The sequence below is a fragment of the Haliotis asinina genome, chromosome 2 (genome assembly GCF_037392515.1).
Source record: "Haliotis asinina isolate JCU_RB_2024 chromosome 2, JCU_Hal_asi_v2, whole genome shotgun sequence".
NCBI lineage: Eukaryota > Metazoa > Mollusca > Gastropoda > Lepetellida > Haliotidae > Haliotis > Haliotis asinina.
The window spans coordinates 8413836-8534499 of NC_090281.1; the positions used below are offsets into that span (position 1 = coordinate 8413836).

General features: G+C 38.2%; 1 protein-coding gene and 1 pseudogene across 1 annotated transcript; one reads left to right on the forward strand and one right to left on the reverse strand.

Annotated features, from left to right (window-relative positions):
• Nucleotides 1–4701: 4701 nt before the first annotated feature.
• LOC137273205 (collagen alpha-1(V) chain-like) lies at nt 4702–86362 on the reverse strand. Its single transcript, XM_067805705.1, has 62 exons — nt 85946–86362; nt 49769–49966; nt 49129–49339; nt 48228–48390; nt 46768–46947; nt 46316–46375; nt 45889–45951; nt 45091–45165; nt 44593–44661; nt 43809–43865; nt 43381–43434; nt 42890–42943; nt 42472–42525; nt 41798–41851; nt 41117–41170; nt 40870–40914; nt 40470–40523; nt 40022–40066; nt 39504–39557; nt 37753–37851; nt 36969–37013; nt 36671–36769; nt 35478–35585; nt 35264–35317; nt 35067–35120; nt 34745–34798; nt 33746–33790; nt 32442–32594; nt 32234–32287; nt 31891–31944; nt 30742–30795; nt 29814–29867; nt 29025–29114; nt 28700–28753; nt 27181–27234; nt 26646–26699; nt 26387–26440; nt 25313–25366; nt 24708–24761; nt 24136–24189; nt 23785–23838; nt 23120–23227; nt 22773–22826; nt 22405–22512; nt 21460–21567; nt 18815–18868; nt 18219–18272; nt 17394–17447; nt 16929–17036; nt 16524–16577; nt 15878–15931; nt 14333–14386; nt 13422–13529; nt 12966–13019; nt 12354–12389; nt 12021–12056; nt 11524–11673; nt 10537–10756; nt 9031–9143; nt 6697–6771; nt 5898–6119; nt 4702–5504 (listed from the first exon to the last, which is right to left on the reverse strand). The coding sequence occupies exons 1-62, from the start codon at nt 86106–86108 to the stop codon at nt 5361–5363; spliced, it is 5124 nt and encodes a 1707-aa protein (XP_067661806.1). The 5' UTR covers nt 86109–86362; the 3' UTR covers nt 4702–5360.
• Nucleotides 86363–108024: 21662 nt separating this feature from the next.
• On the forward strand, nt 108025–110625 carry LOC137274796 (zinc finger MYM-type protein 3-like; annotated as a pseudogene).
• Nucleotides 110626–120664: the final 10039 nt, after the last annotated feature.

Genomic DNA, 120664 nt, shown 5'->3' on the forward strand with positions numbered 1-120664 from the left:
CTTTTTCCATTCCGAAAGGAAAAGGGAAAGTTGACCACCCACAGGCACATGTGGCAGAAGACAATGAAACCCAGACAGAAGCAGTCGCCAACTGCTTGGTCTGGGGTCAACAAGGGCTCTAAAGGAGTTAAAGCTGGGAAGCCAGGGATGAGTTCCCCTTCCTCTGAAACGGCTGGTGAGGCTCTGCAGCCTTTGCCCTTGCCTTTAGCACATTTGTAATAGCTGAAACCATTTAGCAGACTCCTTGACTGGAGCAAAAGGATAGGCTGTAGGAAGGACTTAGGACCAAGCAAGAGACGTGTAAGGTTGCTCTAATAAGGGCTTGGAGTCCTTGAAAGTAGAGACTGCCTCCACAGCTTCCTAGACTACAGTTGCTGCCCAAGAAAAGAGGGTTGTCTTCTATCCTGCAAGGGAGCACCAGCAGTGCATGTTGTGTAGAGGGCGAATACCAAGCAACAGAGAGTCAAAGACGACGGTGGCCCATGACTGCAGATATCATCTGGCAAGCCGAGGAGGACCTAATAGAGTCTCGAGCCAGATGCGACTGAACCTCTGTCAGCTGCTGTGCGAGGGTCGAGGAAGCAACGTCTTCAGCTGCCCCACCCACATCCACTAACTGACGTTGCAGTACCAAAGTATATGCAGAATGGATGCTGACCTTCAAACGCTGCTTAGTGTTGTGATACTGCTCTTCAAATAAGAGGGTTGATGACCAAGGCCAAGACAGAAGGAACAATGCACAACCAAATATCTGCCATGTTGGATAGAGCAAATGCTCTAACTACCACCAGAGGCAGCTCCTGTACCTGCTTCAGCAATGCACAGGGCGAGAAACATGACTCACTCATCCCTCCTCGACACTTATCCTCCTCCAAAAGCTCTTCGACCTGATCTCCCAGCAGTGAAGTCTATATTGAGAGACAGCTCCAAGGGATCAGTTGAGGAACATCAGAGATGGAAAGAGGCTCAAGCAGAGCCAAGCAGCCTGATACAAGCGACCCAGAACCTGACATTGAGTCAGTGTGGCGAACTGACAGTAACCCAAACAGTGCCAACACCAAACAGCCTGGCAGAGCCGCTGTGAGCGATGAGACCAATTGTGACTGTGTAGAACCAACAACAGGGACAGTACCTGAGAGAATCGAACTAGCCACCAGATCCGACCCAGAGGCGACCCTCAGACCGGCAGTGGATACGGGATCAAGGGGGTGGTCAGACACGGAAGCAATATTTGGGGCAGAGTCAACCGCAGTGGAGGTCCCCTCACCAGAGCCCAGGGTAAGATTGGGGACTCCACTAGCTGCAGAAACCAAACATATCCCAGCATCCGGACAGATGCTGATCTCCTGATTGAGACCGGTCATCACGTCTGAGATGAAGGTATGCACAGAAGCCATTTGTTGCAGTAGACGTGGATATTAGCTCAAATGTTAAGGGTTTTGACACTTGGACATTTGAAGGGGGAGGTACCGTATAAATAGAAGAAATAGCAGGAGGAGGAACAGAAGAACCCTTTGCTAGTTTAGCTGCATCCCCCAGATGTAGAAGACTTCAACTCTTCATCTTAGTGTCTTTCTTTTTTGTTGTTTTAGAAGGAGGCTCCTGCACCCAAATGTCCCCCCCCACTGCCAGAATTAAAGATATGTAGAATATCATATCTATCATATCATATCTATCATATCCCTTGTTCGTAATGGGAGAAAAGGCTTCTTCAGCTAAACAGCGCAAGCACACCAAGTGTCAATCCTGAGGCGGTAACATCGCACTACAGGTCACACACCCTCTGAACTGTAAAGAACAGAACTGTGCTGAGTGGTAGCAAGGACTGTTTTGAAACATATAGTATGCATGCATACATTTTTAACAGAAAAATAGTACGGACGGGCAGCATTTAACTGCTAAGCAACGCTATTAACCCTACATAAGATAAAAATAGCAAGCTACACATTTGCGAAACAGTGTAAATTGTAAGGGATGCCCAAGTAACCAACAACATTACTATACATAGCATACCAAAACCTTGCTGAAAAATAGGAGATTATGAAGCAAGTATAATAATGATGCTGAAATATAAAACCCCTAATTCCTCTTACCTATGCTCACAGAGCCAGAAGGAAGGACCACAAGAGCACATGACTGGTAATAGCGGACACCATACAAAGTAATAACATATCATGAATGAAGAGAATGATATAAAGATTCCAAATAGTGCCTGTGCAATAAAAAAGGAACCATACATACAAAATTCAACCCTTTTTCACTTGTTTTCTATCTTCCAATGAAGGCGAAGACTTGCATCTCTGAATGAACATACAACCGCTCTAGCAAATGACAGCATGAAAAGTGAGGTATGAGGTAGACAGAAAGAGTTTTCTGCTCTTGGCTACAAGGGGTCCAGAAGGGGGCCCTGTTGGGGGGGTCTCACAAGACAAAAACAGGGTTTTTGTTTTTTAAAATATTTATTGAAATATTGTTACAACTGTCGTAGGTATTTTATGGTGGACGTTTTAATTCAGTATGTACCCCAAGGAGGATATCTTCTGAAAAAGAATTAAGTATAGTCCAGTTGTTGAATAAGCTAGAATCAAACAAAGAAGTGTTACTTGTTTAATCATTAAATTATGACAATATTTTTAGGTATAATGTGTAGCTTGACGTTGTGTATGTGGTATATACAATCTGAAACGTAAAACATACTTTCCTGTGTTATGTCATAACCCAGTGGATTATCTTAGAAGAAGATGAATTTGTTTAAGGTACAGTTACAAACCTTATACCTGCTTTTGGTATCACTGCCTTGACTGAACATGCAGTCATAGACTGGTTTTTTAGCTGATGTCATCAGTTTTCAGAAGGAGTTCCTGTTAGTGGATAAAACTATAAGACAATAAAGAATGCAAAGGTATGATCAAGCACTGTAGTCCTCCATGTGCTGTTTTTTGTCAGACACCCTCAACTGTTATGCAATTAAACATGTTTGTATATTTCATAACTCTGCTTCTGTTATTATATATCAGGGTACCGTTGTACAAAGTAATCTTAGCACTATGGGGATCATTATTCCATTACCATAACATAGACCCCCCAACATGCTTAGGCCTCTTTGAACAATGGCTCCCTGGTCTGTCAACACCACTTGGTCATTCATCTTGTCCAAGGGTAATGGTAATAAAGTTTTTATAGGTCTTCCTGATGAAATTTTGCCTTTTAGGTGTGGGACTAGAAAGTGCATGTTGAAATCCAAGATTCACACTGATGATAATTCAAGGTTTATCAGCATCAAGTATTTTATCAAAGTTTGAGGTCTGCATCACTCTAAGCTCTCTCCTTCATGAAGCCAACACTTGATGGCTTAAATACAGTGCCATACTGTTACACCACAATCACTGACTCGCCTCTGCTGCACAACTTACATGCAATGAACATTTAGTTCATGCCAAGCGTTGTTTGTTTATAGCTTAAAACTTGCTTATGCACCTTTCATCTTGCCCCACACTTCAAACACAATTCTTACTGTGATGTTAGTAACAATCAGAGCATCCACGGGTCGACATCATGAGCATTCATTTGCATAATTGGACAAAATGTGCACTTCTGACCACAGATTATAACTGTTGCTTCTGTACTGTTTTCATCTCATTTCAGACTAATGATAATGGCTCTATAGAGAGCACCTGTTTGTTTTCTCAAGAAACAGTTAAAGATAGGGAAACCAAGTATGGTACAGTAGAATACTTTTATAATGTACTGACGGCTATCGCAAACTGTTTTAAAAGTCCCGAACTAACCTCTGTATGTTATCATATTAAAAAAGTCATGAATAACAAAGTCTCTATAACGAACTGATTTGCATCCCCGCAAATCCCAGGTAACTCTTATTAACGGTGTGAATAACGAACTGAGCAAACTCAGTGTCACTGCCAGTTAGCGGTGCTCACTTTGAAATCCTCGGCAGTCCCAGTTAACACTAATTAATAATGTGAATAGTCATTTGAGCAAACGCCCCTCTGATGACAACAAGGCCATTCCCGATCAGCACGACGGAATATCCCAAGTTGATTCAGAATGAGTGAGTCTGTGGGACGTATGCAGTTGGCCAAGCGTGCACAGAGTAAGATCACTGAGTTTCTGGTGAAAAGAACGTAATATGAATGAATGAATGCATGAATAAACTGAGTAGGAATGTGTTGTACTGTATAGTGTGTTTCATTGTTCTATCAATGGATTTTTGTGAATACCGAACTACGGACATAAACTAATCAGTGGTCCCTTGTAGTTTGTTATAAAAGTATTTTACTGTATACGTTTACTGTGTTGATTCACAGTAATGGCCCTTTTCATGCATTATTTGACTTACATCACAGTATCCCAAGTGGTTTCAGGATTTCTCAAGAAACAGTTAAGAACAGGGAAAACAAATGTGGTTTGTTTTCAGGACATTGCGGGGATAGTGATGACCATGCCAGGATGCATCCCTTATTTACACAACAAACAGATTATCTTGGGTTTACAGCCAAGATGTTCCCTGATTATGATTATGTGCCATCCCATGCCAGTTGGTGTCACCAACTTCAAGGTGATACAGTTATCTAAAACCAATTTGGTTTATGTACTACTGTATACTCATACCACCAAGTCACACAATGTGAGGATCTCATGTTAATTTCGACCCTAAGCTGAAAATATCAACAAAAAAACATGTCCCAAAATTATGTTTATTTCAAGAAATAGTTCTACATTTTTGGCAGTGATATGCTGATCCCATGAGAATAACAGTGTTGACACCGCATCTCCTGACAAACTAGCAACATTCTCGACACTGTAGATCACAATGTCCTTGGATTCAAACAACTTGGGGATTCTCAGTGTGGCTACATATTGTCTATAATGTTCTAAAATTAGAACAACCAGTTTCATTTAAACCATTTTCTACCTTGATTTTAAAAATTCAGCATTGTATGTGTACAATATCAACTGATCTGATATGGTCCCGTTGTTGTGTTAAGTTGTTGAAAGGTTTTGAATTATGGACAGAACTTTTAACTACAATGAAGATTTGACTACCTTGGGTTGTTCAAGGGATATTCTTTGGTATCTGAGATGATTTTATTCCAAATGATAAGAATGAAGCTGACAGCATGCTTGGTACACTGTAATGTGATATGTGAAGTAACTCCCAGAGTCTTAAAGCACTATATTTCAATGATAATACTACAATATGTGTAACGAAATCAATGTTTTGTACTTGCAGAAAGCCCTATTATTTGGACGGAGTAGAAAATGATTGACAAAATATTTATCACAAATTTCTCATGGCAAGAAATTGCTTTTAGCACTGTGCATAGCCTTGTGTATTTGTGTCAATGGAAGCAGACTGGCCCTGCCTCAAAGCCGAACTTTTGCCATGGGTTTCCATAGTCCATTGGCATGAAACTCACTATCGGCAGGCGGTTCACCTTGCGTGTACGGATAGAGATTACTGTGAAGCCATTCTGTCTTCGATCCTGAAATACAAAGTCATAGTTTAGTACAATTATGACGATTTTTTTCTTGGATAGCTTACACACTGCACAGTATATATTCAATCACAGGGACCTAGGTGAAAACATTCTCACATTCAAAGACAACTACAGTTAAATTATCAAGTCTAGTGATGTTTGATTGCATGTTTCCTATTCTAATTCACAATGTTAGTTCACCACTGATGTGATGTGAATATAGTTTTGAGGTTATACAAAATAGCAATTATGCATGCACATGGAAAATATGATTTCACTTGACCTTGATTTCATCTTATGAATAATGCAGGGGGATGTCTTCCATGTACATGTGACCCTCATTATGCCGTGGGATGACTGTATTATTAAAGGCAGATTAAATCAACAAAGCATATTTACACTGCAGCCATCATGTAGAACTTCTATCCACTTCTTCTCATGATAATCAAACTCATAGTCGTTCTCCCCAAGTAGCGTGAGGGCATTCTCAAAGCCTTGGTTGTCCTGATCGTACCAGGCGACAGACCCAGAGCAATAGTAGGTGAACTGTTGGCTGGCTTCCTCACTCAGCAGTCTCAACAAAGACATCTGTATGCGGGACCCAGGGGTGCCATAGCGGATCTGAAACATGCCATGCAGGAGGTCAGAACTAAACAAACTTCATTTCTTGATTTATATATCTTCTTATTTTCAGCATACAAGAAAACAATAAGTTCATGTGATGATTTAAATTTCATTTACATTTTGTAGTCTACATTTGTATGGATGATGTCATATCATAATTCAATATCCACATCACGCAGGTGAAGACCATTACACTTAAACAGTAATGTGAGCTTTTAAGGACCAAGAACCATCAAAAGTTCTGGGTCCTGATCACAATATTTTAGATATGGAAATAGTACTCTTAGTTTGGGGGAATGAAAAAGCTGTGAGCCATAAGGATCAGCAGAAAACAAAAGCTTTGGGTCCCAGTGCTTTTCAGTCAGCTTTGGGTCTATGGACTGAAGCTGATTTTGAATGCTGACGTGAATGTTTGTAAGTGATTACAAATGCTGTGTCATAACACATCACCAACCTTCCACTCTCTAAACAGACATTCTATACTCCAGACCACAGAGGAGGTTGGAGTTCAGTGTTCTCAGTGTTAATATAAAGTGAAACAATCTTGTCCTTCAGTGTTGTTACAGGTTTTTACCTTGTGTGCTCCATCCATCTCATGGTACCATTTGTGGGGACTGGCTGGGTCTCTCTCCCAATACTGCTCAGAACTCTGAAGAACAAAAACATGGTGGCATCAGAAAAGTAGACACATCATCACCAGAGATATAATAGTTGAAGTTCCTGGGGATTTAGAATTTCACCTGATGAAAGACGAATATTTCCTGAAACATCAAGTAAAGAATTATTCATCATCTAGCATATCAGCATCACGACTGTCAAAACTCATGTCAGGTCAAGTAAGTCCTCTGCTATCACCAGTAACGGAAACAACTGACAAATAATCAGCACTATAAGTCCCAGTTAAATGTACTAGCAAATAGTGTGTTTTGTAACAAACATTTGCATCATTGGTCCTTTATGTTGTGACAGATGTGTCCTCTCAATGCAGTAGTAGTAGTTGGCAATAATGACCTAAGCTCTACACACAGCATCGATTCAGTAGTCATCTGACGTTAAACAAAGTAGCACTACTCCTCTATTGTTACACAGATGATAAAGATTTACATAAAGTACAACTAGTCCTCTATTGTTACACAAAATATCCTCTGTTGCTACACATTGTAACAAGTTCCCTTTATACACTATATTACTATGTAAAAGATTAATATTCCTCTATTGTTACAAGATGTAACAAGTCTCCTTTATCCTTTATCACTAGTCCTCCATTATTATATAAAAAGATTATTTTTCCTCTAATGTTACCCAATGTAAGAAGTCTCCTTTACACACAGTATCACTGGTCCTCCACTGGTATGTTAAAAGTTACCATGTGTTTGCGAGTTTGATTCTGAGATTTATCATGTGTCCGAGTTAAAAATCAAATGAGAACGAAGTTCAAGTTTGACATTTAACTCAGACACATGATAAAACTCCCTAACAAACTAGCAGACACATGGTAACAAATTTATCTCGACGAGCACCCTCCGTAAATGGTTTAAATTTGGACTGAAAGAATGACACTATCAAAATGGCAGCCAATTGTGTTGGTATACTTTTTTTATTTGTGAATGTACAATGTTTCGATTCATACCATCACATTCAGCACAAACAGTTCGGTCTAGTATATGGTAGCTGAAATGGTGATTTCTTTCATGCATTTGATTGGTCACATCACCTCGTGCTGATATTCCGCCTTAGAAATGGTGCAATCAAATGTTTGGAATTCACACTCATTCATTGTCAAACTTTTGTATATTAAGGAACTCTCAAACAACACATAACAACATAACCAACTGCTAATCTGTTGAGATGAAACTTTCATCAACTAGGGGTTACTCGAGGTTAGGTAAGCATGACCTGTACTGGAATGCACAAGCCTCGAAGATGACACTCACATTAGACTAAGCGAGAGGTTAGTGTAGACATGTTCTGTAGTTAATGTAGGGATTGTTTATGGTACACTGCTACAGACATGGCATTTGTGGCCTAGAAGTTACAGCATTTCTGTTGCTGACTCCTTCACCCCCCCACCCCTTCAGGTCGAACGCATTGGTCATGATTGCCACTTGGAAATGTCATGGCAGACTCCGGGAATGGGCAAGGAAGCTAGTCGTTTGGGGTTGCTAGCATCTAGATAGGGAGAACAGAAGGTGAATTTGTGCTACTTTATTCTGGATGGCTTGTCCCATACATTGTGTCAGAATCGCCCACTCGATGATAAACGGAAAGAGACAATAGGTATACACTCATGTGGTGTATGACAGCCATAATAATGTGAGTGGAGTGACACTTTGACAATACTGTGGCCCCAGTGGCACAGATAGTGATTTCTTTACACTGTGGATAGATTGCAGCTCCCGTTAGTGATGGCATGGGTGTCTGGAGAGTACTCACTCAAATGGCTTCTTTGCAATACCAAATTGCATAGCCATTTAGTGTTTGTTTACAAGCAATGCGAACAAGGGAGATCACTCTTGACAATATGTTGTTACTAGGAGTGCATGTGGCCCGGTTTAACATAGAAAAATATACCTATGGCACGTGACTGGTTTTGACCATTGGGAAATGTCAAGATAAAGAGGATTAATATTCCTTTATTGTTACCCAATATAACAAGTCTCCACTATACACATTATCACTTTTCCTCCATTGTTATATAACGGATTAATATTCTTCTATTGTTACCCTATGTAAGAAGTCACCTTTATACACAGTTGTCACTGGTCCCCTATTGTTACACAGGTTGGCAGTTGTCCTCTGTTATCACACACACTCCTCCATCATTTCAACATGTATCAAGATCCTATGTAGGTATTAGTATTCCTTTCTTGTTACACAACATTTGATGGAGAGACGAAAGGGAACTTACCATTTTTGTTCGAGATGTTGGGTAGATACAGGTTTCTCCTTTGGATGTGAGGTTGCACCACACTTGAAGGGCATCGTCTACAGATCCCACGTTGGGATCAATCCAGTACCAACCTGAAAACCAACATGTACGACCATGAAAACTAGAATTTTTGATTAGTGCTCAAGACTCTCTTCAAGCCTACCAAAGAAAACCTTCCCAGTGTGCAGAAAAATGTAGAACAGTCCACATTACAATCCGCGCTTTTGTCAAATTTCCAAGCAACCGTGAATCAACCAGCTTAGAAAAAGTATTTGTGTATGTTGAAAATGCAAGCACGCAGGCTTTTAATTTTTTTATGCAGTTTAAGCAATTTAACATTGCACGATATTTACACATGCCTTTCTGAATTTTCAGGCTTGACCCATGTGCAGTTTATCTGCATAAGGTTTGCATTTTGTTCCCTTGTGTTGGTGGAGAAATTCATCTTCCATGTAATCATATATATATACTTAACATGTAGTGAGTGCTGTAAGTGCCTTGAAATTTTTTATGGGTAGTGTATCTGTCTCCCCTCATCTAATGAAACAGTGTGGCATATGACAGACTCATTAGACAACATATGTCAAATTCTAAGATGATTTGGTGAAAGATCAAAGGCGCCGACAATACTTCATCAGAAGATACTGTGCACTTTTTGCATTACGTCACAATGTGTTGATGTCACTGCGCCATTCCAGTCTGCCCCTCGTAATCAAACTGTTTTGCATTACGTCACAATGTAACCAAGGTCACGACAGATGTCAGTTGCCATCACCTCATACAGCCTCCCACAGTAAACTGCTTCGTCACATCCCATTTCTTGGTTTGCAGTTGCATCACACCTCTAACATCATTGGTGGAAACATTCCACTTATGTTTTCCGAAGGATAAAATGTCTCAAAGTTCCGACTCAAAATTGTACGGCGACATGGTAATGTTTGCAATGTTTACATTCCCACAATGCAATCATGGAATGTCGCATGACTAGCTGAATGTACTGATCTAAACTTTCGTTGGTAGTAGAAATGAGACGGTCATATTGCCTTGAATGGTTTAAGAGAATCACAGATGTAATTAAAATGATCTAGAGAAGATATTTAACACGAACATAAACCATCACCAAACTATTCATCATTTGTTTTTCTAGTAACCTATGTCTCAACGTAGGGGCTGACACGTCAAAAGACACCATCATTTGTTTTCTGCCATAAATTAATCGAAATTTGGCTTAGAAATTATTAAATATGGCATCTTAGAAAAGAAATACAGTTCACTCTACCACCATATATAGTGTAATAAAGCACACTTTCGCCCTGAACTATTATATCGTTAAAGCACATGCTTGTGTCCGAGTGCTTTAACGATATAATAGTTCAGGGCAAAAGTGTGCTTTATTACACTATACATGGTGGTAGAGCGAACTGTATTTCTTAAATAACAGGTGATGGGTTCTTAGTGAGACACTTGGTTGTAAACGTTGCCTACCATTCTTGTAGCTAGGATGTCCAAGCATAATTTCCCTACAGGAAGTAGCTGGGTTTTCACGTGTTCCCCGTGGGTACTTGATGTTGTGTACCTCCTCCTGAAGACCATCAATGTGCTTGAAGACGATAGACACAAGCTCTTTCATCACATGCTTCATCTTGATCTCATCAGTTGGTGCCTTGATGTCCGAATGCTTCTTCTGGAGACGGTTAAATGCTGACTGGAATAGACAAAGGTGCTGTCATGACTGACTTTTTCAAGTGAGTGAGGCAGTTGCTTTGAGAACTTCAGTTCTTCAGTAATGTACCAGCATTTCAGCTTCAAGTGAGATGAAAGCCAGAAGTGGTAAAGGACATAAACATATACCACCTTGATGAAACCAACAAGTTTGCATTCAAAGCTGACAAACCTAGAGATATTATCAGGGGAACTGGGATTCAAACACATTTTTTAAACATTCCTTTCAACTCTCACGCATTTTACCTCACTGTATAGCACTCACACATTACCTCTTAAAACTCAGATATTATTGGAAATTTTAATAAAGTGGCACCAAATAACCTAAATAACGATTTGGGGGGGTGACTTCAACCACCTCCCTCACCAGGGCGTGCCCCTGGGCCCAAGCTTCTCCCTCATTGGAACCCTCAAGTGTTGACAGGTATGATAATTAGTACAGCAAATTGAAACATTTACACAATAGGGTCAGTTGGGTGATTGAGTTTTTAGATTCCCCAGATGTATTCATAATGTATACAACGACCAAGACATGTTCCTAACTCCCTGTTCCTGAAATTGAAATTGTACATCTTTTCATTTTCAACAATCAAGAAAACTCAGAAATTCTGAAAAAAAAAATATATACTCTTATGAGTTATCATTGTCAGCATCAGCAACATCTTTGGTATCAGTTGTACCTATCAGCACTCCTCAAGGTCATATCATCAGCTCTATGGACATCAACAGTAAGGATGTCCATGTACCAACCTGAACATCATTCTGGATATCCATGTCATCCACAGATCGTCGCCTCCTCCTCCTCTTTCTCCTCCTGCGTTTGGAAGGCTGTGGGGGCACCATGTCCGCCAGGGGCAGGTTACCAGCATCACCAGGGGGACCAGGGGGTCCTGGAGGTCCCTACAACAGTGAGTGAGTGAGTGAATAGGAGGGATATACCAATTTTTAATCATGAGTGTTGTAAATGTGGTCTGATAGGGACACAATCAAAACATTCTGTTTATTACCTAGTTATGACCAAAGTTGTCAAACTGAGGAAAATAAACCCATATCTACTTTCAAACATAGGCTAGCTACCCGCCATAGTTGCATGTAGAGTGCAATGTCACAGACAAAGCATGATGTCATAGTTCCTGACATCACATCACCATGACAGAGTGATATTTTGACCTAGGGCATCATGTGAAAAATTAGAACCCCAATAGTTTTGCCCTCACTGGGTAATAAAATGCATTATTACTACTCACCGGTCCTCCAACATCTCCTTTGGGTCCTGTCATGCCCTGAACAGAAACAGACATTACATTATTACTGGTCATAATTAATTGTAAATGACATCTTGATCAATAAACGATCAATTATCTTTTGGTACTGTGTAGCAATCATTCTACCATGATGATGTGACCTAAACTTTGTTTTTCGTTCAATAATGGCAGTACTAAGAATAATTCTTTCACCACCTTTGTTAAATATTCAGGCTAATTAATTCTAATAAACAAACTGATTTAAAAAATACATAAGAACACATTGTTATTGAATGAATCATGAGAAAATGATGCTAATGAACAGGTAATACTCACAGCTTCTCCTTTAGGGCCAGGTGGGCCAGTTGGACCCTGTAATGGAGGAAAATATATCATGATATTATATATTATATTCTGTGGGTATTTATATAGCACTATAGTCCATCCATTCTACATGCATGCTCAAAGCGCTTTTGCTTTTCACTTGATCACTGGAAGTCAATCTCAACCACACACCGTATTTTCAGTCTCATCTCCCCCAGGATCATAGAACACAATATAGCCAGTAGCCATACCCATGTTCATGAGGTACCCATTCACAGCTGGGTGGACTGGGACACATATCATAGTGAGTATACACATCAGTTGTCATGTTGGACATTTGCATTGACAAATCCTGACAATATTGTGAAGGGATGACTCTTCTAGGAGACATAAAGCAGAAACTGGACCAAAGGTGTCGTCTCTTGAGGGTTGACAAGCAACAACTGCAGTCTCACAGCGTCACTGTTTACATGGAAGATTCACTGGCTGATCCACAGTCTGACTTTGTGGATCTTGCATGGAACAGTTTAACCATTCCTAGGTTTGTTCAAGCCCTGTAACTCTCTAAGCTATTTACAACAGACAGATACTAACATAATACCTACACAGCCCTAACATACTTACAGGCATGCCGGGAGTTCCGTCAATACCCTGGGGTCCAGCAGGTCCAACAGGACCCTGAAATCAGACAACATACACTTGGTACAGTCCTCTCCAGCTGAATATGCACAATATACGCAATAAAATGCATCTCTTCAGGACTCATCTTTCTTGTACAAGGTTTAACGAACTGATTCAATATTCCAATAAATTAGCATAATATCAATGGATGATACTTTTCAGCATGTGAACTGGACCCAACCATACCCTCAGATACTCATGCATCTCAGAAATGTTTGGTTATATACATCAACAATATGATCATACTGATTCAAGAAATATATATTCTAATCATTAGAAAAGTAAGATATATAGATGTCAACATCTTTATTGTGAATAACACAATGTTTTGTAGTGTATGCTTGCTCTTTCATCAAGTGTTTAGCTATCTGTAACCCAAGTGTGGTCTGCAGAACCTACCACTTCTCCCTTCTCTCCTTTGAGTCCCTCAACACCACGTGGTCCAGGCTCTCCCTTAGGGCCAGGCTCGCCATCCATTCCCATCAGTCCCATTGGTCCACGGTGACCCTTTCAACATATGCAATCACATGATCATAGACACCCTTTCAACACACACAATGATATGCTCTCAGTGACCTTGTGCATACACAATCATATGCTCACAGTGACTTTGTGCTTACACATAATACATCACATAGGTCATGGTAATCTGGACAAAATGAAAAGTAAATTCTGACAAAAGTAGAATTGAATCCCTAATGTTGTCTCAACACTTTTAGCACATGCATAATTTGTCATGTGAGGTCATGGTGACTAAGTTAACATACACAGTTCAAGGTTCCCCTTGACATGTAAGGTCATGGTGACCTAGTTAATCAAGGTTCCCTTGACATGTACGGTCTTGGTGACCTAACTAACATACACAATTGTTGATTCATTTGACATGTGAGGTCTAGATTGCCTAGACATGTGAGGTCACAGAGACCCAGTTAACATACAAGTTGTCTCAAACTTAACTCAAGATTCCCTAGAAGTGTGAGGTCATGGTGACCCGGATAACATACACAATTCTAGATTCCCCTTGCCATGTGAGGTCATGGTGACCCAGTTAACATACACAATTTTAGATTCCCCTTGACATGTAAGGTCATGGTGACCCAGTTAACATGCACAATTCTAGATTCCTCTAGACTTGTGAGGTCACAGTGACCCAGTTAATGTGCACATCTATTAGAGTCCCTAGACATTTGAGGTCAAGGTGATCCTGTTAACACACATTCAAGATTCCCTGTGACATGTGAGGTCATTGCGACCCAGTTAACATATACAACTCCAGATTCTCTGAGGTCATGGTCACCCTGTTTTAGTACCTTAACTCCCTTTACACCTCTGTTTCCTTTAGGCCCAGCAGGTCCAATTGGTCCCTGTAAATGAAAAAAATAGTTAGTGCCTTCAGATTTGTCATTCCATTATCTATGGTAACTTTCCATTCAGACTGAAACTGAATTGTTATTGCTTTGTTTTGTCCATGCAAGCCAATGATCAGCAACATTAGATCCATATTGTTGAGGACGCCACAATCAGCCAGGTCTAACATTCTAGTTGGGTTGATTTAAAACATAATATGGAGTCCTTCATCCTTACTTCCCTTAAATACCCATGAAGGTCCCGGGGTAGAGTAGGCCTTCAGCAACCCATGCTTGCCATAAAAGGTGACTATGCTTGTCGTAAGAGGCGACTAACGGGATCGGGTGGTCAGACTAGCTGACTTGGTTGACACATGTCATCGGTTCCCCATTGCGCAGATCGATGCTCATGTTGTTGATCACTGGATTGTCTGGTCCAGACTCGATTATTTACAGACCGTCGCCATATAGCTGGAATATTGCTAAGTGCGACGTAAAACTAAACTCACTCACTCACTACTTCCCTTAAATAGTCCCAGTTTTAGGAAGCTGGGGCCTATACTTGCCTTGAATAGTTCTGACAACAGAATTATAGGACACTGGGTGGCTATACTGCCTTAAATAGTCTTGGGATAACAAACATTGGACACTGGGGGCCAATTCTATCCTTGAGTAGCCAAGACAAATCAAGTATTGGACATTTCAGGCATACACTAGCCCTGCAGAATCATTTAAAGTACAGCGTACAGAGAGCCAACACGGCCCCAGTAAAAGTGCTACAGAAAATGGAAAAGGAAGTATGGGATACTGGGGACATAAAGCTGAGGATTATTCCTTTACAGTAGTGACTTTCATTGAAGGAAATAGTTTTCTTTCATCTGAACATGCACAAATGTTGTTCATAAAAACAAAATCCCAATATCCACAGCACTATGCACATAGCATGTTGGGTGAGTGAGGGAGTTAAAGACACATCAGCAGTATATCAATCCTATTATGACTACAAAAACTATATATTACTATAAACAATCCTAAATGACACGAGACCCGTGAAGGTCCCGGGGTAGAATAGGCCTTCAGCAACCCATGCTTGCCATAAAAGGTGACTAGGCTTGTCGAAAGAGGCGACTAACGGGATCGGGTGGTCAGACTAGCTGACTTGGTTGACACATGTCATCGGTTCCCCATTGCGCAGATCGATGCTCATGTTGTTGATCACTGGATTGTCTGGTTCAGACTCGATTATTTACACACCGTCGCCATATAGCTGGAATATTGCTAAGTGCGACGTAAAACTAAACTCACTCACTCACTCACTCCTAAATGACACGAATACCTGTCAATAAAGGACAGTAAAATAACATCAATATCACAGAATCAGATTTAAAAGTAGCCAGGAACATAAAATGACATTTCTCTAAACAACATAATATGAAATTGGGCTATATATTGCTAAGAATTGAAGATAGATCACCTTAGTAGAGACCATGGTATTGGGAATATACTTACGATAGCTCCCTGATCTCCAGGAATACCTGGGGGTCCAGATGCTCCTGGTTCGCCCTGAAAGTAGAGATTACTACATCAGCATGCATGATTGTAAGATTGTATTTCCCAAGCAAGAGAAGCATAATGCATGAAATCTGACACATGTAACATGAAATTATTACAACAAACATGTGAGTGTCATAATTTGTTTACTTCATATTTTTTCTTGATCTTTTTAAGCTTCCCAGTAAAAAATGTAATCATCATGATCATTGCCTTAGGAAAACAGAAATGACATCAAGGGTCTTCAACTGCAACATTATCGTGGGACCTCATTCTGATCTCAGAATAGATATAAATGACATCAAAACTTGTCATCCAGATGACAAACAGTCTGAGTCAGGTGCACTAGTGAGCATTCAAATATACTTACTTGGTTAAGATGCTGAGTAGTGCACCTGCATCATTTGCTTATGCACAGATCTATTTGATTACATACTGAGGGAAAAAATTAAGGGATCACATGAAAGGCCAAACGTTCCCTTATTTCTTTACAGGTTTCTTTGCAAGCATTGTAATGCATAGCCTGTGCAAAAAAAATGGAAAGATATGGTACAATGACATGGTACATTTCATGGTACATGACAAAGTATATGATTCAGCTTACCACTGGTCCAGGTTGTCCAACGGGTCCAACAGGTCCATTAGCTCCAGTGGGACCCTTTGGAAAAATATTACAAATATTGATTATAATGATTTATTTGGCGTGTGAAATTGCTTCACTTGAATTTGATAACAAAGTCTCATGAATGAAATTTTCAGTTTTAATGTTACACTTGAGAATTACGAGAGTGAACTAGCCAATCATTTTTTTCATATTGTTAATAATGTTGAGACATGTTGGAATTGGGGTGGTTGTTTTTCATATAAAAGAGGAAAATATGTACTTTGTGTTGCTGTTACTGCTCAGGAAGCAGTGGGATACCATACATTAGAATTTTCCATTAATTATATTTCACTATTTTTTTTGTTTAAAAACTAATCACATTTGTGATGTCATGGTGTTACTCACAGGTGGTCCTGGTGCTCCTCTCTGTCCAGGAGGTCCTCTCAAACCACGGTCTCCCTTCTCACCTGGGCCGCCGATACTGCCCTGAATTCCAGGGATACCCATCTCACCCTGCAGCACAATACATCACAGCTGACCACTACTGTATATCAGTTATATCTCACTCCATCACTACTCATATCACCCTGCAGCACAATACATCACAGCTGACCATGGCTATATAACAGTAATATCTGCCTCCACTACCCATATCACCCTGCTGCACAATACAACACAGCTGACCCTACTATATAACAGTTATATCTCATTCCATCACAACACAACTCATTGTTTTGGCATTACATGGACACTACCATTAAGGTCAAGTTCAATATCAGATGTGACTCTGAAATGATTCTACAAATATTCGAAACTGAAACCATGAAAACTTCACTATAAACCTGTCATAATAACTCAGAAATGACATACCTGTTTTCCAGATCGTCCTGGTAGACCAGGTTCACCTTGAGGTCCAGGTGGTCCCTGTGCAAGGCAGGTAGATAAGTCAAACATATTCTGGTATATATGATGCTGCAGTTTCATGATGATAATATCAACATGAGAAACATATATACAAACTGACCTCAAAAAGGAACCATACCAAAAACATTTATTCTAATTATTTTATACTTTGGTTAATGTGAAGGAAATGGCTCTTTAATTTGGTGCCCTAATACACGCAAATGTATCTTACAAAAAATGGCCAGGAAAAGTGTGACTTGCTTTGTGCCATAATGGTGTATGCACACACAGGAAAAGAAATATGGTATTGTTTCTTTTGGTCACATTAACAGAAAAAGATTATTTACTGTACTGTTATTCAGACATCACAGACAGAACATGTACAATTAGCAAAATTACATCCATAAATTACCCACAAACACAAAAGATCAGGTGTTTCAATGTTGACAAAACAGTGACATGTTGTCATCAATTGTTCACTATGTTCCAAACTGATTATACTTTATCATCTAAAGTCTGTAATACATTCAGTGAAGTTCCTCTGCAGGGTTAACAGTCTATGTTTTTCACCTTTATGTTATCTTTTCAAATTAGTAATATACAACAGAACTTTCAAACTTAATAGTCCCGAATGGGATCAAGACACCAAAAGAAAGTGCAACACTGCCAGGAGGACTGGTTTGGCTAACTGGTTTGTTTCACCACTGGGGACACCCATATAACAGGCACTACTTAAACTGAACTGCATGTGGCATGATGTCAGCCCAATGTTTGACAGCTTCATCAACTCACCATGACACCAGGTGGTCCTGGCTCTCCATCAGTTCCTGGTGTTCCTGCCTCTCCCTAGAACATAAACAGTGTATAACTTCAATAACATGCTACCTAGGGAATATAATACTATGATAGTATCACAGTGTAAATGTCATTCCATTAAGGTATATTATGCATTTATGAAATTTTGTTGTAACTCATAATACAAAAAACAGTTTTGTTTTTAATGCTGCTTTAAGGCCAGACAATGAACACATGTACTTGTCATAGCTTTTGGTGGTTCAGTTATTTTGTAAAATTTGTAAAGCTACAGCAGAAGTCAAAGGGAAAATATTTGGTTTTAAGTAACCTGTAAACTCAACACAGAGCTGTGAATCAAATAAAAACTGTCTTGGGAGCTTTAGTTAGCTGATTTAGTCAATACAATTGTCACTTACTGTGATATGATGGTTTGAACTGCTTCTAAAATAGTCTTGCAATATTACAGCATGGAACACTCAAAGTAGGCTTCACACATTGTGCCCCTGTGGGCAACGAACCCTGGCCTTTTGCCATAAGAAGTGTATGCATTAACCACTCACCATGTTACTACTACTGTTACTATTATTACCTACCTTCTGTCCAGCTTCACCTGCATCTCCAGGTGGGCCAGTCTGACCTGGCAGACCCTGAAAATCAAAACCAAAGATAGTCACATGTTTTCACAATTCAAAAGCCATGGAAATATTCACTAACAAAGTAAATGTAAAGCCCAATACAAGGATTCTTTCAAACTGATTTATTAGGACACATGGTTTGGTTGATCAAATGATTTATCAACCTTGGACATGTAAATACTACATATCCAAAGTCAATAAATCAATGGATTGACCTCACTAGAAGTCAATAATTGTATAAGATACCGAGTCAAAAAAGAAACTTCACATTCTTTCTTCAGAGCACTATAAAAGAACAAGAGATGGTAAGATGGTTAAATTGTTACTATTTCATTGCTGAGATCTGTGTGATGTACTCAATACACTGACAGTGCCACAATCAGTTCCATTAGGCTACATCACCATTCCAAAACATGGGTATACAGAATGTCAAGTCACAAGAATAAAAATTTGAAATTTCTCAGTTCAGTATTGTGTATGGGTGCCCCGCCCATTCACCACTGCAAAACACCATCTCCTCATTGACTGCCTGATGCTTGTGAACACATGGTTGGGGATTCTGCGCCATTGCTCTTGCAAGGCAGCGCCAAGTTCATGCAAATTCTGAGGCTGGTTCCTAGGACCACGCAGTCTTCTCCTAAGTGCATCCCAAACGTGCTCTATTGGATTAAGGTCAGGGGACCTCGATGGCCAGTCCATGACGTTGATTCCAGCGTTTGAAGGAAATTTTGTGTCAATATCGCGGTGTGCCGCTGAGCATTATCATGCTGGAACTGTAGACCTGGGCCATCATGAAAGGAACGAGTTCAGGGGTGAGCATCTGGTAGCACTAAGCAGCAGCTGTGAGGTTTCTATGGATGACCAGGAGTAGGGAACGGTTGTTCCCACAGAAAGCACCCCACACCATGCAACTTCCGCTCCAGAATCTGTCGACTTCCTTTACAAAACACTGGGCATACTATTCATGTCATCTCCAGACTATATGCCTGCAGTCCGCGAATCTGAGGGTAAACCTGGATTCATCGCTAAAGAAAACTCAATTCCAGTCTCTCTGGGTCCATCAGAGGTGACACCGGGCCCACAGCAGGTGTTGACGTTGATGAAATGACATCAATATTGGCCCATGATATGGACATCGAGAATGGAGATTGGCAGCCCATGACTGGTTTTGAATGGTCTGTTAGGACAGTCGACCTCTAAACATCTCAGCCCTGGTTCGTGTAGCCGGCAGAAATCTGTCACATAGGCGACGTAGGATGATTTGACAGTCTTCTGCTCGTGACATCACACGTGGACAACCCGACCTTGGGCGATCCCATCCCATTGCTGCATCCCATTGCTCAATATCTGATCTTCCCACTTGCAACATGCCAACGGCAAGTTCACATTGCACATTTGACAATTGTGACATTTAAAGTACCATTAGAACTGTGGTTTAAAAGTGTTTTTTCAGTTCTTGAGGCCAATGCAAACGCATGCAAATGAAGAAAACTTCAATGTGAAGATCACGTGATCAACTGCACAGGCAAAACCTTATTTGGCACTAACTTTATTTGCACAACAAATGGATAGGTTTGAGTTGGTTTTGCTAACATTTTTCTAGAGTTGAAAGATAGGGATCCCATTTCAGATTCATAGATGTATTATCAGAGAAAAATTATTCATTATTCTTAAAACTTACAAATTTACAAAAAAATTTGTGAAGTTTCTTTTTTGACTCAGTATATTGTCTACCCTTATAAGGCAGACATCACAACATATATCAGTATTACCCATCAACAATATAAAACAATATTACAGTCGTGCCCCATTTATCCAAATACTTGCGTTATTCTTGAAAGTGTCGGGATAAATGAATTTCCGGATATCTTTACCACGGACCATATGTACATGTACAAAGAAATTAGCATAATAGGCCTCAGATGTAATCTTTATTGATTGATAATGCATTATGCTATCACCAAAAGCACATGCTTTTTCAATTTACACTTCGTCACTGACGGGTAAATTTCAACATCACTAATCCAAAGATAAACTGCTTCTTCCATTTTTTTATGTTTAGCATTGCGAGCTTGTGATAACTCTGATGAGCTTTCAGGAATTTCTAGTCATATTGATTTGTCTTTTAGACTGTCGTTGATTGTTGACTTGCCAGTGGTGTGACCGAATTCTGTGCCAAAATGTCTTGTAAGAGTTTCCAGACTTGCTGAGGGATTCTGCTCCTTGTATTTACAAATTTCTCTCTTCTCCCATGCTGAAATGGCATGGCATTTACGTTTTGTTGGTTGACTTGCCATTTTGACAGACAACGCTTGCTAATTACAGGTAGTTAATCCTTTGATGCTTCAAGGACAGCTGTTTTCTTTCATGTTAGGACACACAAGGCCAATTGGTATTTGCGTGTGTAGACAGGTGCTCAGCCATCCAGATATATAAGACAAAAATGGTTCGGAAAAACAGGCACGACTGTACTTTTCTAGGCGCTACAATGTCAGAAAATATTACACCTTTGGGCATATTATCTTGTCTGACCAATGGAGACATTGCAATAACAGGCTGTCTTACCCATCTAGGCAGTTTGATAAAGGAAACAGTCCACCCACCACTTCTCCCTTGTCTCCCTCAGGGCCACGCTCTCCCCTTGGGCCAGGATCACCTTGCAAACCGATTCTTCCATCGTCTCCCTTAGCACCAGGGCCTCCTGGTGGGCCCTACAACAAGATTCATTCAACATTAAGGTGTAATGAATGGATACATATTCTTGACTTGAGAGATATCTCTTTTTGTATCCAAACCAATGCATGTGGTTAATGATGCATTCAAGCTGACCGGACATATACAGCGATATATGTCATGCATGTAGCAAGCCAATTTTTTCATGTAAGCATGACGGATTGCAAAGTTCTATATTTTGATAGTATTGAGGGCTTGCCCAACCTTTTGGGCAAAAAGGATGTGTAGGCTCATCCTTTTTCTAATGCTGATGTTCCATGCCACTGATATCTCAGTCAGAAACTTTAACTTCAAGGCAACCAATCCTTGTTTTATCACCTAAATGCTGAGTGCCATGCAGCGAAATAACAACCAAGAAGTAAAGGTTTTTTGTTTGACACAACCGGGGATCAAACCACTGACTGAAAAATCTCTGAACAGACATCATGTCCACTAGCCCAATGGCTAGTCAGGAATCAACCTCCGGGATTCCACTACCTAAAATGACACAGAGTCCTCTATACCTGTAGTGACTATCCGTAGATCATGGGGGACGCTGATGATCAACCTCCACTACCTGAAGAGTCATTTGACACAGGTTGACCCTAACAGACACTCTTGCCCTAGGCAATGGAGGAGGCTGAGGACCAATCTCCACTACCTGAGGAGTCATTTAACACAGGGTGTCCCTGACAGACATTCCAGCCACTAAGCAAAGGAGGAGGCTTGGTATCAAACCTCTGACCTTCTACTACCTGGGCGAACTCTCAATGCAATAGAATATGTAGGCAGCATTCATGTGATACAAAAGCAAAGATTAACATTCACAAACTCACAGGTGTTCCATCAATTCCAGGAACTCCGGGTGTTCCAGGGTCGCCCTGATCTCCTTTAGGTCCCATGGATCCCTCTGGGCCTGGGATGCCTGTCACTCCGGGGGTGCCCTTGAACAAACAAATACATCATCATCATCATGACAATACACAACTGTCTTATTTTCTGTTATGAAAACACAAAAACAAATAAAATCTTGTTAAGCAGGAAGCATAATTTCAACACTTTTCACATATGCAACTTTCACAAAAAAAAACCCAACGTATTTAATGATTTATAGGCTGCCTGGTTTATGTCTCCCAATGTGGAACAGACTGACATTACGGGTATGTCTAACAGGTGCAATACACTTCACCACTGAAATACTTACTGGTGTTCCAGGGGCGCCTGGAACTCCCATTGGTCCTGGAGCTCCTGGTGGTCCCTGAAATACATGGCATACATCAGATGAAGTCAAGGATCATTGGTAGCGGTAGATAACACCTCAAACATACAAAAAAGAAATGCTGCAGTACATGAACAGCATTCAAGAACTCACACATCTCATAAAAACTGTATATTGCCCAGACTCCCTGAATACTGGCATTCCCCACTGGCCTACTCATTACCATGGTCTAACAGATCCACTTACCACAGATCAGCTATCACCACACTCTCCTTGAGTAATGGCATTACCGACTGACCTACCCACTACATTGGTTTAATTGATACACTTACCATAGATCCACGATCGCCAGCCTCTCCCTTCGGTCCTGGGGGACCGGGCATGCCCTGTATGCCTGGGAGACCTGTAGGTCCCAACAAACCCCTGGGGCCCTCAGAACCCTGGAGAAACAACCGAAGAGTGAGGAGACATAACATGCTATCCAGGCAAACCATATTAATACAGTGTAATGGCTAGCAACGATCTCGTACACTACATGAAATCAATGCACATCAATGTCGTATTATTATCCATATGAGAACATCATGATAAGGAACAAATTTCATGACCTAAAAAATGAGGGTTTGCTACTGATGTATGTGAATAGTGACTGAATCACTTAAGTTTATGCAACATTCCAGGGGTAACACAATCGGGGACACTATAAATGGGATTCACATATCACATTGCATGAAACCAAGGAAGTCAATCCCACATCTTCTCTGTGATAAGCAAACAACAGCATTTAGCTCCTGGTTAAGTCACTGTCACACAACAAACAATAACACAGCTGACATCACTAAGACCATCTAGGAATCAGTTGCAATGATCTCACTCAGTTTGAATTCATAGTCACATTTTTGTTAATCTTAGACAACTGAATGGCAATTTCTACCCATCTGAACAAAGTCACCACACTAGTCCCCATATTACATGATCCCCAACCTTCAGCACCCACCTTTTTGCCTCGGACTCCCTGTATGCCTCGCAGGCCATGTTCTCCCGAAGGACCCTGAAACACACATCACATTACATCACACATCACATGGTACATCCTTCACAGTTAGCACTGGTCTTCATTAAATAAACTGTGGACTGAAGTCAAATATCAAATATACACAATAAAACCATTTTGACAGCATTTTATTGACACCTTCATATGATTGTAAGTCTTGGGGGACAAAAACGTTTTCAAGACCTGTCTTTTGACCTGAGCCTTGGGTGCAACAACTCAGTGAAATCAATTCATTGAATGAGCATCTTTCACAATATGGAACTATTACAATATTAACTCAAATGTAATACATACTGGTGGACCCACTGCACCCTGTGGTCCCTGAGGTCCTTGTGGTCCAGGTGGTCCCTGAAACACAGATAATACAGTATCGAATAAAGATTACACAGTAGAGAATACAGACAACACAGTGGGGAATACAGACAACACAGAAGGGAATATGGACAAACAAGTAGGGAATATGGACAACACAGTAGGGAATGCAGGCAACACAGTAGGGAATATGGACAAAAAGTAGGGAATATGGACAACACAGAAGTAATATGGACAAAATTGTAGGAAATATGGACAACACAGTAGGGAATGTGGACAACACAGTAGGGAGTACAGACAAATAGAGTGGAACAGAGAATATAAAGCTGTAAATACAGACAACACAGCAGGAAATACAGAGACTGCAGCTTGGAAGACAGACACCAAACAAGGAACAAGGACAACTTTGCATGGAATGCTGACACAATAGCATGGAATACACACAACACAGTAAGGATACTGACAAGTGCAGTGTTAAGCTACAAACAAACAACAGCTCTATCCAAGCTGAGGGAAATTGATCAAACCAAAGTCATATAAAGATAACTGCTTACAAATGGACCAACGTCTCCCTTGAATCCTCTCTCTCCTGGTGGGCCAGGATCTCCCTGCAAACAGGAACATGTAAATGATGTACTATGTTTACGATATCAAATATATTATATTCCCTGGTCAGGTTTTAATTAGATCTGTTAGTTCTAAGCCATGTATCCAAATGCAGAAAATGCTCACATAATCATATTATAAGCAATGTAAAGATTAAAAAATTCACAAAAAGTTCACAAAAGATAGCAGGTTCCAATAATGTGATGCTGAACCTAAGGGATCTTAATGCTAATCATTACTAATACTATAACATGCATATAACATATATATTGCACGTACGGGGGGGTAGATAAAATACAGCATAATCTTAAAGTCTCCTTTTCACACACATGTATATGTCACATTTACGAAAATACAGAAAAAGTTATCCATGTATCAGATTTTGATATATTTAAAACATAATATGATAGAGGGTTTAGGTGATTTAGGGTTTGCTTTTAAGGTTTATCTGCATGTCTTCAGTCTGATGTGTAACAGATGGAGCTTGTTAAAAGCAAGAAAAATTAAAAATTATGTAAATTTATGTATTTCAACAAGAACATGTTTGAGCTACCTTATCTCCCTCCAAGCCTGGAGCACCCACTGGTCCAGATGGTCCTCTGTAGCCCTGGAACATGTATACAGTATCACACAATGCCCCAAAACATGAATTAATGTCACAAGCTAGTTTTAGCAAACAAATAATTATTGTTACTGAAAGATCTATATAACATACCATTTCATATTTCATATTAACATTATACCGGTACAATGATATTACACACCAGGTTATACACAACAAAAAATAAAATGTATTTTTACATTTAAAGTTAACATATATTACCACTGATAAGCCAAATTTTGAAAACCAAAAAACAGTTCACACACACACAGTTCAATGTGTTATTGCTAGCACTCTTTGGAACATCATATTGTCTTTGCACTGATGTCACATAATTGGAGCCGATTTTATGTGACTGTTAGATCCACATTTTGAGAAACAATTTTTAAACCTATAAGTCATAAAATGTATTTTTACTACTTGCAGCTACTTAAATTTGGGATTAACTGTCCTTGTCAAGACTTGTGATTTAATATTGAGACAATCAGAACTAGAATAACATTATAATACAATGATGCAATACATCTCATATTCTGACTCCTTATTCCCTGAGACCCAGCTGTGTATCTCTTCAAAGCAAACACCATCATAACAATCAATACAATAATAATGTATGCTATGAATTTTTTTCCCTACAACCTAGCTATACATCTTTTCAATGCAATTCACATCATAAAAGTAAATAAGTATCATAACAGTGTCAAGCTGTTATCATTTCTTCCCATCTTTCTTTTCAAATGCATCATAATAACAACAATATTGTACAAAGTATCACAAAGTAAATCTATTGAAGTGTTAACTTGCAGACAGTGAGTGAGTGAGTATGGTTTTACTCTGCTATTAGCAATATTCCAGCAAATATCTCAGCGGGAAACACAAAAAATGACCTTCACACATTGTAGCCAAGTAGGGAATTGAACCCGGGTCTTCAGCATGACAAGTGAACACTCAAACTACTAGGCTATCCCTGTGCCCTTAACTAGCAGAGAGCCTCAGCGACCTAATGACCCCACTATGACCACATACCCTTGGTCCCTGTGGTCCCTGCACTCCAGGCTGTCCAGGAATGCCCTCTGGTCCCTGAAAACAAACATCACATATAAGATATTGAAATGAGAGCACTGGATATGTTTATCACTCTTCAAACAGTATGTCAATTGTATCACAGCCTCACAGCACACCTAACTGGACACATATAAAAAATGCATCAACTTGAACACAATGAAAACATTTTTTATAATTGAAACTGGTCCATACTTATATTTGTTTTAAGATTTTGCCTCACCATATCTCCCTTCAACCCTCTCTTGCCAAGAGGACCAGGCAGGCCAATGCGACCCTGGAACAAAAGCACAAAACAAATATGATGATGGTCATCTGTATAAGTAAACAAATACATAAACATCACACATGAGCATGGATAAAAATTAATTATATAAGTAAGTTTTGATGGTCTCACTTTTCATGTGATCTGTTTTAATAAATACAAACAATTCATCAAGTTTCTAATATCTCATAGCTTTAATGAACGTGTCTAATAATCTTTTGTTAGTGTAAATAAATTGTTTAAACAAAGAGGGCCTCTATGTAACCAGTCTTTTGTTAGTTTAAAGAAACCTTTTAACAAAGGTTTCGATGAAGCCACTCTTTTGTTAGTACAAACAAATCTTCTAAACAAAGAAGGTTTCTTTGAAACCAATACTTTGTTAGTTTAAAAAGATCTTGTTGGCAAATAAGACTTCTATGTAACCACTCATTAGTTAGTTTAAAGATATCTCTTAATAAAAGTTTCTATGAAAGAAAGCTGTTGTACTTCTCACCCTGATGCCGGCAGTTCCTGCTGGGCCTGGTTCTCCCTGGGAGCCTTTCTCTCCCTGAAACAACAATAATTATTATATTATAATCTATTTATATTGCACCAAGTTCCAGCTCAGCTGCTCACAGGTGCTTTGTTTTTTCCCTTGATTATAGGATATCAATCTCAGCGGCATTTTACATTATCAATCTCAAACTTCCTGGGAATTATACAACTCTAGCAGCCACTAGGCACACCAAGTTAATGTGTCCTTCCCATCCTTCCGAGGTACCCATTCACATCTTGGTGGACTAGGACACATAGTCACAGCACTTTGCTGTACCCGCAACTAGGTGTCCTCGCAAACTCCTGTGGCCACCATCTGGTCACTTACCAAAGGGTTTGTGGGTTCTTTTAAGTACAAAGGGTTGTGCACTGTACACTAGGGGCTGTACGTCACTGAAAGAGTCTGCACACAAAGTTGACTCCAAGTTTTTACACCTGGTCACTAGTGGACACAATCTCGGCACCCCAAGCATCACAGACACCACTGCATATCTTTCATTTTGTTGCCTGTGAAACTTTGCTATGGATCACTGTAACAGTGAAATCTGTCAGATTTGTTGCTTCTGCTTCCAAAGTCGCAGGAAGAACCAGCAGTCAGAGGTGTATGTAAAGTAAATGGTCATGACAATCAGCTGTTGAGACTTTCCTGTTTTTCAAAAGCACCTGTGGTTAAGTGTGTTTCTGATAGATTACTATGTACATTGATGATTGGTTGTTATATCTGACAACTTTACAAACATTTGCTACAGTTAACATAAGCAACAAGCTCATTCCTAGTGAGGGACACCTTCATTACACTCCCAAAAACATTGATGTCACCAGTGCAGAAGAGTTCATGACAGGTATGTTGAAATTTGACCTCTAACCTCAAGTGTAGGTAGGGATATTTCTATTTTGGTCAAATGCGTTCAAGGTATATTTCTAAAGCTTTTCAAGTGACTTAGTATCTCTCAGATGAATTTATGTCTGTTTAGCTAGAGTGTGACAATCAATGATAATCTACCCTTGCTCCCACTTATTGTTTTACTGTACCAACTACATGTTAAAATGAGTGAGTGAGTTGAGTTTTACGCCGCATTCAGCAATATTCCAGCTGTATGGCAGCAGTCTATAAATGATCCAGTTTGGACCAGACAAGCCAGTGATCAACAGGATGAGTGTTGATCTGTGCGATGGGGAACTGATGACAATTGTCAACCAAGTCAGCTAGCATGACCATCTGATCCCATTAGTTGCTTCTCACGACAAGCATGTGTTACTGAAGATAAATTCTAATCCTGACCTTCACAGGTAATTATATGTTAGATATATGAATATAAACAAATTGATAGACAGAAAAAGAAAAAAAGCAGGAAGTAGTGTATTTGTTGTCACAGAAGTCATCAGTTGGTGGTAAGTTCAACTCAATTGCATGGTCATGGCTGTTTGTCTGCTCCTATTAGAGCAGTCACTGATAGCAGAGACAGTAGTGTACTCACAGGAGGTCCTTGAGGTCCAACTGGGCCACCAATGCCAGGAATACCACTTTCACCCTGCAAGTGGAAGATATTTAGGAATATAATATAAATATATGGAAACAAACCAGTTAATTTGTTTATAAGAAAACAGTATGCCCTTTCATTTCATTAAAACATTAATACATAGTAGTTTGTTGGAAAATATTACAAACACACCATGCATATACTAGTTTGTATGAATACAATATATACTCATACTTCATCAAAACACTAACAGATATTTGCTTACTATACAGGAAAATCAGAACTAGTCATACATTTGTTGATGCAAGGAGTATATACTTACAGCAGGTCCGGGGAATCCTCTTTCACCGGGGAAACCTCCATGTCCTGGTGGTCCTGGGATTCCAGGCTCACCACGTGGCCCTGGGGGACCCTGAAGCATTCCACATACAGGTCAACACTTTCTAATTCATATCCAGGATTCCAAGAAGAGCATTAAAGCAGAAAGACATTTTTTTTTTTCCAAACTGTCACTTTTTACTGGTGTGAGAATGACCAGACAATCCAGTATGACTTGTGTAGAGAACACAAAGAACAATTTTTGTCTGAACAAAATAACTCTTTAGAAAGCCAAAGGTTCATGTTTGAAGATCCTAAGAAAATTCCAACAATATCTAAAACTGGGCAAAATCCAACTAGTTTTTCGTTAGGCAGCCTTAAATTCTACGAATATCTCTCTTATATGCTTTTATTATAAATTCAGCAAAATCATGCGTGAAAATTATCAACAGTGCACCAACTCACCAGTCACAATATAGCTATTGAAGCTTTGGCACAATATTTATTTAACAAAGAATGGATATATTTAAAATAAATGCCAGTGTTTGATTTTTTCAAAGTGATATTTGTTGAAGTCTGACAGTCAATCCACATGATTCTACAGTCACAACTTAGGAGACTCAGGAAACTTGTCAAATAGTTTTGTATGTACAAAATGTCCAGCTATATAGATCAGAGAAAAGTGCTACACATTATTGTATTTCAAATATATTAATCAATACTTCGTACTAATATTACCCGTTATGATATGTGGGTGGGCACTATAATCAAGACAGTAGGGTGAGTTACCTACCTCTGCTCCAGGTTTTCCTCCAGGACCGGGGAGACCAGTATCACCAGGGGGACCCTGAAACATGTGGGTTGAGAGAGTGAGTGAGTTTAGATTAGTTTTATGGCATTTTTAGCAGTATTCCAGCAACATTACGGTGGGTGGACACAAGAAATGTGCCCATGTGAGGAGTCAAACTTACTTCAAGCATGGCAAATAGAGTGAGTGAATAATGCCACCTTAGCAATATTCCAGCAATATCACAGGAGGGGATACCAGAAATGGGCTTCACACATTGAACCCATGTGGGGAATCAAACCTGGATCAAACCTGGAGTCAAACTCAGGTCAAGCATGACAAATAGAGTGAGTGAATATGGCTTAATGCCACCTTAGCAATATTCCAGCAATATCATAGGAGCGGATACCAGAAATGGGCTTCACACATTGAACCCACGTGGCAAATTAAGCCTGAATCCTCAGCATGAGTGGACGCTTTATTCATTAGGCTACTCCACGTACCCACCAACAACATAATTATGCAATGCTGGGTCTTGGTAAATACATAAAGACTGGTTACTTGTAATAATCCTGGAAACACCATACATTTGAGTTTCTCTTTCTACATTCTTCTGCAATAATAAAATTCTTTTGTAATACAAAATAAGGAATCAAAAACAACAAATTATATTGTATTTTCCTACTGCAAAACCTGTCAGGTAGCAAGGAAACAGAAACAGGTCTACAAGATGTAGCTAATCTTAGCATCCCAACGAGTTCCATAAAATTGTTTAAACAACAAAACATATAGGACAAATTGTTATGGATATCCATAACAATTTGTCCTATTTGTACACCTCAACTTCTAAAATGCCACTCAAAGAACAATGCAACATTCCAACAGAATACAAAATAGATCACAGGTGTCATGGTTCCTTCAGAACACTACTCACCGGGTTACCAGGGGATCCACGCTCTCCCTCAGTACCTGGTTCACCTGGAGCTCCCTGTCAGTGGAGAACAAGATGATTACTGGAATTGTTGCAGATTCCACACCACAGTGTTGCTGCTCTTGCTATAAAGTTCATCTTAGCATCAGATATACTAATGCATGTAAGTACAAATGAAAACAATGAAATATTGTATTTGTAATAAACAAATAGGATAATGATTAAGTCACCCACTGATCACAATGGATTAAAATTGTTTTAGTAACTTTGTTTAGTTATAATATGATGGGTGGTGTCTTAATTCTCTTTGAAGTTTTCAGTAAACATATGTTATTATTAGTCTTATCTTTTTTATTTTGTTCTTTAATCTTGCATTCTCTACTTTTATTGTAAATTGGATTATACTCATTTTTACATATCAAATCTGTTCTGAGATAAAATTATACATGCGAAAAGGTCATTCTCCGGGAAAAAGGCAACTTCAGCTTTTGCTCTAGAGGAAATTTTATTTGCATTTTCTGTTTTTTTTATGTCTTCACGTAAACAAATTTGTACTTTGGCTTATATAATTGGCATATTGAATCAGCAGAGAAGTTTGGACAATAATTTTCCATGACATTCACTGTGATGATTCAACTTTAAATCAGAATGTCATTACCACAATGCAAAAATACTGATTTTGGAAAATCTAGTCAAAAACGTTGCTTCGAAAATAGGTACGAAATGGAAAGAGTTGTTAGGCATCACATACAAATGTATGTGGTTGTTTATGAGTATATTTGTGCAATAAATGGTCATTCTTCTAAAAATTGTGTTATAGTTTTTAGCATGAATGTAAACATAATAAATAAACATTTTCAACACTTAATTATTTTTTTCTTAAATGTGGCTTTCCCAGACTGTAACTTTAATTAATACATTTGAAACATCAACCAAAGGCATGTTCTCCAAGTTAAACAAGAATATCTATTCTACAGTCAGACTAACTCACATTAAATTAAAAATCAGCTTTATCTCTAAATTATCACGAATTATCATGACTTCTTTGCAGACTTTGTCAAGCGTCTGATTATGTGTGAGATAATGTGTGCAAGGAGCTGATCAAGAATATGATCATTTTCACAACTTAAGGACTAAATGTGTTTTACTCACTGGAGGTCCCATGACACCAATTGGTCCAGGTTGGCCGGGGGATCCTGGCAGGCCCTGAAGACCCACAACATGGTATTAGAGTTAGTGAGTGGATTTTGAGAGGAATCTTTCATGGATAGGTCAGTGCTTCAATCCAGAATCTATAATCATAGCATGATGGCTTGAACCAGTGTATAACATGAGTTGAGTTTGAGCCTTGTGAAGACCAGCAGATGCTGGGCACCTATCCTTCACCACGAACATGCACACAGCAGGTATAGGTTCAAGATTCAATAAATATATTATGCATTGATCATCTCTGGGAGGAAGACTGAAGGTTAGACAAGAGAAGCTCTATACTCACAGGTTCACCACGGTCGCCATTAAACCCGGGCATACCATCCTTTCCTGGGAGACCCTGAGAAAGAGCACATGGGATAGATTATTCATACTGAATTAAGTAAAAACATGGCTTAAATATCTACAAATATTACATTGTGATTACCATCATGTTAGATACATCAAATCTACACAATAAAAAATATTTACAAAACAAGGGATTTGGTTCTTACGCTTGATCCTGGAGGTCCGATGAGTCCAGTGGGTCCAGGTGATCCCTGAATTCCCTGCTCTCCCTGGAACCCTGGGGGTCCAGGTGCTCCTGTATCTCCTTTGGGGCCAATAGGGCCAGGGATACCTTGCTTTCCTCGCTCTCCTTGCTGACCCTGTAAAATATACAGCCACAGATATCATTTTATGTCACGTCAGAAACGTTATCTGGTCATACAAGGAAACCCCATCAATCTGGATGGTAACTTTCCATAGGTAATCACATAACTAACAGATTTCCAGAATATAGTGTTGGGAATCAGAAACCAAATCTACTTTCAATTACTGGAGGACTTGTGGTGAACTATTATAATCAAAATATATACTAATACTGTTGTACAATGAAATGCATGCCTGAATTAAAAACAGAGGAATTGTAATTAAAAAATAAAAGTGGTTAAAATTTTGCAATGTGCATAGCTTTACATTGCTGAGCACATGTATGATTGTCAATTATAAGAGTTAGTTTACATCATTCAAGTGTTTATACTAAAACAACAGAACTGTGCTTAACACAAAATATGTTTTTTCTCAATCTATAATTATTTTCAACTCTTCTTTCGATTGATTTTCAAGTATATTCCATCACCTGAATTCCATTGCCAGAATAACCAATCATGGTAACAGAGTTCAGGTAACATCACTTTGATAAAGGTCTCCCAGTTGTTCAGAAGACATGCAATATTCAAGGGTCCCAATTCACAAAGACTCAACAGTAGACATACAAATTTAAGTGCCATGCTATGAATGCCTTGTGGATTGTTATGCTGTATTTGTGAACTGTCTGTACCAGGCAGTCAAGTGATACACATTATGTGTAGTAATCCTTGCAAATGGGATACAATGTCAGCCACACCACACAATCCTGGATCAAGTCTGACACTGCAACTCTTTATCTCTGCGACTCTGACATATTTTTTTTTCAGTTTAATACAGGGTTTTTCCAAATTTCACTTACTTATAAGAATCAGATGAGACCAGAATAGTGATTTAGGATATTTGTCAGATGCGCAGATTCAGTGGATGACAAATAAGGGATCCAAACAACATGGCAAATGGCTAAGAACAATCAACAATCATTTGGTAAGATCAACCCTACTCTCATACTGACACTGAAGGGCAAATATTCCAAAAGACCAAGTCAAGTATACAATATATTTTACAGTTTGATGACAGATTCCTTCAGCTCCTTTGTAGTACATATAAAAAAAAACAGTTTAATTCGATAGTTATAGTTATATATCATCCAACATGGCTTGTAACCTACCCTTGGTCCATGTTCACCTCTCTCGCCTGGGGGTCCATGAACACCCTGAAATGCAACATATACTTGATGAAATCGTGTAAATTCACTCTTGAGGATATATTGGAAGATGATACTGAAATAGTGATGACACATGATATCTTCCTGATAATATACATGTGTAAATGATGTCTCACTCGTACCAGCTTCTAAATGCCACTTAAGGAAATCTTTGTCTTCATCAATACATTGTGGTTCTCCGAATTTGATTATGGCAAGCACCAAGAAAATATGTGATAAAGAGATTATTAGTAACTTTTCCCACAAAACACTACTTGTGAATTATATCACTTTGGCTGGATTATTATTTTTTTCTTAAAATCATGTATTCATACACTAAATGTACCAGACAGGTGTCTCACTAATTATAAAGTCCATACTAAGCAACTCATACCAGCTATTAGGATTTAGTCAGGACTACAAGATTATATGTTTTATGCTATTCCAAGCATGTAACGCAAAAACTCAAATAGCATACAGATGGGGCAATAGTGCAGGATAAGGTGCTGATGAAATCAGACTGGTCACAGTAACAAATGATCAGGTGAATTAGATTTCAAGTTATAATTTATTACAGTACATGAACATTGTTCACGAATAGTGTCTGACCCTCTGACAAATCTGACAGATTTGGCTTTGACCAGACAGAAGTCCCCAACCTGCTGGCCCCAGTGTCTGACTGAATATATTACAGTGACTTTGTCTGAAGTTGTTATTTGTGGCATGTGACACTTATTCACTGTTCATAAATTTATGTTTATAATGTTTGTCATTGTATAATGTTAATAATTTCAATGCTAATTATGAGAAATGTTAAATCTGAAATGTGTGTTTAATTTTAGTCTGTGGGTCCTGTGAATTTTCAGTGGGCCAGACAGACATCTGAAACTTACAGGACCCAATGTCCTGTTGCTTTGAAACACCATTCGTAAACACTGCATGAAACTAAGGGAGACAACTGACCAACTTCCCTCGAGCTCCTCTTCTTCCACGTCGCCCATTCCTGCCACGTTCACCCTTAACACAAATATTGAAAAGACATTTACATCAACTGATATAACAATTTTAATGATGATACACATAAAAATGATTGATTGTTTAACACTTCAAATGTTCCATATATTTGCATTTAGAAGAGCATATAATCAGTGCCAGTAATCAAATTAAGATTAGCCTATCAGTTGGAGCTGAAAGCAGCAATATTACAAAATGCATTCAATCAACACAAAATGTTGTTAAGGGTAAAATTCAGCACTACTATAGACATATGGAGTTTATCACACACCTTTTCTCCTGGGGGGCCTGGGTAGCCAGGGAAACCAGGAATTCCAATCCTTCCCTGCAACATTATGTCACCAAAGAATATTGCTGAGTGAAATTAAGAATATGGAATTAAAGAATTAATTTCTTACCAAATTTGACAAAATTATCACATAAACCTAGTCAGATATATCATTAAAGGCTATGAAATCATTGTCTAACCTTTTCTCCAGGCATTCCAACAGGGCCAACCTCACCAGGTGGACCAGAATCTCCCTGAAAACGTACACAAACCCACCGATTTACCAACAGGAAAAACATATTCACGACGAGGAAGTATTTTTGATATCATACTTTGATAAAAAATATGTATTGGTATTTTGTTATATATCTGTAAAATAATTTAAATGGTGTACTCATAAATGCTATAGTTTACCTTCATGCCATCAATACCCTCGATACCAATAGGTCCACGGATACCAACATTGCCTTTGTCACCCTTGTGGCCCATGTCGCCTTTCATTCCGTCAAGACCAGGTGTTCCCTGAACAGGAAGTACATATTTACCCATCAAGGACTTCAACAAGACTGTGATATTGCACATCACACCATGCAAGTGGGAATGGAGAAATTGTTACTATATACTGAGAGAAACAAATAAAGGAACACAGGAACATTACAGTGTTCCTTTAATATTTTCCAATTTTCACCACCAGCTTTAAATAGCACTGTGGGAGGGAATCTAAGAATAAATAAAGGATCACTGCCATGAATTGGTGTTCCATTACTTTTTTCCTTCAGTATACGTGGTGTTCCATTACTTGTTTCCTTCTGTATATGTGGGTTAATTGATGAGTTCCAAGCCTCACAAAGAAGGAGTTTTACAACAAAATTATTTGCTGAAAATAGAACATGATGGTTTTTTTGTGCTTGTTTGTGTGTACAGTCATGTTCTGTTAATCCGACATTGCCCTTCAAATTGTCGGTTTAACGATGACTATATAAATGAGACTAAGTTATGTTAATTAAATTTGTTACCAACAAAAGCGTCAGATAAAGATGATTGTTGGATAACGGAGGTTAGATTAACAAGACTTGGCTGTAGTTAACACCATCCTCAGCAATATTCCAGCTATAGAACAGCAGTCTGTAAATACTTTAGTCTCACCAGAAACTCCATGGATCAACAATATGGGATAAGATGACATGAGTCAACCAAGTCAATGAGCCGAACCACCTGATCCCGTTATTCACCTCTTACAACAAGCATGGATTGCTTATGAAACTAGAACTTCAAGGGTGGTGATGATGTCAGAGTAGTATATTTTTGAAAAAGACTTGTGTCAACTGAGCAAAATCTTCCAGTGTGACCAGTCAAAAAATAATCAGGATTCTGTTATGTTTTAATTCTGGACATTTCAGGTTGTTTGCAGTGATCAGCTAGTTGTAGAAGGGTCCGAGATTTCTATGTGAGACTCTGAGGCACTCACCATTATACAAACACAGGCTTCCATGGAGCAGTTCCATCCATATCTTAAACATGTGTTGCATATGTAACACTGATGATACCAGTTCACAATGTATTCATATATCTTACAGGTCATTACAAAAATACTGTGTGTATCCTACCTTTGGTCCGGTATCACCAATTGGTCCTCGGGGACCAGAATCTCCCTTTACTCCTCGGGATCCAGGGTAGCCAATCACACCCATTGGTCCTCGCGAACCCTGAAACAATATTGTCCCATATGATCAAGAATTTATCTTTTAGGTCCCTCGTAAGTGAAGAAGAGAAGGAAGTAGAAGCACTATAAGAGGAGATGATGGAGGAGGAGCAAGACAGTTTTATATAGCACCAAGTTCCAGCTCGGCTGCTCACAGAGACTTTAAACTATTGTTTCCGAAGTCAGTAAATCAGAGTACTTACGGCATCTCCCTTAGGTCCTGGTTCACCATTATCACCGTTCATGCCCTACAAGATACAATTGACAATTTGTTGATGATCGGGCTGTCTACTGATATTGATAATAGAGATGAATAATTGTTAACTGTCTGAAAGAAATGAACATATTTCACTTCACTAGTGAGTGGTGACAGTGGTGACATGCCAATATATTAAACAGCAAAAGAAATGCAAGTTTTGAAAAAAAAAATGAAATCTCATAACCATAAGTCTTCATGTTTGTGTCTTCTATTTAAGCACTTGATGAAAAATAAGAAGTGTTTCTTTTGCTGTTCAGTATAATTTAGAAGCAGGCCACGAAAGACATAGCACTGCATATTGTGTGAGTAAATTATAACATTTTTCTATCACAAAAGTTCATGTACGATATTATAGATAACACAATTTTCACACCAATAACCATTAACATTTTTCCCGATTCACAATATCTCTGATTATTAATAATTCTAGCCTGCCCTAGTTGATAAGCAAAGTCATTTTTCATGCCAATTGATTGGCCAGGCCAATCAATTCTGATATTAATGGGAGACAGTACACTCTTGTTTACAACTGACACTAAGTCAATATATCCTTTTGAAAAAGTTCTTTGAATGAACTTTGATTTTGATGCATCTATAAGATAAAGACTGATTTAAAAGAAACTACTTGCAGATGTCTCATATTCCTAATATTTTAAGACAATTACAGATACTGACCATACTCAATAACTAAATGAATCTGTCAAAGTCAGGATATATAACATGATTACCGGTGGTCCCATAGCGCCAGACAGACCAGGGAGTCCAGGCTTTCCAGTGGCTCCCATGATGCCGGAAGGACCCTGTTGCCCAGGTGGACCTGGTGGTCCCTGAGGGCATAAGAGAAATGGCTGACATGTATTTATAGCTCATTCTATGTTTGGAGTAATAGCGAAAACTTGTACTTGCAGATAGTTATTCAACCATCTTAGGGAGAAATACTGCACTTTCTTCTTCTTCAACCCCTGTTCACCATCTAATTCCTCCTAAGAATGAACACTCCACAAGCATCCTCTATTTACCATCTAATTCCTCAAAGGAACCAACAATCCACAAACATCCCCAGTTTACCATCGCATTCCTTCCAGGAAGAACACTCCACAAACATCCCCAGTTTACCATCGCATTCCTTCCAGGAAGAACACTCCACAAACATCCCCCTGTTTACCATCTAATTCTTCACAGGAATGAACACTTCACAAACATCCACTGTTTACCATCGCATTCCTTCCAGGAAGAACACTCCACAAGCATCCACTGTTTACCATCGCATTCCTTCCAGGAAGAACACTCCACAAACATCCCCCTGTTTACCATCTAATTCTTCACAGGAATGAACACTTCACAAACATCCCATGTTCACCATCTAATTCCTCCCAGGAATGAACACTACACAAACATCCCCTGTTTACCATCTAATTCCTCCTAAGAATGAACACTCCACAAACATCCCCTGTTTACCAGCTAATTATTCCCAGGAATGAACACTTCACAAACATCCCATGTTCACCATCTAATTCCTCCCAGGAATGAACACTACACAAACATCCCCTGTTTACCATCTAATTCCTCCTAAGAATGAACACTCCACAAACATCCCCTGTTTACCAGCTAATTATTCCCAGGAATGAACACTTCACAAACATCCCATGTTCACCATCTAATTCCTCCCAGGAATGAACACTACACAAACATCCCCTGTTTACCATCTAATTCCTCCCAGGAATGAACACTTCACAAACATCCCCTGTTCACCAGCTAATTATTCCCAGGAATGAACACTACACAAACATCCCCTGTTTACCATCTAGTTCCTCCTAAGAATGAACACTCCACAAACATCCCCTGTTTACCATCTAATTCCTCACAGGAAGAACACTCCACAAGCATCCCCTGTTTACCATCTAGTTCCTCACTGGAACCAACACTCAACAAACATCCCCTGTTTACCATCTCATTCCTTCTAGGAAAAACACTCCACAAACATCTCATTCCTTCTAGGAAAAACACTCCACAAACATCCCCTGTTTACCATCTAACTCCTCCCAGGAATGAACAATACACAAACATCCCCTGTTCACCATCTAGTTCCTCCCTGGAATGAACACTACATAATCATCCCCTGTTCACCATCTAACTCCTCCCTGGAATGAACACTCCACAAGCATCCCCTGTTTACCATCTAGTTCCTCCCTGGAATGAACACTACATAATCATCCCCTGTTCACCATCTAACTCCTCCCTGGAATGAACACTACACAAACATCCCCTGTTCACCATCTAACTCCTCCCTGGAATGAACACTCCACAAGCATCCCCTGTTTACCATCTAGTTCCTCCCTGGAATGAACACTACATAATCATCCCCTGTTCACCATCTAACTCCTCCCTGGAATGAACACTACACAATCATCCCCTGATCACCATCTAACTCCTCACTTGAATGAACACTACACAAACATCCCCTGCAAGATCCACTCACAGTTGGTCCTGCTGATCCGGGGTTACCAGGGGCTCCTGGGGCTCCCATAGGTCCCTGAAACAAAAACACTACGTATTACACAGCACCTACACGACACAGAGACACAAATCATGTTGGGAGTAAATCCATCCATCTGCAGCAGGTTAACATCCACTATGTCATGCAAGGCGCATAAAACCCTGTATATCCTGAATCACAATGTTACAACAAATTTATTTTACCGAATGTTTAAATCTCTCATTATGTAAATATAACGTCAAAACAAACCAAACCTCAACAATACATTGTACTAACATGGTACCGACTAGAGGATCCAAACCACTGGTTCAAGGTTCAATGGCTGCTGTCGATGCATGCTTTTTCCATTGGATTGGGTATAAATCATTCATACTTCTTAACAAAAATATATACCCCACTTGGATGTTGTAGAACCATGCAGTGGGCATACATAGTTGTTTGTTTAAGGTCATGTGAACCAATCAGAGTTGGACATTGCTACATGAAGGATGATAACTTACCCTGTCTCCCTTAAATCCCATTGAACCCTCTGATCCTGGCATACCCTTAAACAAAGGATACAAACTCATAAACCACACAGAAGGCTCATGTTGGTAATTCATGTCAGCATTATCTATTATACTTGTACAGACCATGAAATACACATGTATGCATTGACTCACATAAAAAATTCCTTTCATTCTTTTGTAATGCTGAATATGCACAATACAAAATGTCACAGAAAACACTGTTAAGTTTCATTTATACATTTGGTTTGAATTGACACTATGAATAAGAAAATCTCACAAACCTTCAAAGTAAAAGTAAGGTTAATTTATTCTTACATTTATCCATCCATCCATCTTATGTTTGTCAGTATATCTGCAATTTTATATCATGTATGAGATATTAAAGCTTATATCTATTTTCAAAATGAGGCATGAGGCATGAGGCATGAGGTATACATACAGGTGGACCGACGGGTCCTGGACGGCCTCTTGGTCCCAAGAATCCACGAGGACCCTGAAACACATAATGAACCACTTCAATATCCAGCAGGCAAACCGAAACTATGGTTCACTTCCATTGTCATTGAATAAATTCCTGTGTTGATCTGGTAGCATCAAGATGTGAAAACAGCTGGCTTCAAATATTTGTCATACATGACTAGAAATGATCCATTACACTGCTGACCATATTCTAGGATCTATACTGAACAGCAACAAAATGCAACTTTCGAAAAAATTAGATCTCATAAAAGTTCATGTTTATATCTTCCATTTAAAAACTTGACCAAAAAAGTTTCTTTAGCTGTTCAGTAAATCACGTCTTTCTCAAAATCTAGTATGACTTATAAGAAAACACTCACCATATCTCCCTGTGCTCCAACCAGTCCTGGCTCACCAGGATCTCCCTAGAAGGCAAACACAGAAGTAGTACTCAACCAGTAATTCATGACAATCATTTAAAAACATATGTTTCTAAATAGCCTTTATTTTTAGTAGACGTTTAACACAAGGTTGTATGACATATTTATTATTTAACACACTTATGTTGAATATTATTCATATCCAATGTTGGAGCTGGACTAGCTGTTAAATGTCTTTATCACTTACTCGGTCACCATCACTGCCCATTGGTCCAATCTCTCCAGGATTACCAGGGATACCCTGTAGTACAAACACAGCATTGAGCCATACATAGATGATAGGAGTGAAAGCATTGATGTGGCATGTGCTAACTAGTTACTGTTCCATGTGATAACATGTAGCACGTCTATGGGATATCAGCAATTGTTCTATTTGATCATATCTTAGGTTTCTGATAATCAGTAATTGTTCCATGTGATATGATTCAATACATAAATTTGAAACCACTAATTCTTCTAAGTGATAACCAGTAATGCTTCCACATGACAATCAGTAATATAATTTTTTCCATGTGATGAGAAGCAAGTGCTCCACTTGATGACCATTTCACTGTTTCCCCATAACTGTATTTGCTTGATGTAACAATCACCAAGTATAAACAACAAACGACATAATAGAGCCAGTTCGTGGAATAGAAGATTTACACATAACGAACATAACTGTGTCACACCAGGGTAATGTGTTTAGTTACTTTCCTTTGCAATGATAAAAATGACAAAAATTATAAAAATGATAAAAATGCAAGAAGCACAAGGCAAACAGATTATCGTTCTTCTTCAGTAATGGCTCCATGATGTAAGAACGCGAACAATATGGCAGTTACCTGTGAAGCTGAGTCTAACAAACATCCTGATCATGTCTACTCACACGATGTCCCTTTTCTCCAGGCATACCAGGTATTCCTGGGAAGCCAGTCAAACCCTGAAGAAAACAAAATTACACTTACACATATTTTAGTAGCAATAAAAACAATAATAACTTTCTTTGAAATTGCAGTTCACATATTTTTTTCATTCTTGTAAAAATATTTTCTTACTCCACTGATATTTCCATACACCATATTTCTTACTTTGGATTCAGTTTATAATTTCCTACAGTAACAGACGTTGATATTCCACATATCAACGATATGACTCTCAATATCATATCTGTATCTTGTATCATACCTTGTATCTATGTTTCATCCAATTCTAGTGCTTTTTCACATCTCCTTACTTCCATAACTCTCCTAATTAACTCATCTGAAATCTAACCTTCAAACATGCCAAGAAATATATTACATAGCATACCTAGTTATGTATGTATGTAGGTATGTAACAGTTTACAAGCTTCAGACAGCTAACCTTGTACTTCCATTCAACACATGTACATGTATTATATTCCTGATCATGAATGATAAAACCATTATCTGTACCCACTACAGTGTAAATCTTTCATTATTCAACCCCTCTTTTCCATCACATACTAATCATTGATGCATCATTCCCTCCATACTATACATCTGTTATACAGCTATGCTACATCAACATGTGAATATCTACCTTATCTCCTGGTGGTCCCATCATGCCTCTCTCACCATCACGACCAGGTTTGCCCTGCAACATTAGTTCACTGGCTGAAATTACATGCATTTCTGTATCTACTACTTCTTGCTCTAAATACAGTAGGGATGAATGAAAAAGGACAAAACAAAAACACAAACAAAACTTGTTACACTGCAATGATCTGCTCAGTAATTTGTGACACTACAGCGACATATTCAAAACTAATAGGGCAACCTGTTCAGCCCTAAATCTGAAATACTGTCACTTAAAGATCCCAAACTTGAAAAAACAATATGAAAGTGATGCTATTGCAGGGAAATGTGATCTTACAGCATTGCAGAAGTGATTTGATAGAATTTGTAGTAATTTCTTAAAGAAATGTTTGCAATAAGAATGGAAGAAGACTTGTACTGACCCGCTTTCCCTGAGGCCCTGGAACACCTGGCATACCGTGAGGTCCAACTGGACCCTGTCATGGAAATATAAACATACATCAATCTCTAATACTTCCATACATGCCTCTAAATGTCTTTCCATATTGGTCCTCCATCATTGAAATTTAACAGTGCTGGTAGTTGTATTTCAGACATCTCTTTCACTGAGTCTGCTAATAAAATCAACAAATTCAAAAATTCAAAACTAATGAAAGAAATGAAAGTTGATTACTTGGTCATGACCCCATGACTGTAAACAATTGTTCTAAATTATCTTCTAAATTATTCACACCAGAACAGCTAACAGTGGTGGTGCTCTGGGCTTCCAGGTATTAGGTTTGTTGTGGCTCTAGATAAGCTACGGTCACCTGTAGATAAGCCAACATCCTTCTATAGACATTCAGCTTATCTAAGGTAATACACTGTATATGAATCATTTTGGAGGCCGTCTTCTAGGACTGATCAGCCTCACCTGTTCTCCAGGGTTGCCAGGATCTCCCTTCTCTCCCTCCATACCAGGGGGACCCTGCAAATACATGCACAAAGTCATGCTCAAGAAGCCTGCATGACACATTGCTACAAAGTCAAAACCTATAAATGATGCTCGGAATCAAGAGTGCTTCCATAAACACATGTAGATCAATGTTCAAGCAAAGTCTTTGAACTTCTTATACAATAATAATAAGCAATAATAGAGCCTTTTGACATCCATAAATCCTCATCTTTTAATGCAGTTAAACCTCAAGTATTGTAACTAAACACAGGTATAAATGCTTCAAGTAGAGTCACCACAAATGCACAATGGTACAAATACTTCATGTTCTGTCCCCAGAACACATGATGGTATTAATACTTGTGTTATCACTATCTGATACAGGTGTGACAGTTTCGAGCACTAACCGCACGTCCGGTGAGACCTGTCATACCCTGTGGTCCAGCAGCTCCCCTCATGGCCAGCTGAAGACAAAACAAACAGGCTCAGCAAATGTATGATCAAAGTAAATCTTGATGTCTTTCAAATTTGTTACATGGCCAGCCATATACTCCTCTGGCAGGTGGATAACTTGGGGACAAAGAATTTTGTTTAAAACACAATATGTAACTTGTAGCCTTGTTAATTCAGTCACTCAAATGATTAGCAACAAAAGTCAAACTGTGAAGTTCTTAAATAAAAGAGACAAAGCTCTTTTCAAATCCATCTTATCCAACTGTATTATGTACATGTGTTGTGTTATGTGTGCATGTGTCTGTATGTGTTTTGCAAAACACTGAGTACATCCTACCCACTGATGGCACCCATCAGAAACGTAAAAACAGCTGGGAACATGGTACATGTCAAAATAAGGAACTGCACCAGACATCATTTTTGTCACTTATGCATCAAGTCTGATAATGACCTTGTAACTTGATCAAACAACTTCTCAGCAGGTGATCACATGATTCTTCTTGAAATCTTGCTCAAACAAACAAACAAACAGCATGCTCGATTGTACCCCAAAATAATGAAATGTAACCACCAAAGGCTGCAACCGTTTGAACATTGCTTAACATGAGGGCTAAATTGAAATCATTCCTTTTGTCATACAGATTTGCATTTTCACTAATTTGAAAAATGACTCCAGCAGATTTCCATCAAAATTCATCAAATATTCTCTGAAATGTCAAACTCAGCTACTGGACTCACCATATGTTGGGCAAGCATGGTCCTGAATGCTTGAGCTTGGTCCCCTCCTGCTTTCTGATCATACTGCATCTACAACACAATGTCCAACAACTTACAACACAATGTCCAACAACTTACAACACAATGTCCATCAACTTACAACACAATTTACAACTTACCAAACAATACTCATACATAATACAATGTACAAACACACATAACAATGTATTCAAATACAAGACAATGTACACATATCTAAAACACAATACACAACTTAACTTAAACAACTTACAACATAATGTAATGTAATCTACTACACAATGTAGTACTTGAAACACCATTTAATAATTTCCAATAAAATGTACAACTTAAAACACAATATACTCATCTCCAACACAGCCAAATATACCTTTAACCAGTCACTGATTACGGAGAAAGAATGTATTATAGAATCAGATATCTATGGATGCAAGCAATTAATTATATACATATGAACAGATATCTGATATAAGTACTTACTGGAATGACAAAAACATGTCCTGGAGGTCCAGGAACACCATTAGATCCAGGAACACCATCACGCCCAGAAAGACCCTGCAAAACAAGCAGACAGCTTTCCCTCACAGAATAGTTCTTCCAAAGAAGCTATTTACATTGGTTTAAAATGTCAACCTCCAAATTGTAAGAAGTATTTTCTGATTGTAGTTCAGTTCTATTTATAAATAAGACACAGTAGATCTAGTTTTGGAGCGAACATTTTCCTTGTTATTTAGAAATGGGATTCAAATGGCAATGTTTCATTTTCTACATGACAACTCTGTAAAATGGACAACGCAAAATATGCATCAATACCAACCACACTATAATCTTTAATTAAAGATTAGGTCCTGTGAAAGGGCACCTCAAAGCTTTTGATGTAACATCTAGGTCTTTTAAGGAAGACTACAGATTCTGTTCAAAGGAGACCTAAGTCATTTCACAGCTAAACTTTAAAGTAATGTTACATTACTTGTATCAGGATAAAGCTTAATGTGTCCAGCCACACAGAACAGTGTTATGATTCAAAGTGTACAGTGAGTAAAGGCTGCCATATTACCTCCAATGACCAACTATCACTACCATACAGACACAAAATATTAATATATTCATTTCATAAATTATGTACACCAGAAAAGGATTTCATGAGTAATATCCTCAAGTGGAATTGAACCAAGGTTGTCAGCCTCATGCCAGAGTACTTTCAAAGTCACAAGGCACCCCAGTCACTCTTTCGTTCTAGATATGGACTCATTGAGAGTTATATGTGAAAGTACTTACAGGATCGCCTGTAGTACCTGGGGCACCTGCAGGTCCTCTTTGTCCTGGGGGTCCTGGGGGTCCCTGTTTCAGGGGTAACACAATCTCCATGATCATAAATACATAGCATTTGTAGACATGTCACAAAAGATTTTGTAAAATAAGAACTCAACCTAAATGTTTTAATGAATTTAAGGAAATGCATGTGGACAATTTCTTGCACAAGTATGGGCATTTAACATCAACTTGATTTTTAAAATTAAGTGCATCTCCTGTCCCATTTATCAAAACTCTTGTAACATAACTGCAAGGGACACAAGGAACAGGCATAAATTGTGTCATGATGGGAATCAAACTTGGGCCTTCAGCAGGTCATTTAAACCCTTTAACTACTTGACTATCCAATAAGCTAACATTTAGGACAATGTTATCTTAATCAGTTACTTACAAATCTGTAAGCAACCTCCTCGAGATCAGCTGATCCAAAATCTACTCTTAGTCCCGGAAGCTAAGCCAGATAAAGAAAACTCAGTAAGTGCAAAGTTAGTAGATGTGTGTACAATATGACACATATAACAATACTTTGTTCACAAAATAGCAAACACAACAATACTAAATTCACAGCAAGTATGGAAGAATCTTCACATTTCAAACAAAAATATTTTTGAACTCAAACTGCAATGTAAAGTGGAAAGGGAAAAGTAATTTTCAGTCATTAAATATAATAGTGTGTATCTCATTTAAGAAATACCAATGGCCCCCTTCTCCCCTCACCCACATTATATAAAGGTGTTGTAAATCAGGAAGAAACACTGTTACAACCAGAACAATTGTTTAAAGCAGTTTTCCCAGTGGATTATCAATTCATCCCATTCATTTCCATCCTTTCTATTTGGTTACCTGTCCTGCATCAATATCCCTGTCTGACTTGACTGCAGTGGAATTTTTGGCGCCAGACTGTGCCTTCTTCCCCTTCTTCTTCTTTGACTTGAAAGGTTTGTCACATTCAGGGGTGTAATATGTACAGTGTTCATATGCTGCCTCAGCATCAGGCACAATGATCAGGTCCTGGAGATCACCCTGGAACACAAAAGTAAGTGAACATTGTAATACACTTTAGTCAGCAATATCCCATATATATCACCATGTCATGTCAATGTTGATGCAAGCCAAGCACTCAACTGCGGGACTATGCAATCAGGACACAATGTCATATAATCAATCAGACTGACTCAAAATTAAACTGTACTTTCAAGTAGCTTTTCATGACAACCAGAGGTTTCATAATTACCATATGATAATTCCAAAGACAAGCACTCAATCAAACAAGCACTGAGTCAAGAATAGTGTACTTGAGGCTATTCTGACCAATAATTCCACTGGCGATGATGTCATTGAGGCTCCATAACACAGCATCAGGACTCTTGACACAGCATCACGCCAAGACAACATGCCACCAGGACACATTCACACTGCATCAGGTCATGATAACATGCCATCAGGACACACTGACTCACCATCAGGTTATGATAACATGCCATCAGGACACACTGACAGAGAATCAGGTTATGATAACATGCCATCAGGACACTAGGACACAACATCAGGTCATGATAACATGCCAAAAGGACACTATGACACAGCATCAGGTTATAATAACATGCCATCAGGACACACTGACTCACCATCAGGTCATGATAACATGCCATCAGGACACACTGACACAGCATCAGGTCATGATAACATGCAGTCAAGACACAGTAACCCAGCACCAGGTCATGATAACATGCCATCAGGACACACTGACACAGCATCAGATCATGATAACATGCCATCAAAACACACTAACCCAGTACCAGGTCATGATAACATGCCATCAGGACACACTGACACAGCATGAGGTATTGATAACATGTCATCAAGACACAATGACACAGCACCAGATTATAACATGCTATCAAGACACACTGACACAGCTTCACAATTTGATCTCATTAAAGACTAGAAGCCCATGCTAAATGGTCTTATGATGATTGTAATGCTACAAGCACTTCATGAGACAAAACCTTTCAGTTTATTGTAAATTACACAAACAATGAAGAGCTCTACTTCCATGCAATCTTCAGCAATATTCCAGATTTGTGATGGCAGTGTATAAACAATCAAATCTGGACAAGCATGGCTTGCTGATGACCAGTTCTAACCCTGGTTAGCTATTCTCGAAACATTCGTAGCCCTACAAACTTCTTAAGCCCATTCTTAACACATTGACTATGATCAAAGTTAAGAATTCATAGGGCTATGAATATTTCGAGAATAAGGGCCCAGCTCTTCACAGGTTACAGTGTATGTTAACTTACTGTAAATATGTCTTCTTCAAATAGCTGATGCCCAACAAAAATGACTCCATTTGTTGCAAATTCTGAGGGTAGTGTTCTTTTGAGTGGAATGGTGTCTAGCTGCTCGCAGTTGTGAATGACTGTCAGAGCATCTCCTTTCACACTAAGTGACAGTCGCTGCCAACTGAAGTGCAAACAAACAGTCAGTAATGGGTATATCAAAATGGGACAAAAAACGGAGCATCTGGCTTTCATTATTTTCCACTGTGTGAAATACTGAGTTTTACAATGAATCATGCAGTTTCATTTCATGGTGGACATGCCTGAGCAAGCTTGGCTGTTTGGTTTGTTGTTAAAAAACGCATTCAGCGATATTACAGCTATATGGTGGCAGTCCGTAAATAATCAAGTGTGGACCAGAGAATCCAGTGATCAACATCATGAAAATTGATCAACGCAATTTGAATACAATGACATGCATCAACCAAGTTAGTGAACCTGAGCCCATTAGTTGCTTCTTGTGACAAGCATGGGTTGCTGAAAATCAATTTTTACCTTGATCTTCACGGGTCTTGTGTTAAGACCCAAAAATCTAGCAATTGGAAGCTATAGGAATGGTCACTGATATCTGGATACTATGAACCAACAAAATCCCAATCTCACCATCAAGTTGCGAGACTTAAGTAAGACTTTCACAATTCTGACAGACAAAAACAAGCTAGGAAACAATCAAAAGCCCACATTTGAAATTACACGATGGTAAACTGTTTGAGAGGCATTCTAGAAGTTGCTGAGATAAAGATGACAAGAATTTTTATGGATGATCAACTTCTTTATTGCAGCTACCCTGCAATAAAGAAGTTGATCATCCATAAAAATTCTTGTCATCTTTACACGATGGTATGTGATCAGAACTACTTACAAGCCATCATTTAGTGTCACATTTAAAATGGGTGATTCATCTCGTCCTGGTTTCCCCTTTTTGTCAGTATACGTAAATCTGACTGGGTCGCCAACCGAGAGTGACATGAGTTCCTGGGCCTCCTTGTCACTGTATATAGTAAATAGCTTGCCCTGAACTGCTTCATCAGCTCTGAATGTTGCAATGATGGAGAAGTCTTCGGGAAATCCATCTGAAAATATTGATTGAGTGAGTGAAAGTTAGTTTTACACTGGTTTAGCGATATTACACTAATATCACTGTGAGGAACATCAGAAATGGGCTCCACACATTGTCACCCACTGAAGAATCAAACTGACAAGAAAACGCTTCAACCACTGGGCTCCCCTGCCATCAAGAACTATATGCAAAAACAGTTAAGCCAGGAAGAACTGGCATTAACTCCATATGGGACTGAATAAGCTGTCAGTTCACTCACAAAAGACAAATTTAAATATAATTTTATTCAAATAAACAGAGTAAAATGTTTCAAAAGACATGACCTTACTACAAAATTATGATAATAACAAACTTGCCATGCCAAAAATGATGCAATAGTTCAAACTATAACCTAAAATACCTGAAAGCCACGTTTCCTCAAGAATCATGCTAAAACACTTACATGGGAAGACTGTTTGTATCTGTGTGTTGAGCTGGGAGTCTGGTCCAATTCGCCATCCCCAGTCATCGTCAATTTTTCCACCTTTCTGAGGTCGATCCCAACAAATTCCTGTTACATTCTCTACTGTAATTTCATCATATTCATCTTCGGCCCATGTAAACCGATTTATGTCCACACTTTCTAAAAGATCAACAGAACCTGAAAAAGAGAAAAGATGTCAATGAAAATGAAATTCATCAATCCTTGTTTAATGCAAGGAATACAGATGCTATGGGTTAAACTTTGAAACACTGAAATAAAATATATTAAATTTTATATAATGTTGACATTTGACTTGTCAGATAAATGTGAGGAGTTATTCCTCAAGAAACCTCCATGACGTGTACCTGTGACAAATTAAAAAGCAACATGATTCGTGACACTGCACATGGACTACTGTTTGGTGCACACGGTGGGTTGGGATCTACCTTCGGGACCTTTCAGATCTTACTACAAGTGTTTGGAATTGGTTAAAATCTCATAATTGATGATTGGTTCATTACAACCAATCAATCATCAAAAATAATTGGTTAGAGTCTTTTATCAAAGTTTTATGGTTTTGTTTGCTAATTCTCTCCCTTTTCACTCTGAGCTCATAGAAGGTAGAAGAGTTTCATTTAATACTACTTTGATCAGTAGTTCAATGTAATTGGGTGGAAATATTTAGGGTGTCGATATAACCATGGTCCGATAGGAATTGCATACTTCCCCTGAGAACAAGCATTTCATCAAATGAATAACCAAAGAATGAGACGAAGGTACCAAAGGACAAAGCAACACAATTCATGTGCATTAATTAGCAATGTGACCTTGACCTTTAGAGGTCGTAGGGGCAGGACATGTTCCTATGACATGCCTTGTATCATCTTTATTACATTAGGGTTGTGTATAATGGTTAAATTAAGCACAGTAATGGCTCACTGAGAATAGGCAGCAATTTTTAAATTAGATCTATGCCAACTCAATCAGAACAAACATTTGTAAAAATTGTTGATTTGAGTGGAATAATTCTGAGCAATGTTGGGGATTATAGAGGTGGAGAGTAAGAAAACCCTTACATTGCTCCATCACAGGAACATACGGGTGGTAGGGCTTTACTATTTAAGTGTGGACAACAGATGTCTGGTTGAGCCAGATGGAAAGCCCTGTGGATTCCTTCACACATGTTGTGTTCAATATGGCACCTAATATACTAGGTTATATCGGTTGTGACTAAACTATGACATATTTGTAATTGTCACAATCGTCCTGTGACCAACTTTTCACAACTTTTGAGTTACAACCTGGCATGCTCTTACTATTCTGCCTTGGGCAAGGGAGTTAACTATAAAAGTCTCGCGTCAAACCTTCTCGAACTAGACTGGAATTCCAGTTTGTATGATCTAATGAATCTATGCATAATTCAGTTGAAAGTGCACAATGAAATCAACATTTAGTTCATTTGCAACATGGCCACTGCTATGCTGATTGTGGTCATATGGAGGATTTGCAGAACATGTGAACTGTCACCTGTGTACTGTCAGATTTGTTCTAAATCTTGTTATGTATTTAATAATGGTGTCCCAGTGACATGATGGACTGAGTTAAGACCAGAGAGATATATATTAATTAACTATCATAAAGTCTTGACTGGGTTGCCATAAAAGGCGACTATGCTTGTCATAAGAGGACACTAACGGGATTGGGTGGTCAGGCTCGCTGACTTGGTTGACACATGTCATCAGTTCCCAATTGTGCAGATCGATGCTCATGCTGTTGAGCACTGGATTGTCTGGTCCAGGCTTGATTATTTACAGACCACCGCCATATAGCTGGAATATTGCTGAGTGCGGCGTAAAACTAAACTCACTCACTCACTCTTGACTGAGTAAGCCATTTTGTTTGATTCTTGGAATGTGAGAGATGGAATCTGTGTGGTCAGTTGAGAGGACATGTAAGAAATATAATCCCTAATAGTGCTATAGTGGATCTGTGCTGTCATTTGGTGGGACATGTAAGAAATATAATTCCAAATACTGCTATAGGTACATCTGTGTTTTCAGTTAGAGTCATGTGAAAGGAATATAACTCCTAATAGCACTATAGGTGCATCTGTGTGGTCAATTAGTGGGACATATATGGAATATAACTCATAATAGCCCCTTGACAGTGTTGTCATAGAGCCAGGAAATTCCAGCTGAGTTTGGCAAGGGTAGAAACTGGACTCATTTACAGCAACTCCCTTGCCTCAGGAAGATAGCTTTCCTCTGAAGATTTCAAAGAGCATCCCATGACTCTTGCTCAGTAGTTTTGTTTCATAATGATTAAAACATCAGCGTTTCATGAGACTGAATGAGGCTGTTCCCCATTTGTTTCTATGATAGACTTGTGAAGGATGAAGTAAGACACATCAGGGTGAAATATGACACATCAGGATGAAATATGACACATTTGACAAAAATACCTGATCAGCTGATTTTGACTTGCACCATATATCTTTCAACATGTTTTTCTGATGAACAGTTAACTTGCATGTGTTTGTGATGGGAGAGTGATGCAAGGTATGTCTGATTTCAACACTATTTGACAGGACTCATAAAAACACAAGCTTATAATAGGCAGATTTGTACAAAGGATTCTGATTTCAACAGTGATTTCACAAGATTAAGGAAATGGATTATAATGCAATACTACCACTTAGTGCCAACTGAAAAACACCAAAACATAAAATTAATATACAAAAATGTATTCGAAATAACATGAAACTTCTTTTCATCCTTTCAACCATACACATTGTCTGTCATACAGACCCTGAAATAAATATATCCAATGTAAACCATGCAAGTCTAAAATGTGTTGCATGAGATTAAGAAGATTTTCTGCAACATTAGCTGTTAAGTCTACCATACACATTGCCCAAGACTCTTCACAGAGTAAGACAAATGTCCTGCTGGGAGTTTTGGCTATTCACTGAACAAGCACACAGAGCACATGTACAAACACTGAGGTCACCTGTGAAGGGGTCCCATGACACAAAACACTTGGCAATTTGGGATGAGGTAGGCAATGAGATCCAAATAATCAGGGAACCGAATCTGTTGAGTATATTGCATGCTTGTCCAAGCTACATAGACAAAGATTATTTGTATTAATACATTATCACTTAAAAGTGATACAGGTTTATATATTTACCACTTCGGTTAAACGAACAAGCAGGAATATGGAGTTGACATACTAAAGATCTGAATTTGGTCTGGGGACAGAACTTAGAAAACAAACTTTTTTAACATCACTACAAAAATTGTAAATCATGACCCAAAAATGTAAGGCTGACGAATATGCAAATAGATTATATCTCTTATGACTTATGAAGCATTTCTATCCATCAACCTGTTTGCCAGTTATCTATTCATTCATACATATTTTTAACATTTAACAACATGGAAATACTGTTGAAACCATACAGGTGAGAACAATGATTTTCTAAAGAATTGGAACCTGTTTTCTAGCAGGTATGAACAATTCATTATGATATTACATCTTCATGCCTAGGGGCTCACCATAAAATGATGAAATAACACTGGTGTCATTGGACAAATTTATGTCCCACGTAAACTTCAAAAGACCCATAACTGTGAAACGTATGTTCAGCATTTAACCATTCATACAAAATTCACTCCTAAACTGTGGTCTAGACAAACAGAATGGTATAACCCTCCAAATTAGAACTCATTTTTTGGTGTACCCCAATCAGCTGTGGCTTGAATATTCTATAGAGCAGTACAAAATACATCCATTCATTTACTCACTCTATTAATTATCCATACATGTACAACTATCGAAAATATCGATTCAGAAATGGTAACATGTAAGTTGTAACTGTAAATATACTTATTATACCATTCAAAAAAGCAGCTGATATTAAAAATACTTATCATACCATTCAGAAAAAGTAGGTGATACTGGATTACAAGACTGATAAAATGCAAATGATGAAGCCAATGAGGAAACAGATGATGAATGTAAGTTAAGGGAAAATGTGACAATTTATTCCATTCCTTTGAAAATGTTTCATAGGTATATATATTACTTTTCCTCATATGCAATGGCACTGGATAAGGTATGCTCACAAAATGGAATATCCCCTACATTTCTAACGGAGTATATATGTAATTCCTGAGGAGTCATAAATATTCCGAATATATTGATGAATCCTTTGAATATTGGATGATTTTTTAGCCTGGGAGAAACTGTTGGTCAGTAATAACATGACAGAGCCTAAGACAAGCTGGTCCATGTGTGTATGTGGCGCTTGTATGGAATTAATCAGCACCTGATCAGTCCCATGCTTGTGGAATACACAAACAATGTTTACGAACCTCCCACCAAACATAAACATACACCCATGCAGAACACACAAATACACTGTCATGACACATGGGGCAAATCATGACTTGTGGTTGTGACATTTGACATATTACATAGGTGCCTCGTGTTGGATGTGAGGGAGGTTCAACCTACTCTTTTATAATATACCCAAGCCATGGTCAAATTTTTTCTTGCACTCTAGATTCCATATTGAACCCCTGTCAATTCTACTCTCTCCAAAGCTCATCACTTTCATATTGATGCAAGATAACAGGATATATAATAAACATAGAACATCATACTAGGGCATTTGGAGCTCATTTCTCTGCTCCATGACATCTTCACAGTCAATACAAAACATCAAAATGAAGAATGGTTTTCTATTTGTGTATACAGTTGAAGCTGTCTAATTCAGACTAGACTGGGGCCGACTTTTGTGTCCAAATTATGAGGAGTCCAAATTGGACTGGTGAGAGTCAAGAGTTCGCTCCCTTGATCAGCAGATACACATGCACAGTATATTTTTGCTTCGCTCACGGGAAAACCAGTCATGCAGCATTACGCTACTCTCGTCAAACTTCCCCTTGTATCGTCTTTTTGAGTCGCCGTTGACATTCGTCTCAAACTGCTCATGGTGATACTCCCGTCTTCTTAGACTGTCCGAGACTATCTGTTAGCTTATTTTATACTTTTCATCAAGGTCCTTCTGCTTCAATGCTTCAGCCATTTTGTCACTGATGAGAAATTACCAGAGTATTGTCTTTTTATAACATGATCGCAAACCACCAAAATGACCTTAATGCACAGAGATTTCAGTCCGAAATCCGAGTTACATGAAGTCTGAATTAGTTAGCTTATATGTAATGATAACTTAGTTAACTTTTGCGTTTAGCTAACTTCTGCGGGGACCAACAATTCAATCCGAATTATGTAGAAAACCGAGTTACTTAGGGTCTGAGTAAGACAGCTCCCACTGTACTACTCCACTTTTGGTAGGGATAGCTGTAGAAAAGATTGACTCTGATAACATTTCAAGTTTCTATCTGAACAATATGATAATCTAAGAGCATCAACAAAACTTTAGAAGTGAGTCCGTAAGATTTTAGACTGCTTGTTGCAAATATTCCACCAATATCGCAGCAGGGGACACAAGAAACGGACTTCATACATTGTACCAATGTGGGGAATCGAACCTCAGTCCAGCAGTATGAACAAACAAGTTAACCACCAGGCTAGACCTAAATTAATTATTACATGATATGCTTTCACAGAAGGAAAGTCACTGATTTGGTTTAGATCAGATATTTAGTGTTATAAATTATAAACGTAACTCCTATTTCATGTTATTGTTGTTAGGCTGCGCAAAAAAAATTAAATGTTTCTCAGGCACATTCTTTTCAAAAGTGACAAGGGCGGTGGAACTTTTTTGATAGAAAGTTTTGATAGAAAAAATGACACGAGTGGAATGCGTTTATATCTTTGTCTCTCAGAAGTACAGCTTGGGAAGTTTAGCACGCTATAATGAGTAGTAGATTCAGTCACACTTGTCCTTACAGACTCATTCTTATTGTGGTCAAATAGATGATCGGGTTGCAGCCAAGTCAAAACTATTTTTTTCCAAATGCAATAAAAATTGTTACACGCACAAATTGTTCTTATTTAGCCGTAGAAGTAAAAAGCAACATGAATATATTTCAAAGTGACAACTGATAGATGGTAGAAGTAAGACATGCAAGAAAAGCAAATCGCACCTGATGAAGGAAGTGGGACACACACAAGAAATACATACCCCATTTAATTACAGAAGAGACACAAACAAGAAGAATATCTCACATTGGTTTCCTATTTGGTGATATAAACATGAACATACATCAACATGTGATTATGATATATTTTCAAACATCCACACTTTGACTAGTCAATGTATGAGGAATGCAGATTATTTTCATGGATGTACAACTTCTTTATTCTTTGTAGGCAATGTTTTGACATACATTCTAAAGTCGTTGCCAAGCCAGTGACATTAGAATGTATGTCGAAACATCACTTGTATAGAAGTTTGTACATCCATAAGCATAGTCCTCTTCATACCCAACTTCTAGCTTGCCAGTAAAAGAAGTCATACCAAATGTATGCTAATCATCTTCATATATTCGCACACTCTGACTCAACCCAGCTCCACATGTCACTATGTCCCTTGCCCAGTAGAAAGTTGTCAAATCATCATTCAGATGAAAACAGTGATGTGAGTCTACACACTGCCCAGCTGGGGAATGCTGGGATTATTTCACTGGAAAGGTCGTTTCACTTTGAATCAGGGCCCCCCATGCTTCTGAAGAGAAAACAACCCATCAAGGCAATACAAAACCCTGCCTTCCTCCAAATTCCATGTGACCTTTAGGAACCCTTAGACTATTAGGCACTTGATGTAATGCTATAATGAAAGTTGACAAAAATAAACATATGGTTGGTAGACTGAGAGAATAGTTTCCAGGTGACCCACATTCCACAGATGTGTCCAAGTTATTATGTTTTGTTGATAACCTAGTATGAAGTCAAGTAACACTTGTATAAAACCTTGTTTCTTAAAATTAAAATATTTTACATAACAATAAAATGGATAAATTAGCTTAATAAAGAATAATGAAAAGGTGTCTTTCACTTCATTTTCAGACACCACAATACATTTTTAGACTTCATGATTATTTGTTTTACATTCTCCAGAAAATATGCTACATACATGTTTTACATCTATAAATATATTTAGTGTTATAAAGCTGGAAGTACTTTGGATGCCTGAACATATCTTTCTCTTTGTTTTTCTGGTGAATCTTATCAATCACATCAGATTAGCACCTAAATTCACTTCATACACACAATACCTTTTAGCAATACGTTTTAGCAAAAAATAAGCACACTGAATTTGAAATCAATTTAGTTGTGATCACTGTAATAGAATATCCATGAAATTGTAAGAAAGGAATGTTGTTACTATTTGTTGTTTACAAATGCAAGAAATGCCAATGTACATACACCTTTTGTGAAGCAGATGTCTTCAGTTTCATCAGCAACACTATGTGCAAAATATCCACTACAAAACAGTACTTTCTTGACATTCGGGAATGATTAAATATATTTGTGCTCCTAAATACAGAATTTACATAAGCTGCTCTAAAAACTTCATTTACTGAAAACCAAATGGACACTGACAGCATCAAACTTGGTCACAAAGTTGACTACTGCTTGACAAGTATTAGATGAGCCAGTGTTTGTGACAAGCAGGTAGGGCAAGTAATCTGGACAAATATACTTCATTGCTACAGGCAGATTGGCGATTAAGCTTAAGCATGTGCAAAACACATGCTGACCATGAAATCAATACCGATACTGTTTAACACATGTCTCGTGGAGTGATTTAGTTCAGCAAGACACCATCACGACACAAGTCAATTTTTGAATGTTTGCAGATTTCAGTTAGATTAACATGTCCAAGTTAGGGAACCACTGGCAAATTTCTCATTCTCAAGGGAGTTAGCCTACAATGTTATAATTTATATGGAAAAGACATGTGCAACCAAAGCAGGTGCTATTTCAAAAAGTAGCCTTGCAATTGGTCTTTCCAAGCAACTTTAAAACGTATTACAGCAGAGTGCAAATAGGCCTGCTTTTATTAGTCCCACCAAGTTGCGCAAACCCAAAACTTTCAAGCACAAACTTGATGATTCTGACCGGTGTGCAGAATTTGTACAAAGTTTATATGGAGTACTTGTCAAGCAGTAATATGATAAAACAATCAAAACATGATTCGCATGAGGAAATTGAACTTTTCAATATTTAGACAAAAACCCGTTTCCCTCTTGTTTCAAATGGAATGTTCTGGAAGTCATTTCCATATATATGCAAATTGGGGTCACTTTTTATTATAGTTTAATTCTTTCTACTATGAACTATTTCTTGTTAAATATGTTCATTACAGAGACTAGTTGTTAGCCTACATTCAGTACAGCCTTGGAGCAAGGCTGTGTGGTCTGGTACAAAAGCTTGGGGAGTTTCATAAACTGTAATTAGACTGGGCATTCAGAAGTTCATATTTCTGTATTTTTACCCTCACGCCTCCCTTTCCCCTATTGAGTTATAGTTTCAAACAACTCCACATACTCTAATTTATCCTGCTTGTATTACAGACTTTTAAATCTTTCTTTCTTTGTTATCATAAGATGATCTTGCATTTCGGTGCAAGAAGAAGCATTCCAAACTATTCCAGTGAAGGACATTCACCTCCCTGCATCAATACACAGCGAGATGGCCTCCTTTTACATCAACACAAAATTTTCAGATTTGAAAACAGCTTCCATGCAGGCCTACTCATAGCTGTGTATTTATACAGCAAGACGTCGCCAGTGCTGTCCCTCGCATATGCAATCAAAGTGCACCTCCTCCTTCACATGACATAAACACTTTCTGACCTACGTGGGGTTTTTTCTGCATATAAGGCCAGAGCAATTTGATTATTTCTACAAGTAATGGCCTGACCAATTTTATTGTTTCATTATGTAATGACCAGATCAGTTTTGTTATTTGTTTATGTAATGGATTGACCAATTGTATTATTTCTGTATGTAATGGCCTGATCAATTTTATAATTTTTGTAATGGTCAGACCACTTTGACTATTTCTTTTCATAATGTCCAGACCAATTTTATCATTTCTTTAAGTAATAGCCAGACCAATATTAGTATTTATTTATGTAATGGCCTGACCAGTTTTATTATTTCTTTAAGTAATAGACAAACCAATTTTGGTATTTATCTATGTAATGGCCAGACCAATTTTAGTATTTGTTTATGTAATAACCAGATCAATTTTTTAATTTGTTTTGGGGGGTTTTAGGTCAGCTTACCCCAACCTTTTACCAGAAGTGATAAACAGAAATATTAGAAATCACAAATTAGAAACTGATTTATCTATAATCATTGTAACATGTCAAAGAATTATTTTCACATTGCTTCACTAAATATAATAACTAGTACTTCAACTGTTGACTTCTTACTGTATTATTACCCAATATCTGTACCCAATATTCTTGATATCCATCATATTCACCTCACTTTGGATTCATTACAGCCCTAATTCATATAATGCTCCTGTTCTTATTCAGTTAAACTTGTATCACAAGTCTTTTTGAGTCTCAGAAAACACATATTTTGGGGCCTCTTGCGTCTAATATCTCGTTTAAAATATTTTGTTCACATTTGTTTTCTACTATTTCAAGCAAATATTTACCGAAATATTGTAAACAAGAAATGAAATGAGTCTTGCTTTTGCTTAAATAACTACTGGACACACCATCCCCACTTCTTAACCCATGAAGAGAGTTTGCACACTACGGCAATATCCCGCCTACAGTTTCTGCTTGCATGCACTTTTGGCATATGCTGCTTGACATACCTCCTCCATAATTTGTCGTCGCGTCTGCTCTGGCTGTGAACGGAAACCATTCACACTTCCACACGGAATTCACACACATATGAAAACAACTGCATTGGGTGCCTCCCTGTAATTCCAATGCTCAACATGTAGAGTAAACAGTTTCTAAACAGCTCAAATTGCCCACACTGCTGCAGCAAGAAACATCTCACAACTTGTCCAACTGGGTGCCAAACAATCACTGTGCTTATTCAGTGAAAAGGTGAAGAAAATATGACCAACATTCCTTTGGATCTTTGGACTGTTTTCTTTCCATAAACATCTTAACAAAATGTTGAGAGTGAGTGAGTTTAGTTTTACACTGCTCTCAGCAGTATTCCAGCTATATATCAGCATTTAGAATGTTGAGAGTGAGTGAGTGAGTGAGTTTAGTTTTTAAGCAATATTCCAGCAATATCAAGGCAGGGTACACCAGAAATGAGCTTCACATATTGTACCCACATGGGGAATAGAACCAGTGTCTTCAGCATTACGAGCGAATGCTTTATCCACTAAACTACCCCACCTCCCCAAAAATGTGAAGAAGTACATTTAACACATCTGTGACAAGTCCTCAAACAAAGAAAATGTCTCTTCTGGATGAAGGGTCTTCTGCTGAAGTTAAACTGGTTTGATATATTTGAGAACTGGTGTGAAAAATAACTTTCTTACTGCATGTCTTCCAAACATACCCAAGTTTCATCTCTGCAGCTTCGTAATAAATGTCATTTTGTTTCTAACTGAGCAAAGACCTTAGCAAGAAGCCAAATGTTGTCTAACATGTCCTGTGCATTGTAAGAAATAGTTCAATTAAAATTCTTCAAATACTTTTCGTGTGTATTCCAACACTGTCAAGTATCCCATTTTCTTTGATCTTCCCAGTCACTACATTGTACAATCTGCTCTGTGACATCTCAATGGTTTTCCACAGCAGAGATCTTTTATAAGGATAGTAAACATTGTTCAAACAAAATGGAACTTTTCAGATACATGAATAGCAAAGATCAAATTCTCCTCATTCCCTGAGCAAATCAAAGGTTGACAGCGCTTCTCTCGATTAATCTTGTTCATACCATCACTTATTCCAAAAGATGAACATGACAAAGTATACACCAATCAGAACAGCCCTTCAAGAATTATGGAAGCCAGTTACATATCACAACAAAACAATGTGTGTAGTTTGGCCATAGACAGATAGACGGGGCATACAGCACCTGCATCAACATGCCACTCTGTAGCAGATTAAGAGAATGTTCAAGAAACACCATATTAGGTATATATTATGACACACCTCAAGGTAATTGGCCTCAAAATGACTGAAATTAACTTCCTGGCTACAGGAAGTAGACAACAGACATATGTAAGACAGCCCATACATGATGACACCAACATGTGGGCAATGCAAACTAGAGTTCCTCCACCACTTGACATTTGTCTTACAGACACCTGCCTTCCTAACATCCAGAAGTAGAGGGAGTCTGTGACTGAATGGACTGACAAAGTTTTCAGTTTGAAACATTTTGAAAACTACGGAAATTGGCTGTACTTATCACAATAATGACCTTTTTTTTCTGACTGCCTTTCAACAAAGTAATGGTAGGACATTCAGCTTGTGGACTTATTTTGAAGGATTGGATGTAAAATCTGATGTCATAAAAGGCAGTCCCATAAGAGCATCGACTATCCTGTAGAAAATCTTTGCATAACATGGAATGAAATGGACAAAAAATTCAGCTCTAAGTTGCATGCATGTTAAACTCTCTGTTCCAATAACATGACCAACTTCTAGTCTTTATAAGTTCACCAGTCACAAATATATCACGGTAAAAGCATTCGCTTCTCACACCAAAGACCCAGGTTCAATTCCCCACATCAGTTAAGTGTGTGAAACCTATTTCTGATCTCCCCTACCATGATAATGCTAAAAGTGGCATAGTACTCACTTAACACCACATAGAGCAATACTGTACCTATATCAGAGCAGTTTGAAAATACTCTTGTCTTGTCCTGACAATCTAACGACTGACTTTAGTTTAGTTTTATGCAGCAATATCATGGTCAGGAATGGGCTTCACACAATGTACCCATGTGGGAATTTGAGCCCGGATCTTCAGTGTGACGAGCGAATGTTTAACCACTAGGCTACCCAAGCTCTCCAGGTTACAATGACATTTATCAACACCAGCACAGGTGGCAAAGGACCTATCCTAATGACTTGCAAGCAAGATTATTGGCCATTTGCACACAGAGTGAGTTAATTGAATTTATGCTGAATCAGTTTTATTCAAGTCTATTGCAGATGAACATAAGACTCAAAGACAAACAGACACACCATGTCGAACCAGTTCGGGCCACTCCTTCCTCAGACCGCCACAAACACCAGTGAATAATCAGCCCCCAGAGACTTGCCAAACAACATTCTGGGCGCAAAACACAAGCCAAGAAGAAAATTGCATGCATGGATAACTGGAAATCAGTGACAACAGTAGTTTGAAGAAATTGTAAGAGTGTCCAGGGACACTAGAGCACATTTACTAGTCTTGCTGATCACTGTCTTGAGTTTTCCTGAATATAAAGACATCTATGAAGATGTGATAATTTCATTATAGTGTCATGGAAAAAGAAAATGAAGGGAAAAACATATTTGCTGTAAGACTTCACGCCAAACCAGTGCAATTTTCTGTTAGTAAATGTGTTGTGTCTTAAGAGCTGTAAACAGCATTCTAGTAATATCACAGCAGGTCAGGAAAGTCTAAAGTTATAAGCCTCAAATGTTTACTGCTTTTAACCAACTAGCACAGATCTGGTGCAGACAAACCCAGATTCAAACATATCATCATACAGCATACATGGTGAAGGGAAACAACTATGAATGGAAGACTGACTTAAAGGAATGGGTCACCCACAACCCCAGACAGTGTACATAGTTGATTATCATTTCGGTCATGTGTGTTGTCTGGTGCAGTGATATAAATATTCGCTTATTATGTCTAGAGAGCAGACTAGTGACATACTTGGCATGTAACCGCAGCTCATATAACCAAGGACAAAATGTGTGCCTTTATTTTTTTCTTGGGCAGCAGTTTAGCCTAATGGTTAAAGCATCCGCTTGTCATGCTGAAGAGCTGGGTTTGATTCGCTACAAGGGCACAATGCCTGAAGCCCAGTTCCGGTGTGCCCTGTCATAAAATTGCTGGAATATTGTGAAAAGGTGCAGAACACCATACTCTATCACTAACTCACACATTTATTTCTGTTTGACTATTTTGGGTGTACCATTGGTCGATCAGGGTGAACTGTTGCTACAACAGTCTAAAGATTATTAATTTCAAGATATACAGCAAAAGAAATGCAAGCTTCCAAAAATATACATCTCATAAAAGTAAGTGTTCATGTTTTTGTTTTCTATTCAAAAACTTGACAAAAAGACTGAGTTGCATTTCTTTCGCTGTTCAGTATAGTACCTGGGTTTGAATTACTTAGAACATCCTGATGGTTTTGCTATAACTATACTACTCAACTTTACATTACATAATGAGCAATGTAACTTGAGTGAGTGAGTGAGTGACACTTGGATTGGTAAATCAAAACTTTAAACTTTGAAATAATTTCTTGATATAAATATTAACGTTTTCCCATTTTCATGTGAAAAGAGGAAGATAAACTTTTATATAACCAGTATTTCACCATTTCTTTAAGTTGAGGTGAGGTGAAATTGGATTGAACATGTTACTTGAGAACATTTCACTCATATGACGATGTGCATGCGTATGAATGTGTGGCTGCTTGTAACAGCCCAGAGAAGTGCTCGCCCACTAAGATACCTTGCCTTTCATACAGAATGTGAAACAACTATACCCAAGAAAGTTCACGCAAGTCTAGAAAATGTGGCAAGTCCAGATTTCCACAGCTTTCAAAAATGAAGAAAGTTTCAGGGCTCCTTTTTATTATAAAATATATTGTTTACTATGAACTTCTTTTTTTGTAAAATATGTTCATTTCATACACTAGCTGCTAGTCTATGAGATGAAGAAACAGATATTCCTGGGCAGGATGATAAGAACATCCTTCAGACAATAGTACCCTAGAAAGACAAGAGTGCAATGACCTACGCTGAAGAATAATTAATTGTCAGCTGACTGGAAGTTAGTTGGCTTGATAGCACTACCAGAGGTTATTGGTCCTCCACTTGACCCGAGGTCACAAGGAATGGAAGTATATGGGATGGTTCCAAGATGACCAGAGACCAATTATATTTCTTCCAGTCAGCTGTTTTATACATGTCAGCCATCAAGATCAGCTATTCAGGGAATTTCAGCTATTGCCATGTGATAGAACTCGACACATTCTTATTAATTATTGTTAATCTGATCAACGAAATCCTATACTGAGTTATCTACTGTGATTTCCAGAACTATTTTAGCTAGTGATTGAATTCTGTTGCATGTGCCAAGATCAGCAATATTCAAATTATTTGTTTCCACCCTGACATGAAGTCTGCTCTGTGCAGACCACTGATGGGTTCCCTGCTCATGGTGACATCAAACAACATTAATTTTGCTCACCTATTATTACTGAAGTACGTGTCATAGTGACACACACAGCTAGGTCACACTGGGTAGCCAATTAACTACCAGCAAATTCCATACAAGTCCCAAATTCAAAACTAAATTTACTGTTTAGGTTTTGAGAACTGGAAAATGACACTGTAATCTGTATATTCTAGAGAAATGCATTGTCCAACGTTATGGTTACACTTTCAGGAAAATATTGTACTATTTTCATTAATTTCACTAGAGTATATTTGTAATTTCATGAATTGTACCAAGTATAAAACAACATGCACTGTTTAAAATATTCAAACAAGAGATAATAACCTTTATCATTCAAAATGTGAAATAGACACTATGATTAACCATTCCAGTTGTATTTCTTACTATTTTAAGTATTGTTTTATATTCAGAGAGTAAGATCATCATGTGAACTACAGTCAGCTGTACATGTTCTCTCCAAGTATACCTGCAGACATCTTTTCATAATTTTCAGTAATTTACAAGAAAGATCTGTTACAGAGTAGCTGTGTAGCTTGTGGGAAAAGTGTTGATTTAAAAGTTTTAAGAAAACATCATAAGTCCTTCCTGTGTTCTGTTGTCTCAAAGTTGTTGGCATACTTAAATTTCAAACCTTGTTTAATGATTCTGAAAAGGAACAAATATTTGTGTATGTCACATGCACGTCAATTTCAGATCAGGTAACTACCGTCTGTCATGGATACCCTTCTCTCACATGTTGCACACTGCTTGAGTCTCAGTATCTACAAGGAATCAGCAAAGTGCTGACATTTGAAATCATGCTTTGACTTTCATGTCGTTAAAGAACATGCGAGTTACCAAACACGGAATTTCCGGTGATAGCAGCATAACGTGTTTGTACAACATGTTCACGTGACAGCAAACATCCGTCACTGCATGACAATATCACTGATCTCTGCTGTAGGTTTTGTTTAAAGGGGTGCTTGGCTCCAGAAAATCAGCAAATTTGTATCTAGAAGATTAACTAAAATTGTTAATATATTATCCGAAAAAAGAAATGCATAGGCAAGAAATCTCTTGTGAAAATGTTGTATTTTCAAACATGTACAACTTGTCCACAAAAAGACCTCAGTGCATGAAACGTTACACCAGTTTAGAATAAGGTAATGTCTATACAACCAAGTGGATACTTTTAGATAACGGAGACGCTGAGCACGATGGTGACAACATAGCACGACCCCAACATCAGGTTTCCTGGCTCTCAGACCGATCTCTTTCAACCTGTTCCAAACAGTTTAACCGGACATCCTCTGAAGTCAGGGCAACCTAGCTGCTGTGCTTTCAGCCATGGCAGGACCAGCATGCAACTGCAGTACCCGGATGTACCAATCTTGGGTTCCAGTGGTAACTCGAGATCTGCCTGTACGAGGACGGTCACTTGTTATACCTGTTTGGTTGCAACGAGCTGCAAACCATGATACCTTGCTCAGACTAACATTCAGACATGCTGATTCAATAGTAATTGAAGTAATTAACAGATTTTCCAAAATACAAATCGCCTATGCATTTCTTTTTTTGGGATAGTATAACACCAATAACAGTACTTGTAAAGTTCTGACTTCCAACCCACAGGGGCAATGCTCAAAGCATTGACAATCATAATCTGATTATTATTACCTTGGGTAACCAAAGCAATCTCTGAGGTGCTAGAAGGTAAATAGTCACATGACTTATCCCCTTGGTTACCCATTTTCTGCTGGTTGAACAAAGGCAATTTTGAACTCACTGTATGGGGCAGGGAAGAAGTCCTAGAAACTCTCAGGATTCAATCTGCAAAACACAGTCCAAGGACTCTCTTCGCCTTCCTGCTTAACTTCAACTGATTTGTGACATGAGCTCTTACTTTCTTTTATATTCTGTGCATCCTACTTTCTTCCCAAATTATGACACTTCTGAAGGTCAATTTGACATCAAAATCTTTGTAACAGTGAGTTAATGTAATCTTGCATAAAAAAACCTGAGTTATGTCTTCTGTCCTTCATAACCAGATTTTGCTAATTTACTCATTTGTTTTTCAGGGGGACATACAAAGTCGCCAAAGCTGATGAACAAATTTTTTCTTCTTTTCTCTCCCCCTCCTCAATCCTTACTAGTCATATCTGAAAAACATTCAGTATGTTTCAAAATTGTGTCAGCTGATCTTATTCATGACTCTGAGATTTAACTTTTTTTCATTTTCCTGATAATTTCCAACTAGTGCTAGAACACATACAACTGTGCTGTAAGCTGAAAATTGTACACACAACATAGTTTGACCAAATGTAATGCAGTTGAACAATATGTTTTAATGTCAGTTCATCCCTGCCACAGCACCATATCAGGATACAATACCAGATTAGAAACACTGATTCAAATGGTGAATAATCCCAATGTTGACTAACTTTTAGTCTCTGAGTACATAATTTTTATTGTAACAGATAAACCCAGTTAAACTGAAAAGAAACCCTAGGGAGACCAGAGATTCTGAGCCTGTGGATATCTGGACTTGCTTCATTTGGTGCTTTAGCACTACAGGGTGGGCTAAGAAAATAATATGGTTCAGGGACTGGGAGACAGACTAATCCCTATGTGCAGACATGAAATATGTTTATTGAGAAACACTCTTCCTGCTTTTACTCTTATGAACAAGTTGTGAAAATTTGTCCAATTTCATCAAACTAAATTCAGTGTCTATGATCACTTAACAGAATGTTATAATAGAAACAAGTGTTCCCAAACACTCCTATTCCTTAAGGAGAAGCAAGACATGATCTTTCTACCAGGACACTTACGGCTTTGACAAAATAACATAAAACACCTCACTTCAAACTTGACACTTTCACATTTATGAATACATCATACTTAATAAAGTTCAAGCATGTGAGCCAAAACCCTTCAAAAGTCAGCTGTTTAATTTTAGCACCACATTCCTGTAATTTCCTGCCACTCCTGAAGGGAGACCAATATCTATCATATTTGACCAGAAGTGATGATTCGCATTTTGGTCCCAAGATGTAGACATGTTGGATTGTCAGCCATGTAAAAAATCTGCACTTGTTTGACTGTTCCAAGAGGCATAATCCCAGGTTAAAATTGCCCAGAACAATTCATTCCATTTCTATATTAAAAAAATGCATGGTTCTCGTTTCCTCAATCCATGTGGCAATAATTTCCTCTGGCTCGACATGGATTCCTCATTTTATCACAATTCAATTATTTTCGGTGGGAAATTCAGGCAACTCACTTGAAAGGGTGTCAATCTGGTTAAAGTTCCAACTCTTAATTCTCATATAACATATGTAATTAGATAAGATAATTAGACATTACTCTCCCACAAAAAATGGCAACTCTGTACAGAACATGGGCCATATTTTAAAACAAATACCCACAGAAGATTCAGCACTTGACATAAATAGGCAATAAAAACAAATGATGTCTCACTGTTTGATTCCACAATTCCAGGATTGAGCTGAGAGTGAAAAATGAGATTTTATGCTGTGTCAGCAATATGAAGGGCTTGACAGCATCAGCAGGTTGACAAAGGCAAACACATGACTGCTTTGCCACATTACATCTTTCTCTTGGTGATCCCCAAACAGTAATCATGACTACTAGTGCATTACATCATGGTGCTCACTCCCTCAGAACACGTTTCAACCGTGGCATGAGTGAGTGAACATGCTGGGTGTGCTTTCTCCTAGACTAACAGCTAGTCTCTGAAATGAACATATTTTACTGAAAAAAAAAAAAAACGTTCATAGAGAAAAAAAAAAATATAATGAAATGGAGCCCTGAAACTATCTTGCGTGAGCTTTCTTGGATATATATACTCAGACTAGCTTTCTCCTTGAACAAACTTTTAGTCATGTTGATCTTTGATTGGTTACTTTGTTGGTTGGTTGATTGGTTGGTTGTTTAACACTGTATTCAGCAACATTCTGAGCCAAACAATACAGTGATGAACAGCATGTCTGTCTATCTGCAGTCAGGGGTAGTAGGCGATGGTGGGGTCAGCAAGTTTGTACAGCCGTGCAAAAAGTATTCAGACAAAATGGCGACCACATTTTATTGCAGAATCGCTTCGCAACTTTGAATGCACATTATCGGCAGTACCGGAAAAATGGCACTGACATTATTTTTGGTCAGTCAGTCATGAGTGTGTTGTTGTCTGAAGTGAGCATGAAGTGAACATGGGTTGAAAAGGTAAGGAACTGATGCCCCAAATAAAAAGGTAGTGAAACAATTCTGTTTGGAGGAAAACCTATTAGATACATAAGTAATCTGTTTGACGATTTTGAAATACCCACTTTCGGGACTAGCGATAAGATGTTGTCGTTTTGTCCAAAAACGTTTTGCACGACTGTACACAGATATATTAAAAAATCAAATTATGCTTAAACAATATGAGTGAGTGAGTGAGTTGACTTTTATGCCACACTCAACAATATTCCAGCTGCTTAGTGGCGATCTGTAAATAATCGAATCAAGACCAGACTAACCAGTGATCAATAGCATAAGCATCAATTTATGCAATTGGAATACAATGGCACATATGAACCAAGTTAGCAAGATGATGACCCAATCCTGTTAATCACCTTTTACAATGTTGATGTTTGACATATGCTGACACAACTGTGGTGGAATCCATAAGAAAGGCAAGGTGCTAACAAATCACATAATTTTACAAACTTCTCATTAACTGAAGAAGAGTAGACCTCATACTCTGGTTTGTCAGCTTCAGTAGTGGAGTGTAACGAAAACTACTGAGACTAGGTTTACTTAGACTGATTTTGACAGTAACATTTAAATTGAAAAGGAGCCGCACTAAGATGGGAAAAAAATGAGGAAATCTGATCTTGCTTCATTGAGGGCTTAAAGGGGCACTGATGCAGAGCGAATGTTTCTCACCAACGGTCTAATTATGAAACCAAACTGCAAATTGGTCAGCATCCGCTCCCTCGACCTTGATGGACAAAGGGACTGGGCTCCTGTCCATATTAGCAGAATTTCTTCACCTAAACAGCCAAGAGGCCGGATGCCCATCATATGCCATTATTTAAAAATATCCACGGTATTCCTTGTCTGATCGTAACAAAATATCCTAGCAGTGTAGTTTTTTTTTGATGCTTGGATGGTATAGTGACTGATCAAATTTGATCCTATTTCTGTCCTCGATATTTAATCATGTTACGTGAAAATATGATGTCTACAGGCACGTAGCAAGCCATTTGTTTAAGTCCGAAAGATTGCAAAGCTTTATATTTAGGTAGTTTTGAGTGTTAGTTCAGCTGTGATAGCAAATATCATACGTAAATTTTGGTAGTAATGGTAGCTACCCTGGTGTATTATTTATGATAATAAAAACACACAGTTCATTTATTTGAATTCAGAAACTAAAAACGATGACTTTGCCTTTGGTAGAGAAATCTGAAAATTTTCTTACATTAAAAAACCCAACTTACTACACCTTTTTACCCAAGTACGCAGCAAATACCAGTATGTATTCCTTATGTAACGAAGTTCCGTTGGTATCCTCAAAACAGTTTCGGCCCATAAGTGTCTTCAGGCTGCATGCGACACAGAGATTACATCTTCCTTGCTGTAACTCGCGTTTGATGGTGTAAACCTACACGTGTTATTTGTCATCATTATTTGGATGGTCAGTTAATGAATTTATAACAGGTATAATTAGTAGTACCATCACTTTGGTTACTCAACAAAGGTTCCCACTTGGCATTTCTCCTGTCTAGTGTAAATAATCAACATTATAATTAAGGTCTGTAATGGCAAATGTATTGTATGTTACGTAATATGTGCATGTATGTGATGCAAGATGATTTATCAGCTGAGTTACAAAAAAACAAACATCGATCAAAGGATTAACCGATAACACACTGATTAATTAATAACTTTTATCTTCTAGCGGATTTGTCAAAAGGCAGTGTGTGTAGATGTACTAATTCATACTGACTACACCCTGTCGTAAAGTGCGAGTGTAAAAACAACATCCTCCCTTCAAAGAATTAACCACCCTTGCGCTGACTGATTGATTGCTCATTATTGGTTAACTAAATTACTTAGAATGGCGGACATCATACAATTAGTTGCCAGGTGTGCTATCTTGGGTGACGAATGAGAGGTTTATCAGTTTTTCACCAATGTGAAAGACATGAAACGATGTGTTACTTTTTCGCAAATTAGACTGTTGTAAGACACACGACACAAAGTAGAATTATTTACCAGCTGCAGATGAATGGAATACGATTTCTTTTATGTGGATATTGATGAATACATTCCTGAACAAGGTAGTATCCTGACATTGTTGCTATAAAATTAGTCTGTTTTACATTCATTATTTGCATTTTGTTTTAATTTATTTGTTGTAGCATTCAGCAGAATCTATATGACAGAAAACACACACTAGATCGCGTATGTATGTGAAATAGTTTCCACATTGGCAATCTATACAATCAGGGAGCCTATATAGAGGTAGGGTATCCCTGATACAATGTATAAATGTTGCTGTCATGTTAGAAATGTACTATAGTATTCCCAGAAATTATTGAGAATCATGTTGCGTCGTGTAACTCATTACGTTTATTAACTTCTGGCGTTTTACTTACATAAACATGTTAAAACATCATCCTTTTACAGTCTCAGTCTTGTTTTAGCACTTTGTTAGACCTCCTCGCTCAACAATGCATGCCTGAATACGCCTAGGCACACTACCCATCAAAGTTTGTAGGTAACTGTGTGACAGGGTATCCCAATATTGGACCACCTCGGCCTCCATATCTTCAATATTTCTCAGTCCCTTTTGGTTTATTCTGTCCTTCATGACTCCCCACACATTCTCAATTGGGTTTAGGTCTGGGCTGTAACTGGGCCAGTCTAAAACATTAACATTTTCGCCCGACAACCACTTTTTTGTGTAGCGCGCAGTGTGTTTTGGGTCATTATCATGCTGGAAAATCCAATCATCTTCATACAATGTTTGTGCTGTCGGAAGAAGGTGACCATTTAGAATGTCAACGTATCTTTCTTTTGTCAAGTTTCCCATGAAAACACACAATGGCGTCACTCCGCGAGCCGATATGCCACCCCACATGTGAAACTTCGGGCTATGTTTTGGTCGCTGGTAGATAGGTTTGACAGTATCTTTGGTCCAAATTTTCACACAATTAGGGAAAAGCCAAACAGAACTTTCATCTGAAAAGAAAACATTATCCCAATCTTGATTTTCATGAGCCCGACACCAGTTTAAACGTTTTTCCTTTTGTGCATCTTTCATCAACGGCGAGGGAATTCCACGTTTTTTTCACCCAATTAAGTCTCTGTAATTCCTGCCTAACTGTTTCATTGCATACCTGAGGACTTCCTCTGCTAATCATTTCATTTCTGATGTTCTCAACACTTTTCAATTTGCCCCTACTCACAATCTGCCCAAGTCTTCGGCGATCCACAACACTGAATTTCCTAGGCCGACCTGCCCCTGCTTTGTGCTCTATCCCGGTTCCTGTTTGAATATTCTTCAAAGTTCTGTATACTGTAGACAGAGGAATACCATGTCTACAAGCCTCACCCCTTTCAAAATCATCTAGAATGAGCTTTCTTTTCTCTCTTGCTGTAAATTCTGCCATGTCAACACAGGAAGCCGTCTGCTCAGACAAGGGAGATAACTCTTGACGTAATGAGCTGCCTTCTAAGCCTTCAAGAGTTGTCTCCCTTATTTAGTATGCTTAGTGCATAGTGAAAGCCCTTTTTCCAATCTTAGCATCATTAGAAAAAAACAAAGATTTTCTCAATAATTTCTGGGAACACTGTATAAGTATAAGCAGACCGTGTGTTCTTTTAGTAATTTTCAAAATCATACAAATATACAATAAACTAATTAGGGTTATGAAACAAAATATAGAGACGTACATTGGCTTCGCTATTTTTCTGTCCTAATAGTTTTTTACTATTTCTACCACTGGCAGATGATTAACCTTCAAAGTGGTTCATTTGTTTTCACAATACATTTTAAATGAAGTAAAAATGACTTCACCTTAGTTGATCTGTCCATAATTAAACTATCAATTGCGCACAAGGACTGCACAGCAGAGGTCACAAACCAGTCACGAATTCTGGGATATCATCCGGGTACTCACGGGAGAAAAACAATAACAAAAGTTTACACCAGTCCATGGAAATTGCTCCGCATTAGTGCCCCTTTAAGGATTGCAGTGAGGGCTAGGCAGTATTGAAAACAAGAGTCATCAGAAATAATAATGTGGTTCAGGGACTGTGCAGCAGTTTTTGGTATATATGGATTCTGTCAGTGGTGTAAATCACTAGAATTGTAGTTTGGTGGCACAACAAGGCACAAGCAGATAAATCACAAGCCACTGAATATGGAGCACATATTTGGGAGGGCATGACAAATTTGTTTTAGAGATCTAGTGATCATAAAAACTATCAAACAAGGATAAGTTGGACCAGCTCAGAGAATGAGAGCAGATGTAGGCTGCTGCTTGTGCATTGCATGATGATGAAATTTATTCTGTGCATAGCTGCACACTCCTTGCTTAAAAGATGCCATCACCATTGAAATACACTTGATCAAAACAACCTGGGGCCCATCACTCTCAGTGGCAATGGGTAACACTCATGCATGCTAATATGAGTCATTTGTCAGGTCAGTGCCCAACTTATCCTTGTTTGCAGATTACTCGTGTAAATCAGTATACTGAGAATCTTTTTGATATACATCACTAATTTCAGATACAGATGGTTCCATTGGAAAATTATGTCAATGTGCACTGCAAAATGTACAGTGCAAATTTGCAAATCTGCCAACTAATGGAATCCACAGTTCCTTTGATGACACATGACATTACTGATGAAGAGATGAGGGTCCATGCACCCAGGATGAAGGATGGGCTAGCAGTGAGATGTATGCTGTCATGGGATTCGATTAATTCACTGAATATGCAAGTGAATCATGACAGAACTAGTCAGAACAATATCCTGCTATACTTGCACTATGGCATACCTACAACCAACTTCATTTCAATCTCCCATATCACTCACACACATAATCCTCAGCCACATTTAAGACAACAAGTAATCAGTAAGATTCAACAAAAGTAATGTAGTGGTTTGTCTGTATCACAGTCATCAAACCATATCATTTTCCATTGCACCCAGCTCTTACTACCATGTGTTTGCCGTAAATGTCCTTGCCCCTTAAAACCTGGGTAACAGACAGTTAAGTATATAAGATAAGATAAGAAATTTATTGCATAGCATTCCATGAAGAAACAGTAGCAAAATTCTATAAACTACAAATATGAACACAGCAGTTGCAAACAAATAGAAATATACTAGTAGATACATAATGATGCACATTCGAACAATTTATCATATGCAGTATAATCACATGGAAGCATTATGAGGCAATACACAGAAAACATTTAAAATTGTAAATATCATGATATATTTTAGAAATAGTTTCGGGATTTGAAAAATTTGTTAAAAATTGTTCTTTTTCTTAAAGTGTAGCAAACTTTTGATTATGAAAAAGCAACGTTTGTAGAAGTGACACCCCTTCTTTGCTATGCTTGGTACAAGATATTACATAGTGTTGTTCATCTTCTAAGACATGCATGATTCACAGAAACCACGTTCTAGTGGGGTTGCAGGTTTTGTACTTGAATGTTTTTTGAACTCCTGACCTGCCAGCTACACACTTTTTATCTTTGCATCTAGCAGCTTCCAACTGACCACTCAGGACTGCCTGCCTGCTGATGAAAGCTTCAGCCTGATATACAGGTCATCAAAAGGATATGAATCATGCCCCACACTGTGCTGCAAGATGGACATTAAGTAAATAAGTTTGCCTCTGGCATTTATGGATTTAACAGCAAAGATTATCAAAAATCACTACTTCTCAAAATTGGTCTCTAAAAATGAATAAAAAGCATTTTCCATAATCTTTAAATAGAAAATATAACACTTTTGGTGTGACAATGATCTTAAACCCAATACTTTATCCTTCAGAAACTATTTCTGACAGTGATCTCAAACCCAATACTTTATCCTTTAGAACCTATTTCCGACAGTGATCTTAATCCCAATACTTTATCCTTCAGAACCTATTTCCAAAGCCCAAAGCATCTACAATATAAACGATTCTAAGATATTTTATCTAAACTGAAGAACAGATTTTGATGATAGTTCTAAATATATGAAAAGGACAAATTTCCCTTATTTATTTTTTTTCATTTTATGCGATAGAAAGCTTGTGAAAAGATATGGGAACACTCGTCCTTTCTTGTGATCAGTTATTTTTGTCCTTCAGTATATTTGTTCATCCTTAACAAAAATGTATTCAGTAATCTGTTTCATACTAGACTGACCAATCATCTGATTTATCCATGTGACAAGCACATTATTTCATATTTCACACCCCAAAACTTAAATATTCTGGTCTCTGGCAGGGAGTCTGCCATGCCAACAATGACAGGACTTGTCCAGGCAACCCTGTGTGTATTTACAATGGAATATTGAGACCAGATGACAGCATGCTATGTCTGCTGCTTGTTCCAGTTCACCAGAGGAAATACCACCAGCGCTAGGAATTCTTCATGAGTGTACAATATACTCTGATGACAAACTTACTTCCTAGGTTACCCTTCTGTCCAACCAAATTTCTAGGGTGCAGTCAAAACTGACAATTAACCATGTGACAGTTATTAATTTATTTTGAAGTTCAATGAAATGAGGCTTTTCACTGGAAATGTTTGTGGAGCGCTGCCCTGAGGAATTGTGATAGCTGCTGGACTTGGAGCCTGTCTAGTGAGTCTTCTACCAAAACTGATAGTTTTCAGCTGCAAACAATGCTTCTGGATGTAAGGCATAAACCATTTTACATGTAGGTGTACAAAGAAGCTTTATTTAAGAACAATAAGTGAAAGGTGATGTTTATGACATGATCATTCAGGGTGAGATTTCGCCATTTACAACCTGCACTGGTGCATGTTACAAATGGCTGGAGCAGGCGACCCTCAGTAACAGGTTATGCCTGATGCAGGTAAAAAAAAATCATCCAGGATCATCCATAATTTATCATCATGGTGTTAAGTTCTGTTGAATGTTGAGTACTTGTTATGCCAATTGCTAACAAATCAATACTAATACATGTCTGATATACAAACTTATCACTACAATGGCAACACAAGCTAGACAAACCAGTCATATCTTTTTGTTGTTGTTGTTGTTGTTAGAATCCTGGTGATGATAAAGCATGACAAGGCTTGGCCAAATGGGAGTCACAGCACATATGATTTGAGTAACTCAAAAAAAACATCATCTAAAATTAAATGAGAACATCAAATGTATGTGTACAGTTACCCAATTACCCACACATATAATGCCTCAATTAGAGTCAAAGCACTAATTATGTACTTGAAATGAATGAAACCTTTGAGCTTTGTCATCTTGTAAGGGTTACTCACATTTTTCTAATGGGCAAATGCATTTGTTCTCACAAGGCCCACATTACTGGCGGGGGCGGGGAGGGGGGGGAACACATGAAGCTGCAGTTGAACATTCTGTCTACATGTCGACACATTGAAAACCAAAACCATCTGACCAAGATCAGAACAACAGAGAACAGTATTGTTTAGAATGCACGTAACCTACATTCATTAACAGCCTACATTCATTAACAGAACTATAACCTACTTAGTGAGGCTAATTTACAACATGACATGTTTAATGTTAATACAAGCTAGTAAGGCAATGACATAATGTGTCAAGGTAGTTTCAGAACAGGATGAAGCTCTAGTCTCACATCTACAAGACCTGTTTCCAAAAGCGATTGTAGCACTTTGAACGATTATTATAAATGTTATTCTAAAACCTGGCTTATGGTATATAGTTTCAGAGCTACATTCTCTTTGAGGCAATTGTAGTGCTACCACTGTAATTCTTAAACGTCCTTAACTGTTATCCATACTTTCAAAGTTAGTCATTATATAGCTATCACAGTACAGTGAATGACACTTTGAGTTAGAGTTATCCACCCCTGTTACCACTTAAACAAATTTGATCTGGGTTCAGAAGTTCAAGTTTCTTGTCAGTTATCAAAAGAGACAGACTACTTCAGCTTGTTATTATTTCGTATAAACCAAACATTCATTTGAGAAATGACTTTAAATGAGACAATTCATGGAGAACAAATTATTGCAATAGTACTGCATTAGTTGGTCGCAATTAGGGTTGGGTGTTGCCAAAATTTTAATATTGCATTACGTTGTGATATATGTTGGCCAATTGCAACATATTGTGTAAGTGCAACATGTGAGTAAAGGTAATGAATTTCATTCCATTTTAACGTGAATACTTAGAATCATTTTCTCCAGTTCAAAGTATTTCCCAAATTTAACCCTGGGTTTAAATATTGGTTTATATTTGTAAATGAGAATGGTCATTTTCTGCTAATAAGCCCCGGGCTTATATATGGGAAATCCCAGTATGGAGAGATGATAGGGGCACTGATGATAATGCTGCCTTCTTAAGAACCAAAAATGTCCCTGTACCAGTCATCGAACTTTGCCTTTCTTGATTGAGCAGGAAAAGGAATCATATGTCCACGACATGAAAAAATATCTTAAATGAATGTTGGCATGTACAACAAAATACATAATTGTAAACCTTGAGTTAGCTAACATGTGTGTAAAAACTTACACAGAAAGAAAAATTCACCGGCCAAAAGAAAACTTGAAAAATCTCAGAATCAGGTTTTCTAGCACTGTTACTTCAAATTATAGTTATAGCATTTGAATATTGATGTAGTGAAATGTTTAAACTTTCAAAGTCCTTTTTGTTGAGATTTATAAATGTATAGTTACAATACTGCTTAGTGTGGAGTTTGAAAATTAAAAAAGGCAGTAACATTACATTAAAAGAGCAGCTCCGATGGAATTTGTTAAGCATCTAAACTTTTGGCTGTGTACAAGTCCAACATTGAAAGACAACCCTAAATGGCTTCAATGCCAGTCCATATTCACCAGCAGAATGAGGGTTAATACATATATCCTGTGTGCACTGGGAACAATGTGTCTGTCATCATGCGAGGTGCTTCCATAAAACTGTCTAGACACAATGTGTTGCAACAACATTATATAATCAGAGTGTAAACTATTTTTGACTCGACCTGTATTAATTTCCTTTCAAATGTAAGTATATATTCTCCTTACGTCTAATCCTTCTATTATTATATTTTCTACTTTCATATTTTCATTGCATATGGACATACAATTTGACATGGTAGTCAACTAAGCACGATCATTTGTATCTTCAAAAACCTTTCAGAAATTTTACTTGCAAAGGGTGTGCATACATTTCAACCCATCTCAAACATCCTGAAACATTTATGAATAATCTGCCAATAGGTAACTAGTCCACTATAAATTGGTAATTTAAGAATGCTGCATACAGATGTCCCTAGCCAGCCTGCTGTCTTTAATATTCACTGTGTCACTGTAAAGGTCCAGTTTGATTCCTTTACTTTGATAGTACTAGAACTTAGCTAAAGGAAGTGCAATGTCCCTCACTCACAGGTCATTGAGTTTAAGGTACACTTTATTACTTCAGTGGCATTAAACACAAACAGTATTTCAATTTATTTGGTGGATGAAGGGATGTAAGTTGCAGATAGTGTCAATATGACCAAGGGACACAACTCACTTAGCATATCTTATTCCACGTGACCACATAGCTGCTAGAATATGCAAGCTGCCAAAAATGAGCATATGAGTTCATAAACTCCTATGATCCATGCCATATACAATGTGTAAGTCATATGCCAACGATGTAAAATATACAAGAGGTTCCTCTGATCTGAATCCCCGATTCTGGAAGTGAGGAAACTGCAGAGAAGTGAATGGAGTTTGATATGGGATTTTATTCCCTTAAAGGTCACATATACAGGAGTGATGATCTCTGGTCATAGATGAATCATTGCAGCATAAACAACATCCTGCTTTTCTTCATCCTTTTCAGTTTCTCACTTCGGTTCATTTATTTATAAATGTCAAGAACATTATTCATTCGACTCCAGATCATGAAAAGATCACCCTCAACAGCTTGCAGACATGTAAAGCAGCCATCTTGAATTTCTCAATCTATAACATTTCATGTCTCAAAATAACCACGCTGAAAGAACATCTTTCACAATAGGTAAATGTTTGTATGTATGTATGCCAGATGTCAGATCTGTTAATAATTACAAAGTTCATCTAACAAAAGTTCTACTTCCTTTTTTTAGTAGAATTGTTCAGCATCAAGCAACACACATTTTCATATAGACCTCTGATTGGATAGTGTTTCCAGTAAGGCAACACAAGTTTACCATTTTCACAAAGACTTAGTGTCGATTTTCAGTGATTAGATGTATCTATTTGGCCAAATAAACATGATTATTAACAGTGAGTTGGTGCGTGTGGGATGATTGAATGATTAAGTGATTGAGTGAGTGAGCAAATGTGGAAACATCACACTAAAATACCTTGATACTTGTTCTCATACAGTGGATGACAATTTTCTTAGTCAAACATCAGAAGAGGAAAGTCCAATTCACTGAGTGTCAAACAGATTGAGAAATATGTTTATTTATCTTCACAAACATGCTACATAAAGTCTAAAAAGTCCTAGCCAGGACACGATCTTGGCTCAAGTTACAGTGAAATCTGCATTTACAGGTTTCTCTCAATTTGTAAAGCTTTAAAATTCCTCACAATCTTTAAAACTTAATTCCACCAGTTCAAACAAAAACGATAAACATGTGTCAGAAAATATTCCTTGAATATGTTCCTGTGATGGAGGGGTCATGCTGGAGTTTACTGGAGGGGTTTACTGGAATTTATGCTAAGAGTTACCATCATCATCAAAAAGCTGTCTTAATCATTGTTAACAAATAATCATGTGATGCACTTAAATAGAGACAGACTACAGGGTTATACCCTGTACCAAATCTACCATTAGTGTGAATCTAAGTCAAGCACTTCAGCTCCCAATATATTGCAGGTGATGTCTTCTACTTTCCTGCAACTTTGGTTTCAATCTGCACTGGGTAAATATTTCTAACCCTAATTTGAGAGACAGAGAGAGAGAGAGAGAGAGAGTGAGTGTTTTGCTTTACACTGTTTTCAGGACCACTAGGTTACTCCACCACCCACATGTCTGAAAGAATGTTATAGGGTCTCTCTTCTTCCTAAAATGGAAGAAAACAAATGAAGGATGCACAGAAAAGAACTAATTGTGTGGTTGACATAAAATCCTAAGATATAAAACCAAAAATCGAATGTCTCGAGACCAAATATATCACAGAAAAATATGCCCCTACATTTCTTTCTTATTACATGTTTTCAGCATAAAAACACAAATCCAATGATATGTCATTTTCCAACAAAAATGCCAGATGACAAATATTCCAAGCACAGAATTGCTTTAGAAAGGAACAAACACCCCAAACAATACATATATAACCATCATGTCACTTAGAATTGTTAAGAAAGCCCAAAATTTACATTTTTCTGTACGAAAAACAATGCCTTTTATATGATAAATCATCAAAGAGATTCCATTCAGCATGAAAACAATACAGCAATGGAAATTTAATGACTGAGTTACTAAAGATCAACATTATAAAAATCTCCTAACATTATGAAACATCCAATACGCCCTTTGACCTTCCTTATTCTGATGACCTTCTGGAGAAGTCATTAGTAAGAATATTATCAACACAACGGTTCATAGCCACAGGGAAAATATCAAAACCAATGATGTTCACACCAAACAGAAATCTCTTTCAAGCAGGTGGTTTGATAAGGTTATTTGTTTCAATATCACAATATCCTGGGGTTTCCCCCTACTCCCCTCAAACCCCTGATAGCCTACTACATAAAAGTAAAACGCTAGAGCTGTAGGTCAAACAATCAGGCCCAATTTTACTGAAAACAATTTATACATGGCACCTTTTGTAGGAATAAAATACTGGTAATCTATTAGACAACAACAAAAAACCTGTCTGTCCTGAAACGTTTCCATGGCAACAAGATTTGATTTCAAAATTACATGTGATTTATTTTGGTCTGTTGAAGACGATCAGCCAGACTCAGTCACTAGGTAATGTCAGTTTCTTACATGGAGAATAACAACTAAAATGACCACTGAGCTCATACTTAAAATGCTGATATCTGTGTAATTTTCATAATAGTCAACAGACAAATGCTTTTAATACTGTTACAAATTTCATTTGGATGATAAAAAGTAAAATAAAGTATACACAAAGAGGTTTCTAGAAATGACATTATTCTTCAACATGTTCAGTTAAAGTTTTGCATTCATTTTACAAAAATATTTTACATTAAACATTCCTTTTAATGTATTGTGGGTATCCTATATGTCGAAAATGAACAAGAGAGCCTTTAAATTCTGAAAATATGATAAGGACGCCAAAGCTATTCCAAAATGACAAAAAAGGCTTAAGCATTAACAAATATCAGGCATTCATCTGACAGAAACACAACTCTACATCAAATACAAGTTTCTTGCTCCGTTTCCTGCCTCAGCACAACTGACAAAAACGGCAAATGCAAAAGTTCATTGACAGAGAAATGAAATCAAATCTGTGTTCATTTGACCATGTCATCAAATAATTTTATCTTACAACCAAAAGAGAAATACTTTCCTCAAAACTAATATTTCGTGAAAAAATAATCAAACATCAGTGCTGTTATTTTTAAGCCTTCCAGCAAAATGATCTATTTTTAAACGTATATATGTCAGTGCCTTTACTGGTAAAATGGGTCATGTGACAACAGGCATGTAGAGCTAGCCATTTCAACCATCTTGTACAGTATGTAGTGTGTTCTTTGGCACTTGTCTCTGATAACTCATATACTTGATTATATACTTGTCAGAATAGGGTTTGAATCACCATTTGTCCAGCTATTCATTGCAAACTCACACAATTTTCAGGTTCTTAGTTTTGGTAGGTTATTTCCCCTCAGTTTTATATTTCTAGTCATGTACAAGTGTAGCGTGTCAATCCATGTGAAGATTAAAGTCTAAATGGATGTTCATTACCACTTGTCACACATTACTAGTATAACCCTAAGGAACCTTATCATTATTGATGGCATCAAATGCACTAGATGAATGCCAGCATGCAAGTCATGGAAAATTACCAATGACAGCTTGCACATGAGCAAACACTTTTGGTAAAGTAAAATCTCTCCCTACAGTCACTATGACCTACTGGTTCCACAAAAGGCACCGAGAAATGCAAATATGCACCCATGATTTACACATTTCAAAGTGGCAATCAGATTCAATGGATTTTTCGGCACTGAATGAATTCATGATTATTGTCATATATTTACCATTAACAAAAGTTATCTGAGAAACTTCATGCATTCACTTTCAGAATACATGAGAACTTCAGTTATTGACCAATCAGGACTGAGAGTTCAATGAAGCCTAAAGTGCTTAGCTGGCATATTTGTCTCTACAAGGGAGATTAGCATCATGAAATCTGACCCTCCCCCAAAAAGTAACAACATGGGCGGGGTGAGGTGATACTTGTGCCACATGGTGGGGACACCTCTCTTTCACAGGCTGCAGAGTTGTCCTGTGAACTCTCCACTAGGGTAAAAGGGTCCAATTACAAACACAGGGTTGATTTATGGGGACAATGTTTACAGTGTGTAAATTAATTTTTCATAAGTCTGAATTGCTTTCTGTCTTAAGAATACAGTGAAGATTGGTTGACAGTTAAAATTAGAAACAGATTCAAATATCATCACGTTTGGAGGGAGGTCAAACCAAGTCCCAGCATACTTTGGGACAGGAAGTAGCTTATGAAACTGGTGAACCTCTAACACATGAGAACTATCAAACCATAATGGAAAATATTAACCACTTTGTTTCTTCCTAACTCACAGACTTTGCTTTATTCCACATATGGCATGCATGTTATTTCAATATCTGTAAGTGGTATTTTGAAGCTGTAGCATTCAGAGAAACATGGACACCAACTTGTCCAATTCAACCAAGAATATTGTCAGAGTAATTTCAAATTTCAACATCTTTGTTCCAGAATAAAGTTGGAATCTATACATTAGATGTCTTTTTTCCTAACAAATTCTGTTTTAGATAACAAAATGTGCAAGTCAAATGATAAATATCAAATGCAGTAAGCCTCTGGAATGTGTGTCCAGTTTATCCTACATTCACAATGCCAGTGTCAAACACACAAAGACCAATAATCAACTTGTGTCATACGGTGATACCATATGCAGCATCTTGCAAAACATCATCCCGTTGACTACTTGATTGCTGGATACGTATCTGCATGCAGCTGGTCATCTCATTTCATTGTCTGCTCGTTGCATTTCAGCGATGTGCTTGTCTTTCCTCCACTTTCTTGTCAAATGTTTGTGTGCCATATCCAAGTCTCATGTCTATCCACCATGTCTGCTTCACTGTCTGTCATTTGCCTGTATGTCTGTCACAAATGATAGACCCTTGTCTGTCCACTTTTTTCTTTTCAATCAGCTGCTTGTATGTTATTTTGTCTTTTTCTCCTTTCTTGTAAATGATTGTCGATATCTTCTGTTTCCACATGTCCACATATATTTCCTCAGTTTCTCTGTCAAACCACTAAGCCTTTGTCTGCCTTCTGCTTGTCACCCTTTTTCCCTGCTTGTCTTTATCATGGATGGCAACAGGAAAATCAGTTTTCAGCTGAAAACTTATTATTGTGTCATCGCGTGGGGGTTTAAAAGATTTGTGAAATTAATCGATTTAAAATAAAATCAGCCGACATCCATGGATCTGCGGGAAGTTGCCATCCCTGCTTTCATCTGTTTCTTCTGGCACCTGCTTGTTTGATACATGAATGTCTTTCTGCCACATCTGTTTCTCGGTTCATGTGTCCTACTGTGCGACTACTGCTGTCTTCTCCAGACTTGAAAGGCAGTGCTATCAACATGGGAGAAAAGCACATGCAGGTACTTGAAGCAAATGTCTCCCAGTTAAGTAGGGCAGTATGACAATACCATAGCATGTGAAGAGACTTAGCTGTAATGGCTGACCAGAACATGTGCGCTGCATACCCACCAGAATTGTTCCTGTTGTACAGCTAGGATGGGAAGCTCCGCCCAATTCTTCCACTGCCACCTTGTGTACCACCAACACAATGCAAGACAATCATTTCTGTATGGACATTCTGGGCAGAACTGGGTCTCTGTGCGCTAAAAGCCAGTCAGATTTGCTGAACAGCAAACAACCATGAAGAATAATTCTGAGAGACTTACTTCCACGGAGCGTTTTGTCACAGTATTACCACTGTGCGTGGGAAGACTGGTCCAGTGGACAAAGAACTTGTTCATTACACCATCACACTGGGTTCAAGTTCAACATAGGTACAATCCATAATCTCAGTGAACCATCCTAGTAACTTAAACTTAAACCTTAATGCATATATTAAATCTATATTCATTCCATTTGCAGTACCAGCAGCCCATGCACATCACATTATCAGCTTTAAAAAATTATTGGACCTTGACATTCCTCAATACTTGGAATACATGCCAGTACCTTTAGAGACTTACTGTTAATAACATCCTAAATATGGTATATGTTTAGGCTAACCCCTTTCATGTTACATTTTTGGGTTTTGTATTGTTCAGAGTAAAGTTTCACCCACACTCACTCTCACACGCACTAGTTCAAGCAAGGAAAATGTGCCATGAATACAGTCTCTTGCTTGACATGCCAGTCACCATAGCTTTAATTTTTTTAATGAAAAACTGCTCCTATGAATTTTTTCTATGGATGCACATATTGTAGTCACAAGCTTCTGAATAATGCTGTTGTATAGTTTTGAGTGTAAGTAAATGGACCTGGTGTGTGTGAAACCTCCACACTCAACTATAATTGGTGTTGGCTATAACTGGTGAATGGTAGCAAACTACTGATCCATGTATCAGTGAGATGAATATTATACATTTCGATCTGACCAATGTGTACTAATTTGAAAAATCTCATTCCTATTAAGCGCTGATTCAGCAAAACTTGCTCTTTCCTTTACAGTATGTCTCTTTCACTTCAATTAAACATTATGATTTTTATTCTTCAAAATTGATAATATCATTTAATGAACTTGTGTTTTTTTATTGTGTGCTTTATACAACAGCTTCAGATACACTATGAACCCAATTGACTCCATAACTGGGCTAGGACAACTTGTGGTTTACATACCTAGACTTTGCAAGAAATCAAACCCTTCACCATTTCAAGCTGACATTAGCTCTGGAATGTGTAGTTTCAAACACTAAAAGAAATAGCAACTGAAAAGTGTGTCCTTCAAAATCAATGAAAGATATTCCACTCCTTAATCAATCAATGACACTTTGAAGTATTTAAATCTTATTATCCAGCCTCAAGTAAGAATGTCAAGTTTTGATTGGTTCACGTGACTCTGATAAAACACCATATACACCTGTCACGATCCACATGAAGGGAGTACAAATGTCGTATCATCCCTCCATGCCTCGGTGACCACGTGAAGAGAGAAAAGTATTAGTATTGCTGCACTGAGGTCAATCAATCAGCTGCTGTCAACATGGCAGCATGGAAATATTTTGCCACAACTGGATTAGAAGCATATTGTTGCTCTTTTTTGATTTAGTAAAAAACATTCAGCTAGATAACTGTGTTATCACATCATGTCTCATAAATACGGGGTTTATCAGTCCCTGACAAAACCCTGTCCCTTCCTAGACACAATATGATAACTTATAATATACACATGAATCCTGTAAGTGGAACTAGAACTTGAGTACAGTGGAGACTTCATCATGGATATCCATTCTGCATAAAAGATGAAAACAAGTTCTGTACTAAACCTAAACAAGAGACATTTTGAGGGTCCACTGTCAGATGTTACCAAGACACTGAGATAACATAAAGGTACACAACATTTCATGAGAAACCATACCAAATACGGCCCTTTACACAAATATATAATACACAAAAGAAGTTGAAGAAAACCAAATACTTTTTCACAATACTGTAGTTCATCTCTCATGACTACATTACTGTAGTAATGTGAAAGTATAACATGTTTCTTTGACTCCTTTTGAGAGGCTTATACATACATTTTCCATTGTCAAGTCAACCACAGATAAATTAACATTCTGATTAAACAATTGTCCGCTGTGCATGTACTGTGATGGCTTTCCAAGCCTTTGAGGATTAAGGGTTCAGTCAAGTCAAATGAATCTTTCTTCCTGAAAGTGTCCAACATTTACCATGTGACAGTGACAAATGTGTGTTATCAGAGGGTGTTAGGTGTCATTGATAACATTTCCAGCCAAGTCATCATTTTCAAGATCCCTTTGCAAGGTGGCAAGACAGTGCAAGCCTTAGTGCATATGATGACCAACAGTTGTGTATGCACATGTTGGAAGTATTGTCGCCCTCCAAGACATTCTTTCCATTCCTTGGTTGAATGATTACAATTTCTGCAGCATTGACAGGGGTATTGAATTTCTGAGAGAAAGCTGGCTATGGATACCACCAGTTGAGATTGGGGTTGTATTATCAGTGGTCTACAAACGAGGTCAGTGACTGATAAAAGAGTAACAGATCACAGTTCTTTTGTTTCAAGTTGAAGTTGTGGAAAACATGCTTCACTCACCTGCTGGTAATTTCACATTGGCCGATTCTGTGACTGGAGACACAGTCAATACTACAATTGCTAATATCACAAACATTGGTGTCAGCTTAACACATCTTATTCCTTGGCTGAGCAAGTTGAAAGACACTTTGGTCCCTATTCCTAGCACAGTTCCTGTCCCCATCCTTGCATTCCTCCCTAAACCTTTTTCTTTTTTCTTTCCTCTCTTTATCTTTGTCTTCTTCTGTCTATCCTACGAAGCCATTACATGGACAGGATTACTGAAATTGGTCCTTGCCCTCGTGAGCTGTTTCACGAGCTGCTAGGCCTGATGTAGAGCTAAGGAGTGTTAAGAGACCTCAAGCGTGCCTTGTGCCTCTTGCTGCAGTAGTGCTCCTCCAAGACCAGTACAGCACAGAGAAGGGACGCTGGTTCACAGAGAAACTGCTGACGTGTTAGCCCTGCTCCTAGCAGTGGTACCATTACACTGGGCTATATAGCTCTGGACTAGGGGATGTGGGGCTGGGGGAGGGAACTTGTTACCTTGCTGACATGGTCAAGATTTAACTGACCTTTGACTGCCCACAGGCTAATTTGTGTTATGCCATCTGTAGACTATTAGGACTATTGGTTCAGCAGAGAGAAACATTCTACAGTTCAAGATCTTACATTCATTATGAAATTTTGCACTTGATCATAAGTGAAACTTGAGGAAAGAATATTTCATTAAATATTTTTATATTTTCTGAAATTGTTTCTTGACCACTTCAAAACTTCTTTAGTAGCATAATTTTTCACAGTACACATTCAAATTTGGAGAAATTAAAGAAACAACATCTTTTATGAATACAAAATTATGAAATATGTAGCCACTGGTAACAAATACTGAGGAGGTAATGAACTGACTGTATCTAATGACAAGAGTTTCTATCATAAGACACAGCTCAAACAATATTGGCATTACAATCAACCAGTAAAATATGGAAAAAATAATAACAAATTTGAGGCCTAGGATTTTTTTATAGAATATTTCTATAAAAGAATAGAATAAGACATAGCTCTTTTCTCTTAAAGGAAGACCCTAAACCATGCTACTCTCATAACATCCACAGAAATATCAAGCAATATAATTTGAACTGAAGCAGAATTATTTTTTAAGCATTTTCTGGAACACTGTTTTTAATGATAAAAATCCAAGTCCCAATGGTGTGCCCTCACAAAACATGATACTTTCACAGCCTAATGACCATTCAGCAGGTCAGTTCAAATTGTCCCTTGGGAATCCATAGCATATGAGGATTTAGAGGGGAGCCCTTTAACATCTCCAGCATATATAAAATGAGAAAAACGTATTTTACCACTTCCATAGGCAGATTCAGCAATTTCCAAGGTGTCTGTCTGTCCGTCTGTCTGTCTGTCTGTCTGGTCTGTGAGTGTGTGCACAACGACGCTTACCGTCCTGTAACAAAACCCAATTGGCTCTGCCAATGACTTCTAACAATCAGCATAAGGGACAAAGTCTAATTCAGAAATACCACAGAAAGTACTATCAGCATGAAAATCATCTACTGATAAACTGAAATGAACACACAATTCTTTAGATGAGCTTATGGAAAGTGTCATTTAGACACGATTTAAAGTGCATTTGAAATACCTGCTTGTCCTCCCACACAGGATGGGTCATTTTCAACACAGATTGACAGATTCTAACATTCACCTGCACGTCAGTCTGATACAGTGAAATACATTTGTCATGGTGAAATATATATATTTATATATATTAAGAAATCAACAAGCATTGTCACTAAGGTGACGTATTTCCCTGCAGCAAATTATCAAATTAAACTTAAAAAGCAATGAAAATGAAGGCATTAGTTTAAGATGAAAGTTAAATGTGCCTTCCCTAGATGCAGCTTGGTGATAAGAAAATCCAGTGACTAGTTCTTGAGATGATGTACATGTTAACAAGCTTAACATGCTGGTGACAATGCTGAAATCACTGTGACCTTGAACATTAAGTGAAGGTCACACAAATCTTCTGGGCCATGCACCTTCCCTAGATGAAGCTTGATGTTGAATGTGAAGAAAATCCAGAGAACAGTTCTTGAGGTATCTCATTGACAAGTTTAACATCCTGAAATCTTCAAAGTGTCGCCATGACCGTGAGAATTATGTGAAAGGCACCAAAGGCACCAGGCCCTGTGTCTTCGATAGACTAAGCTTGGTGTTAAGTATGAAAAAAATCCAGTGAATGGTTCTTGAGATATCTCCCTGACAAGGGTAAAAGTCCCCTTGTGACCTTGAAATGAAGGTGAAGTCACCAAACCTGACTGACACCTGTCTTTTACTATGATGAACCTTGTTACCAAATATGAAAAGAATCTAGTGCATGGTTCTTAAAATATTCCAATTCACCAATCATATTTGTATGGACGGATGGAGCCTAATACTATATCCCCCTGCTTCCCACTAAACGTGCAGCTAATGGGGGGGAGATAGAATAGAGATAAAATCGTAAAAGAAGTCAGAACAATTAGACCTCTTCAAATTTTCTCATAACACTTGCTTCTGTTCAAGATCCTTTTACAACAAAAGGCTGCTAAGAAACAAATACTCCCTTAACACCAGAGACCACATAATATACTGAACACCAAGAGAAACTCAAGTTTTTAAGCACTTATGTGTTCTTGTTTATGTCTTTTACTAAAAACTTGACAAGAAAGCCTGACTGTCTTTTGCTGTTCAGCGTAAGATTATTATGTGACCTCTGGTACACGAACTTTAGTTACCTGGTTCATTAATTGATTCATTAATCCCCCTCTGTAGGTGTAACAGTGTTCTTCTAAATATCACCGACAGTTAGATCTTCACACATACTGTATGTACAAATACATGGTCACCATGGCTCCCTTCCATCTTAAAATGAGCTTATTTGTTCCAATCAAAATTGTATATATATTCAGAGACTAAGTGTTAGTCTAGGCTCAACCAATATAAGCTTCATTTGTATACCATTCAGAAAAGAAGGAGACATTCCATTTTGTGAGCATACCACTAGCCAATGCCAATGGTATATATTCCTTGTCAAGCCACACCCACCCATGAAGGTCCGGGCTAGAATAGGCCTTCAGCAAACCATGCTTGCCATAAAAGGCAACTATGCTTGTCGTAAGAGGCAGGTGGTCAAGCTCGCTGACTTGGTTGACAAATGTCATTTGTTCCCAATTAAACAGATCGATGTTCATGCTCACTGAATTGTCTGGTCCAGACTCGATTATTTACAGACTGCCGCCATATAGCTGGAATAGAGCTGAGTGTGGCGTAAAGCTAAACTTACTCACTCAGGTCACACCAGTACAGAGTTATCAGAAACAAAGAGTTCCAAGAAGCCACCATCCTGTCAAACAGGCTACACTTTTCCATCAGGTTGAACACACCCACAGTCTCTAGGTTGGAGATATGATTGTATTCATGTGAACTATTCCATTTCTCACTGAGTACTGTGGACAAGGGTATCTGAGGTTCAAACCCACAAACAGCAGATCCTGACATGCAACTCTTTGGTGAACCTATTGAGCCTCCCCCAGAAGGCTACATTAATATTACATAATTTACATGTAAGAATTCTATAAGAATAAGTGAAGCCAATAGTTATAGCATCTTCAGTCAAAACACAAACCTGGGTTTGATAGTCTATACAAATAAATGTGTCATGTGAAATGGGGTCCTAGCAAATGTTTATATACCATTAAAAAAAGTAGGGGCTATTGAATTACAAGACTGATTAAATGCAAATGATGAAACCATGGAGGAAAGAGATGATGAAGGTAAATTATGTGAAAATTATTCCATTCCTTTGGAAATGTTTCATCGGTATAGATATTACTTTTCCTCATTGCCATTGGCTAAGGTATGTTCACAAAATGGAATATCCCCTACTTTTTTTAATGGTTTATAATTATACCAGAATGTAATTATTCAGTATATATCGATGAAGCCTTTGAATAATGGATGACTATTAGCCTGGGAGAAACTGTATGTCAGTGATAACATGACTGAGCCTAAGACATGGTGGTCTTATATATATGGCTTGTAATCAACACTCCCATTAACTCTTCTCCACACTAAACCAAAACTGGACATTAAGAAAGAAACACGGCCAACAAACTGTCACAAGCAAGGATCCTTTTTGTGTCTGTCTGGCCAGTTAGAAACAAACAAGTCCCACAGTGTCCTCATCCTCCTCATTGCTTGGTGGGATGTCATCTTTCCAAACAGGCCCTGTGGATTTGCCACGTGGAAGAACATTAAGACATTCACAGAGAACTAATGACTAGCAGAAAATGCAAGTTTTCTCCATGCCACTGGGCAACAGGTCTGAGCAGTCTCTAATCGTATCAACCAGTTGGAAACTATTAGCCACAATTCATTGCATCACTGTTACATCACCCTTAGGTTACATTTTCCACGAAACAATTCCAGTGACAAATCTGATCTATCAAAATGAAACTCTAAGTTACTTTGACACTACCATCTTGACTAAAAATACTCAGGAATTATCACATGTCAGCACATTCAGGAATTGTATTTGGTACTGGATCCAGCTGAACCAGTATAACAAAGTATGTTCTTGTACAATTCCCTATCAGAGGGGTCCTCTAGCACTCCAAACTAAGTACACTTGCACAGGCAAATTTGGGAATTCATTTCTATATTTCTGTTAGTTTCAAGAGCATTTTAACCTTGTATTTTAACTTTCATTCAGTGCAAGAAAGTAAAATACAGCATTAAAGGCTTACCGCAACAGAATTGAACAAAAGTTATAGAATTAAGGTGCCATTCCCAGAGGTAACATACAGGCAGCATACCATAAACATTCATAAAATTCAAACAAGTATGTTAGTATATATATGAACAAGGAATTTCATATTCACATTTTATAAATTTTATCAACAATTTTTGCAAGCATAAAGTTTCATCATCCAAAAGTGTATTCCACAGGAGATATCGCTTGTTTCAGATCAGACGATATCTCCTAGGAGATATTGCTTTGGCAGTAGATTTTGCACAGTGCCTGACCATGCTATGACATCATGACATATTGACATCACAATGCTATGACATCGTTGCACTGCAAGTCTAATGCCAGTGCTGTGTTCAGAGTGCTGTACATTCATGAAAACTAATGAAGAATGATTTTGGATGATAAATAGAATCTCACCCTCATGGCAAGCTTTGGATATTTGTTACTTTCTCAACTCGTGTTGATCTGTTTGATATCAATGGACACGTGGGTGGGATTCTCTATATCTCAAAGAAATTCCTATCATTGAGTAATAAACAATTTATACTTTACAAACCCAAATCAGAGTTCAAACCCATTAATGTGACATTCAAACACCATAACCACAGGGCTACCTGCTTGGCCAAAATAATGAAAAAATACTGTTAATGCCACAGTCAGCATTATTCCACTCAGGCCTGAGAATAATCAAATGAAATATGTGGTTTATAACCTCCATGTGAATCACTGATATCTGGGTATTATGACTCATGATCCTCATATTTAGGACAAGTATGGGGTTAGGGTAGACTTAATATCCAAACATTGAATTTATAGCCTTTCACGGATTTCACATGCAGTAATGAAAGTGGCGCCAATCCTTACAAGGTTCATGTGCAGCCAGCAATGGTATTTCCATATGAGGAGATGTTGGCATGGTAACCTAGTGATTATTTAGTGTTTTTTTTGTCATGCTGAAGACCAGGTTCGATTCCCCACATGAGTACAATGTGTGAAGCCTATTTCTGGTGCCACAATATTGCTGGAATATTGTTAAAAGTGGCATAAAACAATACTCTCACTTTTTTTCAGGAGAAATCTTTAGTCTGTCTCCCAGACCCTAGAAAGGAAAAAGATATGTCCTACTCAAGTGTGGAATGATTTGGCAGGTCTAGATTGCCTCACTTCTTGGGACATTTCGATTTTTGTGGGCTCTATTTAAATTTGTTTTAAAGATTTGTATTTTCAAACATTTTTATACGAGATACATAACTTTCTTTCTGGGACGAAATCTCAGTCTAAGAAATCTTTGGCTTTATACATGTCAGTTTAACCTCTTAAATATTAGAAATGAACTTATAATGAATGAAACATTTAATTGTACATAATGAAAAACAGATTTACAGGAAAACTCTTTCCCAACATGGAAAAACAGGTTGTCTGAGTATGTTTAGGGCAATACAAGTGAAGACTATGGTTCTGTAAACCTGTTCAAATATTATAGACACTGGACATGTACAGCATGAAATAGTTTTCAGAATCTGCAAATTATTTCATACCATCAGTTGGTCAGAAAAAAAGTCTGACGTCCTTTTTTTATAATCACTGAAAAATCCAGGTGAGAGCAGGTCTCTGTTCATTCAGTGGGTGCCCATTCCACACTGTAATCTCTAGAATATTGGCTTCGTTGTTTTTGTTTTTGTTTGCATCACACTCACCGCTATTCTACACTTAGCAATATTCCAGCAATTTGGTGGTTTGTAAGTAATCAAGCCCTGACCAGACAGTCCAGTGATCAACAGATTAGCATTGACTGATGCAACTGGGATATGATGACATGTCAACTAAGTGACAACCTGATCCTGTTAGTCGCCCCCTTTAACATACATAGGTTGCTGAAGGTCCAACCCAAATCTTCAGAGGTATGTTGAGTCTGGACTAGACAATTCAGTGATTATGATCATGACCACTGATCTACTTTGCTGTGACATGATGACATACAAACACTGATCACAATCCTAATCCCCTAATCCCATTGGCACATGAAAGGCATGGCTTGCTGAGAATCAATTTTCAGTTGCATCATCATGCAATCACCAGAGCACATTGGATCTGCATGTAAAAGTAGAACTTCCCATAATCATATACTGAACAGCAAAAGAAATGCAACTTGGGCTTTTGCCTTGGTTTTTGGGGAAAGGGGTGGGGGTGAGGTTTTGGTGTAGCCCCACTGTGGACTTAAATCCACAGTTTCATACAAAATTGCCATCCCTGATTCATGCTTATTTCATTTTTTTCAGAAACTTCTGTTTCTTTCGCTGTTCAGAATACTAATGGTCAGTGTTTGAAACAAAGTTATGTCTTGAAGCCGATTTCTGGGGTCCCTGCCTTGACATAGTTCTAATATTGCTAGAAGTGGCATAAAACTAAATTCACATACTCACTCCCCTAACTAATCTCTTACATACAGCAGACATAATAACTCAACAGATTTTACTTAATACATTGAGCTCACTTTCTTTATATAAGGATTGGTTAAAAAAGCTTATTCAACCTCTGAGCAATGGCTGGAATTTCCTGTAACCTGACAAAGGCCATTTCAGAACCTTCAAGAAAATTTGGATTCACACAGCTGTTACACTGTTTATAACAACTGTACATGTCTAATGCATCTCCCATGTAGCTGATGCACATCACGTAAATTAATCTGCACCTGAAACAGTGTCACTATACAAGGACATGTACAGGTTTGGGTGAATGAGTTCAGTTTTACACTGCTTTTAACAATATTCCAGTAATGTCACGGCAGGGGATGTCAGATATGGGCTTCACACACTGTACCCTTGAGGAGAATGAAACCCGGGTGTTCAGCATGATGAGCAAATGCTTTAAACGCCATCTTTCCTAAAGGTTGAAACTAACATGGGGCGAAAGTGGGGTTATAACAAAATCAAGAGCTGGCTGACAATATCAACAAATACTTAAAAATTCAAATTTCATTTGAATGGTTGTGCTGAGTTTTGTCAAGTGTTTTCTATAAATCAATAGTACATTTATTTGTGATATTTATATAATTTCCTTTACATGTTTCACACAAATATATAAAAATGTACCTTGTTATTTCATGTACTAATGTATTACTGTAATCCTTGTAGTCTGTCCTAAGAGGATTTTATGTGCAATAAATTCCCTTCTCACACTGACATTTGACCTACTGGTTTTATCACAGTATCATAGCTGAGATAACCCTGCTTCCCAATGGCCTCCTAATCTGCTTTACATTATCTCATGGGGAAGATAATTAATGAAGAATAATTATTCATTAGAAAATATTTCAGCATACATACTCATACAGGTTTCACCTTAGGGATATAATGTTCTATGCAGATGATTTAATATCATTCTTTTGGACAGTGGAATGAACAGTAGTACCAAACAAGACTTCAAAACAACAAGGATGGTGAGGCAGCATAGAGGTTAAGGCATAGACTCGTCATACTGAAGAACAGGTTTAGCGTTCCTTTCCCACATGGAAGACTATTTCTGGTGTCCTCTAGTGTAATATTGCTGGAATATTGCTAAAAGCAGTGTAAAATCCTATGCGATCACTCACTCAAAACAACAAAATTGGGGATTTGACACTTTTTTATGCACATGTAATGTGCTTGGTTGGTGAGGGTCTTCAGTGTAATTGAGCTTAAGGGGAACATGTGTTACAGGGAGGGTGTTGGAAAATAATGACACTGTTAAAAAAATCTGAATAAAGAGTCGCAAATTTGAAAGCTATGAGGAACTGTAATTTATTATTGGTGGAGGTGGTGTATGAAAACTATTTCAACTATTTAGGGCACATAAAGTATTGTTAAATGATGGGAGGTCACCAATACAAAAATAATGTAGTTTAAAGAGCAATCTTCTCCCCATCCCCTTTGACAAATAACCACCAGGAATCCTGACTAAATAGAATTTAGGCTTTTTGTCACACATGCTGTTTGACACAGAATAATTTATGTAATGAGGTTCTGTACAGAAATCTGTCTTCAATCAAAAGTTCTAGGTTCTATTTGCATGTGTCCACTATCAAAAGTAGATAAAATATTTCACAAAACTAGAAGATCAAATCTGTCTCCAGTATGATATGACATTTAGATTTACAGTTGTAACTTTTCATCAAGTCCAACAAAAAAGGTCGTCTACAGAGAGCTGTCTCTCGTAAATAACCTTTAGGCTAATTCAGGCTCCTGAACTGAAAACCAAAATTCCTTTCACAAAGGCCTGTCTAGGAGACTGTCGTGGTGCCAGTTGCTACAATCTTATATATCACTCCCATATGGAGCAGACAGGGGACAATATACTACTTTCCCACCAACCAAAGTTAAATTTAGAACACTTGTTAAATGTAAGGATGGTGATCTTGTTTCAGTGTCTGCAAAAGAAATTAGATCTCTGGTCCTTCCCACCACTCATGCATGGCTTGCCATGCCCATCCCCTGCTGGGTCAGCGAGGGTCACCAGGGGTGGGGGCAGGCTGTAACAACTTATTTTAAAAAACTGGCACATGTGACAAATATAAAATCACAACGGGGCAGAGGAAATATATTGTTTGTCAATGAATTTCCATTGTTCCTTTGGCTGCTATTGCCCACTATACAGTCACCACAGTCTTGCTGGAGATATATTCATATACCACAGCTATAGTATCGCAACTACATTCATGTAGACAACTTACAGTACTAGCTGGAGTATATTTGATGACAAGCATAGGATATTATGATCATTGTTATTAAACAGATACACCCACTTGAGGCTAGGTACAACATGATTTAATCAGTACAGTTTGGTAGCAGAGTCAATACACCTATGTCACCATTGTGAAACCTGTTCAGCTTGGAATTTGTTTTTCATGTATTTAAAACATGCTATGCCTTAAATAATATGAATGAGGATATATAATATGCATTAAGGCTAACATTAGCTATATTTAATCCTAACTGATGTGGATGAGTGAGACAGGTTGAACAAGACAAAGTATGTACAACATACACAGATTTATTCACTTGAACATTGTACATACAAGTAGCTAATTGTATACACAAAAATGGTGAACATACCATCAACTTCCCTGGGATGGAGCATGGTCCAAGGAAGGCAAGGAAAGTTTTTATCAAACAAGTCGACATAAGCATATAAAGTGCAATCTGCCGAGTAAGCAAATACTGGCCACCCTCTAGCAGACTGAGGGTGATATCATCCAAATGTTTACCTCTGGACCATGACTAATACAGTCTTTGCCTTACATGGTATGCAGTGAGCAAAACTGTTTCAAACTTTTGCAGGCCAATCAGACAAGCTATGCCTGAAAGATACTAACCTACAAAATAATTCACTAGCCAAAATTTGAACGGAGAAACTAAGCAAAAGATTACAAAAAATGATATCGTCAGCTTGATGCAAGTTTCATTATTAAGCTGCTAATATGATGAACATTTTTATCTGGCCATCATCTTGGATAATTTAAAAAAGACAGTTAGTGTGGCATATATTTACAAAATTACTCCAATAAAAATTTACTGGTCAGTCGGGCCAGTCACTGTGGAGATTTACTGTCCCGACTGGATTTTTGCTAGCCATGGGCTAGAGGACAGTGGCTGCTTTGCACACTGGTGGTATGCATACTATGTAATACAATGGTGTTCAGTGGCAATTATCCCCCTTCCGTTATGCCAAGCCACTCCCCCTGGTGACTCCAAACGGTTCAATGCTCTGCCACTAAGTGTACTATTTGGCCCTTGTTGGTGTCCAGACATGAAGACTCAAATATGTCTTCACCTTCATCAGTCTGAGATCAGGTAGTTCCCTCACACAAAAGAGACCAATCACTTGAGGACATAATTCAAATTTTAATGTACCAGAGCAGTAGTGTTTGAAGCTGCAGTAAAATACTACAATGGCCAAGGAAGGGATGGCTCGAAGGATTGGAGACAGCACATACTACAAGAATTGGTTATTATACACCTTGTCCCCAGATGTTAACTTCATTCCATTCTTGTGAGAAAATGGAGCCAGGGTCTTCGGCATGACGAGTGAATGCCTTACCCACTAGGCTACCCCACCACCCATGGAGCACAAGAGGCTTGGAGAACAGCACAACAAAAACTAAAAATGCTTGAAATTATGCCAAGAGAAGCAGTCAGCTATTTTGCTAGGTAATGGAAAAACATTTTAATAGTTAAAAGTTCAGCTACCAAGGAAATATAAGGAAGATAATTCATTCATGCTATGCTGAAAGTAGCTTATGCAGATCCTTTGGAGCTCAGGGAGTCCTTGGATGGGTGACTGTGTTTGGCAGCTAGACTCCTTAGAGTTTCTAGGACATCAGTCCTGTCCCCACAACAAAGCACATGTGATACATATATGGTCTCATCTTAGGCATCTTTGCCTCTGTTCACTCAGCAGAAAATGGATGAAGTATGTCACTATAACCTTCTCATGCTTAACAGACTGCTTGTGTTATCCAGGTAATAACAATCACATTCTGACTACAGAGTCCAGTGAGCAACTAGTTAGATGAATATTATTTGTTTTACAAACAAATTATTATTATTGTTTTATGCTTTCCAGTTGTCAGGATGACACTTTCTAGATTTTTGTGACATAACACCACAATCTGTCAAACAGCCATATGGACCTTACCTGCATTTATGTAAGACAATATGTTGCATGAGGAAACTCACATGATTGTGAGGCTATTGAAGCAGTTGAGGAGTCTACTTGACTCCACTCCAAGGTGTTGACATGTTTATGCAGTATCCACCCCTAGTTGCCGAAACTTCTGAAACAAAGGTATTGTACCAGTCAAATCTCACTCTTGTTTCTGTTAAACCTGAAACTTCATAAGCACTAGATTCACGTCTGGATGAAGTTCATTTGTCTATGGGATGCTACGTAACAAGAGTGAGATCATGTCATTTGGGAAGCAACTATACTGAACAGCAAGAGAAATGTAACACTGGCTATTTGTAAAGTTTTTAAACAGAAGACATAAACATGAACAGCTACTTGGTGCGTAGAAAGAACATGATGGTCAACATTTGTTTGGCACATGTGTAAGGATTGTCTGAGAAATCAACCTTGCAGAAAACATTAACGTGTGCACACTTACTCCATGTTCGTCACATCCACAACAATCTGATTTGGGGGGCTTTGTTGAGTATGGACTTCCTGAGGAACTGTCGTCAAGTGATAATTTTGTTTGGAAACCTCATATGACAACTAATAGTCCACTGTCAGAAAAGTACTGCATTGAAAAGCTTCTATGTGAAGCATCTGTGCTCATTTCTATCAAGTTAAGCCATGTCTTGCAATCTAGAACTGCAGGATGAAGATGAATCAAAGATACCTTTGTCAAACAATACAAAGTGAAATATTGTTTGGTAGCTTTGCTTTGGAGCATTCCTGGCAGTTCAGTAATGAGTCATTGTCTAGCTGTCACTTGACCAGCAGCATCTTGGTTCCCTATGGAAAGGCCCAGTATAACTCATTTCCACCAGAGTGAGTTTAGTTTTACAATGCTCTCAGCCATATTCCAGCTATATGGCGGCAGTCTGTAAATAATCAAATCTGGACAAGACAATACAGCTTGAACATTCATCTGCACTACTGGGATATGATGACATGTGCATACCAAGTCAGCATGCTTGACCACCCGATCCTGTTAGTCGGCTCTTACGACAAGCATGGGTTACTGAAGATCAATTCTAACCTGGATCTTCATGGGTCATTGTCACCAAACATTATAGACCAATAATTATCGAGTCAAATCATGTGTCCTGTATACATAAAGAAAGCTAGTCATGTGTCTAATCCACTGAGAAGCTAGGCAGTGGAGAGTTCTCTGCAAGTCCATGGTTTTCTGCATTCTTGTCAGGGGAAAAGCAGTTGCAAGCTCCCATTGAACACTTTGCTCCAAAAGTATATGATCCAACTGTGTTCAGTGCACTTGCCAAATCTGGACCTTACGCATACAGAAGACTCAGTGATTTCTACTATCTAACGTTAAACATATATCTAGACATGGAATTCTTCCATTCAGAAGCATTGCTGGACAACAAGTGTGCATGAATATCAGGACCTACATTGAACTCATTCCCATCTGCATCTGGAAACTCAAGCCTCAAATAAACAGACTTATGTAGCTAATGATCACTTACTGACAGACTGATAGTTGTCCACAGGGAAGGAGGTCTAATATTCCCATGACACTGCATAGTTGTCATGCAAGATCATGGCAGATCCACCTTACTCATTCTCCAACCCACTGCAGAGATGTCAACCCTGATTTAGACCATTTAGCATTTTGGCCTGAAACTGATGCAAATATTAGCATCTCAGTGATGGTTGTTTTCAGTCCTTCTGTATACTCTTGATCTATTTACACTATGTGGACATGTCTCTGGAGGATGTCACCACTCTTCACTAATGACAGTTCCTCCTGAAGTCCACCTGAGGTTGTAGGCATGTTTGCTGCTGATATCCTGGAATGTGAGACCTTGTCTTGAGACTGCAACTTAATTTACAGGTTCTTGCATAGTTGAAAATTATTGCAAGGAGCCTTGAGACCACTGATCAAAATAATGGCCTGCCGGACTGCCCTTGGCTGGTAAATTTTGAGTCGGGCTGCCTGGAAATTCTCTCCACTAGCCCGATTGTCTGGCTGAAATTTTTAAGGTTGACCTACTTTCAGTTCGCTCTTAGGACGATCATGCCATTTTAATTGTCATGTCATATTTTGATTTAAGAAAGATGAATGAAAGGTACGAGTATATTCCATAATTATACATGGACAACTCTTCAGCCAGGGAAGATAGCAATAGCACACTAAAACTGGCTGGCTTAGTAAGCTACACTATGATTGGATATCTGTAGTCACATGGTTCAATAACAACCAATCAAAGAGAGTGTTACTTACTCGTTTGTACTTGTTACAAAATGGCGGCGTTTTCGTAAGTTATTGCAAAAAAGTAAGTTAAAAAGGTGGACAGGCAACTTTTATGGGTCACAAGCCCAGCTGTCAGGTTGAGTTGAACAATTATTTCAATCACTGCTTGAGACATGTTTGTATATATTGACCTACAACACCTTTATGGTCCATCTTCAACAATCACAACAGATCTTGTCCAACACTTCAAAACTTTTATCAAGCTTTTTCTTGTAGTAACAATTTTTGTATTACAACTGGCCCAAAATCTTGAACAAACCCCTTTCAAGAATAGTAAGAGGAACTAATTAAATCTAATCACCAAGGAGGCTCTGAACTTCAGTTGAAATAATGAGTTACTACTCATAACTGACAGTTCAAATTAATTCATGAACATTACCTTCCAGAACAATGCCATTTCAGTAGGAATCATCCTCAGTATCTCCAGGGTATATATTCCAATGGATCTCCTCTATACCCTGGATGCATCTACAGCCTGATAAATTTATTACCTCCCTTGGTTGGTGTTCTATCCAATCATGTGTCTACACTGGGAAGTGAAATGAACCAATCACAACTCAGTCGTAACAGCAGCTTAACTGATTGGCTATTGTGAGAGTCAGCCAGCAAATCGTCAAACCATAAATGCATTCAGGGTATAGTGGAGACTAATTGGAACATATATCCTGGTGCTATCTAGGATGAGCAAGAATAGCTGAGCTATTAAATATAACATGAGACGTCATCTTGACACCCCCTGACAACAACTCAAGAATGACCTTGGACAGATTGAACTTCAGATATCATTAATCTATAGTATTATTTTAGGGGAGACTTCTTTCACAATCAATGTACAACAGCATAGAGCCAGTATCGGACCAATGATTGTTTTCCGTCAGTGGCTTGTTATAGACAAAACCATACTGGGCCATATATGAGCGGTTACCGTAAATAGTATACTATAATACTGTACTGGCCAAGTACTGGCCAAGTACTGGCCCAGTATAGACAGTGCGCTTTCTGTCTGGTGAATTGTGGGGATTATCTCAGGACCATGATACCTGTTCAAGAGAGATGGCCAAAGAGGTAGAATGTGACATTTTCCATATTTCGGAATGTAAATTGACTTAATGAGGCACTAAAAGTGTGTATTATTAAGAAGCACTTATAAAGACTACATTTATCAGGTTAAGTGTTGAGCTAAATATTAAACAATAGCATGCAGCATAAATTTTGCTGGGAAATGGGCATTTGAAACATTAACTATGCGTCATGTTGTTAGGTCATTCCTGAACATAAATTCAATAATTTATCTTGTTGTTTGATAATCATGGCTAACTGGACAAAATGTCAAAAGATTGAATTCTAAATGAAACCTTGAAAATTCTTTTTAAAGAGTCTGTGTCAGGTGAATTGAATTTTGAAACTTGTGTTGAACAAGTTCATCCAGAAGGACAATGAAAGAATAGCACATCATGTCTTCATCTAGTTTTATGAAACAAACACATATGGATAAACTTTTTGGGTTTTTTCTCTTTTTCCAAGTGTCGTTTGGTATCAGCTTGTTTTAAATAGCAGAAACTTAACCAGGCCAGAGACGGCCAAACTGTAAAGGGTGAATTTGGAACCGCTGTGTATTGGACCATACTTTCTTTGCCTGCACTGAGCCATTTCAAAGCCAGTGTGCAATATAGAATAGAATTCCATAAATGGGACAGATGTTTTTACTTTGCTGTTGTTAAACCAAACCCATACCCTCACTCTCTCACTCATTCAATCTTGCACAGTCATGGTGATGTATTGCTATTTTATTTATGAAAATGTGTTGAAAACATCAAATACTTTTCACTTTTACATCTGTTGCTGGTATTTAACATATACACGCATTAAATTAGGTACAGTTGCCAAGTTGTGTTCTTTGTCCATGGCCAAAGTGGGTGTTTTTGTGCAATAAAATTAATTATTCTTGAGTATCTTGATACTCCAGTTTAACCCCCTGGATGCCGAGTTTTTTTTCAGGCGCACATTTTCGTAAGGTTTGAAAAGTGAACGTTGTGCAAGAATTGTGTTCGCATGGTCCTGGATCTGCGTACAGCCATAAAATTGCACAGAAATGTAGAATATTTAATTTCCTATCCGTTGGTATAAATATAAGTGCAGCTAACTCAGGGGTTTGAGAAATAGACACTGCTAAAAGTTGCCCAAAACTTTTGTGTGTGTTGAAAAACAGTAAATTTCTCCGTTTCTTATCGTGCACCAATAATTGCACTCTGCTATGACTTTTTTAATTTGGCATCTTTACGGAAAGTGTGAGCGAAGAAAATACAGCTTGATATCTGAACGACATAAGTGTATATGAAATGGGTGTATGTGCTAATGCATAACGTCACACTCACAAAATCAAAAATGACGTACAATAAATGTCAAAAATCGATTTTCTTCTATGACGTCAAACTTCGACAGAGAGGTCATGCACGTATAAAGATAAGGGGGCATAACTCGGCTATGGTTTACATTAGGTCAATGTAACTCTGATCACATGGAGAGAATTTGCTGTGGATACAGACAGTATATTTTCGTTATGTTTTGTTCACAGTGAACCAAACTATTCCAATACAAAGTTCCCCAATGTGAGAGGATACCTTTAGGTAGTTTCACAATTTGTAAGAAAAGATGCCAGTGTACTACATCAAAAAGCAGGTAATAGCGATTTGGATGTCCCTATCCGATACATAAATTAGTTCCTAGATTCCCATATTCTCCTGTTTGTGTAGATGTATTTTGATTAATTTTGCATCATTATTAACGGAGTAACAGCCACATTTTCAAATGTAATGAAATTACTGAAAATAATGCAACATTTTAGTTGACATCACGGCATGTTTTGTGCATTTTGTGCCGTCGGAAAAAAGACGACTCTGGTTGCTGATTAGTATATATGTAACCTTATTTCCACTCAATGTGTAAAAGATCTCGGCTTGTGTGTCAGAATTCAACACTTTTTAGCCAAAATATAAAATGAGTGGTTTTACCACTGAAATAGTGTTCTGAATATATCAACAATTACTACGTATCTTATTGTGAGCAACACACGCACCTGTCTGGAATTAATGTAGCGTAAATGAAAATTTCACAACACCTGACTATTCATTGAAAATTCATTTAGGAAATAGACTTTTCTTCTTATGATTATGAAATTATTTCACTTCATATGTATGCAATGAAAGGTACAAAGAGATCGCTTTTTCAGTACAGAAGTATTAGAATATGGACGTAAGGCTTGTCCAAAGTAAGACACGACCTGGTTTATAACTTTTTAACAATTTTCATATAAATATTGTTTGAGTTAGATATTCTGTGATCAGATATATTTTAATCCAGTTTGAATTGACTTTATTATCGAAAAAAATGATAATGAATCATGAATCATGACAACTCGCAACTGGTCAATTAATATTCATAATTGTTTTGTCTATAAAAACGACACAAACCAATACAATGAACAAGACAATTGCTTTAAATAATAGTATGTGTGCCCCTACATTTCATAAAATGTACTACTCATTTTCATTAATATTATCACTTTTACTTATAAGTTGGAATTAAATCGCTGTTTATTAACCTGTTCATATGAAACTGCAATATGTGTCCCAATGTATTGAATATTGAACATCATGGGAACTAAAGCACATGTTGCAGTAATGGCTACGTGTGATCTTCCAACACTTGTGTAGAGGCTTAAAATGTGGTATAGTACACTTACTGAGTCAATTTCCCTTGTCAATATTATTCAAACAATCAAAAGCCTTCAAAGAATAAAAACGCATACCTTATATCCACACGTGATATGGTGTTGAACATGGATATATGTAGATACTGAAATCAATTTCATGAAAAAATATCTGAACGATGCGCAAAATATACATCACAATACTAAAAGTGCAATCGGAATGGTATGGGCGTTGTGTTTACTCTTGTTCAACCGACCTTCACCTCAAAACAATTGCCTAATATGTGCAACAATGTTGATGTGTGACATCACTACCGATGACCGATTTCTTTCAAAATGACGGCTTCGCTGAGAAGGTTACACAGGATTTGCGAGGACTTTTTGCTTGATTCAGGGATCTTTTGTATATAAATTTGAGATGTAAGTAATCAGAATTATTCTGACTATCCGTGTATTGTTATATGTCCTCATCGTTTACATTGTAAATGACGGAAGAAATCAGAAATGCCGATAAGTACCGTTGTCGTTCTGCGTGATTTTGCATCAGTCATGGCGTCACGCTGCACTAAAACTTTGAGTTTCTTATGAATTACAAAATGTTTTCATTGTATCTATTTTCAATTCGCTTTTTCTTGCTACGATACTCTTCCCCTGAATATACTAAGCATACTGAGCCATTGTAAGCAATGATTAGACAGCTGGATGTTGGAAAATTTCCGAAAATGCTACGCAGTGTAAAATTGGATTTTTTCTTTGTTTACATTTCAGTCAAGTGCTGTCTTTCGAGCACAGCGTTCGTTTTCATACAAAGTATATTTCGTTTTGTTTTGTCTAGACAGTTGGTATTGGTGACAAAGACCATTTGTAATTTGATTCTAAGATGCTTGGGGAATTCAATGATGCATTTGTCGCAGCTAACTATGAAGTATACATGATGTAAAAGGCGTCTCAATACCGGCCTTCTCGAAACGTGATTTTGTAAACACTATCCAATATGGCGGAAAGCGCACTTCAGCGTTCATGCAAGTGTATTTTCGAAAACATCCCAACCGTTTCTGGGAACATCGGTGACGTTTCAGAATTACCATTACTGGTTACATGAAAACTTGATGTCAGTGATCATTAATATGCTATTTTTGAAGTTCATTACCCCCAGTAATTATCCGATTTTCACATTTCAAAACATACTGCAAATAACGCTGTGAATCTCGATTTTGTACAGTTTGAAAAATGGCGACATGTACGATGAAGCCATTTTGAAAGGCGATTTTAAGCACTTTAGCTTGGTCTGAGATAATAGTGGATGGTATCAAGAAACAGGGAATTTTCCACAGAATTCAAAACTGTGAAGTGTTTATATATGCGTGGTATATTTAGAATTTTAATGGACCTCCAAGTGAGGTATGTAGAGGTAGGACATATATATGTCCCTGTGGCATCCAGGGGGTTTTTAAGTACAAAACACATCGTCCTCATCATACTGATGGATGTTTCTGGAATGTGTAACATAAATTAAATTCATTATGCGATCTGATACCCGTTGTATAAATTCTACGATTGCTTAATGACTAGTCTTAGGCGTTTAGTAAACAATACAGATCTGCTTCTTTATTTCGAGAGTGGTAAATGCTTGACAACGGTACAAGAATCTGAATCAAAAAGTAGCATTCTCGCAAAAAAGAAGTTGTGATCCGTAAAGATTGTCAGTTTAGTATTTGCCAGCTTCTAAAATTACACTGACGGAAGAGCTGAGATCGATTTGTACACGGTATGTTTTAATGTGTTATGAGAAGACTTTTAGAGCCCATACAACGTCTTGCAACTTATTGACTAGAAGAGTGAGGGAATGATTTGGATTAACCGCCCAAATCCAAAGGTGGACTAGGCGTCAATTTCTTTTTTCATAGGTGTATTCGCTAATTATACTCCTAGGCCAAATGTAGAGATATCATGAAAATCAGGTAATATGATACACCTAGCCTTATCACCCATACTTCATATCTTGACCATGTTGAACAGCAGTGCTTGTCACCACACATTAGACAATGCGATCAATTCTCAAGCAGTTTGTTTATGAACATGTGGACACTGTTTCAACAGTGGACTGAACCCAGTTAGTTTTTAGTAAGCTGATACCTCCTGTTGCTAGTTCCTCATCAACAAGAATTTTTGGCGGGTGGGAGGTGTCATACTAATTACTGAATAACACGTTTACTGCTGCTGAGAGATCCTAAAAGATAGGCACTTTTCTAACATTTGGCCTAGGACTAATTAGAAACACTTTCGCTTTTCGCCTGTGCACATACTTAATTGTCACCTTTAGTTAAGATATCAAAGGCATGCAGAAAGTTCAAGCTTTCCTGGACTACGTACGGCACTGTCGTCTGCTGTCGTCTGTTTCGAATCGTCTATATACACGACGTCGTGTATATTGTGGTACAATATACACGACTGGATAATTTCCTTCCCCGCTTTGCAAGACGCGCTGTGATTGGTAGATCGCTTGTACACCGGTTACAAGCCCTTGTGCCGTCGGAGGACAAGCGCTACATTGAACTGGGCCCTGTCTCGTATTCTATTATTGCAATATTATATTTTTGGTTCTCGAATGTCTTTTTAAATAAATTATCAGTTATATATTATTCCCAATCAAGATATTCCGTCATATTGTCCAATAGTAGGGGCTACGGAACTGATCTCCACAATGTAATCAGGCAGAGAGAGAGAGAGAGGGAGGGAGAGAGAGAGAGAGACGAATATTACACGAATACATTTCTCAGTTGGAAAGTAGAACATGCCTCCACCTTAACAGCACTCACTATTAAATTTTCAAAGTGCTACTGTTTATACTTGTACTTTAATGCACTTTCACCAAACCGTAAGCAGACATTACCGCCAATATTCATTCAAATCCATGATATGTTTACCTTTGAAAATCTCCTCACAAGATGAAGGGGTCTTGTATCAGGCTTACATATACATCCAGTGCTGAAAGTGTCAAGAATGTACACGATCAGTTATAATGATAATGGCCATAAGTAGTACATGCTAGAGATGCAAATATTTTGTTTTGTAAATTCTGTGGAAACGCTGTGCTTAATATGTCACGAATGGTCATGATGAACATAGTACCATATTTATTATTTACTATTTATTACTTACTTTCTTCTTATATCTCTGCTGAACTTGTAATAAATATACTGAATAAACATAACCATTTGTCTAATTGATTCCTCTGGACTGATCGATTGGTATCAGCTTGGGCATTAGTTATGCATTGAACCAGACATGTTGATGTTTTAAGGCTATATAAAAGAGTGAAATATTATTTGTGAGCGTAACAATTTTTATTGTCATTTTAAAAATAATAAGTTTGACTTTGCCTCGTCCCGTTCATACATTTGTCCACTATAAGAATCAGTGTCTGTAAGAACGAGTTGTACTGAATCTACAACTCATTAACATGTGCTAAACTTTCCAAGCGGTATTACTGAGAGAGAAAAAATAAAAACGTTTCCCTCTCTCGTCACCTTTTTTTCTATCAAAAATTAAAAAACAAGGTCCAACCGCCCTCGTCACGTTTGAAAAACATGTGCCCGAGAAACGTTTAATTATTTTTCTGCAGCCTAAACTGGTGTTATACAAAGGTATCCGCTGCAGTAGGTATCTTGTGCGACACTAGAGTATTGATTATAGAAGGTAAGTAGTACGTATAAGCTATCCATAATCTGTCATACAGACCCAAAAATACATAAATATGTCCAAGAAAACCCATGCAAGTGTAGAATATGTGGCAAGTCTATATTTTCACAGTTTCATAATATGTATTGTGTCTGGGGGTTTGGGGCGGGCGCATTGCATTGTTTCTTTAAACATATTTTATTCATGAAAATATACAAGTCATGAATGGACGAACGTCGCTCCCATGTTAAAATATAGAGATACAAGCAAGTTTAGAATGAGCTGACACAATATTAATAATGATACAATTGCTATATATCAGCATATATCAGCTGGGACGCATACAGTGCTTTGTCCAATTTTACTGCGCATTCCTGAACCCGTAACTAAGTGTTTGCACGTATTTCACTGTCCATCATCTGGTCATCTGCCAACGGATTCTTGTATTCTTTTAAGCGTACAGGGTCGTGTACTGTACACTAGGATTTGTGACAACACTTAAAGCGTCAGTATAGTTGGGCCCGATACCGACACCTCAAACTTGCTAGATCACGAGCCTGGTGCCTCAACCAGTTCGCCCACCATGCACGCACACGCTGTTACCATAAATGTGTTCATGCTGAATCCCTTTAAATAGAAGAATGAATTTAGTTATAATTACATGTATTAATTGCATGTGGAGAAACAGTGATGTATGGCATTATGTATAGGAGAATGTCCGAAACCTCGCTATTATTTTCGCACGTGAAGCTTGTTCGAGGCCGTTAGGCCGAGACAAGTTTCACGTGCGAAAATAATAGCGAGGTTCACGAGCCAAACTAATGGAGGACTGTTCTAGCTGTACATGGCCATGACCAAAAGTGTCGTTAAAACACGCAAATAAACGTGCTCAACTATGGGAGGGCGGTGGTTATATATTCACGTACATCATGACACGTACATCAGTGAACATCGTGGGACTCGGTAGGCCTATGCAGTGTGAGTGATTCCGACATCGACGTGTTTGTTACACAACACCGTTTCACAGACACTTTTGAGGTTGACGTTAATTCAGATTTTGAGATGTTATTAAATACTGATTGTGATTATAATGCACTTCCAAACTTTGATGTGGGAAAATGTGAACTGGTTGATCTTGAAGCTTTTTCTTCTGGTTCTGATACTGATTTGTACAAAGCAAGCCAAGAAATTGAATCCAACCTTTTTAATATGTTGCCCTGTGACCCTCCCCCGCAAGTGACGTGAAAAGAACCCCCGACACCTGAAACTCCAGAACATAGCGTAGATTTTAATTCAGCAAGGTTTGGCCAGCCAGCATCAGATTTTGACATTAAGAAATTGTGCGACTCAGCATATTCATCGAATACTGAAAGCAAGAGTAAGTGGGCACTTCGTTTGTATCAAGTGTGGGTGAGAGAACGGCGTAAGAGGGGTAGGAGAGAGGATATGGATTTAAACCCTGGCATTATGCCACTGGCTCAGAAGGAATGTGAACTAAATAAAACTTGATGTTTTTCATAGCTGAGGTCAGAAATCAGAAGGGCGAGGAATATCGTGGAAATACGCTTTACGAAATTGTCTCTTCTCTGCAGTATTACATCAGAAGAAATGGACGCATTTAAACCTTTTCGAGTCTTACTTCTTTCAGGGATTAAGGTCTTTGTTAGATGCAAGAATGAAGTCGCTGGCTAGACACGGAATTGGAATAGAGAAAAGACAGGCTGAAGTGATCAGTGTAGATAAGGAGGACGTGTTGTGGGAGAAGGAGATCTTAGGGGAGCACAGTCCGCAACAGCTATTAGATACAGTGATGTACCTCATTGGCCTCAATTGTGCTCCTAGAGAAGGCGATGAGCATAGGTATCTCAGAACGGGTCCAAACTCACAGTTCGAAATAACAGTAGGTGTAGATGGGTCAAAACGTCTCAGATACATGGAGGATGTATCGAAAACCAAAAGAGGTGGCTTAAAACATCGAAAGTGTCAAAGAAAATGTGTCTACGTCTCCCAGAATTTAGTGCGTCCAGACAGATGCTTTGTCCAGCTTTATGAAAAATACGTGTCACTCAGGTGAGTTATCAATGGATTTGGCAGGAAAATATGCTTCCTGATATATCTTCATAGTTTGTATAGACGTCGGAGTCTTATGAGCTACGCGCAGAATTAGTTTCATCTGCTCTACCTTTTACAAACCAAATGGGTTTAGTCATTGCCGTATACAGCGCATGCTTCTCGTAAAACTCTTTCTGCTCCAGTCCATCTTATCCTTGTTTGCTAGTAAGAAGCGACTAACGGGTCGAGTGTTCAGGTTCGCTGACTTGTTTGACACACATAATCGTATATTAATTCCAATTGCTCATGTTACTGATCACTTGTTTGTCCAGACTCGATTATTCACAGACCGCCGCCATGACGCTACAATATTGTTGAGTGCGACGTAAAAGTAGACTCACTCACTAACGCATAATTAACATGAGATGCTTAAATCTATGCAAGGGACAGTATCATTAATCACTTTAACTATACTATGTTTCACTCTTTGGAGACCCGTGAAGGTCCCGGGGTAGAATAAGCCTTCAGAAACCCATGCTTGCGATAAAGGGCGACTCAGCTTGTCGTAAGAGACTAACGGGATCGGATGGTCCGGCTCGCTGACTTGGTTGGCACATGTCATCGGTTCCCAATTGCGCAGATCGATACTCATGTTGTTGATCACTGGATTGTCTGGTCCAGACTCGATTATTTACAGACCGCCGCCATATAGCTGGAATATTGCTGAGTGCGGCGTAAAACTAAACTCCCTCCCTTCACACTTTGGAAACGTGTGTTTATGGTAATTACATTTGAAAATTGATCCTATTTTAAGACCTAAAGACGGAAAGTGCACCGCATTTTACTTGAGGCCTCTGAAATTTATTCGAAGAGATGCGTGGTATGCAGATATTCCGGTTGGGTTGCACCCTTTGAGAGGCACTGTCGGACGACTGTGTAAAATGGCAGGATTTGGTGGATTTTATTCAAATCATTCACTGAGGGCGACTACAGTAACAGTCTCTATGATTCTGGCCTAGACGAGCAGCTGATAGCTGAGAGGACAGGACACAAGTCTCTGGCAATCTGAAACTACAAGGCATGGCTAGCTGATACATTTGAATGTTGTTTGTATTGTTTGCTTTTCCGAAATATAAAGAATGAAAATCGTTCAGTGTGCACATAAGAAAAATCTCAAGGGAACTATTTCCATAACCTATAATTCGTTCCTTTATTGTAGAGGACCTCAGCAGAGATGGAAGCCCGCGTAGATGGTGTCATTCAGAGGAAGTCCAGTAAAAGTACATGCGCGGCTCTATCGACAGTCAGCAAGCCTACTGAGACAGACACGGCACCGTCACCAACAGCTGCACCAGTTTTGACCACCACCAACAAGAGTGATGACGGCACTGCTTCGGAAAAGGAACGTGATTTGAAACTTGTTCTGAGGGACGGTGTTGTCTTGTCGCTGACATTCTGAGTTGAGAATAAACGTTATACCGGCCATGACATAATCTATTGTTATTTATTAAAACAGTTGAGAACATAAAACGCATTTCCTGGTGTAAGGTCGTCCGGGAATTTGTCACAACATAATTTTGTGCAAATCCTGCTGTATTATGGGAGGGTCATGGCTCTTCTTGAACTATGGGAGGGTAATCATTCTAGGAAAACTATGGGACGATTTGATATTTATACTCCAACTATTGGAGAGTCAGCAAAATGATTACATCTATTCAAATGTCAAGAACGTTCACGTAACTTTGTTTTAAGTATGACAATTAGAGAAGCATGAACTGTCCTTGTTATGTCTGTCAACGCTATCGGCATTCAAATCATGTTGCAATTTAACGGAGAATGGATAACTTGACATAGTCTTGGTGTATTAAAAGAAACAGTTTTCTGCTCAACGTTCTGTTTTTTTTTCAATCAGGTAAGTATCATCTGGCATATGTCGTCGTTTTAAATGTAACTTTTTGCAGTTATGAAATTCACCTGAGGTTATATAAAGGTGATAAATAAATGCTCTGACAATAATGAGTTTTGACTTCGATATAGGTACCACTTGCAGAATACCAGTAGGTCCTTCTGTCGATCTGCACTAGTCACCACTGGATACTTATGGTTGCCAATATGAGGACGCATGATATACGTATTCTGGATTCCATAAAGTCAACAGTGAGAGCTACAAGATACATTTCACACTGGCGGTAAGTACTAACAATTTGTCCTCTTCCGTTACATCCACCTAAAATGGTCCAACTTACAACGTGACATAAGTGAGGGTTCCTGCCTCCCTGTACACTGCCGTTCTATACACAATATGGTATGTACCTGTCACAATGACATAACGGCCATTATCTTTGTTGGGTAATGCTGGTCAGGCTGAAGACGTCGGTAGTTAACTTTTCCACGATGGATTGCGAGTGAAGTCGACATTTAATTGCAAGTGAAGCCTCAATTCGACAAGACGGACCCAACAGTACCCGATACTCACGACTACGCCAAAGTCACTCGTCAATTATTCGTCAACTATTTGTGATGACTATAGTCGTCAGGCAACTTTTCTTAGGTTTATTACATTTAATAGGTGTCCACTTACCTAATATTCTTCTATTTGCCAGACTAATCATCTAATCTAATCAATCAAAATTAATATAGTGCCGTGATTCCGCAGAGGAGTACCTCTTTACTCATATGCGTTGTACATGCATATTAAAAAAAACCCAGATACACAGTTTTGCTGTTGGGCTTAATAGATGCCTCGGACATTTGCCATATCTGTACCAGGCTATGTTCTTGGGAACAGTCTGTAGAACACAACCAATACGTGGACAGGGCACAAATCACATTACGTTTAGGGGCATGTCATGTCCAGTTCCTGGTATTTTGCCCACAGCAATCATTTATGTGTTTTATACAAAAATATATATCATCGTAAATGTACTGAATGTGAAACGCTACTGTGTCTACATTATGCATACCTTTCAAAATATATATATTACAGGGAGTTCATGAAAAAAAACGATATCCTGGGGATGCATGCTGGACACAAAAAGAAGTGCCCTGTAGCCTACAGGCGGATGGAAGTAGCTGTGGCGTATTTGTTCTTATGGTAAAGTGGTTCCTAAAAAACAATAAATACAAAAACAAAAAAGAGCTGCAATACAGAAAACGGCTGTAATAAAAACACTCTTGACACATCCATTGAGAAGTCTATCTACAATTCAGTACACATTTAATGAACAGAGTAATATCTTATGTGAAGTGGGCAAACTAAAATGAGTGGAGTCTTGAAACACACCTTGCTTATTTGTCAGTATGCTTCAGAATGCTGTGACGGTACTCATTGGCATGTCGTGTTGTGTATTCCGACAGTGTCACTGCGAGTACTTCAGGGGAATTGCAGCCGCTACATTTGTGGAGAAAATGAAGGACAATCGAGACACTCTTTGCGACCTACCATTTTGTAGTGATCCCCCCGAAAGGCAAAAGAAACATCAGTGGGTCTTCTGCGGTGGTTGTGGCCGTTGGTGCCATTTCGTTTGTGCTGGAATTGAAGAGCAACTGAAAGGCCGATACATGTGTCCACTTTGCTCTATAGTATGAACCCCGTCTTGTTTACATTCGTCACTGGTGAATGACTGGATGTTTTATATACAATGTGTGACTGCAGAAGATTTGTTACTCAGAACGTAGACATACATGTAGTTCTATTATTATTTGGTGCTGGTGCTATTTAAGTGATACCCCTACTGTATGTGATGGTTTTCAAACGCACATCGTGGGCTATATTGTCGCAAATTTTGTTATATCGCGACGCGTTTGCAGACCCTGAAATATGCGAAGGTGTAAACAACGATATACCTTTGCAAATGTTCAAATACAGTAGGGATATCACTGAAATCACACCGTAAACACGTCATGAATCTTATATGACTGGAACTCATTTCACTGTCATTTCACCTGTTTGATATTCTAGCTATGTGAGCGACATTCCACCATTGTGATATTCCACTTGTATGAGTGTCATTGCACCTGTATCGGTGCTGTCCCACTTGCATGAGTGTCATTCCACCTGATGATATTCCACCAGCACGAGCATTCTACCAGTATGAGTGTCGCACCTATATAAGTGTTGTCCCACCTGCATGAGCATCATTCCACTTATATGGGTCTTGTCCTACCTATGTCGGTGTTGTCACACCTGTATGAGTGTTGTTCTACCTGCATGGGTGTTTTTCCAGCTGCACAGGGGTTGTCCCACCTATATGAGTGTCATTCCGCATATATGTTTGTTGTCCCACCTGTACTGTATTCGTGTCTTCTATTATAATATTGTCATATTGCATAAGTGTATTCCGTGACATGTTAAGACTTATTTGGACTAAAATATGTCACATACTTGTCATTCTGTGTTATAGAGTTTCTATCTTAATACACACATGCACCCGCTGCGTTGTAGAGTTTATCTCCTAATACACACAGGTACCCGCTGCCTTGAAGATTTTATATCCTGAGACTCACGGGTACCCGCTTCCTTGGGTGGTATATATCCTAACACGCAGATACCCGCATCCTTGTAGACTTAACTCCTCATACACACATGTACCTGTTGCGTTGTAGGTTTATCTCCTAATACACACAAGTACCCGCTGCGTAGTAGAATTTGTCTCCTAATACACACTGATACCCGGTTGATGTAACCGTTGCCTTGGTTACTTATTTCTCCTAAAATAAACAGAGGCATCTGCGGCCTTGTAGAGTTTTATCGCCTGATACATTTAGAGATGTCAGCTGCCTAGTATGGTTTTATCTCTTAACACTCGCATTTACCCTGTGTTTGGTAGAGTTTTGTCCCCATACACAATCAAAGGAAATTGCCTTGTAGATTTTTTTCTCCTAACACAGACATGGGACACGGTGCCTTTCTCCTAAGACATATATAGAGAAACTGTTTTCTAAAGTGTCACGTGCTTTTACAGTATGTACATACATTAAATATATAAGCACTTGGGCTGTATGGCCTGTGAGACACTAAAATGACAGAATATCACAGCTTTACAATAAAATAAGAGAAAACAATCACATGGAAGTTATAACCACGTTGACGCACGCATGCACACAATAATGCTCTTCCTCACTCATACACTCTCCCATGCATACACGCAATCAATCATTTACACAGATTAGCAATCGGATAATCACACGCTCACATACACAATCACAAGCTTATTGTGGTTTCAGGGTGGTTTATTCCTTATTACATATTCATTAATTAATTACTTAGTTCCCACCAGGTGTGTACTTTGTCATCTGACATATACAGGGGTAACCGCTGCTTTTTAGCATTTCATCTCCAAACATATGTAACTGCTGACCAGCTGCCTTGCAGAGCTTATTGCCTTTCTATAAGGGAAAATACTACATTTAATACTTACGGAAAATAAATCTTTTGTTGCAGATATCGTATTGTTTGTTACAGATATGCTCAATATATGAGCATGTACAAATATGTTGAAAATAACACTTGTACGAATATTGAATGAACTTAGTTTGTGTTAGATTTTATTTATAAATTTAAAAAATCGCAGCACAAAATATATCTGCATGCAAGATTAGTAATAATTAAATTCATTTCACAAAGTCTATAAAAAGCCCCGAAAATATATCTACACAGCATTTGTACCATAACTTCAAATTTTAGACAGAAATTTGAGTCGACACTGGTAGTGACGCAAAAAAAACTTCAGTATCAATTATTATGCTACCATATATTAAATTAGTTAATTGCAGGGTGAATGGCACCATTATATAAAAGGACCGTCGTGCATATAACAGACTTATATACACGACATTGTCTTGTCGTGTATATAAGGGCATTATATACACGATGTCGTGTATATAGCCACAGCCTCCTTTTTGTAACACCATATCTGATTGGCTGGAAGGCGTCCGTTCTGTGGCCGGGTTCCACATTAGCAGAAATTATGAGTTTTGCTACGACCCCAGCGATGAAAATGACTTGCTGACTGTGGCGCATTGATGAACTGCTGAAGAAATTTGGTCGGCATTTGGTCTATATATAAAGACACCTGATCGAGGGTGCGTGTGTCGCATAATTTTATATCAACTACAAATCCCAGGAACTGGAAATGTAATACGCGACCCCCCATTATATCTCATCGGAAAAAACATCCTAGATCTAGCCATAAATTATAAACGGGCGTTAAGATTTCTTATTATGAATGTACTATTATAATAATGACAGAGATTTGATCAGGCACCAATTAAGTGTATTGGGGCCTGAAAGGTAATATAGGTCTCAGATTGACTGGTTGGTTGGTTTTGTTGTCGAACACCAATATTATAGCTTATACGGAGGCCGCCTATAAATAATCGAGCCTGGATCAGATATTCCAGTGATCAAAATCATGAGCATCTGTCTACGCAACTGAAAACCGATGAAATATGTCAACCACGTCTGGAAGCCTGATCACCCTATCTCGTTAGTATCCTCTAACGGCAAACATGGGTTGCTGAAGATCAATTCAAACGCGGATCTTCACGGGTCGTTGTCACAGAGGATTACCTGGATGGGGGATCCCCCTGGATGGCCACTTTAGTGAAACAGACGAGGTCGAGCATGATGCAGACAAACCTGAGAACATAATAGGGGCGAACCGGGATTTGAATACTTTGTGAACTGTAGTCAGAAGCATGCATGACTCATCCAGAAAACCTACAACATATCGGGTAATCTGTACAAAGGTCCCCAAAGACGTCACAGCTAACTATATTATTTTTCAAGCATATGTTAAAAATAGTTATGCAAAAGCACCTATTGGATCTCTGGTGCGCTGTATGTGTTGCAAGTAAATACATTTTTGAGTGAGTGAGTTTAGTTTTACGCCACTTTTTAGTAATATTCCAGCAATATCACGGCGGGGGACACCAGAAAAATGGGCTTCACACATTACCCATGTGGGAAATTGAACCCGGGTCTTCAGCGTGACGAGCGAACGCTTTAACCACTAGGCTACCACGCCGCCCCAAATATATTTTTTAACGTTTTCTCCGATTGCCATTGGTTAGAAAGATAGATGTATTAAAATGATGCTTGAAAATGAACACTCTTTCAAATAAAAAAACAAACAGATCAAACGCATTATCTCACACCGACTGAACACTACTTCATCTACATTCAGGACACCTGAACTTCACATCACAATCTCATGAAGACCTTGCCTAAGTGAAAGGTCGGGTAAAAACATATACTTGCGTAAACATTCAACAAACATTCCTGCCAGCAGGGATAATCTACAACATATATCTGTATATATAGTCTCCCTGCTTCCAGGTTTGAACTTTATCGCGATTACATGTACCATGTGACAAACTGTAAAGGTTTAACGAATTCTGTAAAGTCACCATTCATAACTTTGAGGGGCAATGCATTTAGTCACAAAAATGTACAGACAACTTTTGAAATGCCCCCACCCACGGGGGCACCTTTAGAGCGAGTCACGATCCCTATATAAAACGTGAGGGGGTTGCATTATGTCTTAAGGTTCCATCACGTTTTCTTAAATTCTTTCAACTGTTGATTTAGCTGTTTGTCGCTGGGTGACAGTCCTAATAATTTACGAGGCTACTCATTTCAGTGAGACGGTAGAATAGCCAGCCATATGTGTATTCGACCTGACGAACACTGAAAAAAACAAGAATGATGACTTCAGTTATCCAGTGACTTAGCATTTAGTGGAGAAGTATTTGGTAGTGAGGTCAAATGGTGTTCAATATCGAACTGACCACTGTGCGAGTTCGTGCGCTCGAGACAAATGCCGGTTTAACGGTGGTTCAAGGGTCTTGAAGTTTCTGAAATGCACGCTCAGTTACTACATAGAGCGTTATTGATAATTTCTTTTATTCGTTAGTGCGACGATACAGATTGTAGTACTGTTGTCCTGCCTGATAACCCTACAAGAACCTGAATAAACACGTCCCACTCACCATATAAAGTTGGTATCCATGAAGTTTGCTCTATATTGTACTTCTCAGCTTGTAAAATGCCATGAAATGAATGAAGTTCAGATGCTGTTTACTGACTGCTGGGTTTTCTTGTTGTATTCCCTTCAGTCTGGGTCTCAAGCAGTTACAACTTTGAAGATCTTGGTTACTGCATGACAGGATCGAACCTTTCACCTTCCGCTCCGAGAACAGAGAAGCTATCCATAAGGACTCAGAGGCAGTTGTACATGTTTATACACTTTTATAAATATACACTGGTATTTTCTTTCTTCTTTTTCCTGGTGGAGGAAGTGAATGTCAAGGACAACCTGTAAAACCAAGGCAAGATAGGGCAGTGTTCTAGGAGGAAGAAGGATGGACTGATGTGAGTTGTGGACATGGTATGGTGCTGACAGCTGAACCACCATAGGATACTTGCATAGCCAAGGAGATAATTCTTACCAATGCAGTATCCATGGCGACTTGCATCACTGGGGTTGCATTCTCGGGAAGCAAAGTCTTCTAAGAGCAGCCATGAGTGACATTATATCAAAATATGGCTATTTCTTCCTCCTGAATGAACTGTGTACCAATAAGACACAAACAGTTGTTTCATATACTTTTATTAAAAAAAGTTTAAATTTATTAAAATACATTTACATATGACAAACACTTTGCCCTAAGTAATATTGTGATTAATACAACCCTGAAGATCTGACAATATCTTCTACTCTCAATATGAACTGTTCAAGGTATTAATGCTTATGAAGCTCTGAGACATTAAAAGACTTCCCAGACAATAGGTACTGAAGTTCACCTTCATAGTTGAGCACAAATGACTTGCTACAGTCTACACTGCATGTACAGATGGCAACTGATTCAGTGAGAAGTGACATTTCTGACACGGGAACATATCTTTATTACTACTTGGGATATCAAACATGTGAATCAAAAAATTACCTTACAGAAGGAAAGAGGATAATTTAAGGATAATTTTACAATCAAAACAGGGTTTGCATAACATGCAGTTGACTCATCCTACATTTTTCTCTATTGCGAATAATGTTCTGAAGAGATCAACAATTGGATAGTTATTGCATTTACTTTACTTTGGACAATGCACAGACCTGGTTGACATAAGTTTTACATAAATCAAACATTTTGTTCTCACAAATGTCATGAGAAGTGACATTTCTGAAACAGGAACTTATCTTTATTACTACTTGGGATATCAAACACGTGAACCAAAAAATTACCTTACAGAAGGAAATAGGATAATTTAAGGATAATTTTACAATCAAAACAGGGTTTGCATAACATGCAGTTGACTCATCCTACATTTTCCTCTATTGTGAATAATGTCCTGAAGAGATCAACAACTGGATAGTTATTGCATTTACCTTACTTTGGACAATGCACAGACCTGTTTGACATCAGTTTTACATAAATCAAACATTTTGTTCTCACAAATGTCATGCATTGCTTAAGGATCTTATTTGACTTATTAACAGCTTACTAAGAATGTGTAACTCCAACATAATATAAGTTACATTTAACCACTTTCTAAATGGCAATGTGCACATAGCGTTCAGCAGTGGGAACCATACAAATGTGACCATATCAGAGGGATACACAAAGTGTGCAGTCTAGACTACCAGTTGTCCGACTTCCATTTTTGTGGTAGCCATGGTGGCTCTGCAGGTTAGGCAGCTGTCTTTGTCTGCCTGACTCTGAGGGTGTGGGTTTAAATCCTGGACGAGACTAAACCCAACAAAAGTTCTAGGATCTGTACTTTACTAAGAAAAGGTAACCCCAAATATAACATATGTTATTAACAGCTGCATAAATGTCCCCTTCACCTACAATGCTACCAGTTCAGGAAAACCTGTGCTTAATATGTTGCAACACTGAAAGAAGTGGTCATGTCCTTGCTCAGGTCATTGCTATGTAATGTCAAACCTGTGAGCAAATCTATGTTAATGACATCTCTAATGGTTTGGGGAAACATCTCCTGTGACAAACAACAGAATATCCAGCCAACTAATACAACTGAATATTGTCTCGACCTTTATTCAGCCACTGACCTTGAGAATGGCCTAGACCTGTGACATGCTGTTGCTATTAAAGAGACATGCACAGTATGACATCCCTGGGGTGTCAGCATGTCTAAAAAAAACAAACTAGCAGCGGGGATCAATCCAGACAAAATCATCAATCATCACCAAAGATCAGAGGTTTTCTTTGTTCTAAACTCAATGTGAATTGATCAGATTTAAAAAATGTAAAAGTGTAGTAATCAATACATGGCATTTTCTAGTATTTTCATTTCTGTACAAGATACTTGTATCAATAAGTGATAGTAGATGACAGTAATTCTGGTCTGGTTTGTGCTCTATTTATGAGAGTGTGTAAGTTACCATTTAACTTTATGGTAAATCAAATATCAAGTTTGTAAATGTAATCACTTTTTTCAGGATATAAACTCTGAAATCAAAAGAAATCTGCTGCAGCACTTTTGGCTTACAATGATGAAAGGCATAACCATTGTACACACATGTAACACAACAATGTACATACACAATGGTATCATCAAAATGGGTGGTATCCAAGTAATCTGTCTAGCATGCATGAAGCAGGAACTCAAATATCGCTAACAAACAAATAATAATGAACATTTACAAATGATAAAAATATTGCACAAAAAACAAGCAGCAATAAATAACATGAGACAAAGTGGGTGAATATGTTTGTTGCTGTTTCAGCAACTTTCCAGGCAAAATACATCTGTTACACTGTGTTGACAATATGGGAATCCAACCTTAGTTGAAACCCTGATGAGTCAAGCTCTACCCACATGGCCACCTGTTTGATACCATGAATATACAGACCCAGCTTCAGCTGAACCACAATATAATCAATCAGAAAACATATGAGGTGAAATACGATATGTCACGTTTAAGATTATTTCATCCATATAGCAACATGCATGTCCATAAACAAATTGGCTAGTCCTTAACTTACTCGAGTGCTATACAACTGTGAATCAGATCTAGGATTTGTTTCTTGTTGACCGCTACACTCAGCAATAATCCAGCTATATGATGGTAGTCTGTAAAGAATCAAGTCCAGCCCTAACAAGATCTAGGGTAACAATATGAATCATTACAGTGTCGTAAAACTTGAGGCCAAAGTAAATGTATTTCATATTGTTGGCATCTACCTTAATGTTATCAATACTGTTGGGCCATTTGCGACAACAGTGCTCTGCCCCTATGTAGCAACAGGTATGAATACAGCGCAGATTAACACAGTTTCCCCACCACTCAGACACAGGCTATTGACTGGGCTGACCAAAGAACACTGTAATATAATCCTAATTATCCTGTTCGTAAAATGAAGAAACTGTTCGTAAAATAATAATTTGCTCCTTCTAAGAAACTAAAACATCCTTGAAATCATCCCAAACTTATATTGAGACATTCAACTAGAAAGTGAAAGATTCAAGCCTATGTTCATAGGTTCCTGGTG

What these genes read in the sequence shown, in the direction of transcription:
- LOC137273205 (XM_067805705.1), bottom strand. Translation starts at nt 86,108, where the DNA reads ATGGGGACAGGAACTGTGCTAGGAATAGGGACCAAAGTGTCTTTCAAC. An exon ending in CAGGACCTAAGGGAGATGCC is followed by an intron (nt 36,770 to 36,968) that starts GTAAGTACTCTG and finishes ATATTGTTTCAG; the next exon opens with GGTTCGCGAGGACCAATGGG. An exon ending in AGGGAGACAAGGGAGAAGTG is followed by an intron (nt 18,869 to 21,459) that starts GTGGGTGGACTG and finishes TTTGATTTTCAG; the next exon opens with GGTCTGCCAGGTCAGACTGG.